A 111,284-nucleotide genomic window follows, 5' to 3' on the forward strand; every position below is an offset into this window, starting at 1 on the left:
TTGACTGCGAGCCGACCAGCCCTTGTTTTAGCCCTTTATTGCCGAGCGCCAGGCAGGGTAACACGAAGTACCATCTTCTAACGTCGTTGTTCTTGCTCAGTAAAATTCGTTCTGGTCAGTTGAAACTAAATCTGGTTTGGCTCATTCTTGATTGGCGCTATTTTTTCCTTTTTATCATAGATTAAACACACAAGTTATATATATTGGGTTCTGACCATCTGATTCTGAAGTTTAATATTAACGAATTTCTTTTCCTGGAAACATGCAAATCTACACCAGCAAATCTATTCATAATCAAGTTTCAGATAACAGAGAAATTGTCACAAATTGAAAACTGATCTAGATTAGTCAAATTCTATGACACCTGTAAAAGTGAAACTGATGAAGAAACTCTAGATATATATAAAGAAATGGAAACGCCAATACTGACAATTTATGTCGAGTAAAATTCGGGAAAAATGCAGTTGAAATGGAATAAATATCCAGAGCCATAAGGTCAGTGAAACATAATCAAACTCTGGGGTTAGGCGGATTTTCAATAGAGTTCTTTGTGGCGTTTGTAAGGTAATTGGATTTTTTTATATATTAAACAATCATTTAACAACAATCAACTGACCCTGACTATGAAAATGGGTATTATTACCTGTATACCTACATCGGGAAAAGACACAAGACTACTAAAACACTGTCGCCCCATCACGTTAGTAAATAGAAACTGAACATGTATATCAATAGGCATATGCTCTGGATACAGCTATTCATGAAAACCAAACTGGATTCATTCCATGTAGACTTATTTGTGAAAACATGAAGCTCTTGTTCGAAAATAAGACACAATATACGAAAGGGTTGTTAATGTTGATTGATTCTGAGAAAGCTTCCGATGCTTTATCTGAACAATATATAAACTGAGTTGTTAGAGAAAATGGATATAAATTCTTTGTTTCCCGTCAGCACGTGAAGAAGTTTTGGCTTGATCTGAGCTTGTTTATTCAACGACAATTTGATATCAATGTTATTTCCACTGACTTTGCTAACTTACTGGGAACTACAGTGACTATAATTTCTTGAATAATATTATCTTATCAGCAGAGAGAGATATCTATGTCTCTTGTATGAACAACAATACACATGTCTTCTAAGTAATGCCTATCAGACAAGACAATCTAATGTATCCGTTGATACATTTTGCAGAAAAATTTAAGGTGAGACTGCACGCAAAGAAATAGATATGGTAAATGACGAATGTGTAAACACATTCCTGTTGTGATAAAGATTACACATGACACAAATTCAATGTGCCAGGTCCTATTTACCAAAGAATTGAGTGAGTGGGTATGGTTATACGCCGATTTTAGCAATATTCTACCAATAACACGACATGGGGACACAGGAAATGGGTTTCACACATTGTAACCATGTGGAGAATCGATGAGAACACTTTAACCATTAGGCTACGCTACCGGATCGTTCCCATAATGAAAATGGGACATGTTAAGATTATGTTTGGAAATAAGAAAGACGCCTGATTCTGTTGTTCATTTTGAATTTCAATATTTGCATAGCTTAAACCACTTGGCTACCTCATCGTACCTCAACAAATGAGTACCCACTATATTACCAAGGTCTTTGCGTCAGTGTGTACTGATATTTCCCTCTAAACCCCATGGGGAGTACACAGACCAGGCTGTCTCATGATCAGCAGCTAGAAGGTGTACCATCACATTACCCCCTCCAACTGAGTACCCATTCCCTGTTTGGTGACCAAGGGTATATTTCGGACAAGGTCTCTTGCCTTAGAAGACACCACGTGTTATCTGTTTCTAAGTGTAAGACAGGACAGGAGCCCTATTTATAGTTGCACATATATGAGTAACGTGCAGCACTACGACTTCTCCTGTGACAGACAATATAGTTGCACAAAGATAATAGAATTACAATAAGATCTCTCTTTTGAGGCAGTAGTTACTGTCAAATCTCTCCTGTAAACAAGCGCAGCCAGTGGCACAATAAGCAGGTTTTCGTTTACACTGCAACATACTATATATCTATTGTATACATTACTTGTATCAATGTTCTATGACCTGCACATAAACTGGCAGCATGGACACGTGTACGGATGCGGATCTAAACAGATATTAAAGAGAAGGAAGGTTTCAAATTACAATGTTGAAATCGGCTATCCTTTCGAGACCAACCATATAGCTCTAGCGTAGTTTCTCGCTCTGCAGCACAGTCAGGTCAGGTGTCATCAGATACCCCTAAATGATGTATCACGTACAGTGTAATGTTCCTGGTATGCCCAGTTATTTGTCAGCGGTTTTATGGCTACAAAAGCAAAAGATACGCAGTGTGATCCACATTATAGAATTCACTGGATAAATCTTGGATAATGATTTGTTATCATTTGTTGGTCGACATGAATTTCTATCTCTTCGAGGGCTGCTGAAGATATCTCGTTTGCATGGTCTCATTCAAGTTAACAATTCAACAAAGACACCCGTGTGACCCAACTGATTCCTAGTGCCATACAGATAAGTCGATCTAATGCAACGGCAATTGTTGACGTATTGAAGGCAACATTCTTGACGATGCTTAGATGCTTTCCCATGTTACTGACGTCACACGTGTCAGGGTTATGTATGTTTTACATGTTTTCTGAAATATTTTATATAATGGCTTCAATTGACTTAGTTCTTCAAAATAACATATAGAAAACAATCATGTTTTATGTGAAGAAATATCTGACTTATCTTTCCTTGATTATAGTTTGTTTGTTTTTAATATTGGTAAGCAGTCCATATAACCACTTGAGAATCATGCATGAACCAAAAGCACTGAACGTCTGCATGATTCCCAGTAACGTGGTCTAGCTTCAGTTGCTCGTTTTAATTTTAATTAACTAATCTATTGAAAATACATTTGTTTTAATTTTGATCTGGTTTGTTTTAAACCCCAAAACTGTGATATTTACCTTGCTGTTTTACTGTCCATTGCCGACAGGTGTTATATAATAACTAACTTGTTCTCATAGCGTTATGGCTGCAATATTGCCGATGCGATATAAAATTGTAATCAATTACTCTTAGTAATCTTAAAAAATTAGTCTAACATTTGAAATGATCAGATGGTAGGGTGCCCTCATAAAGACACATGGTGAAGGCCTATCGCTGATGACTGATACGTGGCGATAAATATCTTCGGCATATATTGATATATTTACGATCTCGAATGCAGAAAGGGGCCACAGCACCCATCAGGGGACTTTCTTGTTACACATGACATATTGTGTGAATTGCGTCAAGGGTTCCCACACAGTATTTCAGTGATATTGTGCCGTGCCAGCTGTACAATGTATATGAGGGGTGCCCTGAGTGATGGAGGACACATCTGGCACTCGATCCATGAACGGCCAAGGGGTCACTCGACCATACATATACCCTCTATGTTGCTAAGCACGACCAAAAGTAGGAACTAACGTATGACAGATCAGTGTGAAGGAACTCACCTTTGGACAGAGCCTTAGATGGCGAAGAAGAACATGTTGTTGATGGGTTAAAGTACTGCTACATACATTTGAGGAAAACAAAGCATATGCACGTAGTAATGACAGTGTATATAAATATATATATAATTTCCAAACAATTTCAACTTACCTGAAGACTGAGAAGCAACAGGATGGCGGCTGTCAACGTTGATATTCCTATCCCCACCATTGTTGGTAATGACAACTCAACTAAGTCTCATGTCATATTTATTTGTTTTCCTCCAGGATCTAACACTTTCGTCTTGGTGCTTACCGCCGCCATAGAGCTGTAATATTGCTGAATGCGGCTTTAAACAACAAACCTACCAACCAATCATGGTGCTGCCATCATGATTGTTTCACACACACACAAAATCATCAGTTGTAATCATATCCTTCAACATACATGCAACAGCAGTTCACACATACGAGTTTACACGTCCAGCTATCTGGCATACAAGTTGATGTGAAGTATCCCAACCGTGCTCTCGTGTGGCGTCGTGGTAATATGTGTCGTGTTTCATCGATCAATGCCGCCTGGTGCAGAATTTAAGGTAGATATGATAGAGTCATGCTCGTTTCAAATTTACACATGACTTCTTGATTTCTCTGGTTCATGATGCAGATGTTGACTATCGCCATACGCGATCTACGTAACACACTCCATGTTGATGATTCAAACTGATAAGTAAGTGATTTTGCTGCACGTGTGATATCTGCTGAAACGAAACACGGGGACTATTATAGGAGTTGTGTGTCACCTGGTACTGCGTTGTAGGGTTACAGCTGAATGATATACACGTTTCACAGAGAGATATTCAGCATTGTTTATACTGAGTAAACTGTAACTGTATTACCTTCACTTTGTCCATTTGATTTGGCTTTGTTCCATTTCGTGTAGCAGCGATAAGGAATGATTACCATTATGGCAGTGATATTTTAAATCAACAGTGTAAATATTCCTTGTACACACATGTTGAAAGTGTTATAAATAACCACATGAATGTGCACATTAAGAACATTGTCAGCGGATTGGGACAGAATCCGTTAACATGAACCAAACATTGTATGTTAGTAAAGAAAGGAAAACGTGATGGTTTCATTATAATTACAAAGTATGTTTGTTTGTTTGTTGTTTAACGCCGCAATCTTCAATATTCCAGCTACATGATGGTGGTCTGTAAATAATCGAGTCTGAACCAGACGATATAGTTATTGACTCCATGAGCTTCGGTCTATGCAATTGGGATCGATGTCAGTGAGCCTGACAACCTGATCCTGTTAGTCACCTCTTACGACAACCATAGTCACCTTTTATGGCAAACATGGTTTTCTGCAGACATGTTCTACCCCGGATCGTCACGGGTCAAATAGTATGTAGTATTATAACAATAGTCATCATAACTTCAATGCCCAGTTTACTTTAGTATTATGCAAAACGTTCATACATTCAAAGTAGCGAAATCCATTCCCCATGGGGTGAAGATACAGGATATTAATTCCGAACGTCACACGTGTGTCGTAGAGGTTGACCTCGTTTTATTTGTTTGATCGGATAACCGCGACTTCTGTCACAACAGAACTTCTTTTTTTCATTCACAAAAAAAAATCACGAGAAGTCATTCTTTTTCACAAAACTTTACGAGACAGAACCGAAGAAATCTCACAAAAACGAGACATTTACAAAACTTTTTTAAACCAAACCGGATAGTCACACGTATCAAATTCGCTTTGAAGTTTATCTAGTTATGAATAAGGTTACTACAGAAATTACATCGAGGTTTTATCAATTTGCAATGTAAGAATACCGACAGATCAGGGTCATGCACCGGACCAATTTCACGACTTTCAAGTTGATTTAACATAAGCACAGACTGAATGCACAGTCGGGATCCGGGCGGTGCGAGTGATCGACTTTTGGTCCGAGATTCAAAGTGCAGCGCTGTTTGACTTTTTAAGTTAACTTACATTTGTCGTGCGTGCTAACAACAACGCAGCATGAATGACCACAAGCTGCAGAAATTGTTAAGTAAAGGTTTGAGCTTGGCGTACCAGGTTTCAACACACAACAACAGAAACATTTGTGTTAATGTGTATGCATAAAAATGTGAACAATGCCCTTGTTTAGGCATATTTTAATATTCATGCGCAACAAGATTTGCTCGGTAAGTCAGATACCACAGAAAATCTACTATCTAACGAGAATGAGTGCAGTAGTTGCTATATATGTAATTGTTTAATGTTCAACTATTTCTGTATCGTGACACATTCATATATACATGGCAAGTGTTTACAACTTCCTATGCATGATATTAGTGAATTAGTAGAAACAAAATTCCCATAATAATATTTTCCGACGCTTGAGGTCAATGGTAATATTTGTGAATAGAATATTACTTTCGAATTTAAGGATGATCAGATGTCAAAGTAAATCATCTTATCTTAAGACCTACTGGCTTTCCGTTGCTGGAGAATGAATGCCTTGCCTACATGTGTGACCACCAGATGTGGAAATAACAAGTTGATTGGGTCTTCCCAGTACTTAAAGTACGTTTTGTCAACGGTGTAAACATTAGATGTAAGAAGAAAAAAAACATAAGGAGAGTAAATAAACTCCAGTCGTTAAAATATATGCTTACTGATAGTAATTGTTTGGGGTGCAAGCATGTTGTGATCCTTTTTAGCCCGCTTAGTTCAGTTGATGACGTCACCTCCGGAACGAAGCTAGAATGGAGTTGTGATACTCTGGATAACCGAGGATAATCAGATGCAGACTTATTCTTATAGACTGGTTGGATCCATCTCCCTGACACATGGGTCTGGTCAGAAGTGACACCGAACTACTTTACAATCTTCTTTCTTTGTAGAATAGTTTCCTTACAGGCGCATTGTGTCCAGACCTAGAAATACCCTAAATCGTGGTATCCACTGATTGGTCTTGAATTCACAGTTCTCATCCCCATATGTTGAATGTTGTTAGACGTCGTGGAGTTCAACTTGAACATTTCTAAAAATTGTGAGTAAGTGAAAGTTGACGTAACTGACACTTTTCCATCTATAGAGGACCGCCTCCGCGGTCTAGTGGTAGAGTGTCCGCCCGGAGAGCGGAAGGTCCGGGGTTCGAAAGTTGCCTTAATCAGCGCTATTCAATCTATATAACCGTGTTGACATTAAGCAATCGGTTCGCATGTGTGAATGTAGCATAGATACTCGTCTGGTATGGGACTAGTAGAGAAACTTGTATACATTTCAATTATATCAGCCCAGTTGCTTTGGAGGAGAAATCAGAATAAGAAACGTTCACAGAATATGTGCTTGATAAATACGTTTGAAGTCTACACATGATACCTATGATGCTTTATTCCATGTTTATACCAGGGCGGGCTGGTCAGATTATGAATGGATTTTCAATGGGTGCGTGTCTTTATTTGTCAACTTATAAGCGAAATTCATCTTTTGTTATCAAGTGAAATTAATATATATATATATATATATATATATATATATATATATACTAACATACTGATGTCAACCTAACATATATATGAACAGCTAAATATATCTGCCCTTACCGCCACATACCTCGGCACGCTTACTCTTTTCCAGGGGCGTCATCGAACACAGTGGTGTGGTTTGTTTCTTAACTCATAGACACGAAAGTACTGATTTACGTTCAAATTAAAATAGAACGTTTCCGTTACAATTTAAGGAAAACGGATACCCTTACATGCACACTGACCACGACACCACGTGGCTCTTAATGAGGCTGTACTGAAAGTTTAGTATATTTTGACCTATACACGCATGCACACGACGTGTTACTGAAGACCCATCATGCATATTTCCATATGCAGGTATGTGAACACAACGTCAAAAGAGGAAAATGAAAAGTCAATCACACTTTTGTGGTTTTAAATTTCAGAGGTTAGAACAGTGCTAGCCTCAAAACACCATCGATATCTTTAATAGTGTCATCTTACTAATCTGTTTGCTGACTCCTCAAGCCAAACCGAACAGCCAAAACTGTACATGATGACAAAACTACACGACTTGTCCCGTCTTCCAACAGTGTTAATTTCATTGTATGTTCTTTACAATGTGTGTTCGTTATTGGCGTAGGTGGCGTAGGTGTCGGGGAATTAACAGTGTCTGAAAGTGTACTGTACTGGCATGAAAAAAATCTTATTTCATAATTGCAGGTGATTGAATATAGAGGAGGGTTAGAAGATTCAGTATCATGTATCGAGGTGGTGAACCATACTCCGACAACAAAGAGGTGTTTTTGAGCGTGACGAATTGCCTCCCCACGAGTTCCCCATGTTACTAAGAGCACCTCCAAATATCTCGTTGTGCATGAAGTGGGCTTTGCTGCACGCAGATATATGAACTAATAATTAGACGGGGATATTAATGTACTCCATTGGAGTAAGTGACACTGTTTCATTGGAAAAAGAGCCTTTTATGATCCATCATTAATGAAATGGTGAGTGAGTGAGTTGGTTTTAACACCGCTTTTACAATTATTCCAGTTATATCACGGCGTTTCAGTTTAATGTGGGAGGAAAGCCCGAAGTGATGCAGGTCTCAGACGTTTCCCACTTCGGTGAAACCCACGAGCACGGGTATGGTGCTGACAAACCTAGAAACATAATCGGGTCGAATCGGGATTCGAACCCACAATCAAAGGTTTCTAGGAACGTAACTCTGCGCAGCGAATCGCGGCGCCTTAGTCGCGTACGACTGGGTCACCCGTGCCCCCACTAATATGACTTATATTTATAGTAATTTTCGGGTTATAATACTAATATAACCTGCAAGTTTTGTTACATATATTGATCGTTAGTATTTGCTGACATACGGTATGTAACATCACTTGTGTTTATCGTGTCTACGTTTATTAACTCCGCTTGTTGAAGACATCTATTCTCCTCTTTGTATCTCTCAAACTGTATAGATGTGTGAATGAGTAATTGAATGAATTGTGTTTAACGCCGCTTTAAACAATATTCAAGTTATATCAATCTGTGTAATTTTGGAATGTCCAAAGTAATGCAGATCTAGATGTTTACCACAAATGTGTAACACGAGCACCGGAATGGTTCTGAGAAACGTAGAAAGGCGGAGAAGCTGGATTCGAACCTACTATCATATATTTCTGGCATACCCAAGGGTAGGAAATTGCCGCGCCTGGTCAAGCTGGAAATAATTTTTGAATTGACATCTTTAACAGCAGAAGGGAGGCAACACTGGTAAATATCTATACACGTGAATGGGCGCAAATGGAACATTTAGATCCATAATTCTAATTAATTAGATGTACTTCTATGTATGTAATATGCAATGACAGTTTTTTTGCCAAACAATTAACTCTCAATTACATATTCGCATTCTCCCCCATCTTCGAACGATTGCAATGACTTCTTGTCTCTGAACATGTTTCTATGTTTTATGTTATTAGAAGTAGTGTTGAGCATTTGTGATGCACTGTGCTATTTCTGGACAATCCGGATGATTTCGGAAAGCGTGATAGTGATGACGTATGCGGTGGGATGACCTTTGTGGTTACGTTCTTAAATGTGTTGGTGATAAAGCTTTAATCAAAATAACTGGGTGGGTGGGGAGGTGACACAAGGATGGAATATTACTGAATTAACATGAAATAACAAGCACTCATTCAGTAAATGACCTTATCGGCATCACTTACTGTAAATGTATAACATGTGTATGTTGACACCCTGTAGGTTCTGGCTTGTCGCAACACCTCAAACGATCAAGCCTAACATGATATTGGCGAGGGGCGCATTTGTTTGTGGACTGATTAAAGCATGTGTCGAATACCTCGGGACTTCATTAAGACGATCGAACTTTGAAACGCCAATAAAATACACAACGCAAATGCATGTTTGACATTGATTCACTTGTGCAGACGTTGGACTTGTTTATACAACTGAACATGTTACTTAATTTCAACTGCATGTTGATTAAAAAGACACAATGATATTTATATTGATATTATTTGCAATTAGTTTGTGACATGTGATGTGTCACGAGTGATAGCTGCCCATGTGTAGAGGTGACCGTGCTGCTTCTTCCACGTCGTGACGTAGCGGTGTGAATCTGTCTTATGCGCTAGACGTTTTACGTAATCCACCGGATCTGGGCAGGCCACGTGTTGTCCCGTGCGTGGATAACGGTTCCACAGTCTTGTAGTGAGCGAGTGAGTATGGTTTTACGCCGGTTTTAGCAATATTCCAGCAATATCACGGCGGGGGACACCAGAAATGGGCTTCACACTTTGTACCCATGTCGGGAATCGAACCCTGGTCTTCGGCGTGACGAGCGAACGCTTTAACCACTAGTCTACCCGGCCGCCCCCACAATCATGTAAAGGTGCTTGGTGCTACGTGGAAAAAAACTGGCAACAGCTGAAGATGATTCTCCTGTTTGCAGTCGGCCGATGGCCTTGTTGCCTTGGGGCTTCCGACAGTCGTGTCATGTTTTCGCTGTTCACTTGCTGTGATGGCATGCAAATGAAAATCCAGCGTTTTCTATAGTGATGTTGCACGTGCATGTCATATTGGTGTGTTTCGGAGCCAGGCTCTCACATGCTTTTTTGTTTTTGCGATTTGTCCATCTTTTCACCAAATTTCTGCAGTAACTCATTCTTTTCACACAAATCAATGCCAATCCATCCAATCATATATTATATTATTTTACTACTTTTGCGTTTCTTTTTTTATGCAGATTATATAATCAGTTAGGCATTGTGTACATTCTTCCACTTTATATTTGTATCTGTTAAAAGTGTTTGATATGTTTGGAGTTTATAATTATTTAGATCTAAGTCTTGTTGTTAATATAACTAACTGGTATGGACAATGTGTTTTTTATCCGATTATCAGTTTCACCGATGATCCTCACCAATTAACAATTAGTTATAGTTCAGTATATGCTTATACGAGTACACATATATATTTCATTGTGTAATTCCCGCACAGCCGTCACGTCAACACCGCGCTTCAATGTGAATACGGACAACAGCCGTTCCACAGCCTAAATGGGTTACCGTGTAGTACTGATTTTACGGTGCTTTTAACGATGTTACAACATCATGTCGACGGAAATAGTGTGTGCCTTCAGGCTATCGAACTTGGGTCTTCACCTTGATTGCCAAAGCTTTGAGCCTTCAGCCTACCCAACCGCTCCAAGTCTGAATATAATCACTGATTTGAATCTTGAATCTAATAAGGGTTTCTGTCGGCTGGAAAAAATTGCCTTGAGAATGACCACATACAATATACACACAAAGTCATCCACTGAATCTGTAGTGGGGCTAACACAACTTCTCGTGAACAGCACCTTCTCCTTAGGTAGTTGTTTCAGTGGCGCGCGTGTCGAGTTGCAGATTGGAATGTGTAGCACGTGCAATAGCTGAGAAATGTTGCATGTAAAACATGAGCTGAACTTGACCACGTGGCAGTGGCAGTACAGATATATTGCCTTTATTATTCAATAAGTATCATTGATTAGTGTTCGTGTTTTCCTTCATTTAACATATCTATTCACAAGGAGTGAACGGGATGGGGGGACAAGTTGTTCCAACTAAGATTGCACCTTCTCCTCGGGTCGTCATCTTGAGGGCCAACGCTTTGAGCCTTCAGCCTACCCAACCGCTCCAAGTGTGAACATAATCACTGATTTGAATCTGTACTAATTTGTACTAATAAGGGTTTCCATCGGCTGGAAGACAATGCCTTGAGAATGACTTCATACAATATACAGACACAGCAGTACTGTACTGAATCTGGAGTGGGCTTACACAACTTCTCGTGAATAGCACCTTCTCCTTGCAACATACGTGTTTCAGTGGGGCGCGTGAGGTGTTGCAGACTGGAAGGTGTTGCACGTGCAATGGCTGAGAAATCTTGCATGTGAAACACGAGCTGAACCTGACCACGTGGCAGTGTCTGTCACACAAGTACAGATATATTGCCTTTATTATTCAATAAGTATTAATTGATTCGTGTTCGTGTTATCGTTAATAAGTAGTTGTTGTAATTATGATTTTTTTTTCTTTTTCGGTGGATTCGCCTCCTTACATTTGTACAACGAAAAAACACCATTTATGTTGTCTCAAAATTGCAACTGAAAACAACAAAATATTAAATAAAGCGGTGTAAAATCTACTCACTCGTTCCTTGATAAAAAACCACCACAGACAACGCGAGAGAGCCATGGGTATGATTCAAATGGGAGCCACCCATGCCCACATTGCTGGAACTTTTGATTGCTCCTGTGTTGCTGTAAATAACCTAATGCAACGTCACAGGCAGACCGTAACAGGCAGGTCAAGATTAGACAGGCCCAGGTTAACTACGCCCAATGATGACCAATACTTGCGTTCTTTGTATCTCCGGAATCGATTCCTGACAGTGACGTCATTAGCGACAAATGTCTAAGGGCATACGATTAGTCGACAGACAATATCCAGGCGACTCGGAGCTTAAGGAATTAGGGCTTACAGGACTAATAGGTGATAAATTAGGATCAGCACAACATCGTCGCCTGATTTGATATGGGCCCGGACTGCACGTCGTTGGCAGCGACGTGACTGGCAGAGGGTCGTCTTCTCTGTCCAGAGCTGATTAAAGACAACGTGTTTACCGCCGAAGGTGAGAAGGAATGGCGGCATGCTGAGTTCAGGAGGTCGTGCCATATGGTGGAGGGGGTTTTGATGTTGGGAGGAAACCTCTGGTCATCGTTACCGGACAGTTGAGATTTCAGCGTTAAATGGATGACATTCTTCGACCGATTGTCCTACTATTTCTACAACTGTTGCCACGTGGTGTCCTTCATCAGCATGACAACGGCAACGACCACATCCTCCAGCCAACCAAACGAGAACTGTCCCAGACCCACATAAGATAACTAACTATCTGTGTGTTGAAGACATTTTGCGTGTCTTGTAGCAGGGGTGGTTACCACACGCTATCAATGTGACGTGTCATTGGAATTTTAGATGTGTGTACCCTTTTGTCCAATTCCTTGAAAGCTTGGTTTTGCTACCTCACCTCAAGTCGAGAAACTGTCATGCCAATATCTAATGCTGTATGACTGACATTTTAAATGTTGATGTCGTTGAGAGTTTGATCTTTGCAGTACATTTTACTTCATACATCTATCTTTTGTGGTTTGCAGACTACGGTAAAGTCTGTTTGGGGCTGTCAGTTTATTGCAATGCTGTATTTGACTGCATTCACGACCAGATGAGGATATGGTGTAGGGAAGTGTTGCACATTTCCTTGGATACAACCCTGCTGATTTATTGCAATGCTGTATTTGACTACATACACGACCAGATGGGGATATGGTGTGGGGAAGTGTTGCACATTTCCTTGGATACAACCCTGCTGATTTATTGCAATGCTGTATTTGACTACATACACGACCAGATGGGGATATGGTGTGGGGAAGTGTTGCACATTTCCTTGGATACAACCCTGCTGATTTATTGCAATGCTGTATTTGACTACATACACGGCCAGATGGGGATATGGTGTGGGGAAGTGTTGCACATTTCCTTGGATACAACCCTGCTGATTTATTGCAATGCTGTATTTGACTACATACACGACCAGATGGGGATATGGTGTGGGGAAGTGTTGCACATTTCCTTGGATACAACCCTGCTGATTTATTGCAATGCTGTATTTGACTACATACACGGCCAGATGGGGATATGGTGTGGGGAAGTGTTGCACATTTCCTTGAATACAACCCTGCTGATTTATTGCAATGCTGTATTTGACTACATACACGGCCAGATGGGGATATGGTGTGGGGAAGTGTTGCACATTTCCTTGAATACAACCCTGCTGATTTATTGCAATGCTGTATTTGACTACATACACGACCAGATGGGGATATGGTGTGGGGAAGTGTTGCACATTTCCTTGAATACAACCCTGCTGGTTTATTGCAATGCTGTATTTGACTACATACACGGCCAGATGGGGATATGGTGTGGGGAAGTGTTGCACATTTCTTTGAATACAACCCTGCTGATTTATTGCAATGCTGTATTTGACTACATACACGACCAGATGGGGATATGGTGTGGGGAAGTGTTGCACATTTCCTTGAATACAACCCTGCTGATTTATTGCAATGCTGTATTTGACTACATACACGACCAGATGGGGATATGGTGTGGGGAAGTGTTGCACATTTCCTTGAATACAACCCTGCTGATTTATTGCAATGCTGTATTTGACTACATACACGACCAGATGGGGATATGGTGTGGGGAAGTGTTGCACATTTCCTTGAATACAACCCTGCTGATTTATTGCAATGCTGTATTTGACTACATACACGACCAGATGGGGATATGGTGTGGGGAAGTGTTGCACATTTCCTTGAATACAACCCTGCTGATATATTGCAATGCTGTATTTGACTACATACACGACCAGATGGGGATATGGTGTGGGGAAGTGTTGCACATTTCCTTGAATACAACCCTGCTGATTTATTGCAATGCTGTATTTGACTACATACACGGCCAGATGGGGATATGGTGTGGGGAAGTGTTGCACATTTCCTTGAATACAACCCTGCTGATTTATTGCAATGCTGTATTTGACTACATACACGACCAGATGGGGATATTGTGTGGGGAAGTGTTGCACATTTCCTTGAATACAACCCTGCTGATTTATTGCAATGCTGTATTTGACTACATACACGACCAGATGGGGATATGGTGTGGGGAAGTGTTGCACATTTCCTTGAATACAACCCTGCTGATTTATTGCAATGCTGTATTTGACTACATACACGACCAGATGGGGATATGGTGTGGGGAAGTGTTGCACATTTCCTTGAATACAACCCTGCTGATTTATTGCAATGCTGTATTTGACTACATACACGACCAGATGGGGATATGGTGTGGGGAAGTGTTGCACATTTCCTTGAATACAACCCTGCTGATATATTGCAATGCTGTATTTGACTACATACACGACCAGATGGGGATATGGTGTGGGGAAGTGTTGCACATTTCCTTGAATACAACCCTGCTGATTTATTGCAATGCTGTATTTGACTACATACACGGCCAGATGGGGATATGGTGTGGGGAAGTGTTGCACATTTCCTTGAATACAACCCTGCTGATTTATTGCAATGCTGTATTTGACTACATACACGACCAGATGGGGATATTGTGTGGGGAAGTGTTGCACATTTCCTTGAATACAACCCTGCTGATTTATTGCAATGCTGTATTTGACTACATACACGACCAGATGGGGATATGGTGTGGGGAAGTGTTGCACATTTCCTTGAATACAACCCTGCTGATTTATTGCAATGCTGTATTTGACTACATACACGACCAGATGGGGATATGGTGTGGGGAAGTGTTGCACATTTCCTTGAATACAACCCTGCTGATTTATTGCAATGCTGTATTTGACTGCATACACGACCAGATGGGGATATGGTGTGGGGAAGTGTTGCACATTTCCTTGCAGACAACCCTGCTGATTTATTGCAATGCTGTATTTGACTACATACACGACCAGATGGGGATATGGTGTGGGGAAGTGTTGCACATTTCCTTGAATACAACCCTGCTGATTTATTGCAATGCTGTATTTGACTACATACACGACCAGATGGGGATATGGTGTGGGGAAGTGTTGCACATTTCCTTGAATACAACCCTGCTGATTCATTGCAATGCTGTATTTGACTACATACACGGCCAGATGGGGATATGGTGTGGGGAAGTGTTGCACATTTCCTTGAATACAACCCTGCTGATTTATTGCAATGCTGTATTTGACTACATACACGACCAGATGGGGATATGGTGTGGGGAAGTGTTGCACATTTCCTTGCATACAACCCTGCTGATTTATTGCAATGCTGTATTTGACTACATACACGACCAGATGGGGATATGGTGTGGGGAAGTGTTGCACATTTCCTTGAATACAACCCTGCTGATTTATTGCAATGCTGTATTTGACTAGATACACGGCCAGATGGGGATATGGTGTGGGGAAGTGTTGCACATTTCCTTGCATACAACCCTGCTGATCTATTGCAATGCTGTATTTGACTACATACACGACCAGATGGGGATATGGTGTGGGGAAGTGTTGCACATTTCCTTGAATACAACCCTGCTGATTTATTGCAATGCTGTATTTGACTGCATACACGGCCAGATGGGGATATGGTGTGGGGAAGTGTTGCACATTTCCTTGAATACAACCCTGCTGATTTATTGCAATGCTGTATTTGACTACATACACGACCAGATGGGGATATGGTGTGGGGAAGTGTTGCACATTTCCTTGAATACAACCCTGCTGATTTATTGCAATGCTGTATTTGACTACATACACGACCAGATGGGGATATGGTGTGGGGAAGTGTTGCACATTTCCTTGGATACAACCCTGCTGATTTATTGCAATGCTGTATTTGACTACATACACGGCCAGATGGGGATATGGTGTGGGGAAGTGTTGCACATTTCCTTGGATACAACCCTGCTGATTTATTGCAATGCTGTATTTGACTACATACACGACCAGATGGGGATATGGTGTGGGGAAGTGTTGCACATTTCCTTGGATACAACCCTGCTGATTTATTGCAATGCTGTATTTGACTACATACACGGCCAGATGGGGATATGGTGTGGGGAAGTGTTGCACATTTCCTTGAATACAACCCTGCTGATTTATTGCAATGCTGTATTTGACTACATACACGACCAGATGGGGATATGGTGTGGGGAAGTGTTGCACATTTCCTTGAATACAACCCTGCTGATTTATTGCAATGCTGTATTTGACTAGATACACGGCCAGATGGGGATATGGTGTGGGGAAGTGTTGCACATTTCCTTGCATACAACCCTGCTGATCTATTGCAATGCTGTATTTGACTACATACACGACCAGATGGGGATATGGTGTGGGGAAGTGTTGCACATTTCCTTGAATACAACCCTGCTGATTTATTGCAATGCTGTATTTGACTGCATACACGGCCAGATGGGGATATGGTGTGGGGAAGTGTTGCACATTTCCTTGAATACAACCCTGCTGATTTATTGCAATGCTGTATTTGACTACATACACGACCAGATGGGGATATGGTGTGGGGAAGTGTTGCACATTTCCTTGAATACAACCCTGCTGATTTATTGCAATGCTGTATTTGACTACATACACGACCAGATGGGGATATGGTGTGGGGAAGTGTTGCACATTTCCTTGGATACAACCCTGCTGATTTATTGCAATGCTGTATTTGACTACATACACGACCAGATGGGGATATGGTGTGGGGAAGTGTTGCACATTTCTTTGAATACAACCCTGCTGATTTATTGCAATGCTGTATTTGACTACATACACGACCAGATGGGGATATGGTGTGGGGAAGTGTTGCACATTTCCTTGAATACAACCCTGCTGATTTATTGCAATGCTGTATTTGACTACATACACGACCAGATGGGGATATGGTGTGGGGAAGTGTTGCACATTTCCTTGAATACAACCCTGCTGATTTATTGCAATGCTGTATTTGACTACATACACGACCAGATGGGGATATGGTGTGGGGAAGTGTTGCACATTTCCTTGAATACAACCCTGCTGATTTATTGCAATGCTGTATTTGACTACATACACGACCAGATGGGGATATGGTGTGGGGAAGTGTTGCACATTTCCTTGAATACAACCCTGCTGATATATTGCAATGCTGTATTTGACTACATACACGACCAGATGGGGATATGGTGTGGGGAAGTGTTGCACATTTCCTTGAATACAACCCTGCTGATTTATTGCAATGCTGTATTTGACTACATACACGGCCAGATGGGGATATGGTGTGGGGAAGTGTTGCACATTTCCTTGAATACAACCCTGCTGATTTATTGCAATGCTGTATTTGACTACATACACGACCAGATGGGGATATTGTGTGGGGAAGTGTTGCACATTTCCTTGAATACAACCCTGCTGATTTATTGCAATGCTGTATTTGACTACATACACGACCAGATGGGGATATGGTGTGGGGAAGTGTTGCACATTTCCTTGAATACAACCCTGCTGATTTATTGCAATGCTGTATTTGACTACATACACGACCAGATGGGGATATGGTGTGGGGAAGTGTTGCACATTTCCTTGAATACAATCCTGCTGATTTATTGCAATGCTGTATTTGACTGCATACACGACCAGATGGGGATATGGTGTGGGGAAGTGTTGCACATTTCCTTGCAGACAACCCTGCTGATTTATTGCAATGCTGTATTTGACTACATACACGGCCAGATGGGGATATGGTGTAGAGAAGTGTTGCACATTTCCTTGCATACAACCCTGCTGATTTATTGCAATGCTGTATTTGACTACATACACGACCAGATGGGGATATGGTGTGGGGAAGTGTTGCACATTTCCTTGAATACAACCCTGCTGATTTATTGCAATGCTGTATTTGACTACATACACGACCAGATGGGGATATGGTGTGGGGAAGTGTTGCACATTTCCTTGAATACAACCCTGCTGATTTATTGCAATGCTGTATTTGACTACATACACGACCAGATGGGGATATGGTGTGGGGAAGTGTTGCACATTTCCTTGAATACAACCCTGCTGATTTATTGCAATGCTGTATTTGACTACATACACGACCAGATGGGGATATGGTGTGGGGAAGTGTTGCACATTTCCTTGAATACAACCCTGCTGATTTATTGCAATGCTGTATTTGACTACATACACGACCAGATGAGGATATAGTGTGGGGAAGTGTTGCACATTTCCTTGAATACAACCCTGCTGATTTATTGCAATGCTGTATTTGACTGCATACACGGCCAGATGGGGATATGGTGTGGGGAAGTGTTGCACATTTCCTTGAATACAACCCTGCTGATTTATTGCAATGCTGTATTTGACTGCATACACGGCCAGATGGGGATATGGTGTGGGGAAGTGTTGCACATTTCCTTGAATACAACCCTGCTGATTTATTGCAATGCTGTATTTGACTACATACACGACCAGATGGGGATATGGTGTGGGGAAGTGTTGCACATTTCCTTGAATACAACCCTGCTGATTTATTGCAATGCTGTATTTGACTACATACACGACCAGATGGGGATATGGTGTGGGGAAGTGTTGCACATTTCCTTGAATACAACCCTGCTGATTTATTGCAATGCTGTATTTGACTACATACACGACCAGATGGGGATATGGTGTGGGGAAGTGTTGCACATTTCCTTGAATACAACCCTGCTGATTTATTGCAATGCTGTAGTTGACTACATACACGACCAGATGAGGATATAGTGTGGGGAAGTGTTGCACATTTCCTTGAATACAACCCTGCTGATTTATTGCAATGCTGTATTTGACTACATACACGACCAGATGGGGATATGGTGTGGGGAAGTGTTGCACATTTCCTTGAATACAACCCTGCTGATTTATTGCAATGCTGTATTTGACTACATACACGACCAGATGGGGATATGGTGTGGGGAAGTGTTGCACATTTCCTTGAATACAACCCTGCTGATTTATTGCAATGCTGTATTTGACTGCATACACGACCAGATGGGGATATGGTGTGGGGAAGTGTTGCACATTTCCTTGAATACAACCCTGCTGATTTATTGCAATGCTGTATTTGACTACATACACGACCAGATGGGGATATGGTGTGGGGAAGTGTTGCACATTTCCTTGAATACAACCCTGCTGATTTATCTCCATGAGAATAGATCCACACTGAATGTGGTATAAAACTCAGGAAGACATAAGTGGCCTGTCAATCTTGACTTTTTTTTTGGTTGTTTAATCTGGTTAATTGTTTTGTATCCTAGCAGTGATGTGTACGCAGATTTGACAGTTTTTAATATTCATAACCCATCTTCGCGAGGCAAGGGAGTTAACTGACTTTAAAAGTCCAGTTTCCACCCTTGCCGAACAAGGCTGGAATTGTTGAAACTTGAAACTTTTATAACTCCCTTGCCTAGGGAAGATTTGTTTTACCATTTGGGTTGTCATCTATTTCTTATGTCTTTACAAAGGTAACACAACAATTGAGTGAGTGGGTGAGTATGGTTTTACGCCGCTTTTAGCAACATTCAAGCAATATCACGGCGGGGGACACAAGAAATGGGCTTCACACATTGTACCCATGTCGGGAAACGACCCCGGGTCTTCGGCGTGACGAGCGAACGCTTTAACCACTAGGCTACCTGACCGCCTCCCCCCCCCAACCCCCTCCCCCTCCCCCTCCCAACAATTGACTTAGGCTTTACCCTTAGTTACAAGAACGTGATGTTTCTTGACGATGGAAATATCGTAGAATTTTGTTGGTCAATTTGTGCTGTTGTATCTGCTGAGGTAAAAGATGATCTCTATTCGCATTACATCTCTAATCCATAACAGTAAGGCTGTTCATGTTCAGGATGTATCTTCATTTGTTGGTCAGATTATTGCTATGAAACCAGTTATTGGTTGATTTAGTCAACTTTTGTATAGATCAGTATAGATCAGTATATAGATTGTTGATGGCTAAATCGTGGAATGACTGGACCGTTTTGTCAGCTCAAAGTAAGGAAGAGTTAATGTTCCCCCGGGACAATATTCAACATTTTAAGTCAAGATGTTTGTGTTCAGACAGTTCTTCTTCCAGGGCAGTTGATAGCGATGCCAGCGGTGTAGGATACGGTGCTAATTGTGTACAGTTTCGTCGCAGGTTGTCACATGATCATGCTCAGTGATCCGGAAGCAAAATGAACCAAAGTTCAACATGGCAGGAGTTGAAGTCTGTATCTATGGTACTGACAATGTGTCCTTCTTTTCTGTTACTGTAAGGTTGACATAATGCCAATGCGACGTTAAATTTGAACTCACTTACTCTTTTTGTTCTTGTTTCTCACCATGTCAAGTGGTTTACAAAGATGTATGTTGTATGATTGAAAAGGGTACCATGAAGCAACACTAACAACGTCTTGCATAAAATATCCGGCAGTTGTGTTTGAGATGCTGTATATGTTTGGAGGGAGACTGGATTCCCTGAGATCTAAATGATCAAGCAGATTTTCAGAGCATGCTTTCTGACAGTGATGGATGGGCGGTTGCTGATTATGTTTCCTCGATGTCGAATGGGGACCACATTCAATAGAACGTTCTGCTTTTTATTACAATGGGATCAATCGTTTCCATTCTAGGCACTGGAACGAAAATTCTGAGAATGTAGCTACTTTTACATCAGAAAGGAAGAGTGAGGTGAACTGGTTAGTACCACCAGTGTATCCGCTGTATCGTGAGTTGTACCATATGCTCACATACAGGGCAAAGGTCACGTTGATTGTACCTTAAAGTGCGACTCACACGTGTCGCATGTGTGAGTCCGCCTTAACTGGTATTCGCAATCGGCAAGTGTTTGTCCTTTGCTATGCAAACAAGAAACATTTGTCAAAGAAATAAGAGAATGTGTATATTTGCCGTCTTGCAAACAAACTCGTTGTCCCAGTCGAGTTGAGGTCTTTGGTGAAATAGGTAAAAAGTGTCAATGTTAAAGTTGAACATTGATTTTAGTGATTGTAATGCCTTTTTTGTTTCAGATATGTCAGACAGTTTGGTGTAATATCTACTCTCCCGTTGTATAGTTCACTGACATATTCATTAAGTTGATGATAAGGTCATAGAGATCTTCGAAATATAGTTTTGTTTGTTTGTTTGTTGTTTAACGCCGCACTCAGCAATATTCCAGCTATGTGACGGCGGTCGGTAAATAATCGAATCTAGACCAGACAATCTAGTACTAGTGATTGACAACATAAGCATCGATCCACGCAATTGGGATACGATGACATACATCAACCAAGTCAGCGAGCTTGACCACCCGATCCCGTTAGTAGCGCCTTACGAGAAGCTCTTACGAAATATTTGTAACTAAACTGATGTAGAATTACCATGATGTCACACGATGAGCCACACGGCGGGGATTCTTTAAGTGCCTCTATTAGAATGTTTTGGGAAATGTGTAATATTTAAATTAGATAGGTTATGTGTTATTTACATATTAACCAGGAAACATGTACATGTTAGTCGCCTCTTTCGAATTTGTGTGATATATTTCGGTGTTTCATTTCTATGCAAATACTTGATATTTGAACTAAAGACAGAATCAGGTGTATTTTCCCATTTCCAAAAATGATGAGTTTTGTATTTTGGAAAAACACCGCTTTGCTGTTAGGTTTAATTTTGAGTTTCGTTCCGCAATTTTCATACATGTCCTGACTATATTAATGTGCACAATAGACTCTTGCATTTAGCTGGGTTTTTTTGTTTCTGAGCGACTGATGAATCTATCTTCATTGTGAAATTTACACGATTTGATACACATGCTATTTAAAAAGATAGTTAATATCTCCTCTTCGTGTTTTCGAGATATTTATTCTATAATTGTTCTTGGAGGCACAAATGGTCCAGTCGTCAAATGTTTCAATGTCAGCACCTTGGGCCTGCAACAAACCTGTGATCGTAGATTCGTCCTAAATGTGTTCATATGTTTAATGACACGATATGTTTGCTTGTGTTCATGGGTAAACGTGTAAGAACTGGGTCATTTCAATTTTTCTCTCAAATCAATCTTATACCTTGTGATATCACTGAAGTACTGTTAAACCGACCCTTGAAGATCCGGATTAGAAAAGCTCTTCAGCAACCCATGTTTGCCGTAAAGGTTGACTATGTTTGTCGTATACGTAAGAGGCTACAAACGGGATCGGGAGGTCAGACTAGACTGGTTTAGTTGATAGGTTGTCATCGTATCCCAATTGCGTAGATCGATGTTCATGATATCAATCACTGGTCGTTCTGTTCCAGACTCGATTATTTACAGACCGCCGTCATATAGCTGGAATATTGCTGTGTGCGGCGTTAAACAACAAACAAACAAACTGTTAAACACAACTCACTCACGCCCCATAAACGTTATTGAGGCTGCACAATATTTGCGATCAGTGAAATTAAATAAAGTGTTTGTTCGCATCATTCATTCAGGGATAAGCAGAAATAGTGTCGAAATAACCTATTTTGTCTTTGGAATATATGTAGTGAAACGGAGCAAATAGAAACAAACTTAAGCGACACAAGAACAGGTAAGCTTTGTCTTGCAAGTGTTAAAATTATATCCGTCATTCTACGCTTAATATACTGAGTCAAATTAAAAACTGCACATTTTTAAAAGTAATCCCATATATGATATACAACGGACAAATGTATCAGAGAAGGTAATTTTTAATCATTAATGTCCAAAAAAGGATTTTAATTAACGGTGGTAACCATAATTTGTTCCAAGCACCTACGGTATTCGGTAATAACATCAACAGTTTAAATCATAAGTCCCAAGCACGATAATCTGATTGCTTACAAGTTCAGTAGCGTGTATGTCCACCATATGCGTTGACAACTGCCACACAACGTCTCTGCATGGACCTTGTGATGCTAATTGGGAAGACGACGCCATTGTTGCTGCAAAATGGTGCCAAGATCTTGCAAATTCTGTGGTTGGTTCTGGAGAGTGCGCAGACTTATGCCAAGAGAATACCAGACGTGTTCGATGGGATTGAGGTCGGGAGACCTTGACGGCCAGTCCATGACGTTGACTCCCGCATTCTGAAAGAAATTCCTTTTCAAAATTGCTGTGTGGGGTCTGGCATTGTCGTGTTGTAAGGTCAAACCGGGTCCATGTGCTGCCATAAAAGGCAGAAGTTCTGGTGCCAGTACCTGGTCGCGGTGAGCGGCAGCGTTGAGGTTGCCACGGATGACAAGAAGCCTGGAACGTGCATTGCCACAGAAAACACCCAACACCATGACACTTCCGCCTCGAAATCTGTCAACTTCCTGTACACAACACTGGGCGTAACGTTCATGACGGCGCCTCCACACCCTCGCCCTACCATCCGCAAATCGAAGATTAAATCGGGATGCATCACTGAAGACGACTTGATTCCAATTCCTCTGAGTCCATCGTAAGTGTCGCTGTGCCCACAACTGACGTTGACGTTTGTGTAATTGAGTCAGAATCGGCCCGCAATATGGCCGTCGTGCTTGAAGGTGAGCAGTTCTCAGACGGTTTCGAACAGTTTGCGCACTCAGTCTACCCCTAAACAGTTCATTTCTTATGTAGCCGTCAAAAATCGGTTACGGAGGTGACATAAGACAATCTGACGATCCTCTGCATGTGACGTCATACGTGGTCGACCTGGCCGAGGGCGATCAGTGGTAGTACCCGTTTGCTGTAGACGCGTCTGTTAATCATAAACAGTCCGTCGACTACAACCCATCGTCCTTGCGACTTCAGCTACGGACGTTCCCGTCTGCAACATGCCGATGGCAACTTCACGTTGCACATTTGAAAGGCGTGGCATGACAAATGGCCGTAAATATTTTTGTTTTCTTGTGTTTTTCTTTTTTTGTGCGGTATTATGGACACGTGACCAGGTGCACGTGAAAAAACACTTTGGCCACTATAGTGCTGTGCACATGATTTTGATCGATTCACCTGCACAAAAACGGTTGTTATCTGAAGACAATACGTGTCCATTACTGTTTAAATACACAATAAGGGCCCACAATGATAACTGGTCAAAATGTTAAAATTTTAGGATTGTGAAGTTTACAAGCGTGCGTGCGTGGGGTGTCACCTACGTATATGTCACCATGTCACATTGAGTAATACTGATCATAATATAGATATTTGGGTATTCAGATAGTTTGTAAATGTGAATTAAGGTACCATGGTAATTGTTGTTTGTAATTGATGCTTAAATCCAAAATAAAACTTTTGTAAATGATTTAGTGTTCTTTGCCTGCCTATTGCACTGATACTGTTTCTGCTGACCAGGAGATCAGCTGAATCACTCAACTGGATGAACATAGTAATTCTACAGCTGCAATTCTTTTATGATTCCACCTTCAATTGAACTATTTGCCCTCACCATTCAACCCGCATTCCCAATAATAACGAGAACCTGTATGGAACATTACAATGCAGAAATCAGTTAAATAAAAGCATAAGCATTCTATAATTGTTTTGTTGCTCACAAAAAATCACATATGTATGTCAATATGCTTTATTCACATATGTCAGTGAAGTATCAAATCTGTGGCGTATAAATTACTTGGAGCAAACAGCGCATGTTAACTCCCAGTTGTTCTTGTAAGGTGGACATGGCAGGGAACCACAAATACCTTCAACAAGATACAAGAGTTGCCCTTTCTTCTTTTCATGGCCACTGCGATCCTTCTCTGCATCTCCATCAACACATAGATACTCGCTTGCAGCATAATTGTAATGGCCACCCATCAGGTACCCCGTGTACTCAACTCGCCATCCAGGGAAGCAGGACATCTTGGCAGGCACCATGATGACGCTTGTCTTGGTTGTACTTCTACACACGGCACAGGGAACGTCATGGTTATCGAGGTGTTTGAAACTGATGGAATGTTCATTAGTTTTATATTCTGTACCATAGATGGCACCATCAGCCTGAAATCCAGGGGTGTAGTTTCCATACTCGGGGTTCTCAGGCAGACAAAGGATATTAGCTGGTCCAGCCTTATGTGAGTAGCGAGTTCCTCCAGCTATTCCTGTGATAATGATACAGTTAGCTTAGTCAAAACAATCATCACGCATGCTCTGGTTACATAGATACAGAATCTGGCTTAAACCCATGGGTACCAAAAGGCGATAAGTCACGCCTCTTGAACGCTAACTTTGAAGTTGAATAAAACTCATCGCGCACTCACATACACTCCTCTTTTCCTGGGATCTCATCCGCTGTCATTTCAGGCAAAGCAAAATTAGTTTCATCATAAACATCGCAACTTTTGACCTTTTACCAAAACACCATTATAGCTGTTATTTCGTGTGTGTTTTGAAATCTAAATAACGGAAATATACTCTGAGGATTTTTTAAAAAAAAGCATATTCGTGATCACTCGTATCTGTCATTGATCAAATCATCAATGCTCATTCTAAGAAGTCGCCAATAACCCAAGACCTGTTTAGCTTATTTCAGAAAATACGCAAACACACACAACGACGTAGTGAACTTTCCACCATTTTGGATACTGTTTACAGGATGACGTTTCGCGTGGTCATGAGACGCCTATTACGTCATATATATTTAACGCACATCTGCGACAGATGCATCCTTGAATTACGCATACATTAATAATATATTTTACCGTAACGAGGAAGGAATTGTAGTCAGTTTTAGAAGTAAAGCTGCACAACACAGTTTTAGTTTATTTTTTCAAATACAATGTTTATCTCATCCCGGGACGTGGAGAGAATTGTTATTTTAACTATGATAAAATTATCCATTCCAACAATGACTCTCGACGATATAGACAGACCTTTGACAGCATAAGATGTCCTCCCTTTTCATTTACCTGAGATAATAAATATGTGATAACAGGATGCATTTTAGTTTTTCGAAATATTGATGAGAACTTGTAAATCTTGTATGTGTGCATAACCTGAACTTGAAGATGATGGTTCCTACCATATTAATTTTCTTCTAAAAAAATCCGGAATTCAGAGCTGTCTCCCATATGCCTGGCATACAACTCCGGTTTGAATAACGGTTTGAATAACGGTTCGCTCTGATAATATTTCTGTATCTTGACGATTTTTTATTAGTCCTAGAATAAGAAAATGATCCAAGATTGCACTGGAAAATCTGAAGTGCGTGACTATATTTCCGTTTGCCAACGTACAGTTGTAGTTTGTTTTGTGTGATATATGTACTCAAGCTTTGTTTTGTTTTTCTAGAATTCGGGTCCGCACATGTGCGTTCCATAATATAAGTTACTGCAACGATTGGACAATAACCCGTTAAGCTTCGTTGCTTACATAGTACTGATCTGTTTTGCTTCGATTTTAGCAAAATATTGTTTTTCTTATGATTCTGTATTGTTATTTATAACTTAGAACGATGGTGTCTGTTCCTTCTTTATTTTAATACCCATCACTGGAACTTTGTGTACATGTGGAACTCGTTCTACACAAGCATTACCCGTGCAGATGAATGAGCCCGAGTCCAAGATTGGCAATGTTGTAGATTTTACGAATGTGGTTTCTATATTTTTATACAATCAAGTCAGGACGTACCTTTATGTTGACAAAGTACCGCATCGTTTGTATTGTAGTTGTATGGACACAGTATATATATATATATACAAGGACCTTGTAAAAGATAATCAATGTAAAAACATGTACATTGTACATTACAAACACGGTTAATTATGGTCAGGCACTTGTGGTTAGGAGGCAGATACAGATATTATAATCTTAGTCTTCTTAAGGATTATATCCCTTACATTTAAAACGCACCGTTATCATAAACATTTTGCAAATATCCATCCATCCATCCATCTGTTCCTCCGTTCATTCGTTCGTTCTATCGTTCGTTTCGTTCGTTCGTTCGTACATCCATCTATCGATCAATCCATTAGCCAAACTATGTATGCATAGCTCAATATAGAGTGTGATTAGGCAATCTATGTACGCACCGGTTACTACACAATGTGATGAGAAAATGTGTATATGCATATGCATATAACATGACTAGACTAGTAGCATGTGTATTATTTGCGTATGCATAACAAGGGGGAGGAAATATCAAAATTTGTGAACTTGTCCCTGGACAACGAGACAGTAAGAAACACTTGCCAGGAGATAAAGTTTACTTGTCCTGCTTATTTATGATAATGGTGTTTTAGCACAAAATACAAGATGTTAATGTATGTCAACTGGAAGGACAAAATCAAATGAAAACAATAAGTTTTGATAATCAAGTACGAACTGCCATGACTTCTTACAACAGGTTGTGCAATGTGGCAACATTGTTGTCTGATCAACCAGTCAGAAAGTGGAGGTAAACATTTCACTGGCATAATTTGGATTGGTAATACTTTCTGCTGAATCTGAAGGGTGGCGTTATGCGTGGCTCACTACACAATTTGACCAGATCATATATGCCTATGCGTAGCTTACTACACAATGGGACAAAGTAATATATGTATGCATAACTCATGAGTGCATTAATCACCGCAAAATGTAGCAAGACAATCTGCGCATGCATAGCTCACTTCACAATGTGTCTAGATAATATCTGCATGCACACCTCACTTCACAATTGGATCAGATAATATCTGCATGCATAGCTAACTTCACAATGTGACTAGACAATATATGCATGCATAGATCACTTCACAATGTGACTAGATAATATCTGCATGCATAGTTCACTCCGTAATCTCATTAGGTACTTTATGTATTGATTAGATACCACTCAAAACCTAGCTCCGTTCACAATTTGACTCAAATAAGAAAGAAATGGTTTGAATAGAGGAAAACAGATTTATCTCACCTTTATACACAAGTTCTGTTTTAGACGGACATTCTGTTTTTCCCCATCGCGTGTAGATAGCACCACCAGTACCCTTTCCTGTAACACAAAAATTTGGTATTTCAATATACATGCACACATGTCTGTATAATTGTTGTGTGAATTGTGAATGATTGTTATGGACATTTACTTGGTTTGGGAAACATCTACAAATGTAGTGACAATCTGTGTCATAAACCTTGATTCACTCCACTTGGGCGGACCCTGCTACCTGTACCTCTGGACACAATTTCTATAATATATTTACAAATCTAATACTAAAGAGACACTCTGCGATATATATATTCTGTGATATACCCTATTTCATGTGTAATGTTTTAACGGATATTGATATGAAATACATGAATATTTCGTTGATTAGATGACATGATTACTTGTACAAAGAACATTATTTTCATAAACACTGATGCACTTTCACATTTCCTCTTTCATTGTTAACCCTTGCAAACACAACACAGAGATAAAACATTCCTCGATATTAGCCTTTCCCCAGGTTTTCATGATAAAGCAATGAACCCCTTTGCCTATGACATAATTACTAGGTAAACAAACACATGGTAAAAGTCTGGCTGAGGGCGTCACCTGTCCGGTATACTGCACAAGAGTGTGTCATCAGCTTGAATGTGTACAACTTACACGTGTCCATCGTTTGGCAGTTATCATCCCTTTATGTGCAGCCTCATCCTTTTAAGTCTATAAAACAATGGACATTCATCAGCAAATATAGAAACAAGATTGTCAACGGAGGAAACAATCTGTCTTACCAGAATCCGACGTATCCTGTTCTGTCTTCAGCATCTGCCGCAATTCATCGAGAAACGTCTGAGTGGCAATGCATGGTGTTGAGGTTGGCAGAACCCGCGAAGTGGTCTTGCGAATTGTCACGCCTACAAAGAGCAATATGATCATCAATTCTTTCGCCATCATCTTGACTGTAGGCAATCTATAGCGCCATGATAAGTCAGTATTTATATGTATATAAATATGTCCAGTTCACGCTAGCGCTAGCTCATAGGAATAAACAGTGTCACCTGCAATAAGTTAAATACAGTTTAACGTATACGGACGCCTAGTCCGGAGTTTCAGAGATCAGTACCAATACAAACAAGTAGAGATTGCTGCAGAGCATCAATAGCTCCCCGCCATATAATGTTATGTGCAGAGGAAGGAAGTGTAAGCTATGGGAGGAGAAAATTTGTGTTAAGTACAAATTGGTTGTTATTAATGTACTTATCTTTGGAAAGCACAATACAAGAAACAGTGTCTTTAATTGGTCAGCACAAAGAAACCCCAGGCAAGAAAACTGGGCCTGTCAGGCAAAACTTGATGTATATCCACTATTAGTACCAATAAAAAAAAATCCTATATAGATAACACAACAAATGTCACTCTAAAGCATGCTTTTGCAGCAAATATCAATATTTCTGGTCAAAATGTTGGTTGGTTTAAATAAAGCAAACTTTTAAAATAGTTAACACAAAAAATTGTAATGAATACACTCTAAATATACTTCAGTTCAAATGTAAAAATTCACGCAATCATTAATGGATTCCCATTTATCTAGCAGCAAGTTAGGAACATACAGTTTGGTCACGTTATCTATAAATATTGAGAATTATCTTACATATTGTAAAAACAAAGGCCATAGGTCACTTTTCTCAAAACTTCGTTTAAGTAATCACAAACTAAAATTTGAAAAAATTGTAGATATACAAAAACACCAACCCCATTTGAACAACGTCTCTGTGAAACATGTGATGTCTCAGAAGATGAACAACATTACGCACTGTCTTACATAATACAACCAAGAAAGAGAATCACAAATAATCCCCAATCATGATAAAGAATTCGGTACACTCTGTTAAAAGGTGCAGATTCTTAATAAGTTTACCAACAGTTATCCAGAAACAACTTCCAAGATCTGTTAACATATCAACACTAACAAACAAATTCCTTGTACATGTATGTACAACATTCCAGAGTTTTGCTCAATTCTCATATTGTTTCCATATCATTATAAAACACTTGTTTTAGAAATTAAATTCTACCTCTTTTGAATGTTGAATGTTCCTGTGTTTTTTAATTGTCGTTTATTGTGCATGTTTTTTGTAGTTTGTGATTGTCCAATATTGCCACTGTTTCTTCATGGAATGTTCCGCAGTACATATCTCATCTAAAACATCTTTGTTGTATAATAGTTTCTTACAGTTGTTTACGGGGGCATGGTTGGCCCAGTCGCCGAAGGCGCTGCAATTCGCTATGCAGAGTTGTGTCCCTTGGGCACGCCAGAAACCTATGACAGTGTGTTTGAATCTCGGTTCGCCCCGATTTTGTTGTCAGCACAAAACCCTTGCTCGTTGGTTTCACCAAAGTGGTGAACGTCTAAGAGCTGCATCACTTCAGACTTTCATCCCACTTCAGGCTGACACGGAATACTATTCAAGACGGCGTTAAACCCAACTACCTCACTCACTCTTGTGTATGGTTCCGTTTGGTTAACTGGGTTTGTGTTGTGATTGCTTCCGGCTTAGATTTGAAATTTGTTTAGAAGAATGTTACTATGTTCAACCCAAACATCGTGAAGATATCATGCAACCGTATTATCTTTTTGGAAAATAATTGGGATTGCCTAAAAGTCGGGCCAAGAAAAATCGGGCCGGGCCGGGCCAGCGGGTAATACTAAAAATGGATTGCATAATAATAAAACGAAACGCGCATATCTAGGCAGATCTCTAATGTCCACAAACGTATAGTTTTGCTCATTTAATTGAGTTTGAATAAAAATGCACCTTCAACAATGTAATTAACTGATGATTATGACTACATACCGTGAGTCTCGTAGAAAAGTCAGCGTCTTGACTGTGTGTATGCTTTGATTAGAATGTTTCTCACCGACCTTAAGCGTGTAGGGATGTGATGTCCTGGGCAGGAAACGACAGTGTTTTGACTACTCTTCTTTCATTAATTAACGTGTTAAGGTAATTAACCTTTACTAATTCGTGTTAAACCAACACAGGATGTTTTCTGGAAGTGGATATTCGCGAATGTCAAAAGACTGACACGACACGTGTTAATAACTGTCCAAGCACTTCTAAAGTTCCTAACATTATTTATATCTAAAGACTAGTATTATATCTAATTATTTACCACTTTATTGTCTCATATTTCAGTAGTTAAAGAAAACACAGAGCTCAAAGTGAAGCCTTTTTCACTCTACATTCTCAACATAGTCTCTATCAGAAGTGTTTCGCTTGTGTTGGGTCAGACTTGGCCCGGGCGGTCATAATCAACTTTAAACGCACAGATGTATCTTCAAATGTGATTAAATCTATAGACTAGTGTTATATGTACCTATATACCAATTTATAATGTCACAGATCGCAGTATTTATAGAAAACGAGGGTCCCAAAGTGAAGCCCTTTTCCCTCTACATTCTCAACATAGTCTCTATCAGAAGTGTTTGGCTTGTGTTGGGTCGGACTTGGCCCCGGCGGTCAAAATCAACTTTAAACACACAGATGTATCTTCAAATGTGTTTACATCTGTAGAATAGTATTATATCTACATATAAACCACTTTATAATGTCCAGGTGTATCGCATTTAAAGAAATCTGCGCCGTTAAAGAGAAGCATTTTTAATGTATTTTCTTTAAAAAAATCCAAGTCAGAAATGTTCGGTCCGACCTGGCCCGGGCTGTTAAAATCAACTTAAACCTCACAGATGTATCTTCAAATGTGATTAAATCTATAGACTAGTGTTATATCTACCTATAAACCAATTTATAATGTCACAGATCGCAGTATTTATAGAAAACGAGGGGCTCAAAGTGAAGCCCTTTTCCCTCTACATTCCCAACATAGTCTCTATCAGAAGTGTTTGGCTTGTGTTGGGTCCGACTTGGCCCGGGCGGTCAAAATCAACTTTAAACACACAGATGTATCTTCGAATGTGTTTACATCTGTAGATTAGTATTATATCTACATATAAACCACTTTATAATGTCCAGGTGTATCGCATTTAAAGAAATCTGCGCCGTTAAAGTGAAGCATTTTTACTGTATTTTCTTTAAAAAAATCCAAGTCAGAAATGTTCGGTCCGACCTGGCCCGGGCTTTTAAAATCAACTTAAACCTCACAGATGTATCTTCAAATGTGATTAAATCTATAGACTAGTGTTATATGTACCTATACACCAATTTATAATGTCACAGATCGCAGTATTTATAGAAAACGAGGGGCTCAAAGTGAAGCCCTTTTCCCTCTACATTCTCAACATAGTCTCTATCAGAAGTGTTTGGCTTGAGTTGGATTCGACTTGGGCCGGACGGTCAAAATCTACTTTAAACACACAGATGTATCTTCGAATGTGTTTACATCTGTAGATTAGTATTATATCTACATATAAACCACTTTATAATGTCCAGGTGTATCGCATTTAAAGAAATCTGCGCCGTTAAAGAGAAGCATTTTTACTGTATTTTCTTTAAAAAAATCCAAGTCAGAAATGTTCGGTCCGACCTGGCCCGGGCAGTTAAAATCAACTTAAACCTCACAGATGTATCTTCAAATGTGATTAAATCTATAGACTAGTGTTATATCTACCTATAAACCAATTTATAATGTCACAGATCGCAGTATTTATAGAAAACGAGGGGCTCAAAGTGAAGCCCTTTTCCCTCTACATTCTCAACATAGTCTCTATCAGAAGTGTTTGGCTTGTGTTGGATTCGACTTGGGCCGACGGTCAAAATCTACTTTAAACGCACAGATGTATCTTCAAATGTGTTTACATCTGTAGATTAGTATTATATCTACATATAAACCACTTTATAATGTCCAGGTGTATCGCATTTAAAGAAATCTGCGCCGTTAAAGTGAAGCATTTTTACTGTATTTTCTTTAAAAAAATCCAAGTCAGAAATGTTCGGTCCGACCTGGCCCGGGCTGTTAAAATCAACTTAAACCTCACAGATGTATCTTCAAATGTGATTAAATCTATAGACTAGTGTTATATGTACCTATACACCAATTTATAATGTCACAGATCGCAGTATTTATAGAAAACGAGGGGCTCAAAGTGAAGCCCTTTTCCCTCTACATTCTCAACATAGTCTCTATCAGAAGTGTTTGGCTTGAGTTGGATTCGACTTGGGCCGGACGGTCAAAATCTACTTTAAACACACAGATGTATCTTCGAATGTGTTTACATCTGTAGATTAGTATTATATCTACATATAAACCACTTTATAATGTCCAGGTGTATCGCATTTAAAGAAATCTGCGCCGTTAAAGAGAAGCATTTTTACTGTATTTTCTTTAAAAAAATCCAAGTCAGAAATGTTCGGTCCGACCTGGCCCGGGCAGTTAAAATCACCTTAAACCTCACAGATGTATCTTCAAATGTGATTAAATCTATAGACTAGTGTTATATCTACCTATAAACCAATTTATAATGTCACAGATCGCAGTATTTATAGAAAACGAGGGGCTCAAAGTGAAGCCCTTTTCCTTCTACATTCTCAACATAGTCTCTATCAGAAGTGTTTGGCTTGTGTTGGGTCCGACTTGGCCCCGGCGGTCAAAATCAACTTTAAACACACAGATGTATCTTCAAATGTGTTTACATCTGTAGAATAGTATTATATCTACATATAAACCACTTTATAATGTCCAGGTGTATCGCATTTAAAGAAATCTGCGCCGTTAAAGAGAAGCATTTTTAATGTATTTTCTTTAAAAAAATCCAAGTCAGAAATGTTCGGTCCGACCTGGCCCGGGCTGTTAAAATCAACTTAAACCTCACAGATGTATCTTCAAATGTGATTAAATCTATAGACTAGTGTTATATCTACCTATACACCAATTTATAATGTCACAGATCGCAGTTTTTATAGAAAACGAGGGGCTCAAAGTGAAGCCCTTTTCCCTCTACATTCTCAACATAGTCTCTATCAGAAGTGTTTGGCTTGTGTTGGGTCCGACTTGGCCCGGGCGGTCAAAATCAACTTTAAACACACAGATGTATCTTCGAATGTGTTTACATCTGTAGATTAGTATTATATCTACATATAAACCACTTTATAATGTCCAGGTGTATCGCATTTAAAGAAATCTGCGCCGTTAAAGTGAAGCATTTTTACTGTATTTTCTTTAAAAAAATCCAAGTCAGAAATGTTCGGTCCGACCTGGCCCGGGCTGTTAAAATCAACTTAAACCTCACAGATGTATCTTCAAATGTGATAAATCTATAGACTAGTGTTATATCTACCTATACACCAATTTATCATGTCACAGATCGCAGTATTTATAGAAAACGAGGGGCTCAAAGTGAAGCCCTTTTCCCTCTACATTCTCAACATAGTCTCTATCAGAAGTGTTTGGCTTGTGTTGGGTCCGACTTGGCCCGGGCGGTCAAAATCAACTTTAAACACACAGATGTATCTTCGAATGTGTTTACATCTGTAGATTAGTATTATATCTACATATAAACCACTTTATAATGTCCAGGTGTATCGCATTTAAAGAGATCTGCGCCGTTAAAGTGAAGCATTTTTACTGTATTTTCTTTTAAAAAATCCAAGTCAGAAATGTTCGGTCCGACCTGGCCCGGGCTGTTAAAATCAACTTAAACCTCACAGATGTATCTTCAAATGTGATTAAATCTATAGACTAGTGTTATATCTACCTAGTATACACCAATTTATAATGTCACAGATCGCAGTATTTATAGAAAACGAGGGGCTCAAAGTGAAGCCCTTTTCCCTCTACATTCTCAACATAGTCTCTATCAGAAGTGTTTGGCTTGTGTTGGGTCCGACCTGGCCCGGGCGGTCAAAATCAACTTTAAACACACAGATGTATCTTCAAATATGTTTACATCTATAGATTAGTGTTATATCTACCCATATACCACTTTATAATGTAATAGTATATATTCCATTACAATAAAGCTAACTGGGACCAATTCCAAGATATCTGCAACGAAGCTAACTTAAACGAAATAGAAAATAATGATCCAGAAACCTATTGTAAAAACCTAACAGACTATATAATAAACGCAGCCAAAACCTCCATCCCCTTCAAAACATCTAAGACAGGCAAACCGACGGTACCATGGTGGAATGAGGAAATAGAACAGACTAGACGAAAACGTAAATCAGCCTTCAATAAAGCAAAATGCGACTACAAATATTTAAACATAGCCCACGAACTAAACCACCAGGTTCAAAAACTAGTCCAAATAGCCAAAAGTAGAGACTGGAAAAAATTCTGCGAAGGTATAAATAACCGTTCAGATGCCAGAATGGTCTGGCGCAAAATCCACGCCATCAGAGGCTTAAAACGACATAAAAAAACCCCTAACATTGACAACTCAACCAACCCCGCCCAAAAAGCAAATAATCTCCCCTACCACTTTTCGGCCGTTAGCAGTAACACCAACTTCAGTAAAAAATTCCAAGATAAACTTAAAACAGAAAACAAACCCACAAAAGAACCAAACAATAACAATCTAGAAATAAATCAACCCTACACAATGGAGGAGCTCCTCTACGTAATCCAAAACAGGAAAAAGGGCACAGCCCCAGGATTAGACCTAACTTCTTACCAAATAATTAAAAAACTCCCCCTAAAACTACTCCAGGCACTACTCAAACTATACAATCTCATCTACCTAAACGGACAGGTTCCTACTCCCTGGAAACAGGCCCAAGTCATACCAATCCCTAAACCTAATAAACCAGCTAATCAAGCTAACTCATATAGACCAATATCCCTAACTTCAAACTTATGTAAAGTAATGGAATCAATGGCTAAAAATAGATTACAACATTACTTAACCCAAAATAACATCATAAACCCAGTTCAAAGCGGTTTCACTCCTGGCCGCTCAACCCTAGATAACCTCGCCCGACTAGAACAAGATATTAAGACAGGACAACTAAATAAACAATATACCACAGGCATCTTCTTAGACTTCTCTAAAGCTTTCGACATGGTATGGCACGATGGGCTAATACAAAAACTTTAAAAAATAGGACTCAAAGGTCAGATAATAAACTACATCCAGGACTTCCTAAACAATCGTAAAATAACCGTGGGTATAGACCAAACTCTATCGGACCAATGTCCCCTAGAAAATGGTACTCCACAGGGCAGTATCCTCAGCCCCACCCTCTTCAATATAATGATAAACGATCTATTCGAGGGCCTATCCCCTAAAGTAAACACATCAAAATTCGCGGATGATGGAGCCATCTGGATCCGCACTAAAAGCATGAACATGGTCCAAAATTTACTCCAAAAATCTCTTAATAAAATACAACAATGGGCTGACAAATGGGGCTTCTCCCTTAACTCAGAAAAAACAACAGGAATAGTATTCAAACATAAAAACATGAAACCCGCCTCCCCAATCCTCCAGCTAAACAATCAAACAATCAAATTTCAAAAACAAACCAAATTCTTAGGACTTATTTTCGATGAACATCTCACCTGGGATGCTCACATCCAAAACCTAACAACTAAATGCAGTAAAGACCTAAACACCCTAAGATGCCTAACTGGCTCTAACTGGGGAGCATCCAAAGATACCCTCCTCTCTCTCTACATATCACTAATTAGATCAAAACTAGACTACGGCTGCGCCATATACAACACCCTAAACAACTCTCTATCTAAAAAACTTGACTCAATACAATATCAGGCTCTCAAACTAATTACACGCACCCAACTTGGCACCTCCTACACCTCACTTCATCCCTAACAGGAGAAATGCCACTAAGTCTACGCAGGGAACAGCTAAGCTTAAATTTCTGGGCCGCGTCCCAATCAAACCCTCTCATCCAAAACTTAATAACCAAAACATCAGCCCCAAAAACCAAGCTCTAGCTCGTAAACACCCCTTACTTACCCCAATATCCCAAAGAATAACAAACTACCTAAATGAACACCAAATTAAAAATCTTAAACAAAACTGCTAACAATCAAATATCTTCACCCCTAAACTTAAAATACCCAAAATAGACACAACACTAGCTAGCCAAATAAATAAAAAAACCGACCCAAACATAGCTAAAACTACCACACTAGCATACATACACGAAAATTGGCCAAATTGGTGTCACATTTACACGGACGGATCCTCAGATCCGACCTCCAAACACCTAGGTTTCGGAGTCCATACCACACAACCAACTAAAACCACACAATCCTTCCGACTCCCAAACAACCAATCAATATTCACGGCAGAACTAATGGGCATGGCCTCAGCCCTCCATAATCAAGAATAAAAAAAAACACAAAAAAAATCCTAATACTTACCGACTCCCTAAGTGGACTGCAAGCCCTCCAAAACAAAAATACCCCAAACCGACCTAAATTAATAAATCAAATACTTAAAAGCTCCAACGACCTAACTAAGGCAGGCAAACAAATAACCTTCTTGTGGATACCCGCCCACGCAGGAGTATACGGTAATGAAAACGCCGATAAAGCAGCTAAACTATCCCTCAAAATCCCAGAAATAAGCTTAAACTTACCCATCTCAAAATCAGAAATTAAAAGTGTAAACAAGCAAAAAATCACAAAAAATGGCATAACCAATATCTAAACTCAAATAGCCAAATCAAAAAAGTGCTCAGCAAACCACTAACCAAACCAAAAATTCTCCATCCATCCAAAGAAATCGACAGAGTAATCACTCAACTCCAAAGAGGACACACCAACCTAAATAACCACCTAAATTTTTTTTAAAAACACACTACAGGTAACTGCCCACACTGCAAACAACCAGAAACCCCAGAACACGCACTCATCCACTGCACACACTACCTAACACATCGAACCGCATTACAAACCACCCTCAATCTAAACAAGACTCTAACTCTAGAAGCAATACTAAACCCACAAAATAAACTAGAAAACTTCAAGGCCTTAGGCGTATTCTTAATAAAAACGGAACTAATAAAACGCATCTAAAAACACAATAACCTACCAAATCAAAATCACATAAACAAACAAACATCCACCATACCCAGCTCCCTTAGTTCTCCTCCCCAATCCCATCGGCATCTCTTCCAAATCTCAAAATTCCCAAATTCTATATAAGCAACCCCTAAAACCCCCCTCTTGGGTTGCACAGACCACCTTCGCCCCTTTCGGAAACACATTAAATGGCCTGGCCGGGCCCGTGTGCGAAATACGCATCAGTCGGAAAGCGCACGTTAAATCTCCAAAGTAAGTAAGTAAGTAAGTGAAACATTTGTTTTCTCTTTGTTGAAGTTGACGGATGACAAGGTAGACACAATTTTATGGGTAACGTCTACCTTGTCAATCGTTTTTTACCAAGGATTTACGATTGGGAGGCCTCTAAACGTGTAAGTTATTTTCCTTTACAAAAGAATAGGATTTCAGTCAAAAGGTTACAGTTAAAATTACATATACAACGTTTAAATCTATAAGGTTATGGTGAATTTTGGCTAAGGCGAAACAATGCTTCACTTTGTATACATGTTAATACATTTGGTACATCTGTTGACTTTGACCGCCCGGGCCAAGTCGGACCCAACACAAGCCAAACACTTCTGATAGAGACTATGTTGAGAATGTAGAGGGAAAAGGGCTTCACTTTGAGCCCCTTGTTTTCTATAAATACTGCGATCTGTGACATTATAAATTGGTGTATAGGTAGATATAACACTGGTCTATAGATTTAATCACATTTGAAGATACATCTGTGAGGTTAAAGTTGATTTTAACAGCCCGGGCCAGGTCGGACCGAACATTTCTGACTTGGATTTTTTAAAGAAAATACAGTTAAAATGCTTCATTTAAACGGCGCAGATTTCTTTAAATGCGATACACCTGGACATTATAAAGTGGTTTATATGTAGATATAAAACTAGTCTATAGATTTAATCACATTTGAAGATACATCTGTGCCTTTAAAGTTGATTTTGACCGCCCGGGCCAAGTCGGACCCAACACAAGCCAAACACTTCTGATAGAGACTATGTTGAGAATGTAGAGGGAAAAGGGCTTCACTTTGAGCCCCTCGTTTTCTATAAATACTGCGATCTGTGACATTATAAATTGGTGTATAGGTAGATATAACACTGGTCTATAGATTTAATCACATTTGAAGATACATCTGTGAGGTTTAAGTTGATTTTAACAGCCCGGGCCAGGTCGGACCGAACATTTCTGACTTGGATTTTTTAAAGAAAATACAGTAAAAATGCTTCACTTTAACGGCGCAGATTTCTTTAAATGCGATACACCTGGAAATTATAAATTGGTGTATAGGTAGATATAACACTAATCTATAGAGGTAATCACATTTGAAGATACATCTGTCTGTATCAAGTTGATTTTGACAGCCCGGGCCAAGTCGGCGCGAACTGTGTGACTGTTGAGAGTATGGGGAGAAGAGATCTACTTTAACCAACGTGTCTGCTTTATACACGATGAACAGTGACGTTATAAAGTGGTATTTACTTAGATATAGTACGTTCCTATAATATAAACGCTATGCCGACAGATGGAAATTCGTATCACGATAGCTAGAAGTATTTGATACGTGTCAAATCCTATTTCGTTTAACGATTGCTCTTTTACATGTTACCTAGATCAGCGACGCTAACACATGTAGCGACAAGAACTGGGATACGACCAGAACTGGGATAAACACCGTGGATAATTATATCTCTGGCATGCAACTATGTGTTTAATTGACAAACATTTAATAAGAGCAAAATCATCTGCACTTCTTGTGTTTTGTATTTTTACTCCGTTCTGCAAAGTGCGCCAATGGCAATTCTACTGACTCGATGCCCGACATACGCAGCTAAATATAGCAGCGTGTAAAAGTGGTAATGCGGAACTAAAGCGGAATACAATTTCTTCTTTTTATGCATATCGCTCATGACAAAGTGCAATTCCTATAAAAATGGTCGTGTTGCTTATTATCTGTAATTACTGCCCATTGCCATGTTTAATTTCTTACCACGATATCACTCCCAAATGTATTATTTAATTGTCTATCATATCATAACCTTTGTGAGGTGGTGACATATTTAATAACAGAGTAAATTTTCTGTTAAATAGCTATCTTGGCCACTTCTGAACACAGTGTTTCCTACAAAATAGCTAAAGCCAAATGAAAACAAAATTATTCTCTAATTTATGTATTTTAAAGTTGTTATGCCACTCATTAGTGGGGATACAAGCATAATAATTCAAGTTCCTAGGATGTTTGTGTTATGCAATTTTGCAAGAGTTATGAGAGTTGGACATATTTCTTCTCATACACAGTAAAACAGCAGGTAAATGTCTAGGAATAAATACTCATGACATTGTACAATAGGCCATGATGATAACAAAATATTTGTGGGAGGGTATGTACATCAATATAATAATATTAATTATTTTGAATATAACTAAGTGTGTCATTAAACATCAAACAATGAATACTCAACATGTCAGAGTTGAAAGGGGTACAGTTAAATTTTTACTGTTCAAGGGATTTCTAAGCAACAACACCTCACAGCCCTCTGGCAACTGATGTGTGTATTTTTGTTTGTATTCTCAAGTCCCAAAGTTATTTTTTGTAAATATTACTATCATTATCATGTTAGATTTTAGTGGTAACAATTATTAAAAATCACTCCATTTGATTATTGTGTACATGATGATAAAAGCAACTATTTTCTTATATTAATGGTGGAGGTACATGTAACTGCTTCCAGGCATAGCAGATGCAGGATGTGAGAAAGTTTGTGCTTCATCTTAGAAGTCTAACTTAAAAAATAAAAGAAACTAATTACATATAGAAATATTAGAGTAGAAATTGTTGAAAAAGATTTCTCTTGTTAAAAAAAGATTTCTTTAATGTTCCTTTGATTCACCCACCACCCTATTCTTTTTCTCATTGTTTTAAAAGAAAAAATACATACATGTATGTAATACCCGGTATGACCAAATCTCCTTCCTGGTCAGTATTAAAATAACTGGGAAACTCATTGAACCATTCCTGGTAGCTTATTGACATAAAAACTTTGAAGCTTTCATAACCGTTTTGCCAGCAAAATGTCCTCATATTTCTGGGGAGACCATATTGAATCTAAATGATATTATTTAATATGATTGAAATATTTAGAAAGGTTTCAAAATTACCAACTTAAGACAGATAACATATATTTAATAAACCCATTACTAATAGAGAACTGAACTTGTTATCTCATGCTCTGTCACCATTGACATTAAAATTTGCAAGACAAAGCAACAGTAAGAGTTATCCTCCCTTTACAACTTGATCAAAATGGTCCTCTGGTCCTTGCTGTTGAAGGCCAAGTGGCTGAAGTTTCTAAGATAATATTTCTTTGAGAGACGAGAACGTCAAGGTAAGTCATTATACCTTTACTTTCTACCTTTTTTCTGTGGTTTCTATCAAGGCAGGTACAGACCTAGCACAATGTCATGCATTGTGCAGTCAGTCCCTCCATGATGATCAGTTAGCCTATTACAGCTGTGAAGGGGACGAAGCTTTTTTTTTAAACTATGTAGTTTCATATGCACAGCTTATTGTCAAAGTACATGTTTCTCAAAGGTTGTAAATGTGAATGACAATGTTCAGAAAACAAAACTCTCAAGATTCCTTTCATTCTTGAAAGCATAACATTTATGCCACTTCTGGTTGAGGGGATGTGAGTAATAATATAGTCAACAATCTCTTAACATTAGCAATATTGACCCATAGCATTCAGATTCTCCTCACAGGTTTGAAATGTTATTTACTATCATCAGCCAAGAAGAAATCTTAAGATTTCTTTATAGTAGATTTTAAAGGTGTTATCCCATTTCTGGTCAAGGTTATATGAATAATAATATAGCAAAAAAAATCTTTTAAAATTAGAAATCTTGACTCAAAGTGTTGAGGCTTTGCTCACAGGTTTGAAATGTTATTTACTATCATCAGCCAAGAAGAAATCTTAAGATTTCTTTATAGTAGATTTTAAAGGTGTTATCCCATTTCTGGTCAAGGTTATATGAATAATAATATAGTAAAAAAAATCTTTTAAAATTAGAAATCTTGACTCAAAGATTTGAGGCTTTGCTCACAGGTTTGAAATGTTATTTACTGTCATCAGCCAAGAAGAAATCTTAAGATTTCATTAATTGTAGATTTTAAAGGTGTTATCCCATTTCTGGTCAAGGTTATATGAATAATAATATGGTAAAAAATCTCTTAGAATTAGTAATATTGACCCATTGCATTCAGATTCTGCTCACAAGTTTCAAATTATATACTATCAGTAGTCATGAAGAAATCTTCAGATTCCGTTAACTGTAGATTTTATAGGTGTTATCTCATTTCTGGTCAAGGTTATATGAATAATAATATGGTTAAAAAAATCTCTTAAAATTAGAATTCTTGACTCAAAGTGTTCAGGATTTGCTCACAGGTTTGAAATGTTATTTACTATCATCAGCCAAGAAGAAATCTTAAGATTTCATCAATTGTAGATTTTAAAGGTGTTATCCCATTTCTGGTCGGGGTGATATGAATGAATATATAGTAAAAAAAAAATCTTTTTAAGATTAGAAATCTTCACTCACAGTGTTCAGGCTTTGCTCACAGGTTTGAAATGTTATTTACTGTCATCAGCCAAGAAGAAATCTTAAGATTTCATTAATTGTAGATTTTAAAGGTGTTATCCCATTTCTGGTCAAGGTTATATGAATAATAATAATATAGTAAAAAAATCTTTTAAAATTAGAAATCTTGACTCAAAGTGTTGAGGCTTTACTCACAGGTTTGAAATGTTATTTACTATCATCAGCCAAGAAGAAATCTTAAGATTTCATTAATTGTAGATTTTAAAGGTGTTATCCCATTTCTGGTCAAGGGCAGATGAGTGATGATATAGTAAAAAATCTCTTAAAATTAGAGGGGGCACAGGTGGCCGTGTCGTCTAAGGCGCCGCGATTCACTGTGCAGAGTTGCGTCCCTTTGATCCGCCAGCAACCTATGATGGTTGGTTCAAATCCCGGTTCACCCCAGTAATGCTTCTAGGTTTGTCAGCACCATCACTTCGGGCTTTCCTCCCACATTAAGCTGACACACCGTGATATAACTGGAATAATGTTAAAACTCACTTAAAAATTTGAAATATTGACCCATTGCATTCAGATTCTGCTCACAAGCTAGAAATGTGCTTTGCTATCAGCAGCCAAGAGAAAATCTTAAGATTCCATTAATTGTAGATTTTACAGGCGTTATCCCATTTCTGGTCAAGGTTATATGAATAATAATATGGTAGAAAATCTCTTAGAATTAGAAATATTGACCCATTGCATTCAGATTCTGCTCACAAGTTTCAAATGTTATTTACTATCAGTAGTCATGAAGAAATCTTCAGATTCCGTTAACTGAAGATTTTATAGGTGTTATCTCATTTCTGGTCTAGGGGATATGAGTAATAAAATAGCAAAAAATATTTTAAAATTTAAAATATTGGTCAATAGCATTCAGATTCTGCTCACAAGATAGAAATGTGATTTAACATCAATCCAAAAGAAAATCTTAAGATTACCTTAATTGTAGAGTTTGAAGGTGTTATCCCATTTCTGGTCAAGGCAAGATAAGTATGGATATAGTCAAAAATCTCTTAGAATTAGAAATATTGACCCAAAGCACTCAAATTCTGCTCACATGTTTGAAATATGATTTACTATCATCAGCCAAAAGAAAATCTAAAGATTCTATTATTTGTCGAGTTTGTAGGTTTTATCCCATTTCCGGTCAAGGTGATATGAGTATTAATATAGTAGAAAATCTTGTCCTTTTACATTAAGATTAAGTCCACAAGTGTGAAATATTATTTACTATCATCAACCGAGAAGAAAGCTTTAGATTCTATTAATTGTAGATTTTAAAGGCATTTTCCCACTTCTGGTCAAGGTGATATGAGTCATAATATAGTCAAAAATCTCTTAAAATTAGAAATACTGACCCATTACATTTAGACCTTTGTTCATAGGTTTGAAATGTTATTTACTATCATCAACCGACAAGAAATTAGAAAGCTTGACTCAAAGTATTCAGGCTTTGCTCACGGGCTAGAAATGTTATTTACTATCATCAGCCAAGAAGAAATCTTAAGATTCCATTATTTGTCGAGTTTATAGACTTTATCCCATTTCTGGCTGAGGGGAGATGAGTAATGATATTGTAAAAAATCTCTTAAACTTAGAAATATTAACCCATAGCATTCAGAATCTGCTCACAAGCTAGAAATGTGATTTACTATCCGCAGCCAAAAGAACATCATCAGATTCCGTTTACTGTAGATTTTATAGGTGTTATCCCATTTCTGGTCGAGGGGATATGAGTAATAAAATAGCAAAAAATCTCTTAAAATTAGAAATATTGACCCATAACACTTAGGTTCTGCTCACAAGTTTGAAATGTGATTTACTATCATCAGCCAAGAAGAAATCTTAACATTCCATTAAGTGTAGATTGTATGATGATATTGTGTATAAAATGTCATAGGTTGATTATGACCTGTGAACATCTGTATAGATTGATGTATTACCACCTTCCATGGATATGTGTATTTGTCTATTTCTAGACTTGCTAAAGCCAAACAGGGGAAAGTGGAAATTGATAGTTTATACTGAAGGGTTCATTGGTCTGTTGAGGGCTCAAACAACTGAATACAGGCAAGCTACTGCTAGCACTGACCTGACACACTAGCCATAAACATGTCACAAGATGATTCCCTAATTACTACTGACTAGTTGTCTGTTCAGATCTCTTACTGCTCAGGAGATTGTTGATACCTGAATTCCAAGGAGGAACTATCTCTATGAAGGGTGTGAAAACCTCAGTGTAAATTTAAGCAAGGTCATAAGCTCATATTGTTAATGTTGTAGCAGAAAAAAATAATTTTACTTTACTGGAATTATTTGAATTATACCTTGCTTCAAACCATCCATTCTGTCACTAGCCTTAGATATGTACGAACCCATGTAATCCTGTGACACATTAAAAGCTGCTTCTTCAGCTCTCATTCTGTTTGATAAGATATTGATATGTTGTTGTATTATGTTCACGTCGCTGTCAGGGCGGCACCAAATAAATTGTGTGAGAATTCACCAATAAAAGGTAGCAATGCTCTCTTGGAGCGAGTTTGAGAACCAACAATTTGACCTTGAAGAGTAATGTTTCTGATCAAAGTAACCCCTCCTAACATGTCTTTGAAAGTGTCGTCATGTACGCGATAAGTAAAATTCAATATAGCCCTCATATTTTCATCACAGGACATATGATTCGCCTGAAGACTAATTCTTACTAATACTTTGTGAACTCCTAAAACAAAGACAAAATGAAACTATTCTGCCTGACATAGATTATCAATATGTACATTTTACCTCAGCATTCAAGTAGATCTCTACATTAACTATGGTAATAAGCAGTACTTCTTTGTTCTCGTTTCATTTGCCAGGTACTATACTCAAAACAAAAGTTCCTGTGACACCAATATTTTAGTGAATTTTTCAAACAAGTGAAGTTTGGTTTTCAATATTGTAGTACATGTATGGAATCTAGTCACAAAAACGCAACTGCTACAGAAAAGCATGCATTCGATGCCAAAGTTGACTTTTATGCAAGCCCCATGCATTTCACTACCCAAGAATGGGTATAAAAACATGTGCGTTAACTGGATTCCATGTGCATTGTTTAGCATCGTGCTGACAACAACTACTCAGAAAAACAACAAAATTACGCAATTATTTCACATTACGAAATGCCACGCTTGTCCGAAAATGAGCGCCTGTGAGCAATTTGGTGTTTATGGCAACATTGGCAACAGACGAATGCAGTCAGAGACCCTCCTCGGAGTGGCAGGCTATGCGTAACCAATAATCGACAAGACAACTTGATTTGAACAATACACCTACGAAATCGATTTCAGCCAGCAACAGTGACTGCAAGAAGCATCCCTGGCCTTTGACGAATATCTTCACAAACCGTACCTCACCACCTCAGATGTGCAGGGATTGTCGCCAGAAGACCCGCCAGAAGACCCATTTTGACAGGAAACCACCGTCAAGCATGTCTACACTGGTGTAGACAGCGTCTACGCTGGACGGCCATGCAGTGGGGACAAGTTCTATTCACTGACGAGTCTCGTTTTCACCTCAGCCAAAGCGATGGACGGATTCGTGTGTACCTACGTCAAAGTGAATGTTACTTCAATCGTTGTGTTATGGAAGAAGATTGGTTCGGGGGCAGCAGCATTATGGTATTGGGTGGGATTACAGCAAGACAGAGGACCTGTTTGATAGTGGTAGAGGGAAATCTCAATGGACAGCGCTACCGCGACGAGATCACTGGGCCTGTTGTTCTACCGTTTTGTCGTCGTCATGGCCCAGGCATTACCTTTCAACATGACAATGCCCGGTCTCATATTGTTCGACTTGTTCAGGATTCTCTTCAACAAACCAACGTAATTGTCATCCCCTGGCCGGCTCACTCCCCTGATCTCTCACCAATCGAGCACATATAGGATGAGATGGATCGGCGCCTTCGACGTCAACCACGTGTTCCACAGACACAGCAGGAACTTCAAACATGCTCCAGCAGATATGGACAGATATCCCACAGGACTTTGTGCGACGCCTGGTCTATTCCATGAGACGAAGACGTGTTGCTTGCATTGCAGCCAGAGGTGGACACACACACACTATTGATTTGTAAATTGACATTTATGCATGTTCATGTTTTTATATGAAATCACACATTTTCTGAAGTCAATCAATCAATCTTTATTGTATGAAAGGCCATTGGCCCATATACACATACAGATAAACAATATCATTTACAGCTGTACAGCGCATTATATAATTATTGGATAACTAATATGATGCTTGACATGTAATGGAGGTATTGTAATAACAGTGGTAATAACCACAGTGGCAGCAGTAGTAGTATAAAATACAAAAGGAATACAAAAGGAATGGAATGGAAATATGAAGTTTTACGTCGCAAAGGCTTTCAGCCATAGCACGACGTTCAATACAAAAGGATCTATCAGTAATATACTCATAATGTCATGACAATTTGACAACTTAAATGTATATGCATTTCTAGTAGAAACAAACAGACAAAAATGAAATGTAGCTACTCCTGATCTAGATGCGAAAGTTTCAAAACAACTAATTATTTCTGGACATATCGGATTTACTAAGTAATTTACTACGCACTCGTAGACTTTGATAGATGTATTGTAATATCTTAGTTAATTTTTGACTAGGGATACCATTAAAAGATAATATTTTGTTCATGGAATAGTGGTTCTTAGTGATATCAGGCATATATTTCAATCTTAGGTTGTCGTAAATTGGACATATAAACAAAAAGTGTAATTCGTTTTCAATATGGTTTTCGCAGAATGGACAAAAACGCATATCCTTAGGAATAGAGGAGAAGCGACCCCTGTTGCACATCAAATCATTTAACCCTAGCCTGAGTTTAATAAATGTGTCTCTAATTTTTCTCTCTGTTATAGTATGCAGGTAAACCTCTGGTGTTGGACAATATTTAAAGGTTTTATAGACGTCGTAGCGTGTACTGTTATCTAGTGACGACCTCCAGTTTTGAGTAAACATATCAATTGCTACCTGCTTAAAAGAGCTAAGAAAATACATTTTGTCTCCAACGCTTTGATTTAGCCAAACATATCCAAATCCGTGAGAGAAGAGTAAATGCTTATGTTTGATGCCCAGGTTACGTAACCAACACTATCACGATAGACAAGCATTTCGTAGCATTTTCTTGGGATTCGTTCCCGCGACATCTCTGTTATTTTGAGCCAGTATCTGAGTAAACGTAAATATGAACAAATATATAACGGGTATCTACCACATTCGCCATAGACCATATGACTTGGAGCTGATTCAGAAACATTTAGTATGACAAATTAAACCATTTGAACATTTACAGGAGTCTTTTATCTGTTGCAAACAGAAATTGTTTCAGATTTGGTAAAAAACATAACTTTGCATTAAATCTTATTTAATGTCACAGGAACTTTTGTTGTTCAGTATATATTATTACTTATATGGCCTCGACCAGAAAAAAGGGAGAACACCTGTAAAATCTACAGTTAATGGAATCTTTAGATTTTCTTTCAGCTGATGATAGTAAATAACATTTCAAACTTGTGGACAGAACCTGAATGTAATGGGTCAATATTTCTAATTTTATGAGATTTTATATTTTATTATCATATAATGGGTAGGTTTCTCAGCAGAATAAAGCCAATGGATAAAAACGATATCCGTTGGGGTCATATGCGGATAGAGATGCAAATATCAAAGGTCAAGTTGGGACTACTTTCACTGTTTATAAACAAACATGGCATCGCCCTTGTCATTCTGCGATCAAGTCAGAATTAACCATCGGGAATCTGGAGAAATATCAATTACTATGTATTTAACAAGCCAAGGCTCGCTAAATACAATGTTTATTCCTAATACAGGATATTTACCATCCCAAAACACACTCGCGTGATAACCTCTATTTATCACTCATATCACCTCAACCATAAGTCGGGGCGGTCGGGTAGCCTAGTGGTTAAAACATTGGCTCGTGACGCCGAAGACCTGGGTTGATTCCCAATATGGGTACAATGAGTGAAGCCCATTTCTGGTGTCCCCCAGTGATATTGCTGGAATATTGCTAAAAGCAGCATAAAACCATAGTCACTTACTCGCTCAACCATAATGGAATAACACCTTTAAATCTACAGTTAATGGAATCTTAAGATTTGTTCTCGGCTGATGATAATGAATAACATTTCGCACTTGTGAGTAGAATGTGAATGCAATGGGTTAATACTGTTAATTTTACAAGATTCTTGACTATATTTTGACTCATATCACCTTGACCAGAAGTGGGATAACACCTTTAAATCTACAGTTAATGGAATCTTAAGATTTGTTCTCGGCTGATGATAATGAATAACATTTCGCACTTGTGAGTAGAATGTGAATGCAATGGGTTAATACTGTTAATTTTACAAGATTCTTGACTATATTTTGACTCATATCACCTTGACCAGAAGTGGGATAATGCCTTTAAAATCTACAATAAGTGGAATCTTAAGATTTCTTGTCGGTTGATGATAGTAAATAATATTTCACACTTGTGGACAGAATCTTAATGTAATGGGTCAATATTTCTAACTTTAAGAGATTTTTGACTATTTTATGACTCATATCACCTTGACCAGAAGTGGAATAATGCCTTTAAAATCTACAATTAATGGAATCTTAAGATTTTTTGTTGGCTGTTGAAAGTAAATAAAATTTCACACTTGTGAGCAGAATGTGAATGCAATGGGTCAATATTTCTAATTTTAAGAGATTTTTGACTTTTTTTTTACTCATATCACCTTGACCAGAAGTGGGATAATGCCTTTAAAATCTACAATTAATGGAATCTTTAGATTTCTTCTCGGTTGATGATAGTAAATAATATTTCAAACCTATGAACAAAGGTCTAAATGTAATGGGTCAGTATTTCTAATTTTAAGAGATTTTTGACTATATTATGACTCGTATCACCTTGACCAGAAGTGGGATAATGCCTTTAAAATCTACAATTAATGGAATCTAAAGATTTCTTCTCGGTTGATGATAGTAAATAATATTTCATACTTGTGGACAGAATCTTAATGTAATAGGACAATATTTCTAATTGTAAGAGATTTTTGACTATTTTATGACTCATATCACCTTGACCAGAAGTGGGATAATGCCTTTAAAATCTACATTTAAGGGAATCTAAAGATTTCTTCTCGGTTGATGATAGTAAATAATATTTCACACTTGTGGACAGAATCTTAATGTAATAGGACAATATTTCTAATTTTAAGAGATTTTTGACTATTTTATGACTCATATCACCTTGGCCAGAAGTGGGATAATGCCTTTAAAATCTACATTTAAGGGAATCTTAAGATTTCTTCTCGGTTGATGATAGTAAATAATATTTCACACTTATGAGCAGAATCTTAATGTAATGGGTCAGTATTTCTAATTTTAAGAGATTTTTTACTATATCATGACTCATATCACCTTGACCAGAAGTGGGATAATGCCTTTAAAATCTACAATTAATGGAATCTTATGATTTCTTCTCGGTTGATGATAGTAAATAATATTTCACACTTGTGAGCAGAATCGTTATGTTATGGGTCAATAATACTAATTGTAAGAGATTTTTGACTATTTTATGACTCATATCACCTTGACCAGAAGTGGGATAATGCCTTTAAAATCTACATTTAAGGGAATCTTAAGATTTCTTGTCGGTTGATGATAGTAAATAATATTTCACACTTGTGGACTGAATCTTAATGTAATAGGATAATATTTCTAATTTTAAGAGATTTTTGACTATATTATGACTCATATCACCTTGACCAGAAGTGGGATAATGCCTTTAAAATCTACATTTAAGGGAATCTTAAGATTTCTTGTCGGTTGATGATAGTAAATAATATTTCACACTTATGAGCAGAATCTTAATGTAATGGGTTAATACTGCTATTTATAAGAGACCTTTTACTATATTATCACTCATGTCCCTTTGACCAGAAATGGGATAGCCCTTTCACATGTACAAATAATGGAATACTTGTAGCTGATTTTTATTTATTATCGATTAGATATTTACCCTTGTATTACTGTAATTAAGCCGTGCAGAAGCGGCATAACACCTTTAAAATTTATTAACTGTTGAATATTTATAATTAATTTTAGCTTTTGAAAGTGATTAGGACCACAAACTTAGCAAATATTGAGGGAGGTCATGAGTGGTACTTTTATAGGGAATATTATACCAGTAAGTGTGTTACACAAGGAGTGTCAGAATTCAGAAATTCTTGTATTTACCCAGTGAGGGTGAAGGTAATACATGGATTCTTACATGAGTTTTGTAAAACAGAATATGTACTGTGTTTATCCATGTTTATCCACGTAATGCCAATCGCCAAGCACGGGTACTATCTTATTCCGTGTATTTTATCTTCCGCTGTCAGGGGTGCGATTGGTTAGCCTATTGGTCAAAGCGTTCGCTCGTCACGTCGAAGGCCCGGGTTTGATTCCCATCATGTGTTCAATGAGTAAACCCTATTTCTGGTGTCCCGTGCCATGATACTCCAGTAATGCTGCTAAAAGCAGTGTAAATACATATTCACCCACTTACTCACTCCTTCTGCAGACGTCTATCCACTAGACCACTCAGGCAGTTGATTTCGTGTAGAAGGGGTCCCCAGCAACACATGCTTAATTTTAATTGTCTTACTAGGTGACTTCATGGATCGGAGGTTCAACGTCCTCCGACGTGCTGGATGTTTGCTTATATTAACAATCACTATTTTGCTCTCTGCCCATGTGGACCAACATTTTACTGCAAGAACCAGTAAGAGCAAAGCTGACCATGCAGGTAATATTCCCTTGATCGGATGGGGAGTCCGGCTTAGAGTCGTATAATGAGAGGCGACTAACGAGCCTCGGGTAGTCAGGTTCGTTATTTGGTTGATTGCGAGGCATCGTACATGTCGGCGTGGGACGTTGTTCATACTTAAACCAATCGTTTATTTACATGTATTTATATCGGGGTACATGACACACAATTAACGAAGTCACTATACAAGCATGCCCACCCGGTCCATCGATTGTGGTGCCCGTGAAGACCCGGGGTAGAATAGGTCTTTTCAGCAATCCATGCTTGCCCTAAAAGGCGACTATGCTTCTCGTAAAAGGCAACTGACGGGATCGGGTGGTCTGGCTCACTGACTTGGTTGATGCATGTCATCGTATCCCAAATGCATGGATCGATGCTCATGATGTCTATCACTGGATTGTCCGTGTTGTCTGGTCCAGACTCGATTATTTACAGACCGCCGTCATATAGATGGAATATTGCTCAGTGCGGCGTTAAACAACCAACCAACCATCGATTGTCGCCTAACATGACAAGCGAAGCGGTGTGTATATTTTAAGCAATGCCCAACATAGACATACACAATGCACTGTCCATGGATCATCGTGATTTTAGGCTAGATATATAAATATATTATTTCCACTTGCTTCAATATATCTTTCCTTTATTTCAAATTGAAGCTGCCTGGTTCCTAAAATACTATGGAGTAACTATATACTCCTTTCTGTTAGGTCTGGTTTTCCGGTGCATGCATGCATGCATGATGAGTCATATCCGTCTTACCGCTTATATCTGTTAGTTATACATTTATATTTATACATTTATCAAAATTTGCACACCAAACTTCTGAGCTTGCATTACCTGCATCATGTATATGTGATAGGGTTAGGTTAAGGAGGTATTTGAGGTTACCACTAACTTGTATATGTGGGTAGAATGCCATTCTGAAACAATCGTCAATATCCAGCTTGGATACTTCTTAGCATGTTTCAAAGCTTACATTGGTCTGCATCTACAGCATTCTGAAGTATGTAAAATATAATACATCCGATACAAACCCTCTATCGTTATCTATCGTGCTGAGTGATGTATAGTTTATATCCGATATACATACTCCCCCGCGTCTTTCATTTATAATGATGTATATAACATGTCTGATATACAACACCCCGCGTTTCATTCTGAGTTATGTATATTTTATGTCCGATGTACCTGTGTACTTCCCCGTAACTTTGTAAAGAAGAATTATAAAACACTTTCATCTTGTGTAATTTTCGCCTCAATCTTCTGGCAAACCATATACAATTAACCCATCGAACTAATTAAAAGAAGTGGAAAGAGCTTGTCTAAATACAGAGGCAAGTGAAATAATTGTTTTGAAATTATATAAATATGATTTCTCACATCTACTCATGTGTGAAGTACAAGGATTCCCTTCAGCACAGTTACATGAAATAAATTAATGAGGATACATGTTTTGCATTTCTATTCAGATCGTGGGATTGGAGGAGACCGCACGTTAAATTAAACAGCATACGGAAAATTGTTTACAGTTACAAACAAAACAAAATCTAAATGGAATGCATAATGTGTCGGGGCTCTTTTATTTAACGGCCACAATCCGAAATATTTCAGAAACCCCTCGAGTTACCGCTTTTACTTTTGTAATATGGCCGATTCCATTACATTCTATACACTATTGTGACCACAATGTGATGTAGAAACACATCCTTGATTTCAATTATTGATCTAATTATAACATAACTTGTTAAAAGAAATATCGCACAGACACTGTGACATTTGTTCATAAATGTGAATTGCCGCACAGAAAGGCGTGTGAATATTTGTCAAGTACAAAATAACAAAAAAATAATAATCACTAAAGATGTTTCCAATTTATAGTGAAGAATTTAATGTGCGTTATTTATTTGGAATGGGACATGGAAATATACAGAAGATCATATTCAGTACGGTCCCTCCCAAAATATAAAATAAATCATATTCCGCATATATATCGCCATGTGTTTTAGAGCTAACCGAAAGCATTACCGCAGTAAATGGGGTTTTGCGAAATTGTGGACTGTTTATCCCAGTTCTGGTCGTATCCCAGTTCTGGTCGCTACAAACACATAGCTCCACTTTCTAGTTTTTAAGTGATTTACTCCGAATTACTTAATTATGCTGCACGTTTTGGATTGGTGATTGTTCAGTAGTGTCATGTGTGTATGTTGCATCAATAATATGTAGATATGATCGCCGATAATGAAGTAATTAGCCAATAACACTTTGGCCCGTCTTGGCCAGGCCCGGCCCGACTTTTAGGCAATCCCAAAATAATTGCAAACTACAGACCAACCTGTTGATTTCCTATGTATCCAGAAGCACAGAACATATACGGGTGTATGATCTCTGCTTGAAGTTAATTTTTTTTGTCAAAGCAATAAACCATGCAGAAACGTAAACCGCCGCATGAAACGGCATGTACCATACATTACATACATTGAAGTATTTAAAACAATGCTGTGCTCAACTATGCACAGCAAGCGCCATACATGTGATTATGAAGACAACTAATAAAAAAATTCTCATATCAAACCCGTTGTTTTACATGTGTTGTTTATTGAAAAAAGTCATAGTTTATAGAAGCCTGTTATTTAATCGTGTTGAACAATATGTTGCAATAGCAGTGTGAAAATTGAGTGCGCGTGACAGGCTTGGCCTAAATTCCTTCCTGGAACGTTTCTCGATGGCTGCCTGAATAACATATGATACATTGCAAAGGTAGTGCGCAATTGAACTGTTCGGGTAAGGGAGATAATCACTCACTCTCAGTGATACAGCTTGAATAAGATACGATGTACAGCAATGTAAGGTCAGTGCGTGAATTTATCACTTCTATACTACGCCTATAGCTAAAGAAGATAATCGCTCAATGCGCAATAGTTTATTCTTACAAAATATAGACCGGTTAACTTTAGCGAAATGGGATCATTTTTAGCTCTTTTAAAAACAAAATGAACAAATTTCATGGGTTATCAGCATTACGAAAAGTGACTAAGTCTCAGAATAGCAAGAAGATTTTGAAGTATCTCTTATTGCTGGAAAAGATAAACATCAACATTTCACGCACATTTCACATGATCTGTATGTTTCGTTTCGGTAACTGTGTGGCTTGAAATTTCAAAGAAACCAACATGTCGACTTACATGCTCCAAAATTAACCTCTCCCGTATACTTTCCCGCCTTAAGGGCGGGGAAGAATAAAGAATGTTGCAGCTCGGAAAACTCTTTAATTTCCAGCTGCACAGATGTTGCCAGTGTGTGTCTAGCACTAAACATCAGCAGCAGATGTTGGATCCGAATGAGATGCAACATATATAGAATTATAAACGAGCTCCCATGTAATACACGTAATATACCACAACTATTCACGAGTTTCATAAAATTGGTTTTACACGGGAGCGAGTTTAGTATTTTATTTATCACTTGCCATTCATATCATATTTAGAATTATACTGATGAGTGTGAATAGCCTGACACCCTGACGATCCACGGCATAATCTAATTCAGTTTGACTGATTATACTTCAAACACGTCAAAAGTTGAAACGTAAGAATTTAATACCATGCAACGGTCCACCTTTGGAATTCAGGCGTCCGTTCCACCAAATTATCGTAGCGCTAAGGTTATTCTTAGTATACGGGAGAGGTTAATTTAAGAGCATGTAAGTCGACATGTTGGTTTCTTTGAAATTTCAAGCCACAAAGTTACCGAAACGAAACATACAAATCATGTGAAATGTGCGTGAAATGTTGATGTTTATCTTTTCCAGCAATAAGAGATACTTCAAAATCGTCTTGCTATTCTGAGACTTAGTCACTTTTCGTAATGCTGATAACCCAAGAAATTTGTTCATTTTGTTTTTAAAAGAGCTAAAAATGATCCCATTTCGCTAAAGTTGACCGGTCTATATTTTGTAAGAATAAACTATTGCGCATTGAGCGATTATCTCCTTTAGCTATAGGCGTAGTATAAAAGTGATAAATTCACGCACTGACCTTGCATTACTGTACATCGTATCTTATTCAAGCTGTATCACTGAGAGTGAGTGATTATCTCCCTTACCCGAACAGCTCAATTGCGCACTACCTTTGCAATGTATCATATGTTATTCAGGCAGCCATCGAGAAACGTTCCAGGAAGGAATTTAGGCCAAGCCTGTCACGCGCACTCAATTTTCACACTGCTATTGCAACATATTGTTCAACACGATTAAATAACAGGCTTCTATAAAGTATGACTCAATAAACAACACATGTAAAACAACGGGTTTGATATGAGAATATTTTTATTAGTTGTCTTCATAATCACATGTATGGCGCTTGCTGTGCATAGTTGAGCACAGCATTGTTTTAAATACTTCACTGTGTGTAATGTATGATACATACCGTTTCATGCGGCGGTTTACGTTTCTGCATGGTTTATTGCTTTGAAAATGTTTTTTTTACTTCAAGCAGAGATCATACACCCGTATATGTTCTTTGCTTCTGGATACATAGAAAATCGACAGGTTGGCCTGTAGTTTACAATTATTTTCCAAAAAGATAATACGGTTGCATGATATCTTCACGATGTTTGGGTTGAACATAGTAACATTCTTCTAAACATATTTCCAATCTAAGCCGGAAGCAATCACAACACAAACCCAGTTAACCAAACGGAACCATATACAAGAGTGAGTGAGGTAGTTTGGTTTAACGCCGTCTTGAATAGTATTCCGTGTCAGCTTGATGTGGGAGGAAAGTCTGAAGTGATGCAGGTCTTAGACGTTCACCACTTTGGTGAAACCAACGAGCAAGGGTTTTGTGCTGACAACAAAATCGGGGTGAACCGAGATTCAAACACACTGTCATAGGTTTCTGGCGTGCCCAAGGGAGACAACTCTGCATAGCGAATTGCAACCATGCCCAAAGACAATAAATAGATCTTATTTGTGCACACCCCCCCCCCCCCCCCCCCCACCCCCCCCCCCCCCCCCCCCACCCCCTTTTTCAAAAAAGCTGTATCCGCCCATGCTATTATACAACAAAAATGAGATATGTATTGCGGAAAATTCCATGAAGAAACAGTGGCAAAATTACACAATCACAAACTACAAAATACATTTTTTTATTGGTACTAATAGTGGGTATATATCAAGTTTTGCCTGACAGGCCCAGTTTTCTTGCCTGGGTTTTCTTTGTGCTGACCAATTAAAGACACTGTTTCTTTTATTGTGCTTTCCAAAGATAAGTACATTAATAACAACCAATTTGTACTTAACACAAATTCTCTCCTCCCATAGCTTACACTTCCTTCCTCTGCACATAACATTATATTGCGGGGAACTATTGATGCTCTGCAGCAATCTCTACTTGTCGGAACTCACATACTTTAAAATAGATTAACGACTGTCGCTACAGTACGATCGCCTTGTGGAACGGGGCCTTGCACCTCAAAGTTTACAATTACGTCACACTACCCGATGACGTAATTTGTGGAATTTTGTTGCAAGATCCATCAGCGAAACAATGCCATGTGACGTCAGCCTAGCAACAAGGTTGTTTGGGTCATCGAGTGTGCATAAGTTCCTCTCAGTGATCTATCATCTCCACACGCAATGTCGTTGAATAAGCAAAGGGATGTTGAGAGCTTTCAATATTTGTTCGTGAAACTTGTTCCAAGAGTACATAAGCACGCGTTTTGGAATTACACAATGCGTAATACAGCTGCATGTTTATTAAAGGGGTGATCTCTTCACGGGCAGGTAATAAGTTCTGTTATTACACCCGCAGAGTACATACAGGTGGTGAGAAACTAAAATGTGTGCCTCTCACATGAGTCTACATGTATGTATGGTTATTAACTGACAAGTTGTAATGTTTCCGGCTGTGCCCCGAGTGTTGAAGTAGTTTAAATCTCTAGGATGTGTCATATCCAATGTTTTTTCAGCAGGTTGTGTTTCTTTGTAACGGCCCTGTATGTCAATGAAGTGAGTGAGTGATTTTGGTTTAACGCCACTTTTAACAGTATTCCAGTCATATCACGGCGTGTCAACTTTATGTGGGAGGAAAGCCTGAAGTGATGCAGGTCTCAGACGTTTACCACTTCGGTGAAACCCAAGAGCACGGGTATGGTGCTGACAAACATAAAAACATAATCGGGGCGAACCGGGATTCCAACCAACAATCATAGGTTTCTGGCGTTCCCAAGGGACGCGACTCTGCACATCGAATCGCGGCGCCTCAGACGACTGGGCCACCCGTGCCCCCTAAATGAAGTGTGTGTGTGTGTGTCTATGTGTGTGTGTGTGTGTGTGTGTCTATGTGTGTGTCTGTGTCTGCTTGTACCTGTCCGGACTGATGCCTATTTTATAATGTTAACCCACTGAGATGCCATGCCGCAGTTTAACAGAATACCCCTCTTAGAAACAGTATATTGACTTCGAGCCGACGAGCCCTTGTTTTAGCCCTTTATTGTCGAGCGCCAGGCAGGGTAACACCAAGTACCATCTTCTAACGTCGTTGTTCTTGCTCAGTGAAACTCGTTCTGGTCAGATGAAACTAAATCTGCTTGGGCTTATTCTGGATTGGCGCTATTTTTTCCTTTTTATCAGCCGAATATTTTGTATTCCTCCTCACGCGAATAAAAGTCCCGCTTGAAATCCCGATTTGGGTAGAGACGTGTCCTGGGCTTCATTTGGCTTTATTTCCATTCACGTTGATCATGTGCTTCTCAGAGCATGAACACATCTCAAAAATTGTCAGGACCATATCAACCATTGGTCTTGTTTTACAAATGGATGAGTCTCATTTACATGCTGTTTTCCCATGTTTAAATATGTTTTGGTAATCCGTTGGGAATGCACATGTGACGAATTCTGTTCTGTTGTTGCATGTGAATATATGTTAATATTGTGATATGTGATATGAAATGTTTTTAATTTTAATGGTCAATGAATTGTGATGCAAATCTTTACTGTTATGTTTACAGGGTCAAACATGTAATATACGTCTGAGAAACGTCTGTATTATCCTGGAAAACTTTCTACTACCAATAAAACTAAAAGGTAGAGGTACTGGATATTTATAACTACTCTCTTACTGGACATTGTAAATATAAAAAATGATTAAAACAATTATCGAGGAGGAAACCAAGGAAAGATAAATAGATTAAACACACAAGTTATATATATTTGGTTCTGACCATCTGATTCTGAAGTTTAATATTAACGAATTTCTTTTTCTGGAAACATGCAAATCTACACCAGCAAATCTATTCATAATCAAGTTTCAGATAACAGAGAAATTGTCACAAATTGAAAACAGATCTAGATTAGTCAAATTCTATGAAACCTGTAAAAGTGAAATTGATGAAGAAACTCTAAACGCCAACACTGACAATTTATGTGGAGTAAAATTCGGAAAAAAATGCAGTTGAATTGGAGTGAGTGAGTGAGTATGGTTTTACGCCGCTTTTAGCAATATTCCAGCAATATCACGGCGGGGGACACCAGATATGGGGTTTACACAATGTACCCATGTCGGGAATAGAACCCGGGTCTTCGGCGAGACGAGCGAACGCTTGAACCACTAGGCTACCCGACCGCCCCTAGTTGAAATGGAATAAATATCCAGAGCCATAAGGTCAGTGAAACATAATCAAACTCTGGGGTTACGCGGATTTTCAATAGAGTTCCTTGTGGCGTTTGTAAGGTAATTGTATATTTTTATATATTAAACAATCATTTAACAACAATCAACTGACCCTGACTATGAAAATGGGTATTATTATCTGTATACCTACATCGGGAAAAGACACGAGACTACTAAAAACCTGGCGCCACATCACGTTAGTAAACAAAACTGTACATGTATATCAATAGGCATATGCTCTGGATACAGTTATTCATGAGAACCAAACTGGATTCATTCAAGGTAGATTTATTTGTGAAAACATGAAGCACGAAAATAAGACACAATATACGAAAGGGTTGTTAATGTTGATTGATTCTGAGAAAGCTTCCGATGCTATATCTGAACAAAATACATGAACTGAGTTGTTAGAGAAAATGGATATCAATTCTTTGTTTCCCGTCAGCACATGGAGAAGTTTTGGCTTGATCTGAGCGTGTTTATTGAACGACAATTTGATATCAATGTTATTTCCATTTTGGTAACCTCCTGGGAACTACAGTGACTATAATTTCTTGAATAATATTATCTTATCAGCAGAGAGAGATATCTATGTCTCTTGTATGAACAACAATACACATGTCTTCTAAGTAATGCCTATCAGACAAGACAATCTAATGTATCCGTTGATACATTTTGCAGAAAAATTTAAGGTGGGACTGCACGCAAAGAAATAGATATGGTAAATGACGAATGTGTAAACACATTCCTGTTTTGATAAAGATTATATATGACACAAATTCAATGTGCCAGGTCCTATTTACCAAATAAATGAGTGAGTGGGTATGGTTATACGCCGATTTTAGCAATATTCCAGCAATAACACGACATGGGGACACAGGAAATGGGTTTCACACATTGTAACCATGTGGAGAATCGATGAGAACACTTTAACCATTAGGCTACCCTCCCGGATCGTTCCCATAATGAAAATGTGACATGTTAACATAATGTTTGGAAATAAGAAAGACGCCTGATTCTGTTGTTCATTTTGAATTTCAATATTTGTATAGCTTAAACCACTTGGCTACCCCATCGCACCTCAACAAATGAATACTCACTATATTACCAAGGTCTTTGAGTCAGTGTGTACTCATGTTTCCCTCTAAGCCCCATGGGGAGTACACAGACCAGGCTGTCGCATGATCAGCAGTAAGAAGGTGTACCATCACATTACCCTCTCATCCAACAGAGTACCCATTCCTTGTTTGGTGAACAAGGGTATATTTCGGAGACATGGTCTCTTGCCTTAGACGACACCACATGTTATCTGTTTTTAAGTGTAAGACAGGACCGGAGCCCTATTTATAGTTGCACATATATGAGTTACGTGCAGCACTACGACCTGTGACAGACAATAGAGTTGCACAAAGATAATAGAATTACAACACGATCTCTCTTTTGACGCAGTAGTTACTGTTATATCTCTCTGGTAAACAAGCGCAGCAAATGGCACAAGAAACAAGTTTACGTTTACACCGCAACATACTACGTACATATCTATTGTATACATTACTTGTGTTAATGTTCTATGACCTGCACATAAACTGTCAGCATGGACACGTGTACGGATGCGGATCTAAACAGACATTAAAGAGAAGGAAGGTTTTAAATTACAATATTGAAATCGGTTATCCTTTCGAGACCAACCACATAGCTCTAGCGTAGTTTCTCGCTCTGCAGCACAGTCAGGTCAGGTGTTGTCAGATACCCCTAAATGATGCATCACGTACAGTGTAATGTTCCTGGTATGCCCCAGTTATTTGTCAACGGTTTTATGGCTACATAAGCCAAAGATACGCAGTGTGATCCACATTATAGAATTCATTGGTTAAATCTGTGAGAATGATTTGTTATCATTTTTTGGTAGACATGCATTTTTATCTCCTCGAGAGCTGCTAAACATATCTCGTTTGCATAGTCTAATTACTTTCTATCGTTCAAGTTAACTATTCAACAAAGTGAGTGAGTGAGTTGGCTTTAACGCCACTTTTAACATTATTCCAGTTATATCACGGCGTGTCAGCTTAATGTGGGAGGAAAGCCCGAAGTGATGCAGGTCTCAGACGTTTACCACTTCGGTGAAACCCACGAGCACGGGTATGGTGCTGAAAAACCTAGAAACATAATCGGGGTGAACCGGGATTCGAACCCACAATCATAGGTTTCTGGCGTGTCCAGGGGACGCAACTCTGCACAGCGAATCGCGGCGCCTTAGACGACTGGGCCACCCGTGCCCCCAATTCAACAAAGACACCCGTGTAACCCGACTGATTCTTAGTGCCATACAGATAAGTCGATCTAATGCAACGGCCATTGTTGACGTACTGAAGGCAACATTCTTGACGGAGCTTAGATGCTTTCCAATATTAATGACGTCACACGTGTCAGGGTTATGTATGTTTTACAAGTTTTCTGAAATATTTTATATAATGTCTTCAATTGACTTAGTTCTTCAAAATAACATTTAGAAAACAATCATGTTTTATGTGAACTGTCAGTTTTAGTAAATAAGACAATCTAAATAACTGACTTATCTTTCCTTGATTACAGTTTGTTTGTTTTTAATATCGGTTAGCCGTCCATATAACCACTTGAGAATCATGCACTAACCAAAAGCACTGAAAGTCTGCATGATTCCCAGAAACGTGGTCTAGCTTCAGTTGCTCGTTTTAATTTTAATTAACTAATCTATTGAAAATACATTTGTTTTAATTTTGATCTGGTTTGTTTTCAACCCCAAAACTGTGATATTTACCTTGCTGTTTTACTGTCCATTGTCGACAGGTGTTATATAATAACTGTCGTGTTCTCATCGCGTTATGGCTGCAATATTTCCGATGCGATATAAAATGTGATCACTTACTCTTCGTAATCTTATAAAATTAGTCTAACATTTGCAATGATCAGATGGTAGGGTGCCCTCATAAAAACACGTGGTCAAGGCCTATCGCTGATGTCTGATACGTGGCAATAGATATCTTCGGCATATATTGATATATTTGCGATCTCGAATGCACACAGGGGCCACACAGCATCCATCAGGGGACTTTCTTGGAATTGTGTTACACATGACATATTGTGTGAATTGCGTCTGGGGTTCTCCCACAGTATTTCAGTCATATTGTGCCGGGCCAGCTGTACAATGCATATGAGGGGTGCCCTGAGTGATGGAGGACACATCTGGCACTCGATCCATGAACGGCCAAGGGGTCACTCGACCATACATATACCCTCTATGTTGCTAAGCACGACCAAAAGTAAGACTAACGAATAACAGATCAGTGTCAAAGAACTCACCTTTGGACAGAGCCTTAGATGGCATAGAAGAACATGTTGTTCATGGGTTAAAGTACTGCTACATACATTTGAGGAATACAAAGCATATGTACGTAGTAATGACAGTGTATATAAACATATAAATAATTTCGAAACAATTTCAACTTACCTGAAGACTGAGAAGCAAACAGGATGGCGGCTGTCAACGTTGATATTCCTATCCCCACCATTGTTGGTAATGACAACTCAACTAAGTCTCATGTCACATTTATTTGTTTTCCTCCAGGATCTAACACTATCGTCTTGGTGCTTACCGCCGTCATAGAGCTGGAATATTGCTGAATGCGGCGTTAAACAACAAACCAACCAACCAATCATGGTGCTGCCATCATGATTGTTTCACACACACTTAAATCATCAGTTGTAATCATATCCTTCAACATACATGCAACAGCAGTTCACACATACGACTTTACACGTCTGGCTATCTGGCATACAAGTTGATGTGAAGTATCCCAACCGTGCTCTCGTGTGGCGTCGTGGTAATCTGTGTCGTGTGTCATCGATCAATGCCGCCTGTTGCAGATTTTTAGGTAGATATGATACAGTCATGCTCGTTTCATTTTACACATGACTTCCTGGTTTCTCTGGTTCGTGATGCAGATGTTGACTATCGCCATACCATATCTACGTATCACACTCCATGTTTATGATTCAAACTGATAAGTAAGTGATTTTGCTGCACGTGTGATATCTGCTGAAACGAAACACGGGGACTATTATAGGAGTTTTGTGTCACCTGGTACTTCGTTGTAGGGTGGTAACGTTACAGCTGAATGATATACACGTTTCAAAGAGAGAAATTCAGCATTGTTTATACTGAGTAAACTGTACCTGTATTACCTTCACTTTGTCCATTTGATTTGGCTTTGTTCCATTTCGTGTAGCAGCGATACGTAATAATGCCATTATGGCAGTGGTATTTTAAATCAACAGTGTAACTATACCTTGTACACACATGTTGAAAGTGTTATAAATAACCACATGAATGTGCACATCAAGAACATTGTCAGCGGATTGTGACAGAATCTGTCAACATGAATCACACATTGCATGTTAGTAAAGAAAGGAAAACGTAATGTTCATGATGTTTTTATTATAATTACAAAGAATGTTTGTTTGTTTGTTGTTTAACGCCGCACTCTTCAATATTCCGGCTACATGATGGAGGTCTGTAAATAATCGAGTCTGAACCAGACGATCCATTTATTGACTTCATGAGCTTCGATCCATGCAATTTGGATCGATGTCAGCGAGCCTGACCACCCGATCCTGTTAGTCGCCTCTTACGACAACCATAGTCACCTTTTATGGCAAGCATGGGTTGCTGAAGACATGTTCTACCCCAAATCTTCACGGGTCACATAGTATGTAGCATTATAACAATAGTCATCATAACTTCAATGCCTAGTTAACTTTAGTATTACACAAAACGTTCATACATTCAAAGTAGCGAAATCCATTCCCCATGTGTTGAAGATACAGGATAATTCCGAACGTCACACGTGTGTAGTAGAGGTTGACCTCGTTTTATTTGTTTCGATCGGATAACCGTGACCTCTGTCACACCAGAACCTCTTTATTTCATTAATGAAAAAATCACGAGACGACAATCATTTTCACAAAACTTTACGAGACAGAACCGAAGGAATCTCACAATAACGTGACATTTACAAGACTTTATTAAACCAAACCCGATAGTCACACGTATCAAATTCGCTTTGAAGTTTATCTAGTTATGAATAAGGTTACTACAGAAATTACATCGAGGTTTTATCAATTTGCAATGTAAGAATACCGACAGATCAGGGTCATGCACCGGACCAATTTCACAACGTTTATGTTGATTTAACATAAACAGTTCAGTGTGACAAAATTATGTCAGTTTAAATTATCTGGACAGATATTAGTATCTAGACTTACGTTCCGGCTGTGCCATTATCCTCTTCGAAGATTATCTTCTGACACTGTTTCCGAAGGGGTTTATTTGATGAACGTAACGACTGCACGAACAGATCACTCAAAGTGAACAAATCATTCGAACACTCCGTGGAAGTGTGCCTGACTTTGAGTTTGTGGCCCAAAACATCCCAAATGTGGTCACTAACATTCCCTATGGATCTCTTGCGTAAATGTCTGTGAATAGATCACGGTTGTCTGTTCATATTCTCTTGGTGGAGTTTGAAGCTGTCAATCAGACTCGCGTTTGTTGATTGTCACTTCTCCAGTACAGGGTCATACAGTTTTGACATTGACTCCATTGGCGAGCACTCTGGTTTCCTTCTTCCAAGAAGGTATGTACAGGATATGATTTCAGCTGTTAGATCAAGGAAACTGAACCATTGAATGCACAATCGGGATCCGGGCGGTGCGAGTGATCGACTTTTGGTCCGAGATTGTAAGCGCGGCGCTGTTTGACTTTTTATGTTTACTTACAGTTGTCGTGCGTGCTAACAACAACGCAGCATGAATGACCACAAGCTGCATACGTTGTTAAGTAAAGGTTTGAGCTTGGCGCACCAGGTTTCCACACACAGCAACAGAAACATTTGTGTTAATGCGTATGCATAAAAATGTCAACAATGCCCTTGTTTAGGCATATTTTAATATTCATGCGCAACAAGATTTGCTCAGGCAGTCAGATACCACAGAAAGTGTACTATTTAACGAGAATGAGTGCAGTAGTCGCTATATATGTAATTGTTTAATGTTCAACTATTTCTGTATCGTGACACATTCATATATACATGGCAAGTGTTTACAACTTCCTATGCATGATATTAGTGAAAAAGTAGAAACAAAATTCCCATTATAATATTTTCCGACGCTTGAGGTCAATGGTAATATTTGCGAACAGGATAATACTTTCGAATTTAAGGATGATCAGATGTCAAAGTAAATCATTTTATCTTAAGACCGACTGGCTATCCGTTGCTGGAGAATGAATACCTTGCCTACATGTGTGATCACCAGATGTGGAAATAACAAGTTGATTAGGTCTTCCCAGTACTTAAAGTACGTTTTGTCAACGGTGTAAACATTAGATGTAAGAAGAAAAAAAACATAAGGAGAGTAAATAAACTCCAGTTCTTAAAATACATGCTTACTGATAGTAATTGTTTGGGTTGCAAGCATGTTGTGATCCTTTTTACCCCACTTAGTTCAGTTGATGACGTCATCCCCGGAACGAAGCTAGAATGGAGATGTGATACCCTGACACATGGGTCTGGTCAGAAATGACACTGAACTACTTTACAATCTTCTTTCTTTGTAGAATAGTTTCCTTACAGGTGTATACTGGCCCTTTGTGTCCATACCTAGATCTAGAATTATCCCAAATCGTGGTAATCACTGATTGGTCTTGAATTCACATTTCTCATCCCCATAATTATGTTGCATGTTGTTAGACGTCGTGGTGTTCAGCTTGTACATTTCTAAAAATTGTAAGCAAGTGACAGTTGCCGTAACTGGCACTATTCCATCTATGGAGGACCGCCTCCGTGGTCTAGTGGTAGAGCGTCCGCCCGGAGAGCGGAAGGTCTGGGGTTCGATCCCCGGCCGCGTCATACCAAAAGACGTTAAAAGGTGGTACTTGTTGTTACCCTGTCTGGCGCTCGGCAATAATGGGCTAAAACAAGGACTGGTCGGCTGGGAGTAAGTATACTGTGTCTGAGTGGGATATTCATGTTAAACTGCAGCATGGTATCACAGTAAGCTAGCACTATGAATCGGCATCAGTCCGGACTAGTACAAGCAGCCACATAAACACACACACGTACATACACGTCGCTATATAAGTGCAATAATCTTGGACGCGACGTTAAACCCCATTCCACCTCACCATCTATAGAGCCGTGTTGACATTAAGCAATCGGTTCACATGTGTGAATGTAGCATAGATACTCGTCTGGTATGGGACTGGTAGAGAAACTTGTATACATTTCAATTATTTCAGCCCAGTTGCTTTGGGGGAGAAATTAGAATAAGAAAACGTTCACACAATATGTGCTTGATAAATACACTTGAAATCTACACATGATACCTATAATGCTTTATTCCATGTTCATACTAGGGCGGGCTGATCAGATTATGAACGAATTTTCAATGGGTGCGTGTCTTTATTTGTCAACCTATGAGCGAATTTCATGTTTTGCTATCAAGTGAAATTAATATAAATATACTAACATACTAATGTCAACCTAACATATATATGAACACCTAAATATATCCGCCCTTACCGCCACATGCCTAGACACGCTTACTATTTTCCAGGTGTGTCATTGAACATAGTGGTCAGGTTTGTTTCTTAACAAATAGAAACGAAAGTACTGATTAACGTTCAAATTAAAATAAAACGGATTCCGTTGCAATTTAAGGAAAACAGATACCCAATTCCTTACATGCACAATGACCACGACACCACGTGGCTCTTAATGTGGCTGTACTGAAAGCTTAGTACCCAGCCAACAATTCTACGTTGTTACAACGTTGTGACAACGTTGACTTTTCGTTGCTACAACGTTGTGATGTTACGTTGTCACAACGTAATTCTGTAGACTCCCAGATTGGTTGCTACAACGTTGTGCGTAAACCAAAATACAACCAAATCAAGACGTTGTCACAACGTCCATTTTTTACGTCGCGACAACGTAGGTATCGCATACTGTTTACATATGGCGACACTACAGGCATTGCAGCACGTTGTTGCAATGTCCATGTAGATTAACGCCTGTTTTATTCCTCAATACCTCCCAGGCAGCCTGAAAAGTTTGTACCAATCTAGTTAAGACGTCAGGTACCAAGAAATACATTCTGCAAACTGAATTCACTTTAACCCTATCCATGAAACAGCAAGTCAATGAAATGCACTCTCTTTTGGCAGAGTTTGAAATACGGCCAAGATATAAATCTAAATGTTTTAAATTACATGTACAATTTGGTAATATAATATTCATTTTCCAAAACAATTTTCAAGGCTATGTGCAAATTGTTCACAAATGTTTCAACACAATTAAAAGATATTGGATTTTCCCACGAATTTGCAAATTAAAATCCATCAAACAATAAGCCCTGCACAAATTGAAACATTTAAATTTTCTTGGCCTTACCTCATACATTCAGCATTGAGAGCAACACTGTGACAAACAGAATAGTCTATGCATCTGATGTCCTAAGATCCATTAGGTAAACGAAATGACAATAGAATTCTGGTTGAGGTGACCTTTATTTATTTGTTAAATGACAAGTCAGAACATGGGCTGAGTTGCTGGGGAGCCTTTTCAGTCCTCAAATGAAAAGTCACAGGGATGATCTTCAACTGTATCCTCAGTCTCTCCTTATGCCTTGGTAACTGAATAAAAAATGACACAAATGTTATAAAATGGCAAGGCAAGGGACATATTTCTGACATAACAAAATAACGGTTGCATTCCCCAAAATAATGTTTTGATGTCTGATGTCAGTCTTTAAACTGTTAAAAACTGCTGAAAGTGCGAAGGCGCTGACACTAATACCATGATGCTCTTGGATCAAACATAAGCAGAAAAGCTTTTAGCACTGAATCATTGGTGTAACTTTATACCCCCGCCCTTTTAGATTGTGGGTATAATTAAATAAGAATCATCTAAATTTTAATTCTTGAAGATGTTTGTATATATTATTGAATCAGACATACCTTTCTGTCAGTGATATGTACTTTAAACAAATACGCTCCCACAATACTGTTTTCTCCACCTGAAAGAAAAACAGAAACCACAAAGTATCACATTCTTAAATAAACCAGTACTGTATAGATAAATCCCATTTACTTAGACTAATAGAGTATGATGTAACTGATAGTAATATTGGCAAATAGTTTTATCAGTCAACAGATCAACTGTAGTTTTTCAAAAGCAGTAACTTTACCTTTCTGCTGTACACTCAAACTAGTGATTCAAGTGAATATCATGGCCAAGTTTCTAAAACCTTATTTGAAAAATATGTATATAAATGAAAAATATATATTGCCAAATAAAATAAATAGTTCCCATATTTGAAGCAAGAATGTTGAATATGAATTATGAATTGGCCCACCAATAAGTGATAAAAGTGTTAACACTTTGGGGTATTTATCCTAATTAAAAATGATTTTTTTTAATACTTAGATCTACCTTAATATTTTCCATATTAATATGCCAGGATAGTTATATATGTTCTAACATTTACAAAGATTAGAAACATGGGGTAATAAACAAAATGCAATAGCTTATTCAATACCAGACGAAGTTGAAACAGCTCTAAATATTTATTGAAATTTATTTGTCACTACGTTTATTAACATAGATCTAATACAGTTAAATATCGTTAAATATAATTCTGTAGTATGGTAGCCTACGTGGCAACATATGCAGATCGAAAACCGAAAGAATATGGTTGCTATCAATTCCATTGTATTTTTCATTAGTGCACATTGGCTACACCTATCTCACTTTAATAATCAACAAACGATGACCAACTCACTGACAATATATGGTGATATTTAACTTTTGACTATCGACTAGCTTATCATCACCAGAGAGGACAATACCGCAAACACCCCGTTATAGCGCGCGACGAGAGACTCGTTTTACTTTTGCTCGTTTTCATTAGAAAGGAGTCGGACATAGATCTAGTTATCGGAAAATGATGAATTGATTCTTTTTTCGGAAATAATAAAAATACACATGATAAGCACCTTGCTATGATAAAATTTATAGACAGCAGCAACAACCTGACGGTCCACATTTAGGCTACTTCAGTCAGTGCTAATTAGGCCTTTTCGGAAACATCAAGTATGTTTCTGTCTCTTCCCGAAAATACGATTTTTTTCATAACATCATTGATCACTTTAGACTAGGGCTATAACTAGCAGCCTACAGAGAGTCGATCTGAATACTTCCATTGTTTTGATTCCCTCTTTTCGCTGTATAAGAGAAATCTACTTAACCTTTCCCATGGCCTGGATGAGCCACATTGTTGCACAAAAATCAAAGTCAGAAGATTAGTACATGTAAACTTTAAATAGTAATGATTTCAGAAATAACACAGAAGAAATGGCGATAACTGTCAGTGCGGTCAGTAGGCGATGCATAAGTTAGGCCTATTTACAAATCTACACGCTTACGAACGAAACCCGAACATAATATGACGGCCACAAAACGCCACCAGATTGAATTCTGGTCAAAAATATACCGCTTGCCCTTGGCAATTACCCTTGGTATCCATAAAATAATAATATGGAAAAAAGTCTTGGGCCCCCTTCACCTCTATCATCAAGTTCTGTGTATCATATTAATATCAACACTGACGCTCAGTGAAAATGACCGGCAAACTGCATTCTTAACCCTGACACTTCTGAATAATACGATACATTTAGATCATTTGACGCACTGCATGCACAGAAACATATCAACAAGAGGAGACTATTTTTGAAAAATTAACTTACCTCAATCGAATTCACAGATCATCTGTCCAGTTCCAGTTGCTGCACAATCACTTGCTTGTAATATATTATGTCCAGAGTGAGTTTGAGCTAAGATGGCTGGTGACAACAAATCTTCCGCGACAATGTGACGTCATTCTGACGTCACTTCACGAGGCAACAGGCTAAACTTTTCTGCAGTCGCTCTCACGCCGCAAAAAATACGCGCCAATTGTTTTTAACTGTAATATTGCTTGTGACAACATTTAGTTCGTTAATAGATATATATGTTTAAAAAAAAATAACACTAAGAGATGGTAGATCTACAAGTGGTTTCCTAAACATCATTTACAAAAAGTACTGTAATGTCCAAAGCACAACGTTGTCACAACGTTAATTTGCAACGTTGTTGTAACGTTGTCACAGATATACGCAATTACGTTCTCGAAATATTAGTATTAAGAGATGAAAATTCAAATGCCGAATATATAGAAAGGTAATGCATTACTAACTTGGTTTTCTGACAAATTCATGTTGATTTTGATAAAGCAGTTCTATTCCTTCTATTCTATTCTATCGAGAAGCAAACTCAATAACGTTTCACCGACGTTTCAGAAACGTAGTTACAAAACGTTGTGTGATGTCCAATGCACAACGTTTTCACCACGTGAATGTGCAACGTTGTTATTACGTTGTGAAATAACGTTGCAGGTCGACGTTAAAATAACGTTGTTACAACGTTATATCACGACGTTACCAATCCACAACCTTTCAACAACGATGGAAGTGCGAATCATGCATGTATGGCGAAAATGTTATTGTCATTGTTTGTTGTTTAATGGCCTCTTACGACAAACACGGGTTGCTGAAAAGTGAAAACCAAATCTAACATTATTGTAATTTTCTGCCAAAATGTAGTTTATTTCGAGTAAACACCTTTGTTTTTACGCTTTTCGCGATGAAGACTATTTGACGTCGCACCAACGTATGAGAAACGTTGTCATCATAACGTTGCATGGCGCCCGATGCACAACGTTTCCACAACGTAATTTTGCTACGTTGTGATTACGTTGTCACATAACGTTGGAGTGACGTGATAATAAGGTGTTTACACAGACTTTAGTTTATTTACGAGATGGAAATTCTGATTCCGAAGATATAGGTAAATAATGAAATACTGCCTTGTTTTTGGCAGAAATTGTGTCGATTTGTATGTAAAACTTTTGTTCATACAATTTTTGTTAAGGCGACAGTTGACGTCGCACCAACGTTTCAGGAACGATGTAACAAGACGTTGGGAAATATTCGATGAACAACGTTTTCACAACGTAAAAATGCAACGTTGTTATTACGTTGTGAAACGACGTTGCACAGTGACGTAATAATAACGTTGTGACAACGTTGTATCACTACGTTACCAATTCACAACTTTACCACAACGTTGTGAAAACGTAGTGTGTTAGCTGGGTATGTTCTGACCAATACACGCATGCGCACGACGTGTTGCGGAAGACCCATCATGCATATTTCCATATGCTTGTATGTGAACACAACATCAAAAGAGGAAATAGTGTCATGTTACTAATCTGTTTGCTGACTCCTCAAGCAAAACCGAGCAGCGCAAAATGTACATGACGACAAAACATACACGACTTGTCCCGTCTTCCAATAGCGTTAATTTCATTGCATGGAAGTGAAGGACTGCACATTGCACCTTTGAGTTTTTTTTACAATGTGTGTACGGTGTTGGCGTAGGTGTCGGGGAATTAACAGTGTCTGAAAGAGTACTGTATAGGCATGAACAAATGTTATTTCACAATTGCAGGTGATTGAATATAGAGGAAGGTTGGAAGATTCAGTATCGTGTATCGAGGTCGTGAACCATACTCCGACAACAAAGAGGTGTTTTTGAGCGTGACGAATTGCCTCCCCACGAGTTCTCCATATTTCTAAGAGCACCTCCAAATATCTCGTTGTGCATGTAGTGGTCTTTGATTCACGCAGACATATGAACTAATAATTAGACGGGGATATTAATCTGTTTCATTGGAAAAATAGCCTCTTATGATCCATCATTAAATAAATTGGTGAGTGAGTGAGTTGGGTCGGAATTAAGAGCACAACTCAAACTCGACTCACAAGAAATTAAAACTCTCAAGGAAAGAGTTCACGAGCTTGAGCATGAACTATTTCGTCTTAATTATCAAATAGACACCAAACTAAAGACTATTGATAATAAGATAGGCAACGTCTCTTCCAAGATGAAGCTCTCGTATGCCAGAGCAGTAAAATCGCCCCCAAAATCAACTGATGTACCAACTGAACAGACTCAAACTGCATCAACAACGATGACCCTTGACACTACACAGTGCCAACCCACACCCACACAACCTTTAACGAACGCAAACAGTCATGAAAACGAAAAGACTGAGAACCAGAGCACATCATACAAGGAGAGAATCTCACAAAATACAACATCAGAAACAACGACTTCAAAACCAAAGGAGAAACCATGTATGGTAGATTTGACGAACACTGATCTTCTGTGGAACATCTACAATGATAACGTCCATGGTCTAGTGTTTTCAGGCATGGAAGATGGTGACAACTCTCACCCTGTCCATCCTCACACAGGAAGTCACTCTGATAAACCTTCAAGCACCTACAAGATCAAGTCACTGGCTAAATCTTACAACACACTTGAAGGGGTTTCAAGAGTCCGGACCAAAAGAGTTGTACTCTCTAATATCAGGGCAGACAAATCTTTTGATGATGTCAAACAGTTAATCTTTGACTACGCACATGAACACCACGTACGTGTTACGCATGCACGCCTGCTGCAGAAACGTGTCCACTACGACAATACAGAGACATACACAGTTCAAGTCAATATGTCGTGTGACGATTATGATTATGTCTTTAATGACAAAAAGTTCTGGGGGGTGACTATTATTCAGACTTGGCAAAACCTCACCAGTCTGATGATTTTGACGGAAACTTTAAAATCACCATTGTATCAAAACTTCATTATATCATGGAACAAAATAGTCATAATCATGATCCACTAGATGATATCCTGTTAACAGAAATCCAAGTCCATGAAATCGGATCACATATACACAACCTTAAAAGAAATAAATCTCCAGGACCTGATGGTTTCACAAATGAACACCTGATTTTTGGAGGAGAGATGCTTGTAGTAACCCTCAAACACCTATTCAATCAAATACTTGCATCCCAGTATTATCCATGTGCCTTCAGAAAAGGTATGATAATACCTATTTATAAAGGCAAAAACGACAAACATGATCCACGTAACTATAGGGGCATAACTCTTACATCGTGTCTATCTAAACTCCTACAGAAAATCATTTTAAGTAGAATAGAAAAATATACACCCAGTAATCTCCAATCATTCCCCGATGCTTTACAATTTGGTTTCAGAAAGGAACATGGAGCAATCATGTCTGTATTCACCGTTTTAGAATGTATTATTTTTTACCTAGAAAGAGAATCACAAGTGTTTGCCGCATTTTTAGAAAATGAAAAAGCTTTCGATCGTATTTGGCACGACGGTCTATTTGTTAAATTACATGACCTTGGTGTGAAGGGTAAATTATGGAACTTACTTTTCCATAGCTATACAGACAGCTGTGCTTTTATATCCTACACCGGAGAAAGATCTGATGAGTTTCCCATTAAACAAGGTGTTGGGCAAGGTCGAGTTATGTCAGCATGGTTCTTTCTCGTTTTCATAAATGACCTTATATGTGAACTAAGGAAAGCAAACTATGGCCTCTGTTTATGGCATCTATATACCCTGTGTGTTATTGGCCGATGACACAACGCTCTTGTCTACAACCCCACGGAGCTTACAGTCTTCCCTTGATTCAGTTCGTTTATATGCCAACAAATGGTGACTCACCTGTAATGCCTCCAAGAGGAAATCACTTGTATTCTGCAAAACACGCCAGCTTCATAATAAAGTAACCTACAAGTTTGGCGATGCAATAATTGACACCTCCGACTCCGTCAAATATGGCGGAATAATCATAAACAGTAATTTATCCCGTAAAGAAAGAATCATGACATGGTGCTCAGAAGCAAGAAAATGTGTGAATTCACTACGATCACTCGGCCTCAACGTATCAGACCTCCATTTAGTTGCATGTGTCAATATATGGAAAAGAATGATTTTATCTACAAGCTTTTATTGATGTGAATTGTTACCAGCCTTATACGGTAAAGAACTGGAAATGATTGAATGTACACAACGTTAAATTCCTCGTCATATACAAGGGTTTGGTAAAAGACATCCAACCGATTCGTCTACTTCTAACTTGGGAATGTGGTCAATGAATGGCTACATTGATAAATGTAGACTACAATTATTAGGAAGGCTCTGCAATAACGATTGTAACTCAATAACAAAAGACCTATTTTGTGCTCACATTGCTACCAACGCTATTGTCAATATTAGCCGTCCAGTAAGCATATGCAACATCCTTCTATATACTGCTAAAAAATACCATTTGGATAACTATATAAAGGGATATACTGATAGCGGTTCATTCCCAACTAAATCGGCTTGGCGAGCTCTTGAAATCAGACGTCTATCAGAGAATGAACAGTACATCTGGAGAGAGAGACTAGCACAGAGACCAGATCTTTCACGATACCATAAAATTCATAAACGGTTACAAATGCATGTTTTTTATAATGTAATGTATCTCTATCCACATTTAAGACAACCCCTGCAAATTTGTATTAAAATCGGATCAAGAGCAAAAGTGTCAAAATAATGTAACCATCGTAATAGACATTGCTATGACTATGATGCCATATTATTTTGCACTGTGAAATGTATTGCCTGACATGAATAATTTCTTCTCATGCCTGATTGATAAACTTGATGAAGATGTATACATGAAAATAGATATGCTTGACGATGATGATATGCTTTCATTCTTTCTCGGTGCAGATGTCCATGACTTGACTAACGAACTTGATTACGATACTTGGCAAAGCATCATGATGTCTTTCTGCCACTTCATATGGAATTTAAAGAAACACCTTATGTATATTTACTAGATGCCTTACTGATCTCAATATGTACATTGTAAATTATTTATTCATAGCAGTGTATAACATGATTTCACTTGTATATAGTCAAGTAATTTCATTCCACCTCACCATCTATAGAGCCGTGTTGACATTAAGCAATCGGTTCACATGTGTGAATGTAGCATAGATGCTCGTCTGGCATAGGACTGGTAGAGAAACGTGTATACAATTCAATTATTTCAGCCCAGTTGCTTTGGGGGAGAAATCAGAATAAGAAAACGTTCACAGAATATGTGCTTGATAATTACATTTGAAATCTACACAAGATACCTATAATGCTTTATTCCATGTTCATACTAGGGCGGGCTGATCAGATTATGAATGAATTTTCAATGGGGGCGTGTCTTTATTTGTCAACCTATAAGCGAATTTCATTTTTTTCTATCAAGTGAAATTAATATAAATATACTAACATACTGATGTCAACCTTATATATATATATATATGAACACCTAAATATATCTGCCCTTACCACCACATGCCTAGACACGCTTACTATTTTCCAGGTGTGTCATTGAACATAGTGGTCAGGTTTGTTTCTTAACAAATAGAAACGAAAGTACTGATTAACGTTCAAATTAAAATAAAACGGATTCCGTTGCAATTTAAGGAAAACAGATACCCAATTCCTTACATGCACAATGACCACGACACCACGTGGCTCTTAATGTGGCTGTACTGAAAGCTTAGTATGTTCTGACCAATACACGCATGCGCACGACGTGTTGCGGAAGACCCATCATGCATATTTCCATATGCTTGTATGTGAACACAACATCAAAAGAGGAAATAGTGTCATGTTACTAATCTGTTTGCTGACTCCTCAAGCAAAAAGAGGTGTTTTTTAGCTTGACGAATTGCCTCCCACGACTTCTCCATGTTACTAAGAGCACCTCCAAATATCTCGTTGTGCATGAAGTGGGCTTTGCTGCACGCAGATATATGAACTAATAATTAGACGGGGATACTAATGTACTCTATGGGAGTAAAATGACACTGTTTCATTGGAAAAATAGCCTCTGATGATCCATCATTATGAAATTGGTGAGTGAGTGAGTTGGGTTTAACGCCACTTTTACATTTATTCCAGTTATATCATGGCGTTTCAACTTAATGTGGGAGGAAAGCCCGAAGTGATGCAGGTCTCGGACCTTAACCACTTCGGTGAAACCCACGAGCACGGGTATGGTGCTGACAAACCTAGAAACATAATCGTGGCGAACCGGGATTCGAATCCACAATCAAAGGTTTCTGGCGTGCCCAAGGGACGCAATTCTGCACAGCGAATCGCGGCGCCTTAGACGACTGGGCCACTCATGCCCAACACAAATAAAATGTCTTACATGTATAGTAATTTACGTGTTATAAAACTAATATAACCTGCACGTTTTGTTATATATGGTGATCGTTAGTATTTGCTGACATACGGTATGTAACATCACTTGTGTTTATCTTGTCTATGTTTATTAGGTCCGCTTGGTGAAGACACCTATTCTCCTCTTTGTATCTCTCAAACGTTATAGATGTGTGAATGAGTGATTGAATGATTTGTGTTTAACGCCGCTTTGAACAGTATTCAAGTTATATCAATCTGTGTAATCTTGGAATTTCCAAAGTAATGCAGGTCTCAGATGTTTAACATAAATGTGTAACACGAGCACCGGTATGGTTCTGAGAAACGTAGAAAGGCGGAGAACCTTGATTCGAACCTACGATCAAATATTTCTGGCATACCCAAGGGTAGGAAATTGCCGCGCTTTAAATGACTTCCCGTCCACCGTTGGTTAAGCTGGAAACAGCTTTTGAATTTACATGTTTAACAGCACAAGGGAGGCAACACTGGTCAAATTCTATACACGTGAATGGGTGCAAATGGAAAATGCGAGTACTTCTTTGTATGTAATATGCAATGACAGTTCTTTCGCCAAACAATTAACTCTCAATTACATGTTCGCATTCTCCCCCATCTTCGAACTATTGCAATGGCTTCTTGTCTATGTTTTATGTCATTAGAAGTAGTGTTGAGCATTTGTGATGCATTGTGCTATTTCTGGACAATCCGGATGATATCGGAAAGCGTGATAGTGATGACGTATGCGGTGGGATGACCTTTGTGGTTACGTTCTTAAATGTGTTGGTGATAAAGCTTTAATCAAAATAACTGGGTGGGTGGGGAATTGGCACAAGGATGCAATATTACTGACTTAACATGAAATAACAAGCACCCATTCAGTAAATGACCTTATCGGCATCACTTACTGTCAATGTAAGACATGTGTATGTTGACACCCTGTAGGTGCTGGCTTGTCGTAACACCTCCAACGATCAAGCCTAACATGATATTGGCGAGGGGCGCATTTGTTTGTGGACTGATTAAAGCATGTGTGGAATACCTCGGTACTTCATTGAGACGATGGAACTTTGAAACGCCAGTAAAATACACAACGCAAATGCATGTTTGACATTGATTCACTTGTGTAGACGATGGACCTGTTTATACAACTGAAAATGTTACTTAATTTCAACTGCATATTGATTAAAAATGCACAATGATATTTATATTGATATTATTTGCAATTAGTTTGTGACATGTGATGTGTCATGAGTGATAGTTGTCCATTGTTAACGTGCTGCTTCTTCCACTAAGTGATGAAGCTGTGTGAATCTATCCTGTGCGCTAGAAGCTTTACGTTATCCACCGGATCTGGGAATGCCACGTGTTGCCCCGTGTGTGGATAACGGTTTGTAATGGTGCTTGGTGCTACGTGGAAAAACCTGGCTACAGCGGACGATGATTTCCCCTATTTGAAGTCAGCCGAGGGCGTTGTTGCTTTCGGTGGAACACCAATTGGCTTTGGATTGGCCTACCTACATTTGTACAACCAAAAAACACTATTTCTGTTGTCTCGAAGTTTTCAAAATATTGAATAAAGCCGCGTAAAATCTATTCACTCGTTCCTTGATAAAATGCGACTGACATCTGAACAAGGCAAGAGAGCCATGGGTATGATTCAAATGGGAGCCACCCATGCCCACATTGCTGGAACTTTTTGGTTGCTCCTGTGTTGCTGTAAATAACCTGATGCAACGTTACAGGCAGACCGTTACAAACAGGTCAAGAACATACCTATACTTGCGTTCTTTGAATCTCCGGAATCGATTCCTGACAGAGACGTCATCAGCGACAAATGTCTTAGGGCATACGATTAGTCGACAGACAATAGCCAGGCGACTCGGAGCTCAAGGAATCAGGGCTTACAGGACTAATAGATGATAAATTAGGGTCAGCACAACATCGTCGCTAGATTTGATATAGGCCCGGACTGTACGTCGTTGGCAGCGACGTGACTGGCAGAGGGTCGTCTTCTCTGTCCAGAGCTGATGGAAGACAACGTGTTTACCGCCGAAGGGGAGAAGGAATGACGGCATGTTGAGTTCAGGAGGTCCTGCCGCATGGCGGACGGGGTTTTGATGTTGGGCGGAATTTGTGGGCAGGATCAAACCCCTCTGGTCAGTTGAGATTTCAGCTTTAAATGGATGACATTCTTCAACCGATTGTCCTACTATTTCTTCCACGTGGTGCCCTTCATCAGCATGACAACGACAGCGACCACATCCTCCAGCCAACCAACAAGAACTGTCCCAGACCCTCATCACACGACTAACTTTATCTGTGTACCGAAAACCTTTTGCGTGTCTTGTAGCAGGGGTGGTTATTCCACGCTATCAATGTGACGTGTCATTGGAATTTTAGATATGTGTACCCTTTTGTCCAATTCGTTGAAAGCTTGGTTTTGCTACCCAACATCAACTCGGGAAACTGTCATGCCAATATCTAATGCTGTATGACTGTCATTATAAATGTTCATGTCTTTGAGAGTTTGATCTTTGCAATACATTTTACTTCATGCAACTATCCTTTGTGGTTTGCAGACAATAGTAAAGCTGTTTTGGGCTGTCAGTTTAATGCACTGCTCGTTGGTGTATTTGACTACATACACGACCAGATGGGGATATGGTGTGGGGAAGAGTTGCACATTTCCTTGCATACAACCCTGCTGATTTATTGCAATGCTGTATTTGACTACATACACGACCAGATGGGGATATGGTGTGGGGAAGTGTTGCACATTTCCTTGCATACAACCCTGCTGATTTATTGCAATGCTGTATTTGACTACATACACGACCAGATGGGGATATGGTGTGGGGAAGAGTTGCACATTTCCTTGCATACAACCCTGCTGATTTATTGCAATGCTGTATTTGACTACATACACGGCCAGATGGGGATATGGTGTAGGGAAGAGTTGCACATTTCCTTGAATACAACCCTGCTGATTTATTGCAATGCTGTATTTGACTACATACACGGCCAGATGGGGATATGGTGTGGGGAAGAGTTGCACATTTCCTTGCATACAATCCTGCTGATTTATTGCAATGCTGTATTTGACTACATACACGACCAGATGGGGATATGGTGTGGGGAAGTGTTGCACATTTCCTTGAATACAACCCTGCTGATTTATTGCAATGCTGTATTTGACTACATACACGACCAGATGGGGATATGGTGTGGGGAAGAGTTGCACATTTCCTTGCATACAACCCTGCTGATTTATTGCAATGCTGTATTTGACTACATACACGGCCAGATGGGGATATGGTGTAGGGAAGAGTTGCACATTTCCTTGAATACAACCCTGCTGATTTATTGCAATGCTGTATTTGACTACATACACGGCCAGATGGGGATATGGTGTGGGGAAGAGTTGCACATTTCCTTGCATACAATCCTGCTGATTTATTGCAATGCTGTATTTGACTACATACACGACCAGATGGGGATATGGTGTGGGGAAGTGTTGCACATTTCCTTGAATACAACCCTGCTGATTTATCTCCATGAGAATAGATCCACACTGAATGTGGTATAAAAGTCAGGAAGACATAAGTGGCCTGTCAATCTAGACTTTTTATTTTGTTTGTTTAATCTGGTTTATTGTTTTGTATCCTAGCAGTGATGTGTACACAGATTTGACAGTTTTTAATATCCATAACCCATCTTCGCGAGGCAAGGGTTGTGGAAACTGGAAACATTTATAACTTCCTTGCCTCGGGAAGATGGGTTTTACCATGTGGGTTGTCATCTATTTCTTATGTCTTTACAAAGGTAACCCAACAATTGATGAAAGGGTGGCTTTACCTAAGTTACAAGAACGTGATGTTTTTGTTCAGACAATTCTCCTTCCAGGGCAGTTTATAGCGATGCCAGCTGTGTAGGATACGGTGATAACTGTGTACAGTTTCGTGGCAGGTTGTCACATGCTCATGCTCAGTGATCCGGAAGCAAAATTAACCAAAGTTCAACATGGTTGGAATTGTCTGTATCTATGGTACTGACAATTTGTCTTTCTTTACTGTCACTGTAAGGCTGACATAATGCTGATGCGACGTTAAATTTGAACTCACTCACTCTTTTTGTTCTTGGTTCTCACCATGTCAAGTGGTTTACAAATATGTATGTTCTATGATTGAAAAGAGTACCATGAAGCAACACTTACAACGTCTTGCATTAAATATCCGGAAGTTGTGTTTGAGATGTTGTATACGTTTGGAAATAGACTGGATTCCCTGAGATCTAAATGATCAAGCTGATTTTCAGAGCAAGCTTTCTGACAGTGATGGATGGGCGATTGCTGATTATGTTTTCTCGATGTCAAATGGGGACCACATTCAATAGATCGTTTTGCTGTTTATTATAATGGGATCAATCGTTTCCATTCTAGGCACTGGAACCCAAATTCTGAGAATGTAGCTACTTTTACATCAGATAGGAATAGTGAGGTGAACTGGTTAGTACCACCAGTGTACCCTGATTTCTCGTGTGTTGTACCATATGCGCAAATACAGGGCAAAGGCCACGTTGGTTGTGCCTTAAAGTGCAACTCAAACGTCTCGCATGTATGAGTCCGCCTTTAGTTGTATTCGGCAAGTGTTTGGCCTTTGCTATGCAAACAATACAAATTTGTCAAGGAAATAAGAGATTGTGTATATTTGCCGTCTTGCAAACAAGCTCATGTTCCCAGTCGAGTTGAGGTCTTTGGTGAAATAGGTAAAAAGTGTTAAAATGTTAAAGTTGAAAATGGATTTCAGTGATTAAATGCCTTTTTTGTTTCAGATATGTCAGACAGTATCATGTAATATCTATTCTCCCGCTTTAGAGTGCACTGACATATTGATTTATTTGATGATAATGTCATCTTTGAAATATGTTTCTGTGTGTTTTTGTGTTTGTGTCTTCGTTGTTTAACGCCGCACTCAGCAATATTCCAGCTATGTGACGGCGGTCGGTAAATAATCGGATCCGGAAAAGACAATCCAGTGATTGACAACATAAGCATCGATCCACGCAATTGGAATACGATGACATTGCATCAACAAAGTCAGCGAGCTTGACCACCCGATCCCGTTAGTCGCCTCTTACGAGAAGCATTCGAAATATTTGTAACTAAACGCGAAGAGCCACATGGCGGAGATTCTTTAAGCGCCTCTGTTAGAATGTTTTGTGAAATGTGTACTATTTTAATTTAATAGGTTATGTCTTATTTACAAATTAACCAGGAAACGTACATGTCAGTCGCCTATTTCGAATCTGTGTGATATATTTCAGTGTTTCATTTCTATGCAAATACTTGATATTTGAACTAAAGACAGAATCAGGTGTATTTCCCATTTTCAAAAATGATGAGTTTTATAATTTGGAAAAGCAGTGTTTTGCTGTTTGGTGTAATTTTGAGTTTCGTTCCGCAATGTTCACAATGTCCTGACTATATTAATGTGCACAATTGACTCCTGAATTTAGCTTTCAGCTTGCATTTCTTTCGTTTCTGCGCGACTCATGACCATATCAACATTGTAAACTTTACACGATTTGGTACACATGCTATTTGAAAAAAGCTGATATCCCCTCTTCGTGTTTTCGAGATATTTATTCTATGATTGTTCTTTGAGACACAAATGGTCCAGTCGTCAAATGTTTCAATGTCAGCACCTCGGGCCTGCCACTAACCTGTGGTCGTAGATTCGTCCTAAATGTGTTCATATGTTCAATGGCACGATATCTTTGCCTGTGGTCATGGGTAAACGTCTAGGAACTGTGTCATTTCAATTTTACTCTCAAATCAATCTTATACGCTGTTATATCACTGAAGTACTGTTAAATCGACCCGTGAAGATCAGGGTAAGAATAGATCTTCAGCAGCCCATGTTTGCCGTAAAAGGCGACTATGTTTGTCATAAGAGGCGAGTAACGGGATCGGGTGGCCAGGCTGACTTAGTTGATGCACGTTATCGTATCGCAATTGCGTAGATCGACGTTCATGATACCAACCACCGGATTTTTCTGGTCCAGACTCAATTATTTACATATATTTAGCTGGAATATTGCTGTGTGCGGTGTTAAACAAGAAACAGACAAACTGTTAAACACAACTCACTCACGCAACATAAATGTTCTTGAGGCTGCAAAATATTTGCGACTAGTTGCATTAAAGAAAGTGTTCCCATCATTCACACAGGGATAAGGAGAAATAGTGTCGGAACAACGTATCTTGTCCTTGGATTATATGTAGTCAAACAAAGCAAAAACAACAAACTAAAGTGACATAAGAACAGGTAATATTTGTCTTGCAAGTGTTAAAACTATATCCGTCATATACCACGCTTTGTAATTCATGATACAACAGTGCATGGGGTGTGACCTACTAATATGTCATAAACATATCACCATAACATCGTTCGACACTCGTGTCATTTAGTACTCGTCATCATAATATAAATTTGGGTATTCAGAAATATTGTAAATGTGAATCAAAGTACCATAGTAATTGTTGTTTGTAATTGTTGCTGTAAACCAAAATATAACTTTTCTACATGATTTAGTGTTCTTTGCCTGCCTATTGCACTGATACTGTTTCTGCTGACCAGGAGATCAGCTGAATTACTCAACTGGATGAACATAGTTATTCTACAGCTGCAACTCATTTATGATTCCACCTTCAATTGAACTATTTGCTTCATCATTCACCCTGCATTCCCAATAATAACGAGAACATGTGTGCAACCTAACACTGCAGAGTTAAATAAAAGCTTAAGCAGTCTATAATTGTTTTGTTGCTAAAAAAAATTCACATATGTATGTCAATATGCTTTATTCACATATGTCAGTGAAGTATCAAATCTGTGGCCTACTTAGAGCAAACAGCGCATGTTAACTCCCAGTGATTCTTGTATGGTGGACACGGCAGGGAACCGCAAACACCTTCAACAAGATACAAGAGTTGCCCGTTCTTGTTTTCATGACCACTGCGATCTTTCTCTGCATCTCCATCAATACACAGATACTCACTAGCAGCATGATTATAATGGCCACCCATCAGGTACCCTGTGTACTCGACACGCCATCCAGGGAAGCAGGACATCTTGGCGGGCACCATGATGACGCTTGTCTTGGTTCTACTTCTACACACGGCACAGGGAACGTCATGGTCATGGAGCTTTTTGAAACTGATGGAATGTTCATTGGTTTCATATTCTGTACCATAGATGGAACCTTCAGACTGAAATCCAGGGGTGTAGTTTCCATACTCGGGGTTCTCAGGCAGACACAGGGTATTAGCTGGTCCAGCCTTATAAGTGTGTTGAGTTCCTCCAGCTATTCCTGTGATAATGATACAGTTGGCTTAGACAAAACAATCATCACTTGCATGTTCTGGTTACTTAGATACAGAATGTGGCTTAAACCAATCGGTGCCAAAAGGACATAAGTCACGCCTCTTGAACTCTCACTTTGAACTCTCACTTTGAACTCTCACTTTGAACTCTCACTTTGAATGCGCACTCACATACACTTCTCTGTTCCTGGGATCTCATCCGCTGTCATTTCAGGCAAAGCAAAATTACTTCTGACCTTTTACTAAAACACCATTATATAGCTGTTACTTCGTGTGTGTTTTAAAATCTAAATAACGGAAATATACTCTGAGGATATTATAAAAAAAAAGCACATTCGTGATCACGGGTATCCGTCATTGATCAAATCACCAATGCTCATTCTAAGAAGTCGCCAACAACCCAGTATTTCAGAAAATACGCTAACACAACGCCGTAGTGAACTTTTCACCATTTTGAATAATGTTTACAGAATGACGTTTCGCGTGGTCATGAGACGCCTATTACGTCACATATATTTTACGCACACCTGCGACAGATGCATCCTTGAATTACGCATACATTAATAATATATTTTACCGTAACGAGGAAGGAATTGTAGTCAGTTTTAGAAGTAGAGCTGCACAACACAGCTTTATTTTTTCAAATACAATGTTTATCTCATCCGGGGACGTGGAGAGAATTGTTATTTTATCTATGTAGCATGGTGGTCTACCTTCAGCTGCTGGCGATCTATAGCCTGTTTTTATCTTGTATCGTTATGTATAGTGCTATTCTCTTTTATCATTCCGTACTAGTTTTATATCTTATACTGTGATGAATCTAGTAATTTTACAGTCCTTCGTTGACAGGTTTTTATACAAGTTTCAATATATGTATTATGCTTAATTATTGATAGTCACGATATGGCTGAAATATTGCCGATGTGACTTAAAATTTAACTCACTCACTCACTCACTATTTTATCTATGATAAAATTATCCATTCCAACAATGACTCTCGACGATATAGACAGATCTTTGACAGCATTAGATGTCCTCCCTTTTCAATTACCTGAGAGAATAAAAATGTGATAACTAGATGCATTTTAGTTTTTCGAAATATTGATGAGAACTTGTAAATCTTGTATGTTGTATAACCTGCACTTGAAGATGATGGTTCCTACCATATTAATTTTCTTCACAAAAATTCCGGAATTCAGAGCTGCCTCCCATACGCCTGGCATACACCTCCGGTGCGAATAACGATTCGAATAACGGTTCGCTCTGATAATATTTCTGTATCTTGACGATTTTGTATTAGTCCTAGAATAAGAAAATGATCCAAGATTGCACTGGAAAATCTGAAGTGCTTGACTATATTTTCGTAAGCCAACGTACAGTTGTAGTTTGTTTTGTGTGATACATGTACTCAAGCTTTGTTTTGTTTTCTAGAATGTGGGTCCGCACATGTGCGTTCCATAATATAAGTTACTGCAACGATTGGACAATAACCCGTTAAGCTTCGTTGCATACATAGGACTGATCTGTATTGCTTCGATTGTAGCAAAATATAGTTTTTCTTATCATTCTGTACTGTTGGGAAACATCTTTAATTATAACTTAGAACGATGGAGTCTGTTCCTTCTTTATTTTAATACCCATCACTGGAACTTTGTGTACATGTGGAACTCGTTCTACACAAGCATTACCCGTGCAGATGAATGAGCCAGAGTCCAAGATTTGCAATGTTGTAGATTTGACGAATGTGGTTTCTATATTTTTATACAATCAAGTCAGGACGTACCTTTATGTTGACAAAGTACCGCATCGTTTGTAGAGTAGTTTGGGGGACACAGTAGATATATATGTTATATAACAAGGACCTTGTCAAAAGATAATCAAAGTAAATACAAATGTACATGTACATTGTACATTACAAACACGTTTAATTATTGTCAGGCACTTGTGGTTAGGCAGATATAATGCATATTAAAATCTTAGTCTTCTTAAGGATTATATCCCTTACATTTAAAACGCACCGTTATCATAAACATTTTGCAAATATCCATCCATCCATCAATCAGTTCATCCGTTCATTCGTTCGTTCGTTCGTACATCCATCTTTCGATCAATCCATTAGCCAAACTATGTATGCATAGCTCAATATAGAGTGTGATTAGGCAATCTATGCACGCACCGGTTACTACACAATGTGATGAGAAAATGTGTATATGCATATGCATATAACATGACTAGACTAGTAACATGTGTATTATATGTGTATGCATAGCAAGGGTGAGGAAATATCAAATGTGTGAACTTGTCCCTGGACAACTAGACAGTAAGAAACACTTGCCCGGAGATAAAGTTTACTTGTCCTGCTTATTTATGATAATGGTGTTTTAGCACAAAATACAAGATGTTAATGTATGTCAATTGCAAAGGCAAAATCAAATGAAAACAATAAGTTTTGATAAGCAAGTACGAACTGCCATGACTTCTTACAACAGGTTGTGCAATATGGCAACATTGTTGTCTGATCAACCAGTCAGAAAGTGGAGGTAAACATTACACTGACATAATTTTAATTGGTAATACTTTCTGTTGAATCTGAAGGGTGACGTTATGCGTGGCTCACTACACAGTTTGACAAGATCATATATGCCTGTGCGTAGCTTACTACACAATGGGACAAAGTAATATATGTATGCATAACTCATGAGTGCATTAATCACCGCAAAATGTAGCAAGACAACCTGGGCATGCAAATCTCACTTCACAATGTGATTAGATAATATCTGCATGCATAGCTCACTTCACAATGTGATTAGATAATATCTGCATGCATAGCTCACTTCACAATGGGATTAGATAATATCTGCATGCACAGCTCACTTCACAATATGACTAGATCATATCTGCATGAATAGCTCACTTCACAATGTGACTAGACAATATACGCATACACAGCTCACTTCACAATGTGACTAGATAATATCTGCATGCATAGATCATTTCACAATGAGACTAGATAATATCTGCATGCATAGATCATTTCACAATGAGACTAGATAATATCTAGATGCATAGATCATTTCACAATGTGACTAGATAATATCTGCATGCATAGATCATTTCACAATGTGACTAGATAATATCTGCATGCATAGATCATTTCACAATGAGACTAGATAATATCTGCATGCATAGATCATTCTACAATGTGACTAGATAATATATGCATGTATAGATCATTTCACATTGTGAAGTGAGCATAATATCTGCATGCATTGATAATTTCACAATGTGACTAGATAATATCTGCATGCATAGATCATTTCACAATGAGACTAGATAATATCTGCATGCATAGATCATTTCACAATGTGACTAGATAATATCTGCATGCATAGATCATTTCACATTGTGAAGTGAGCATAATATCTGCGTGCATAGATCATTTCACAATGTGACTAGATAATATCTGCATGCATAGATCATTTCACAATGTGACTAGATAATATCTACAAGCATAGTTCATTTCACAATGTGACTAGATAATATATGCATGCATTGATTATTTCACCATGTGCCTAGATAATATCTGCATGCATAGATCATTTCACAATGTGACTAGATAATATCTGCATGCATACTTCACTCCGTAATCTCACCAGGCACTATATGTATTGATAAGGTACCACTGAAAACCTAGCTCCGTTCACAATTTGACTCAAATAAGAAAGAAATGGTTTTAATAGAGGATATCAGGTTCATCTCACCTTTATACACAAGTTCCGTTTTAGAGGGACATTCTGTTTTTCCCCATCGCGTGTAGATAGCACCACCATGACCCTTTCCTGTAACACAAAAATATTGGTATTTCAATATATATGCATACATGTCTGTATAATTGGTGTGTGAATCGTGGATAATTGTTGTGGACATTTACTTGGTTTGTGAAAAATCTACAAATGTACTGACAAACTGTGTCATAAACCTTGATTCACTCCACGTGGGCGGACCCTGCTACATAGGACACAATTTCAATAATATATTTACAAAACTAATACTAAAGAGACACTCATATTCTGTGATATACCCTAATGTAATGTTTTAACGGATATTGATATGAAATACATGAATATTTCGTTGATTAGCTGACATGATTACTTGTACAAAGAACATTATTTTCATAAACACTGATGCACTTTCACATTCCCTCTTTCATTTTTAGCCCTTGCAAACACAACCCAGAGATAAAACATTCCTCGATATTAGCCTTTCCCCTGGTTTTCATGATAAAGTAATGAACCCCTTTGCCTATGACAGAATAACTAGGTGAACAAACTCATGGTAAAAGTCTGGCTGAGGGCGTCACCTGTCCGGTATACTGTACAAGAGTGTGTCATCAGCTTGAATGTGTTCAACTTACACGTTTCCATCGTTTGGCAGTTATCATCCCTTTATGTGCAGCCTCGGCCTTTTAAGTTTATAAAACAATGGACATTCATCATCAAATATAGAAACGAGGAGGTCAACGGAGGAAACAGTCTGTCTTACCAGAATTCGACGCATTCTGTTCCGTCTTAAGCATCTGCCGCAATTCATCAAGAAACGTCTGAGTGGCAATGCATGGTGTTGAGGTTGGCAGAACCCGCGAAGTGGTCTTGCGGATTGTCACGCCTACAAAGAGCAATGTGATCATCAATTCTTTCGCCATCATCTTGACTGTAGGCAATCTATAGCGTCATGATAAGTCAGTATTTATATGTATATAAATATGTCCAGTTTACGCTAGCTCATAGGAATATACAGTGTCACCTGCAATAAGGTTAATACAGCTTAACTGATACGGACACCTAGTCCGAGGTTTCAGAGATTAGTACAAATACAAATAATGATAACTTTAATTTCCAGCTGCACAGTTGTTGCCAGTGTGTCTCTAGCAATACACATCCTGCAGCAGATGTTGGATTCCGAATGAGATGCAACATATATAGAATTCTAAACGAGCTCCCATGTAATACACGTACATGTTATGAAACGAGTGAGATACCACAACTGTTCACGAGTTTCATAAAATTGGTTTTACACGGGAGCGAGTTTAGTATTTTATTTATTACTTGCCATTCATATCATTTTCAGAATTATACTGTTGAGTGTGAATAGGCTGACACCCTGACGATCCACGGCATAATCTAATTGAGTTTGACTGAATAATACTTCAAACACGTCAAAAGTTGAAATGTATGAATTTAATATCATGCAACGGTCCACCTTTGGAATTCAGGCGTCCGTTCCACAAAATTATCGTAGCGCTAAGGTTATCGGAACTCACATACTTTGAAATAGATTAACGACTGTCGCTACAGTACGATCGCCTTGTGGAACGGCGCCTTGCACCTCAACGTTTACAATCACGTCACACTACCCGATGACGTAATTTGTCTTTTTTTTTTATGCAAGTTCCATCGACGAAACAATGCCATGTCACGTCAGCCTAGCAACAAGGTTGTTTGGGTCATCGAGTGTGCATAAGCTCCTCTCAGTGATCTATCATCACACGCAATGTCGTTGAATAAGCAAACGGTTGTTGAGAGCTTTCAATATTTGTTCGTGAAACTTGTTCCGAGAGTACATAAGCACGCGTTTTGGAATTACACAATGCGTAATACAGCTGCATGTTTATTAAACGGGTGATCTCTTCACGGGCAGGTATGCATGTATGGTTATTAACTGACAATGCTTCTGTTAGAATTGAATTCTTACCCAAACATAAGTCTGGCAATTCTGCAATTCCCCCTGAACTTTCTACTACCAATAAAACTAAAAGGTAGGGGTACTGGATATTTATAACTACCCTCTTACGGGACATGGTAAATATAAAAAATGATTAAAACAATTATCAAGGAGGAAACCAAAGAAGGATAAATAGATTAATCACACAAGTTATATATATTGGGTTCTCACCATCTGATTCTGAAGTTTAATATTAACGAATTTCTATTTCTGGAAACATGCAAATCTACACCAGCAAATCTATTCATAATCAAGTTTCAGATAACAGAGAAATTGTCACAAATTGAAAACTGATCTAGATTAGTCAAATTCTATGAAACCTGTAAAAGTGAAATTGATGAAGAAACTCTAGATATATATAAAGAAATGGAAACGCCAACACTGACAATTTCTGTGGAGTAAAATTCGGAAAAAATGCAGTTGAAATGGAGTGAGTGAGTGAGTATAGTTTTAGGCCGCCTTTTAGCATTATTCCAGCAATATCACGGCGGGGGACACCAGAAATGGGCTTTACACAATGTACCAATGTCGGGAATCGAACCCGGGTCTTCGGCGTGACGAGCGAACGCTTGAACCACTGGGCTACCCGACCGCCCCTAGTTAAAATGGAATAAATATCCAGAGCCACTGTCGCCCCATTACGTTAGTAAATAGAAACTGTACATGTATATCAATAGGCATATGCTCTGGATACAGTTATTCATGAAAACCAAACTGGATTCATTCCATGTCGATTTATTTGTGAAAACATGAAGCTCTTGTTAAAAAATAAGACACAATATACGAGTGAGTGAGTGAGTGAAATTTAACGTCACATCGGCAATATTTCAGCCATATCGTGACGAAACAGTTATAATATTTATGTTTTCATTTAATTTAAAAGCTGTCAACGATGGACAGTAAGATAACTAGAGTATCACAGTTTCGATGTTAAAACTAGTTGAGAATAGTTAAAAGAATAAATTTTCATTCAACAATACAATATAAAAAGTGGCTAGAGATCACCAGCAACCAAAGTTAGGCCACCTCACTAGGGACCGTGGGGACTTACACCAACCCTTCAGCTGCTGGTGATGGGAAGCAATTAAGCCAACACTTAAAATAAACAAATATACTACGTTTAAAACCGATGTAAGAATAAATGTACTTTGAATGATGTGGTCTTACATATCCTCTCCGGGGGACAATAATTTTACGCTACTTCAACCCCCTTACAGGATATAGCCACTAACAATCTAAGTTACAAATTATACATTACCAATATAAAATATAGCTATTTACACAATTCAAAATTTATCAATAAGTTCAATTTCTTTTAAAAAGCCAATAATTAAATGAGAATTGATTCTATTAAAAAGATCCGTCATTGATGATGATTTGAAATATTTATCCCTTGTGATGGAAAAATCAACACAGTCAAGCAGGACATGCTTGACGGTGATTCTTTCATCACAAGGGATACAAAATGGAGAATCCTCACCTTTCAACAAATAATCGTTTGTATACCTGCTATGGCCAATACGACATCGTCGTATTATGACCTCCTCAAATCTGGACTGACAGCCCAAGTAGGTGTAGCCGATAGTTGGTTTAAGTTCATGTAATTTATTTATACCTACTTGAGTGTCCCACTTCTGTTGCATTAGATCAGTGATGTAAGATCTAATTAAGGGTTTATAATCAGTGTATGGTAGAAGAAGTGGTGTCACAGATTTGGTGAGTGCTGCTTTTGCAGCAGCATCGGCCATTGTATTACCAATGATACCAACATGGCTTGGTAACCAACAAAAGACGATGTCGTACTGGCCAGTAGCAAGATCATTTTGCAGTTCAATGATTTCACGTAAAAGTGGATGATGACAAGATATATTATTTATTGCCTGAAGACAGGAAAGTGAATCAGAGAAGATAATGAACCGTTTATGTTTAGATTGGGTATTTATATATTTAAGAGCAGTTAATATTGCCTGCGATTCTGCTGTAAAAATAGAACTGTCATTCGGTAATCTAGATGATATGGTTCTGGATCCAATGACAGTGGCGCTGGCAACAGCGGCACCATCCTTGGATCCATCTGTAAATATGGATTTGTAAGTATTATATGTGTTCCTTAATTCATTATATTGTTGTTGATAAATTAGTTGATTTGTGACAGATTTCTTCAGTTTAGTTAAAGTTAGATCCACCTCTGGATGTACTAACTGCCATGGTGGAGAAGAGAAAAGCTGAGTGGGGGCTATATTACCAAGGTTAATGTTAGCAGCAGAAATATCTGCTTGTAGTCGTATTCCTAGTGGTGGAATAAGAGAAGATTTTGTTTTGAATAGATTACCGTAAAGGGGATTGAAAACACAGTCATAAGCTGGATTGGAGTTATTGGAACGTAATTTAGACATATATTGGAGAGCTAATTTAATGCGACGGTGTTTTAGGGAAGGCTCGTTAGCTTCCACATACAAACTATGAACAGGTGAAGTTCTGAAGGCTCCAAGGCAAAGCCTCAGGCCCTGATGATGAATGGTGTCAAGTAATTTTAAATTGCTCTTACAGGCCCCACCATAGATGATGGAGCCATAATCAAGTTTCGAGCGGATAAGTGTTCGATATAGTTGGAGGAGGGTTTTTTGATCCCCTCCCCACTTACAATTTGAGACAACTTTTAATAAATCTAGGGCCTTCAAGCACCTATTCTTTAAATATTTTATGTGGGGCAGAAAGGTCAAATGATGATCGAATATTAGACCTAAGAATTTGGCTTCCGTTACAACTTTAATGGGAGTGTTATCTAAAATTAATTCTGGATCTTTATGGGGTTTATATTTCCTACAAAAATGTATACAGTTGGTTTTAGATTTTGAAAATTTAAAACCATTTTCAAGACACCATTTCTGGATTTTATTTAAACATAGCTGAAGCTGCCTTTCAATAGTATGCATGTTTTTGCCACGACACGAAATATTAAAATCATCCACAAAGAGCGATCCGTCAATCGAATCATTTAAAACTTTGGACAAACTATTGATCTTAATACTAAACAATGTGACAGACAAGATGCTACCTTGTGGGACACCTTGATCCTGATTATAATGATCAGACAGGGTAGAACCCACGCGGACCTGAAAGTGCCTGTCAGTTAAAAATTCAGATATAAATTGAGGCAAACGGCCTCGTAATCCAAAATCATGTAAATCTTTTAAAATACCATGTTTCCATGTTGTGTCATATGCTTTTTCTAGATCGAAAAAGATAGACACTGCATGTTGTTTATTTATTATTGCATTTTTTACAAATGATTCTAAGCGAACCAAATGGTCGATGGTACTTCTGTTTTTCCGGAAACCACATTGTATATTAGTAATAAGATTATTGGATTCCAGGTACCAAACGAGACGATTGTTTATCATGCGTTCCATGGTTTTGCAAACGCAGCTTGTCAATGATATTGGTCGGTAATTTGATGGGTCAGTATGATCTCGACCGGGCTTGGGGAGCGGGACAACTATAGCATCACGCCACGAAGGAGGGAACTTCCCTGAGGTCCAAATGACATCAAAAATATTCAAAAGTGTTTCTAAGGATGATTCTGGTAAGTGCTTCAGGAGTTGATAATGTATGTTATCAGCTCCTGTAGCAGTATCATGAGCTTGTCCAAGGGCAGTGTGGAGTTCATGAATAGAGAATAGTTCATTATAATCTTCCCCATTATCTGAATTAAAATTTATAGGTTTCTTTTCTTGCTGTTTTTGATACTTTTGGAATTGTGGTACATAGTTAGATGAGGAAGAGTGTTTAGACAAAGTTTCGCCAAGTTTATTAGCAATATCTGATTTATGAGTTAGTAGTTGGTCCCCATTTTTAAGATGATGAATACTAGATTTAGTGCCCTTACCTTTGATTTTTTGGACCATGTTCCATACCTTGGACATGGGCGTCCTTGAATTTATTTTTGACACATAATTTCGCCAAGATTGGCGTTTACTTTCTTTAAATGTACGCCGTGCTTTTGCGTTTAAGATTTTAAATTTATTTAAGTTATGAACCATAGGATGGCGGCGGAAATAATGCTCCGCCTTTTTCCTCGCCTTCCTAGCTCGCTTGCATTCATCAGTAAACCATGGTTTACGTATGTGTGGAATTCCAGAGGACTTGGGAACACAATCTTCAGCTATTTTGATGAGTTCATTAGAAAAGCATGTTATCGGGTCAGGAATGTCAGTAAAGTGATCAGGTGTTAACTTTGCTGTACATAGAAGGTCATACAGAGGCCAGTTAGCTTTGGTAAAGTTCCATCTAGAGGACGGAGGAACATCAGATGGGGTAATAGGGTGTAGAATGGTTGGAAAGTGGTCACTTCCACAGAGGTCATCGTGGACTGACCACTCAAATTCATTTAGCAGATTGGAATCTGTAACAGACAAATCCAGAGAAGAGTATGTGCCTGTACCAGGATGTAAATATGTGTTTGAATTATCATTAAAAAGGCACAGAGTATTGTTTGAAATAAAATCTTCTAAATGCTTGCCTTTACCGTTGGTATGATCACTACCCCAAAGTGGGTTATGTCCGTTCATATCGCCCATTATAATACAGGGCTTAGGACGCTGGTCATAGAGAGCTTGAAGATCGGATTGCTGAAGAGATGCAGATGGAGGAACGTAAAGAGAGCACAGAGTAAAAACAATGTGCATAGTGATACGAACTGCGATAGCTTGTAGAGGTGTATTCAGAGGAACAGGGCTATGAATAATACCTTGCCTCACCAGGATTGAAGATCCTCCAGTTGCTTTAGCTCCTGGAGGTGAAAAGAAATGATAAGAATCATATTGTCTGATGTTGAGTTGATCTGTATTTTTAAAATATGTTTCCTGTAGACAAAAGGCAGTTGGCTTGAAATCCTGTGTTAAAAGCTGTAAATCATTAAAATTGTTTTTTAGTCCTCTGCAATTCCATTGTATTATCGGGTTAGAACAGGTCATGGTGGTTCTACTGGGGATCTGGACCGAGAGGGAGGTCCACTCCCATGGTCTGTTGGAGATGGAGTTATCTCCATCGCCAAAGGTTCAAATTGATTTTGAACCATAACAGGTGGCGGCTGAGAAGAAGGCACCTCCAAGTGTTGGAGTGCCCTAACCGTTTTTTTCAGTTTCTTTTTTTCCGTTTTTGTTAAATGGAGGTCTCCATGAATTGGAGATGATTCTGGTTCTACTATTTTTTTTGATTGCACTAGCTCCGTCTGTGAAGCTGATGTTACTCTTGTTGTGACACTGTGAGATGATTTGGCTGACTTGTCGTCTAGCATCTGCTGAGTACCTACCCAAGAGATGGTTGTTTGGCATCCTACAGAAACTGTGGCGGCCTTGACAACAGGAGTGACAGTTACTGCTGCTGAGTAAGATTTTGTTGAGTTATTTGGAGATTGTGACTGAACTAGCTTCTTAGCATCATGAAAAGAGATATTGTTGGTGTGCTTAATTTTTAATATTTGAGATTGACGGATAAAGTGTGGACAAAGTTTTGATGAGGCCAAGTGGTCCCCATCACAATTTGCACACTTTGTGGCATCAGTGCACTCAGTGCTCTCATGAGAGCCACTGCAGCGCACACAAACTACGCTGAGAGTGCAGGTCTTGGCACCGTGTCCAAAATGTTGACATTTGTAACATCGGAGTGGGTTTGGTACATAAACTTCCACTCCGATATTAAAGTACCCAGCTTTTATAGATTTAGGAATTTTGGAAAGGGAAAAAGTAAAGAGATAGGTGTTGGTTTTGATGATGTTTTTATCCTGTTTTCTGGTGAAACGCTTGACAGCTGTAACACCTTGATTTGTTAGTTCGGTCACAATCTCATCTTCACTCATGTCAGCTAAACATCGGGCTCTGTCTCTCACAATGCCTCGACACGAGTTCAAAGTCCTATGTGCCGAGACAGCAACCTCTACATTTGCAAATTGGCTGATTGATAACAGATTAAGAGATTGCTGTTTCCTGGCACATTCCACAAGTATGGAGCCATTACGGAGGCGGGTAACATTGTTAACTGTACCACAACAACCATTGATGGCCTTAGAAATAGTGAACGGGTTCAATTTCAAAGGTTGATGATCAGAAGCCTCGATTACTATGAATCGAGCCCAGGAATCTAATTTGAGATCAGTTTCGTCATCAGAAGAGCTAGCATCTAGGTGTTTTCTTTTCGAACCAGAGTGTTGTGTCGACATAATGAAAGGAAGTGGTTCAGCACCCCTGCTCCCCACCCACCATGGAGTGTGACAAAGAGCGATGTTTTCCTGCACCGGATCTCCAACATGCAAACATCAGGGATACAGAGGTGGTATACTCCAGTAAGAACAACATGAATAGCTGTATTTGTCTAACAAATAAAATGTCAGGCTGGTTCGGCCCATGGCAAGATATTGAAGACATACAGAACTCAGAGGTCGAAAGTACCAGATTGGCCCATGAGCCACCGCCTCCTGGCGTAAGACTTTAGGCAATTTATTCCATCAAAAATTGGTAATTCATACAAAGTATGCTTGGCCAAGTCCAAAATATACATTATAATACAACACAGGAGTGCATATACAATATTACGCACAGGGCCTGGCATGACCAGCCGATTGATAAGACCGGGCCCATCTTACCACCCGTCTAGGCGAAGTAAGGGTCGAAGTAGTGTGTTGGGCAAAGGAACACAGTTCCAGGAACCAGTGCCCTCAACTACCAGACTCCCGTCCTCCGCCGACATAGGGACGCAACCCACGGCAAACGGGCTGCCCACTTTGGTCGCCTCTTACGACCAGCAATGGGGTGCTGTGGAAATATTCTACCCCGGTTCCACACGGGGGAAGAGCGATTAGCGTTACCCAGCACTCACCACGAGGAGGTTGCTCTTCACGAGTGCCCACAATATACGAAAGGGTTGTTAATGTTGATTGATTCTGAGAAAGCTTCCGATGCTACATCTGAACAAAATACATAAACTGAGTTGTTAGAGAAAATGGATATAATTTTTTTTTCCCCCGTCAGCACATGAAGATGTTTTGGCTTGATCTGAGCTTGTTTATTGAACGACAATTTGATATCAATGTTATTTCCACTGACTTTGCTAACTTACTGGGAACTACAGTGACTATAATTTCTTGAATAATATTATCTTATCAGCAGAGAGAGATATCTATGTCTCTTGTATGAACAACAATACACGTGTCTTCTAAGAAATGCATATCAGACAAGATAATCTAATGTATCCGTTGATACATTTTGCAGAAAAATTTAAGGTGGGACTGCACGCAAAGAAATAGGTATGGTAAATGACGAAAGTGTCAACACATTCCTGTTGTGAGTGAGTGAGTGAGTTAAATTTTACATCGCATCGGCAATATTTCAGCCATATAGCGATGTGAACTAGGTTGAACAAGTTAGGCATTTATATTATATATTAAAAGCTGTCATCGAAGGACAGTACAACAACCAGCAATATATCACAGATTATAATTTTAAAACTAGTTTTAGAGCAATAAAATAATCAGATACAATACAAACGATACAATATAAAAACGGGCCGTAGATCGCCAGCAACCAAAGTTAGGCCACCATACTAGGGATCATGGGGACTTACGGTACTTCTGCTACCTACATGGTACCCCAGCAGGATTTACACCATCCCTCTGGCCACTGGCGATTATCAGACAGATTAGCCAAAGAGTTAAAATCAACAAAAATACTACGATTAAAAGCACAGAGAAAGGAAATGATACGTTGAATGATACTGGACTTACGTACCTTCCCAGGGGGACAATTGTGTTACGATACTTCAACCCCCTGTGAAGATACAGCCACCAACAATCTCAGTTATGATTTCATTTCACCAAATTAAAATTCATTTACTTTATACTATACATATTTTTATCAAAATTTATCTAATAATTCTATTTCTTTTAAAAAACCGATGAGTAAATGAGCACTGATACTAAAAAGATCCTTGATGGACGAAACTTTGAAATACTTATCCCTTGTAATAGAAAAGTCAATACAGTCAAGCAGGACATGCTTGACTGTGATTCTCTCATCACAAGGGACACAAAACGGAGGATCCTCACCTTTTAAAATATATTCGTGTGTATACCTTGAATGGCCAATACGACATCGTCGTAAAATGACCTCTTCAAATCTGGACTGACACCCCAAGTAGGTGTAACCGATATTGGGCTTAATTTGATGTAGCTTATTGATACCTACTTGGGTGTCCCACTTCTTTTGCAAAAGATCTCTGATGTAACATCTGATCACAGGTTTGTAATCACTGTATGGAACTAGAAGTGGTGTCACAGATTTGTTGAGTGCTGCTTTAGCTGCAGCATCAGCCATTGTGTTGCCTTTTATGCCAACATGACTGGGCAACCAACAAAAGACGATGTCGTATTGGCCAGTTGAAACATTCCTGTTGTGATAAAGATTACACATGACACAAATTCAATGTGCCAGGTCCTATTAACCAAATAAATGAGTGAGTGGGTATGGTTTTACGCCGATTTTAGCAATATTCCAGCAATAACACGACATGGGGACACAGGAAATGGGTTTCACACATTGTAACCATGTGGAGAATCGATGAGAACACTTTAACCATAAGGCTACCCTCCCGGATCGTTCCCATAATGAAAATGGGACAGGTTAACATTCTGTTTGGAAATCAGAAATACGCCTGATTCTGTTGTTCATTTTGAATTTAAATATTTGTATAGCTTTAACCACTAGGCTACCCATCGCACCTCAACAAATGAATACTCACTATATTACCAAGGTCTTTGAGTCAGTGTGTACTCATGTTTCCCTCTAAGCCCCATGGGGAGTACACAAACCAGGCTGCCGCATGCTCAGCAGCGAGAAGGTGTACCATCACATTACCCTCTCCAACTGAGTACCCATTCCCTGTTTGGTGACCAAGGGCATAGTTCGGACATGGTCTCGTGCCTTAGACGACACCACATGTTATCTGTTTTTGATTGTAAGACAGGACCGGAGCCCTATTTATAGTTGCACATATATGAGTTACGTGCAGCACTACGACCTGTGACAGACAATAGAGTTGCACAAAGATAATAGAATTACAATACGATCTCTCTTTTGAGGCAGTAGTTACTGTCAAATCTCTCCTGTAATCAAGCGCAGCCAGTGGCACAAAAGAAAGTTCACGTTTACACCGCAACATACTATATATCTATTGTATACATTACTTGTATCAATGTTCTATGACCTGCACATAAACTGGCAGCATGGACACGTGTACGGATGCGGATCTCAACAGATATTAAAGAGAAGGAAGGTTTTAAATTACAATATTGAAATCGGCTATCCTTTCGAGACCAACCACATAGCTCTAGCGTAGTTTCTCGCTCTGCAGCACAGTCAGGTCAGGTGTTGTCAGATACCCCTAAATGATGTATCACGTACAGTGTAATGTTTCTGGTATGCCCCAATTATTTGTCAACGGTTTTATGGCTACATAAGCCAAAGCTACGCTGTGATCCACATTATAGAATTCATTGGTTAAATCTGTGATAATGATTTGTTATCATTTGTTGGTAGACATGCATTTTTATCTCTTCGAGAGCTAAACATATCTCGTTTGCATGGTCTCAGTTATTTCTATCGTTCAAGTTAACAATTCAACAAAGACACCCGTGTGACCCAACTGATTCCTAGTGCCATACAGATAAGTCGATCTAATGCAACGGCCATTGTTGACGTACTGAAGGCAACATTCATGACGATGTTTAGATGCTTTCCAATATTAATGACGTCACACGTGTCAGGGATAAGTATGTTTTACATGTTTTCTGAAATATTTTATACAATGGCTTCAATTGACTTAGTTCTTCAAAATAACATTTAGAAAACAATCATGTTTTATGTGAACTGTCAGTTTTAGTAAATAAGACAATCTAAATAACTGACTTATCTTTCCTTGATTATAGTTTGTTTGTTTTTTAATATTGGTAAGCAGTCCATATAACCACTTGAGAATCATGCAGGAACCAAAAGCACTGAAAGTCTGCATGATTCCCAGAAACGTGGTCTAGCTTCAGTTGCTCATTTTAATTAACAAAACTATTGAAAATATATTTGTTCTAATTTTGATCTGGTTTGTTTTAAACCCCAAAACTGTGATATTTACCTTGCTGTTTTACTGTCCATTGTCGACAGGTGTTATATAATATCTGACTCACTCTCATGCAATATTGCCGATGCGATGTAAAATTGTGATCACTTACTCTTAGTAATCTTATAAAATTAGTCTAACATTTTAAATAATCAGATGGTAGCTAGGGTGCCCTCATTAAGACACGTGGTTAAGGCCTATCGCTGATGACTGATACGTGGCGATAAATATCTTCGGCATATATTAATATATTAACGATCTCGAATGCACACAGGGGCCACACAGCATCCATCAGGGGACCCTGTTGGAATTGTGTTGCACATGACATATTGTGTGAATTGCGTCAAGGGTTCCCACACAGTATTTCAGTGATATTGTGCCGTGCCAGCTGTACAATGTATATGAGGGGTGCCCTGAGTGATGGAGGACACATCTGGCACTCGATCCATGAGCGACCAAGGGGTCACTCGACCATACATACCCTCTATGTTGCTAAGCAAGACAAAAAATCGGAACTAACGTATGACAGTGTGAAGGAACTCACCTTTGGACTGAGCCTTAGATGGCATGGAAGAACATGTTGATCAGTACTGCTACACACATTTGAGGAATACAAAGCATATGCACGTAGTAATGCCAGTATGTATAAATATATATATGATTTCCAAACAATTTCAACTTACCTGAAGACTGAGAAATAAGCAGGATGGCGGCTGCCAACGTTGATATTCCTTTCCCCACCATTGTTGGTAATGACAACTCAACTAAATATCTTTTCATATTTATTTGTCTTCCTCCAGGATCTAACACTTTCTTAATGGTGCTGACAGCCGTCATAGAGCTGGAATATTGCTGAATGCGGCGTTAAACAACAAAGCAACCAACCAATCATGGTGCTGCCATCATGATTGTTTCACACACACAATCATCAGTTGTAATCATATCCTTCAACATACATGCAACAGCAGTTCACACATACGAGTTTACACGTCTGGCTATCTGGCATACAAGTTGATGTGAAGTATCCCAACCGTGCTCTCGTGTGGCGTCGTGGTAATATGTGTCGTGTTTCATCGATCAATGCCGCCTGTTGCAGAATTTAAGGTAGATATGATAGAGTCATGCTCGTTTCAAATTTACACATGACTTCTTGATTTCTCTGGTTCATGATGCAGATGTTGACTATCGCCATACCCGATCTACGTATCACACTCCATGTTGATGATTCAAACTGATAAGTAAGTGATTTTGCTGCATGTGTGATATCTGCTGAAATGAAACACGGGGACTATTATAGGAGTTGTGTGTCACCTGGTACTGCGTTGTAGGTTTATAGCTGAATGATATACACGTTTCACAGAGAGATATTCAGCATTGTTTATACTGAGTAAACTGTAAACGATTACCTTCACTTTGTCCATTTGATTTGGCTTTGTTCCATTTCGTGTAGCAGCGATAAGGAATGATTACCATTATGGCAGTGATATTTTAAATCAACAGTGTAAATATTCCTTGTACGAACGTGTTGAAAGTGTTATAACTAACCACATGAATGTGCACATTAAGAACATTGTCAGCGGATGGGGCAGAATCCATCAACATGAATCACACATTGTATGTTAGTGAAGAAAGGAAAACGTAGTGTTCATGATGTTTTCATTATAATTACAAAATATGTTTGTTTGTTTGTTGTTTAACGCCGCACTCATCAATATTTCAGCTATATGATAGTGGTCTGTAAATAATCGAGTCTGAACCAGACGATCCAGTTATTGACTCCATGAGCTTCGATCCATGCAATTGGGATCGATGTCAGTGAGCCTGACCACCCGATCCTGTTAGTCGCCTCTTTCGACAACCATAGTCACCTTTTATGGCAAGCATTGGTTTCTGAAGACATGTTCTACCCCGGATCTTCACGAGTCACATAGAATGTAGTATTATAACAATAGTCTTCATTACTTCGATGCCTAGTTAACGTGCATACAGTCAAAGTAACGAAATCAATTCCCCATGTGGTGAAGATACAGGATATTAACTCCGCACGTCACACGTGTGTCGTAGAAGTTGACCTCGTTTTATTTGTTTCCCTTGGATAACCGTGACCTCTGTCACGACAGAACTTCTTTTTTTCATTCATAAAAAAATCACGAGAAGTCATTCATTTTCACAAAACTTTACCAGACAGAACCGAAAGAATCTCACAAAAACGAGACACTTACAACACTTTATTAAAACAAAACCGATAGTCACGCGTATGAAATTCGCTTTGAAGTCTATATTAGTTATGAATAAGGTTACTATAGACATTTTATCAATTTGCAATGTAAGAATACTGACAGATCAGGGTCATGCACCCGACCAATTTCACGCCGTTCAAGTTGATTTAACATAAACAGTTCAGTGTGGCAAAATTATGTCAGTATAAATTATCTGGACAGATATTAGTATCTAGACTTACGTTCCGGCTGTGCCATCATCCTCTCCGAAGATTGTTTTGTGACACTGTTTCCGAAGATGTTTATTTATTGATGAAGGTAACGACTGCACGAACAGATCACTCAAAGTGAACAGTTCCGATACAAATCATTCGAAAACTCCGTGGAAGTGTGCCTGGCTTTGGAGTTTGTGGCCCAAAACATCCGAAATGTGGTCACTAACATTCCCTATGGATCTCTAGCGTAAAATTCTGTGAATAGATCACGGTTGTCTGTTCATTTTCTCTTGGTGAAGTTGCCCTTCGTTTGAAGCTGTCAAGCAGACTTGCGTTTGTTGATTGTCACTTCTCCAGTACAGGGTCGTACCATTGGCGAGGACTCTGGTTTCCTTCTTCAAAGAAGGTATGTACAGGATATAATTTCAACTGTTAGATCAAGGAAACCGATCCACTGAATGCACAGTCGGGATCCGGGCGGTGCGAGTGATCGACTTTTGGTCCGAGATTCAAGGTGCAGCGCTGTTTGACTTTTTAAGTTTACTTACATTTGTCGTGCGTGCTAACAACAACGCAGCATGAATGACCACAAGCTGCAGAAATTGTTAAGTAAAGGTTTGAGCTTGGCGTACCAGGTTTCAACACACAACAACAGAAGCATTTGTGTTAATGCGTATGCATAAAAATGTGAACAATGCTCTTGTTTAGGCATATTTTAATATTCATGCGCAACAAGATTTGCTCGGTAAGTCAGATACCACAGAAAATCTACTATCTAACGAGAATGAGTGCAGTAGTTGCTATATATGTAATTGTTTAATGTTCAACTATTTCTGTATCGTGACACATTCATATATACATGGCAAGTGTTTACAACTTCCTATGCATGATATTAGTGAATTAGTAGAAACAAAATTCCCATTATAATATTTTCCGACGCTTGAGGTCAATGGTAATATTTGTGAATAGGATATTACTTTCGAATTTAAGGATGATCAGATGTCAAAGTAAATCATCTTATCTTAAGACCGACTGGCTTTCCGTTGCTGGAGAATGAATGCCTTGCCTACATGTGTGACCACCTGATGTGGAAATAACAAGTTGATTTGGTCTACACAGTACTTAAAGTACGTTTTGTCAACGGTGTAAACATTAGATGTAAAAAAAACATAAGGAGAGTAAATAAACTCCAGTCGTTAAAATATATGCTTACTGATAGTAATTGTTTGGGGTGCAAGCATGTTATCCTTTTTAGCCCGCTTAGTTCAGTTGATGACGTCACCTCCGGAACGAAGCTAGAATGGAGTTGTGATACTCTGGATAACCGAGGATAATCAGATGCAGACTTATTCTTATAGACTGGTTGGATCCATCTCCCTGACACATGGGTCTGGTCAGAAGTGACACCGAACTACTTTACAATCTTCTTTCTTTGTAGAATAGTTTCCTTACAGGCCCATTGTGTCCAGACCTAGAAAAACCCCAAATGGTGGTATCCACTGATTGGTCTTGAATTCACAGTTCTCATCCCCATATGTTGCATGTTGTTAGACGTCGTGTAGTTCAACTTGTACATTTCTAAAAATTGTGAGCAAGTGAAAGTTGCCGTAACTGGCACTATTCCATCTATAGAGGACCGCCTTCGTGGTCTAGTGGTAGAGCGTCCGCCCGGAGAGCGGAAGGTCCGGGGTTCGATCACCGGCCGCGTCATACCAAAAGACGTTAAAAGATGGTACTTGTTGTTACCCTGTCTGGCGCTCGGCATTAATGGGCTAAAACAAGGACTATTGGCTCGGAGTAAGTATACTGTGTCTGAGTGGGGTATTCATGTTAAACTGCGGCATGGTATCTCAGTGAGCTAGCACTATGAATCGGCATCAGTCCGGAAAAGTACAAGCAGCCACACAAACACACACACGTACATACACGTCGCTATATAAGTGCAATAATCTTGGACGCGACGTTAAACCGCATTTCACCTCACCATTTATATAACCGTGTTGACATTAAGCAATCGGTTCACATGTGTGAATGTAGCATAGATGCTCGTCTGGTATTGGACTGGTAGAGAAACTTGTATACAATTCAATTATTTCAGCCCAGTTGCTTTGGAGGAGAAATCAGAAAAAGAAAACGTTCACAGAATGTGTGCTTGATACATACATTTGAAGTCTACACATGATACCATGATGCTTTATTCCATGTTTATACCAGGGCGAGCTGATCAGATTATGAATGGATTTTCAATGGGTGCGTGTCTTTTTTTGTCAACTTATAAGCGAAATTCATGTTTTGTTATCAAGTGAAATTAATAGATATATATATATATACTAACATACTGATGTCAACCTAACATATATATGAACACCTAAATATATCTGCCCTTACCGCCACATACCTAGGCACGCTTACCCTTTTCCAGGGGCGTCATCGAACACAGTGGCTAGGTTTGTTTCTTACCAAATAGAAACGAAAGTACTGATTTACGTTCAAATTAAAATAGAACGTTTCCGTTGCAATTGAAGGAAAACGGATACCCAATTCCTTACATGCACACTGACAACGACACCACGTGGCTCTTAATGCGGCTGTACTGAAAGTTTAGTATGTTCTGACCTATACACGCATGCACACGACGTGTTACTGAAGACCCATCATGCATATTTACATATGCAGGTATGTAAACACAACGTCAAAAGAGGAAAATGAAGAGTCACTCACACTTTTGTGGTTTTAAATTTCAGAGGTTAGAACAGTGCTATCCTCAAAACAACATCGATATCTTTAATAGTTTCATCTTACTAATCTGTTTGCTGACTCCTCAAGCCAAACTGAACAGTCAAAACTGTACATGATGACAAAACCTACACGACTTGTCCCGTCTTCCAACAGTGTTAATTTCATTGTATGGAAGTGAAAGATTGCACATATCACCTTTGTGTTTCTTTACAATGTGTGTACGTTATTGGCGTAGGTGTCGTAGGTGTCGGGGAATTAACAGTGTCTGAAAGAGTATTGCATGGGCATGAAAAAGAGTGTTATTTCATAATTGCAGGTGGTGGAATAAAGAGGACGGTTCGAAGATTCAGTACCGTGTATCGAGGTCGTGAACCATACTCCGGCAACAAAGTGAGGTGTTTTTGAGCGTGACGAATTGATTCCCCACGAGTTCTCCATGTTACTCAGGGCACCTCCAAATATCATCGTTGTGCATGTAGTGGTCTTTGCTGCACGCATTAATGTACTCCATGGGGGTAAATGGCAATGTTACATTGGAAGAATAGCCTTTTATGATCCATCACTAATTAAATGGTGAGTGAGTTGGGTTTAACGCCGCTTTTAAATTTTTTCCAGTCATATCAGGGCGTGTCAGCTTAATGTAGGAGGAAAGGCCGAAGTGATGCAGGTCTCGGACGTTAACCACTTCGATGAAGCCCACGAGCACGGGTATGGTGCTGACAAACCTAGAAACATAATCGGGGCGAACCGGGATTCGAACCCACAATCATAGGTTTCTGGCGTGCCCAAGGGACGCAGCTCTGCACATCGAATCGCAGTGCCTTAGACGACTGGCTCACCCGTGCCCCCCACTAATAAAATGACTTATATTTATAGTAATTTACGGGTTATGAAACTAATACCACCTGCAAGTTTTGTTATATATTTTGAACGTTAGTATTTGCTGACATACGGTGTGTAACATCACTTGTGTTTATCTTGTCTATGTTTATAAGGCCCGCTTGGTGAAGACATCTATTCTCCTCTTTGTATCTCTCAAAATGTAAAGATGTGTGAATGAGTGATTGAATGATCTGTGTTTAGCGCCACTTTGAACAGTATTCAAGTTATATTAATCTGTGTAATCTTGGAAGCTACGATCATATATTTCTGGCATACCCAAGGGTAGGACATTGCTGCGCCTTAGATGAATGCCCGTTCACCCGTTGGTCAAGCTTGAAATAGCTTTCGAATCGACATCTTTAACAGCACAAGGGAGCCAACACTGGTAAAGTTCTAACCACGTGAATGGGCGCAAATGGAACATTTTGGTCCTGAATTCTAATTAAATATATGTACTTCTATGCAATGACAGTTTTTTGGCCAAACAATTAACTATCAATTACATATTTGCATTCTCCCCCATCTTCGAACTATTGCAATGACATTTTGTCGCTGAACATGTTTCTTCGTGTTATGTCATTAGAAATGGTGTTGAGCATTTGTGATGCACTGTGCTATTTCTGGACAATACGGATACTTTCGGAAAGTGTGATAGTGATGACGTATGCGGTAGGATGACCTTTGTGGTTGTGTACTTTAGTGAGTTGGTGATGCATCTTTAATCAAAATAACTGGGTGGGTGGGGAGGTGGCACAATGATGCAATGTTAATGACTTAACAGGAAATAACATGCACTCATTCAGTAAATGACCTTATCGGCATCATAAACTGTAAATGTAAGACTTGTGTATGTTGACACCCTGTAGGTGCTGGCATGTCGTAACACCTCAATCGATCAAGCCTAACATGACATTGGCGAGGGGCGCATTTGTTTGTGGACTGATTAAAGCATGTGTGGAATACCTCGGTACTTCATTGAGACGATGGAGCTTTGAAACGTCAGTAAAATACACACTCGCAACTGTATGTTTGACATTGATTCACTTGTGTATACGCTGGACTTGTTTATACAACTGAAAATGTTACTTAATTTCAACTGCATATTGATTAAAAAAGCACAATGATATTTATACTTACATTAGTATGTGAAATGTGATGTTTCTCGAGTGAAAGCTGTCCATGTGTTGTTTTGTGGAACTGTGTTAGAGTGAGTGAGTTTTAACAGTGTTTAAGTTATATCATGGCATTTCAGCTTAATGTGGGAGGAAAGCCCGAAGTGATGCAGGTCTCGTATGTTTACAACTTTGGTGAAACCCACGAGCACTGGTATGGTGCTGAAAAATCTAGAAACATAATCGGGGCGAACCGGGATTCGAATCATAGGTTTCTGGCGTGCCCAAGGGACGCAACTCTGCACAGCAAACCGCGGCGCCTCAGACGACTGGGCCACCCGTGGCCCCCGGTACTGTGTTACAATATTAATCAAATTAAACGTATACTTGAATGTCACTAACCAATATTAATTCACAAGCACATCTCGTTTCCTCGATTTAAAAAGTCCATTTATCTAGTCTAACAATTAACGTCCAGAAGAGGCCCACACAAGGTCGCATAGTCACCTTGATGCCAACACAAAGTCACAACCTCACCAGGAGGCCCACACAAGGTCACAACGTCACCAGGGGGACCACATAAAGTCACAACGTCGACAGGAGGCCAACACAAGGAAACAACGTCGCAAGGAGGCCCACACTAGGTCACAACGTATTTTAAGTCTGAGTGGGGTATCCATGTTAAACTGGATGATGATATCTCAGTGGGGAAGTACAATAGGTCTGGACATTTAAACACATGTCTAAAGCGTTCGATCTTCACGCCGAAGATCCGGGTTCGATTCCCGACATCGGTACAATGTGTGAAGCCAATTTCTGGTGTAACCTGTCGTGATATTGCTTGAATGTTGCTAAAAGCGGCGGAAAACCATACTCGCTCACTGCACTGTGCGCCGACGTTCCTAATTGCTTGAAGTAGTTAAAAAATAGAGTACAAGTTGACAATAATATTTTCAATTATATTATTCATTTAAAAATAAAAATTGATATTTAATCAACCTTTTCAAATATTTGGAAACAACACTATATATACCGAGGGTTGCGCTTTGTCATACTTCTACAGGTAAGCTTTCTTAAAGAGTTAATACGAGGGCTGGTCAATAACCTCCAAGCCTGATTAACTTTCAACTATGGGCCACAACAAAGTGAAGTAGCCAATGTAGTACATTGATTGAGTAGTCCATTGCAAGTGTATTTGGTCTGTTGAGGTCGTCTGTATATTAGTGACAGCCAATTGAATATGATAGGGGTCCAACTGGACACAAGACAGTCACAGAGTCTTTGTATTCCACGAGACATTGTATTGGGATGAGTGCCCCAGCTGGTCCACTGTTACACGTTGGGCAGCTATAGTTAAGGCTCGGAAAACAATCCTTTAAAGTTGATCGTAGGACTGGGCGTCCCTCAACTTCAATCAATGAAGGAGAAGGAAACAGAAAAATCCCCGTACAGCCAGATAGACTAAGTACCATTGCTGAACTTGAGGAAGACACATCTAGGATATGGATCCATTGAAACTATTGTTCATGAACATTTACAGATGAACAAGATATCTGCTCGTTGGGTGGAAAAGGTCCTAAATTATGATTTTTAGGAAAAAAGAACTAATATTGCCAGAAAAAAAATTAGAGCTAATTGAGGAGGATTTCATCAAATTCGAAAGAGATTAGACATGTGTGATGAAACATGGGTCTTTCAATGTGATCTCCAGGCAAAACGTAAATCCATGTAATGGCACCATTCCAATTATCTAATAACAAAAGAATTCAGTGAAGAAAGTAATGGCCACTGTGTTCTGGGATGAAAAGGGTGTGATCCTTGTTGATTACTTAGAAAGTCCAAAGATGTTTACCGGTGTCTATTATGCTTATTTGCTTCATTGCCTGACAGATTCTATCAAAGAAAAGCGTCAAGTAATGATAACTGCTGGAGTTCACCTTTTTCATGACAATGCATCTTTTCACACCTCTCGACTTGCAAAGGCTGCTGTTTGACAATGTGGGTTCGAAGAGCTTCCTCACCCGTCATACTCGCCAGACCTTGCAGCAAGTCATTTCACAATTGTTTGTTAGGCTTGGAAGTTTTTGACCAGCCCTCGTATGCAAGATTGTTTCGCAAAGAACACTCATGTTATCTTCAAAGTCTGATCTTGATTTCATAGTTGTTCGTGTGAAATGAAATATATTATATATAATAATAAATAGAAGTCATGTTTCAAATTGTACTTTACAAGACAGGTACCTCTCTCAACTAACACTTATGCAGAGGGGTGAGCAGTGTACGTGATCACATCCCAACACATTGTTGGAAGAAATACTTGGCGATTGGAAATGTGAGATTATTATGTTTTCCACTTTCTCAAAAAGTTATTTCATATTTGGAGTGAGTTATTGACAATAGCATATTTTTTTTATCAGTCAGTGTGTCACATGAATGATGGTACTTATAAAATAAAGGAGCCTGTGGTTGAATGTTGTGTAACATTGCTCTCAGAAAAGAAACATCCACACTTGCTAACTAGACTGTAATTACTGGGTGAGACAAACCAATGACTGAAAACATTATTATATTATGTTATTTCATACATTTATATACCACACTTATCCCGAAGATGTCTGCTCAAATTATTGCAGTTATCATTCTCAACACCCTAGTGAGTAAACAACCAAAGCTGCCTACAGGCTTTTACACCCACCTCATATCGGGTACCAATACCCTGCTGGGCACAGACGCACATTGGAACTAAGTCACTTGCCAAGGATGACACACCGCACGTTTTGACACAAGTGTTTCGGGTGTATGAACATATTCGTGTTTCAAATATCTGATCATCTTTCAACGGATGGGTTGATCCTTGTTAGTGCACAGGGTGTATGTGATGTGCATTAGGGGTAGTGACCACACCGTGAAGACCTGTAAACAGTGTTAGTGCAAAGTACGATCTCAGAACATATTCATCACGCAAACGTCCTGTGTTGATACCAATTTTAAAATAGCCAATTGAAGCTGAAACTGACACAAAAGTACGCTGGTATGAAATAATAATGTCGTTTCCACAGTGAAAAGTACCAAGTTTTCAAGTCGTCGCTTTCGAGCCAGATGACACGAATGAGTGTCGTATATAAACACTGTAACGATTATGGTTGAGTTAGATTTAGTTTAAAATGAAAGGGCTAAAAACTTGGCTAATCATGCTTCATGAACTCGTATGAAATCACATATTTTATCTGCCATCTTCCGCTTTGCCGTTGACAGGGCCTTTCCCTATGTGACACATTTCATGACGAACAAACAACCACTCATAACTCACCCCTACAACCAGTCATGAATAACACCAATCTCCGTCAGTGCTAACTTAGGTTCAAGGTTGAAGAGTGTTTAGGAATATCGACCATGCAGCTTATTCTATTTACAGTATTAGGCAGGATGCGATAGGGGAAATACCCTTGGTGACCTCTGCCAGATGGATGGTGATCCTGCGAACAACTGCTGCAGCTGCAATCCTGGGATGGTTTGCCAGCTGTTTCCAGTCACACTTTCATCATTGCCAGATTCAGTTGTCTTTTACATAACTTAATCAATCTCGAGGTACTAAATCTTTCATGAAGAGCAAAATATGCTGCCGGCCTGTTCACACCTCCAATTACAATCTGCAAAAAAAGGAAACGCAAAAGTGATTTTTATGTATTATGTAAATAACCAACAGATGGTAATCATTTGTTCAAAACCAGCACACATAATTGTCATTCTACCATGACATTGATGAACGCTTGATTCTGATTAGTTAAAAAGAGGTTTCCTTTTTGCTACGGAAACCCCTTTCAAATTTATTAAGCCTTTTCACAAGAAACGATGAACACAAAGAAAGCCTACATATCGATTCATATATAAAAATGGCTGCCGATCGATCACCCCTATATAAACTGTTACACGAATCTTTATTTCCTCTAATACACGCCGAGTCAAGGGCTCTCGCGAAATTAATAGACGGTGTAGCGACAAATAGAGGAAATACGGTAGTTCGATATCGGATGTTTTGGGCATACTATGCCACAACCCTGACTTCTTCGATGATGAGGAATATCTTTTGCATACAAATGAAATGTTTATGAAACTGTTACAGAAATGTTAGACTACCATTACAAAAAAACAAATGACTGGCATCGTCGTCCCATGGAAGGAATC

At 38.8% G+C, this 111,284-nt stretch overlaps 2 protein-coding genes and 1 long non-coding RNA gene across 3 annotated transcripts; all 3 read right to left on the minus strand.

Moving 5' to 3' along the window:
• Positions 1–24,733: 24,733 nt before the first annotated feature.
• Positions 24,734–62,947, minus strand: LOC124152598. The gene is made up of 4 exons (XM_046525578.1): positions 62,797–62,947; positions 28,859–28,981; positions 28,056–28,133; positions 24,734–25,266 (listed from the first exon to the last, which is right to left on the minus strand). The coding sequence occupies exons 1-4, from the start codon at positions 62,855–62,857 to the stop codon at positions 24,794–24,796; spliced, it is 735 nt and encodes a 244-aa protein (XP_046381534.1). The 5' UTR covers positions 62,858–62,947; the 3' UTR covers positions 24,734–24,793.
• A 4,951-nt stretch (positions 62,948–67,898) lies between these two features.
• On the minus strand, positions 67,899–70,143 carry LOC125379137. Its single transcript, XR_007220596.1, has 2 exons — positions 68,362–70,143; positions 67,899–68,037 (listed from the first exon to the last, which is right to left on the minus strand). It is a non-coding gene; the product is annotated as an uncharacterized LOC125379137 (long non-coding RNA).
• A 13,305-nt stretch (positions 70,144–83,448) lies between these two features.
• LOC124152601 lies at positions 83,449–100,681 on the minus strand. Its single transcript, XM_046525580.1, has 4 exons — positions 100,616–100,681; positions 88,530–88,652; positions 87,749–87,826; positions 83,449–83,974 (listed from the first exon to the last, which is right to left on the minus strand). Exons 1-4 carry the CDS (start codon positions 100,674–100,676, stop codon positions 83,502–83,504), a joined length of 735 nt encoding a protein of 244 aa, XP_046381536.1. The 5' UTR covers positions 100,677–100,681; the 3' UTR covers positions 83,449–83,501.
• Positions 100,682–111,284: the final 10,603 nt, after the last annotated feature.

Source organism: Haliotis rufescens, unplaced genomic scaffold, assembly GCF_023055435.1.
Source record: "Haliotis rufescens isolate VD_foot unplaced genomic scaffold, xgHalRufe1.0.p SCAF_14, whole genome shotgun sequence".
Classification (NCBI taxonomy): Eukaryota; Metazoa; Mollusca; class Gastropoda; order Lepetellida; family Haliotidae; genus Haliotis; species Haliotis rufescens.

Excerpts from the sequence above, each read along its gene's own strand:
- LOC124152601 (XM_046525580.1), bottom strand. The coding sequence starts at position 100,676 with ATGGTGGGGAAAGGAATATCAACGTTGGCAGCCGCCATCCTGCTTATT. Across the intron at positions 88,653-100,615 it reads GCTTATTTCTCAGTCTTCAG|GCGTGACAATCCGCAAGACC; the intron begins GTAAGTTGAAAT and ends TGCTCTTTGTAG. Across the intron at positions 83,975-87,748 it reads AACGGAACTTGTGTATAAAG|GAATAGCTGGAGGAACTCAA; the intron begins GTGAGATGAACC and ends TCATTATCACAG.
- LOC124152598 (XM_046525578.1), bottom strand. The coding sequence starts at position 62,857 with ATGGTGGGGATAGGAATATCAACGTTGACAGCCGCCATCCTGTTTGCT. Across the intron at positions 28,982-62,796 it reads GTTTGCTTCTCAGTCTTCAG|GCGTGACAATTCGCAAGACC; the intron begins GTAAGTTGAAAT and ends TGCTCTTTGTAG. Across the intron at positions 28,134-28,858 it reads ACAGGATACGTCGGATTCTG|GAAAGGGTACTGGTGGTGCT; the intron begins GTAAGACAGATT and ends TTTGTGTTACAG.